The following is a 101,853-nucleotide window of genomic DNA, read 5'->3' on the forward strand; positions in this document are numbered from 1 at the left end:
GGGTCATGTTTGTTTCACTTATTACCAGTAGAAATGTAGCAAGTAGCGGAGAATCAATTGAGCATGGGTAACAAGCGCAAGTGAATTAATAAAAACAAGATATGTATTCTTACATAAACATAGTATTGCTGTGGCTTCAACACAGTTAAATGACTTATTTTATATCATTCAGCACTGATACAGTCTACATACTGAGTTAAGGTCACGTCTTTGACTGTTAAAACGTTCTCTGCAAACAACAAACAGATAACTGAGACCATTAATTTTTTAAATGCAATACGTATGCGAACTCAGCAGCGATTAATTAATTTAATTGCAGTACTAGCAGTATTTTTGTTTTCATCGGTTTGTGTGATTAAAACGTTATTAGGTGAGGTGTTTGCTGGCATACAAATATCCAACAGAGTAGTCAGTTCGGACCCTCTAACTGGAGTTTTCGAAAGATTACGAGTTACTGAATGCGCTTATGCTTCACTAAGAACAGTGACAGAGTTCATCGAGAAGGAAGAATCAAAATATGGGAGGTGTACAATGACAAATTTTTATCACAAACAACCATCAGTTACAATCACAAGATAACAAGGGGAAGTGTCCATGATGGGTGTGTTGACCTGGTTAGAGAACCGAAGAATCCTTTATAAGATTTATCTTACTAGTCTAGTGCGACTCCTCTGTAAGCTACCAAAAAAAAAAGTTAAATTTAAAATAAAAATAATTCAATATTAAAATAAAACAAATGAATGCAAGTAAAACTGAATATAAGCTATAAATCATATAATGCCTTAGCAAAATCTAAGATCTAATATGGCTTTAAATTCAAAACACAATAACATAAATAAAGCCAATATTGTACACGACCGTATCTTGCATTTATTACCTTTGTCCATCATGATTCAAATGCAAAAGCATGGTGGCAGCTCTAGTCTTTACTTAGCTCGCCAACAGAAAATACTTCTATCTATCTAAAACTCCCCAGTGGCACAGCGAAATGTCTGCGGACTCATACCGCTAGAAACCGGATTTCGATACCTATGGTGGGCAGAGCACAGATAGCCCATTGTGTAGCTTTGTGATAAATTCTGAACAAACTGTATATCCTGAAATGCCTTACGTTATCTTTCCTGTAAACAAAACAAAAAAAAAATATGGCTAACCATCATATAATGGATCTACGTCTCGTATGCACCAGTTAAAAGAAATGTAAGTTATTTATTTGAGCAATTTTATACATCCAACTGAACTGGAAAAATGTACACGTTAAATAATGAAAGAGTTAATTCATAATAGTCCTCTACCACACCTGTAACTAACAAATTAAAACATAACTTAGCAAAATGTGTTTTATAAAGCCACTATCAGTAATTACAGAATTAGTTTACAGAATTAGTTCGCGCCCGCGTCGCGCTTAACATGCTCGCCCTACTAGCCGTGGGGTGTATAATGTGACGGTCAATCCCACTATTCGAGGTGTCTTCTGTAATCATTAATGGAACACTTAAAAGCACGTCTATACAAGAACAGTTTCCTAGTGATGTTATGGTAATTAAAGCACACACCTGATCTCTGCAACATCTAGAGAATCGAGAATAGAGGGTGATTTATGATGATGGTGGAAAGAAAGAAACAACACACGGTGATAAATTCTGAAATGTGTCATTATTGGAGGTGGACTGAAGGATGACTGTTCGTCAAATGGAAGAGGCTATTGAATTTCAGAGCAGGTAAGATAACAGACTGTATTTAAAAAATGAAACAAGAACGAAAGATTATTGAAAAAAAAAGATAATTCAAGAAAATATTCATACAATAAAAAACAAAGGTGGTAATAAAATGAAAGTAAACAGGCGGGGGAAGGGGTCGCAAGCTAACCTTGGCTTTTTCATATATACTCCTGCTCAAAAGATTGAAAACACGTGTCCAAAATTCCCTAAACTGCATTCCTAAAGCATATTCTTTATGTAATCAACCAGTTAGAAAACCGCATTACAAGATTCATAAGTATCTCTGTTTCTTGTGACAGTTCCCTATACATAAAATAACGTAGAATAAAATACAATTATCCCATAAAACAAAAACAGTAGATAAATTTTCTGGACAGAAATACTATAGAAAGTAAAACGTCCGACTGAATTTGGCATATTGCATTAACCAGATTTGGCAAGATCCAGACAAGAATAGAGAGAAAAAGAAAACAAATGACAGAGATACGAAATATATACGCAGAAGGTAAGCAAAGTATGTAGTTGTTACAAATTACTCAGAATCTCAGACTGTATCAATTATCCTTCTAATTACATTAAGGGAAGTAAACCTCCCAATTTGTGTTAAGTCTCTGCACCACCTTGTGTAATTAATATGATCAGACTCCAGGAGATATGACACAGAAGTAGGGTCAAACAAATATAAACCTTAATGAACAGTTGTTGTTGTTGTATAAATTTCTTAGTTGAGGATTAACACGAGTTTAGAATTTTTCCAGTTTTGTTTACAATAATACAAAATGCGAACAAAACACACCTTCGAAATAAACTTAGTACTTCAAACATTGTTAAACCTCGAAGTCCAAGTTCTGAAGACATCCAGATAAATATATACTTTGAGCAATATGTGTTATTGGGCTATACAATCAAAGTCTCGATTGAACTGGCCAGCGACACTTTTACTTCACCTATCCAATTTATAGGTTTGACATCCACGAAAGTTTAGAAAATTACCTGAATCAAAATATGTTCTTTACCAATTATAAAATGGTGAAATTAGCTTTAATTTTAAATAAACCCGTAAAAAATTAAGAAAAAAACATTATTTGGAGTTGTAATGTACCAGTTTTTTTAACCAACTACGTTAAAAGCTGGCTTATTTTGGTCTATAAACTAACACTTCACTTCAATGTTGGTAATACATCTCTCTCGTAAGCGTTAATAAACCTAATAAATAATGGGTATGACCGAATACGTATCTTCAAAGTTTATGCTGGGTTACAAATACAGAACGAGTTAAACGACCGAGAGAAATGGGGCTAACGGTTACGGCGGCCGACTCAATCCGAGGTTCGAATCCTTGTCACCCCAAACATGCTTGCCCTGTCGGCCGTTCGCACATCCCGCTTTTCGCTAGTAAAAAGAGAAGTCCAAGAGATGCCAGTGGGTGGTGATGACTAGCTGCCTTCCCTCTTAGTCTCACACTGCTAAATTAGGGGCGGCTAGCGTAGATAGCCCTTTTGTAGCCATGCGCAAAATAAAAAAAACAAGCGAGAAAAACGTTTTGTGTTGTTGTTGTTTTTACCATACGCATTCCAAGTAAAGAAACAAAATGTTTCATTACAGTTAGTACTATCCTGAATGAAGCCCCATAACATATGTAATATGGGAAAAAATGCATTTGTTGTAACTAACTTTTTATCATTTTGATTCTTAAGCTCAATTCTTCGTATGTACTGTACATGTACATTATTTCACAACACCTAATGTAGAAAACAGAAAAGTACCAGAAATGCTGCTATCAACGTGAATTGGGACAACAGTATTTCTGAATGCTAGTAACAACTATTTCTCTTATTTAACGTTTTATCAGTTGTTTTTTTACCGTAATTATTTGTTAATGTTACAATATTAAACACGCACATTAATCTTGATTTCCATAATAACGTTTTAAGATCCATTCCTGCACCATGACATTGTTCAAGTGTCACTGTCACATGAAAGTATATGGATGGCAAATTAAAGTTAACCTGAAGATGACCTACAACGGTCAAAACGTTGTTCTGTAGGTTTATTTAACGACCCAGCATGACAAGGTGGGTTAAGGCGTTCGAGTCGTAATTTGAGAGTCGCGGGTTCGAATCTCGGTCGCACCAAACATGTCTGCCTTTTCAGCCGTGGGGGTGTTATAATGTTACGGTTAATCCCACTATTCGTTGGTAAAAGAGTAGCCCAAGAGTTAGCGGTGGGTGGTGATGACTAGCTGCCTTCCCTCTTGTCTTACACTGCTAAATTAGGGACGGCTAGTGCAGATAGCCCTCAAGTAGCTTTGCGCGAAATTCAAAACAAACTTTGATTTAATTAAAGTTTTAATACCCCTACCAGCCATCTTTATAATACGTTTTGACTTGAAGTGGGTTTCTCGTTATCATGAAAAGTTAATTTAGCTGGGCTGGAAAAAGCTGCTACAGATTTACTTGCATGTAACTAGGTATACGTTAAAATGACATTTTTTTTTATTGGTGAAATCAGTACAGCCTCACTCAAGATACAGTGTGCCTGTTGTGTTTTAATAAACTGTACACTTCTTTACTTTTCAGACTTTGTTAACAAAAACGTATCCTTTCTGAAATACTCAACCATTTGAAAATTCAATTTAAAAAATGTAATTTTTTTAAAAATTCGGTTTTAATACACCAAGGTGATTTAGATCCTAGATCAACTAGAAGGAAACAGCAACTTTTATGAAAGGAATGAAATTGAAACCCCCTCATTATTGAGCGCTTGCAGCTGCTTGTAAGATTGTGGGGTTTTGCACAGCATGGAAATGTTATATATGCATTCCTTTCATAACGTATAAGATGAATACTTAACATTATTCGGATATAATTAGGTGTTGTTTTAAATATTTTAGTATAGTTTACTTGTGATTACCTATGTGATGGGAAAACAGTGACTGAACTATGCTTACTTCCGATATTAAATTGTTTCTCATGGTAAGATTTGCTCATACACGTGTTCAGTAAAGTAGATATATTGGTAGCTGCTTCTTTATAATGTACATTTTGGTGCGCACACACACACACACACACACACAGACAGAATACATTGTCCCCACCCTTTAATAATGAAGCCAGTCTCCCGATACCAGTATTACAGCATTATGGAAAATCCTGGCAGAATTTGAAAAAATGTTATAGCAAAAACTATATCGTTTATTTAATTCTAGTGTCAGCATTTGGAATAATTTCAAAATCGTTTATATTTGGTGGTTCATTGACCTATTTAATACTTAACCACTTTCACTATCTTATAAAAATATATTCTTTAAAATCTTAGTGATGCAAGTTTGTACTCACGTGAATAGTTTACCTTTAATTGCATGGGCATTTATTTGGCTGATAGCTATAGTTAGTGGGACTTCTCAGCCAGAACACGATAATAAAATGCTTTGATTTCCTTTTTCTAAATCACACTAAGCACCAAGTTCTGGTTGTTTATATTTAAATGTTAATGGCTTGGATGTTTCTATATTGCTTCTATAAAGTTCCCTTGTATCCCTTAATTAAAATACATGCATATACAAGAAAAAATAAGACAGATGAACAAAATTCTATTTTTTAATTTGTTTTTTGTGCTTGTACAAGCAATGTTAACAGTGTTGGAACATTGCAGTGGTACAACTGAATTTGAACCTAAAATGTAGCATAACATATTTATTCTTGATAAAGACCAAAATATTAAAAGCACAATTAATCAGATATTCAAATACTTCAATTATAACTATAAAAATACACCATGACTAGAACAAAATAATTACTATAATATCACATAGGTTGATGAAAAAATGCCTTTCCTAAAGTGGTATGTTAACTTTTTATACAATTACTATTATTCTATGGAAACTTTAGTCTTTTTTTTAAATTAATATTCATCAAAAGTTATTTTCTTCAGCTTTCAAAGTTGTTTTTTTTCCCTAGTCCTGCATACTTGTAGTTTGAAAATTAGTAAAAACCAACGTGGGGAGAAACCTTAAAACAAAATTTTTTAGTTGAGTATATTCATCAATTTAACATTTTGCCTTCAAATATGAAGATAACTCAAATACAGTTATAATTATCATCACTTTAGCTCCCCTCATATTTGTTTCACTGGCCATTGCTTAGTGATATGATAAAAATTAATTTTTATTCTTTTTTACAGAGATAATAAAAAGTGCATTTGATATGAAAAATACTAGCAAACTTATACAAAGTATTTTTATAGATTTACCTCTAAGAGTAATGAATATGTTTTTACTTCATTACTTTTTTCAAAACTTCCTTTTTTTGATATTCATCTTTTAATTATAAATAACATGTTAATAATGAAATCAGTGATGAAACACAATATTCACCTACCAGTTATAATTTTCAAAAAGTTAAATTTTAGAAATAAAATCAAAACTTTAAGACTATTTTGCAAGATAATATGCCTTTTTTTTTTAATTTAGTAGAAAAACTGTAGAAACTTGTTAAAATGGATAATCAATCTAATGAAGTGGCTCACTTCTGTATAAAGATGTAGAGAAATGGACACAAAAACCAACAAGACTGCTGAAGATTTAGTTGAAAATTTTGTAAAACGTACATTTATGAATATTTTTTAAATACCTTCTTTAATAATGAAAAAAACAAGTTTTTAAAGAATGGCCAAACTTTAAGAACCTTACTTTAGTTTTTGATTCTGTAAAACAAACTAATCTCTTCTTTTGGAAAGACAAACAAATATATACGTACAAAACCTGAAACTACAAGAATGTATACAGTTTTATACACAAATACCATAAGTTTACGGATTTAAACTCACCAACATTACAAAAGTTTAAACAAAATATATTTTTCATCTTTGGTTCCCAAATTACAGACTATAAATATGATTTATATTTCTGAACTAAGCCATTATGAACTTCCTTCTAACCATTCTCTCTGCATTATTGAAATTAAACTAATCGGCCCAGTAATTTGGAGCATTATTTAAGAAAAATATTTTAATAAATTAGTAACAAAAATATCCGTTTTCTTTTAAAACAATATCAGTACTCAGCACCAATTGAAGGCTACACTGAAAAATCACATTTGTTAATATCAATGACAAACTTGAAAAAACTTTTTTTTAATATGAAAAGATGGCCAAGACAAGAATATCCTCTGCAACAAAATCAAACATTTAAGTAGGCAACTGCAAAATTCTAAGTGAAAGATTTTAATCAATACAAACAACGTATTTCTTACAAATGTTCAAGTGACAGGCTTGTACACCACAATTGTCAACCATAGGAAAATGGAACAATTTTTGTTTTTTAAACAGAATTGCTATATGTGAAAATTGTCTTTTTATAATGTATGTCAACATATGTTCTTTCAAATTCTTAAAATTATATATTCAGTTCTGCAAATCTTAAAATTTTGGTTCACTAAATTTTCATTAAAAATGTTTTGTTCTGAAAACTTGCTCATGTATTTTGGAAGATTTACTCTTTTTCCTCATTCCTTGGCCACATTCATGTTACGACATATTTTGCTACTAGGAATGATTTTCTTGGCATTATGATGCACTACAAAGGACACTTTTTGAGATGTCCCAGAAGTAACTAAAATTATTTTAACTAAAAAGTGTCAACATGACTTAATAGTGTGGCTTTTCTTACGGTTAAGATTTGTAGAAACTTTTTAATCTAAAACAAAAATTCAAACTCCTATAATGCCTCCCCTCCACATTATATGACAAAGTTAAAGTTTATTCATTACTTTCTTCAAACAACTATAAAATCAACATTAGTACTAGCACAGAAACAATGTTGAAATTTTAGCTAAATGACAAACATACCCTCCCTTTATTTATTTTATTAAATCAGGGCTTGTTCAAACTTACAATGCATTGATATTTTACCTTAACACACAAAGTATTACAACTCATGCTTTTTTTTACATGAAAAAACACCTTTAAATACACCATCAAGATTATAATGTATTTAAGTGCAATTAATGCAAAGAATATTACAGCCATTGAACTTGCAGTTCTTAATTATTTTTAATGTATTGAATAATGGAATGTTAAAAACAAAAACCATGTCACTATCAGATCACTGCAACTCCAATAAACAATAACCTGAAACTAGTCAATGCATTTATCATATGGAAGAAATTCAATTTTTTAAAATTTTATTAACCAGTAAGAGTAGAAACTGCAGTTAATATTCAATTGAAAATGAAATGTGCAACATTTCTGCTTTTGTGATTTTATAGTAAATTCTTGTTTAATCATGGATATTAATCTCAACTGAAAATAAATGAAGTTAAAAAGGTATCAGTATTTAAATTTACGTCAGTAGACATTATTTCAAAACATAAATGGTAATTGGCCATTTAAAGTGTATGTATAAAAACAAATGCTTTTTTTTCATTTCATCACATTAGGCACAAAAAGTTCTGTTGATACATAAAATATAAATTTTTTTCTTATTGCATAACAAAATATTAAAGATACATTAATTGTTATAAAACAAACTTTCACAAGAGCAACCACTTCAATGAATGTATATATATATTAAGGAATAAATAAAGGTCTGAATAATCTTAAAACTACAGTTTAAATGTCAACATATTTGAAAGTTAAACACAACCGTTTTTTGTTGTTGTTGTTGTTGTTGTTTTTTATAAGCTCGTGTACTAAAAAGAGCATTAGACGTTGGCCAACATAAACCACACCAAAGAAATTTGTTTATTGAAACAAACCTATCACAAGATACTTCCACCTTTCATAAAACACGTTTGTTTCAGCGTGAAGAAAATTATCTGCGGCTCAGCTCTAGCTTAATCGCTGGAAAGATATTGCATAAAGTAAATTTTCATACAGAAATGATCATTTTATACTTAGAAACAATATCACTTAAAAATTGTAAAAAAAATCTGGTCACTTGTAAATATAAAGAATTACTTGGTAAATCATAATCATTACATCTACTACTTAGACGATTATTAGGATGCTAGAACAAACAAATGAATTTCATAAAAATTACAAAAACACAAATGAATGTTGAAGTCAAAATCAACAATTTTTTTAAAACTGGATAGATATAAAAGATGAGACTTAAATATTTTTATAAATTACAGATACTTCATGTTATTCACTTTTAAATAATCATTTAACAACTTTCCACTGTCTCAGTGGTCTGTATAACCAAAACAAAAAGTTATACATCTGGTCATGTGATCTGTGTACTTTATAACTAATAAAACATGCTCAATTTTACAGCATGTGCACCTAAAGTAGTGTAACTTCAGCAGTTAATCTATTTGTTACATGAAAACTAAAAGATCCTACAATAATTCAAATAAAAAAACTCAAAACTTATCTCTATAATGAGTGTTGATGAACTAATTTGGCTCGTATATGATGAATATTTACTTTAACTACATTTCTTATACACTTCCTCAGAAAATTGTACACAAACGTAAAGTAAACTCACTTTCTATAATGTCCTGTTTGGCTTTGTTTATTTCTTTTTTTATCTCAAACACGATTTCCTGTTTCATTCTTTCCATATCATAGCTTTCCAAACCATTGGTTCTCATTAATTCACCATCATTAGATGACTCTGGTCTTGACCTGTAGATAACACAAAAACTAAGTAGAAAAACAATGACAAATTAACAGGCCTCATAATATTTAATCTGTATACAATACTGAATCAGCAAAGAAAGATAATTACTACTCATAGCAACAAAGAAGCCACATTTACCTAAGTAAATGAAGCTACAATACTTTGAAAAGAAATATGTTTTTCAGATACATCTTAGATGTTTGTTGAACTTTGTGAAAAGCTACTTGAGATAAAGTAGTTAAGTCAACACTATCTACATCAATGCTTGGGCTACTCTTTACCAACAAATAGTGGGATTGACCATCAAATTGTAACCCCTCTCACAGCAAGAAAGGAGAACATGTTCAGTGAAGGGAACTGATCTTCACCATCAGGTTAAGAGTTCGGTACCTTAACCAGAACATTACCCGACATGTTCTGGTGCAGCAAGTGGGATGGAAATGGATCAAAATTTAATCTGCCCATGATACACGCAAATAGGAATATATTAAAAAATATATATATAAAATGCTAAAAGAAAATGGTTAAAACATGAAAAAAGTTTATATATATAAAATAAAAATTCTACTATATTCATTTTCAATTTTCTAATACTGATCTAAAATAATTATCTAATTATAATAGTATTAATTTACAATTGCAAAATTTCAAAGTGGAAAATTGTATTCAAAACAAGATACTTTTATCTTATCATGATTGTTTTCTATGTGAAAACTGTTATTTATTATCAAGCAATAAATTACATATAAAGAAATTCACTTAAAAAGTAGATATACCAAAAGATAAATCAGCAAAATTGAAATTTTTATTTTCCTATAAAAATCCAGATGGAATCATTCTCACTATGTTGAATATGTTGCAAAATAAGTGACACCAAAATATATTAACACAGTTGTATTTATAATACTGAAAATAAACCTCACGTTCATATAATCTTGTATACAAAACTGAAACATAATTTTTGCCTTATGAACATAAAGTAATATTTTCTCATTGTACAAAACCTTTCAGTATAAACTACTGTAGACAAACCTGTATTTCAGTTTGGGTGACACTGACCCTGCTCCTCTACTTGGACTGTTGCCATTTGCTGAACTTAGTTTTTCTTTTGACTTTTTATTATCATTAGTAGATCCAGATGTCTCTCTTTCTTCATTCTGAAAAATAAAACTTGTGTTTTAAAATGAACAAGAATGATACTTATTCCAATACGTTTTAATAAACTGCAGTTACACATTCAACTCTAATTGCAATATTGATGTTAAACTGTTTGAAAGCTTTAAAAGCCAAATAAACAGGAGAAAGTTAATATATCTTTGTCTGTAGTAGAAGTTCAGAATAATTATGCTAGTTTAAAATAATAAGTTGTATCTGAATATATAATTGTCGCTAAGAAGGGAAAAGTCTGGGAAAAGATTTAAGAAGCAGTCAATAAAACGTAGCAGTACACTTAATTCAACTTAGATTGAAATATTATATCCGTGAATGCAAAATCAACGTCTTATCAAAACAGAAGTCTTAGTTTTGGTGTTAGTGCCTAACACTCTTGTAATAAATATCAGTAACACTGACAGTTAATGAGTGAAAAACTATATTTATGAAGAAAACTATGCTCTGTTTACTGCTAACAATTGAGGATACTTGTAATAAATAAAACATGATAAAGCTCAAAAGGTATTATAATAATATACCTACCATCTGCACATGTATTCAGCATGTGGCTAGGTGTTGGATGTGAGAAGTTTTAACTTGTTTCTTTACAATAATACTTATTATTGAAATATTCAAAACTTAGGCAATGCATATAAGAAATATGACATACTCCACATTTTTATCAGTTGGTTTAAATGTATTTCTAAAAATAAAACATCATGACTACACATGATTTAAATTTAAATAAATTTCACACAGATTAAGGCAGGAACAATCAGATCATAAAACTAAAATTATCTACTCCAGCAGATCAGATGTTGAATTCATGATAAAAACTTATTTAATTAACATTAAACAAACACTCAATTTATTTTAAACTACAGCTGTTCTAATAGAAAATAGTTCTATATATTTTTTATGTCTTATGTTATTGCATTATTTACTAAATTTGTTAATATTTTAGTTGTAATTTCATTTTTTAGTACTGCTGAAAATTAATACATGGTTAGTCAGAAATATACAATAGAATGTTGCTTAATATCAGTATCAGCTTATCGTTCTCAAATTATATTTCCCAACAAAGAATTTAATCAAAAAAAGAAGCAAACCAATAAATGTATTGTTTTTATGATAAATACTTTTTTTAGTATTGAAAAGTATTTAGTATTAAAATACCAATTAATTTTAAAACACACACTGAATTATTTTATAATTATGTAAAATATTATTATACAACAACTCAAAATTTATAACAATTCAAATCTCTCAATTTTGTTCAATATTTACCAGTGAAGAACCTGGACCTGCCATTTCATTCAAGTAAAATAACAATAAACAAAGATACTAAGACCTAAATTTTCTTGGATGAAAACTACAGAATTTAAACAAAATCTTTACATTGTACAGGAATGCTTTATATATTAAAGAAGACTTACTTGACTGGTGGGATGATTTTGTACATGGGCTCTCCTGAATGTTATAATAAAATACTTCAGTTTATAGAAGGAAAAACCTGTTATCAAATGTTTTCAGCTTTCAAAACATATTTTTGCATGTGATTTATGGGTTTGCATAATAAATTTTAAACAATTAAATGATCTAACAGCATTAGTATGAAATTTATCATCCATCAGTATTTTAGAAATGTTAATGTAATTATTCAAGTGTGTATACACTTTACATTATTTCTTTTGATAGAAGTCCACTTGGTTTCATTGTATCATAACTAGCTCATAACTTTTGATAAAGATATCAACTTACCAACATTATAATTAGTTTTTTCTCACATATGTAGGCTGTGGAATATTAAAATTTGCTCAATAAAGCAGGCTATTAAACATTGAGGTGTGTTCATGCAAAAAAGATGTGAAACACATTGAGATATGTTTAAGTGAGCAATCAAAACATTTTGATACACAAAAGTGGATACACACAGGAATTTTCAAAAGTTACAAAATTAAGATACGCCCCTTTAAAAACTTTGAACATAAAAATATTCTTATATACAAAAATAAACTGAAATTTTGTTTAATCAGTCTGAGTTTATACCATAAAATAAATAACTTTAATAACAGAATTGCAGTTAGTTTCACGTAATTTGACCTCAATAATACGAGTACATGCTTCAGTGTTTTTCGTATTTACAAAAACAAAATTGTATAAATATTTAACCTAACAAATACATAGAACAAGACATTTCTTTTTAGTCAACTAGAGCCTTACCTTCTGGCTAGAGTCTTTGTAATTTCATCCATTAAGTTAACAGGACCCGAGTGGGTCGGTTCACCAATTCCTCCTCCTTCAGAACCCTTCACAGAAAAATTTCAAATTTAATTTTGAACATCACTTGCATATAAAAACCTAAGCTACATTACTAGATGATAGCAAATTGCTGGCTTAAAATCTTTACTATTCAGAATTATAATTTGAACCAAATTTGTAAGAAGCATTAAAAAGGTCCAAACTTCTGAACTTTTTACAAATTTTAGTTTCAGAGAATATGTTTTTATATATGCATTTCCCAAATTGCTTTCTTGAACACACACACACACACTAAATACATGCAAGAATAAAATAATAATGATATTTTTTACAATCTACATACAGAAACAAACCTTAGTAATAGTTTTATGAAGCCTAGCTCCTTTCAGTGCAGCTGCCAAAGAGGGAGGGGAGCCTCCAATTCCACCACTCAAACTTGAACCTGCACGGGGAAGAGTATGAGCCCCATTCATGGGTGGAGGAGGAGGGGGTGGAGCAGTAAAGGAACCACTCATAGGTGGAGGAGGGGGAACTGGTGGAGCCCTTGATCCAGGTAAGGGTGGTGGAGGTGGAGGTGGAGCAGTAGGTTGTGATGGCATAGAAGTAGGTGGAGGTAAACCAGTAGATTGTAATAGTGTAGCAGAGGCATGAGGTCCACATGCAGTTTTTTGACAGTCATTTTGATTGGATGGACCCAATGGATGATGTCCATCAACATCTATATTAAAGAGAAAGAATCAGTCAATACATAAAACCGTATACAGTACACAAATATATTTGTATAATATTTTCTGCAGAGACCTATGAAACAACAACAACAAAAAAAGACAACTATTAGCTAATCACATATTAATATAATCTTAGTGAAGTTATTTCTAAAACAGGAAGGAAACAAAATTTTAAAAAAAAGATATGAAAGAACAATGAAAACTTGTGGCTCAGAAAATGATGTGTTGACCTTCACTTTCTGCTGTAGACATTGAAATATTTATTACTCAGTGTATTTGCACAATAAAATTTCCAATCACTAAACATATTTTCTGACTGCTGTGTTTGGTTCTTCAGTTACTTTTCTTTTTGAGAAATCAAAAAGGAATTTTTGGTTAAATACATAAATTTGTGACCCTAAAATATTTCATCTATGGATGTTGTATTTAGCCAAATAACTATAATCAGCTTGTAAATAACTATTTTCAAATTGCCTACTAAAATTCAAATTCAATCTAGAAATTGAGAAGTCCAGACCATTTCTAACCATGTAAAATTCTACATAATGTTATAAAGTCCACAAAAATAGTATTCATTACTCTTGAATAATTCACTCATTTACAAAACATGTTCTTTATAGAACATTGAAAAAAAGAAAAAATGCTTTCTTCTGAAAAAAGTATTGAACATCTTAAATATATTTCAAAAGAACTAATAAAATACAATACTGAAACTTTTTCCCCATCAAATAGACCACTTTTCTAAATATTATCAACTGGAAAATAGTGAATACATTATTAGTATTTTGCAAAGTTCTTTATATTGTACTCTTACAGAAATTTTCTACGTAAAGAAAAATTCAGTAACAAACTATAATTCATTTCAGTTTGCATATCTAGTCATTACTTTTCTGTGTACATGATTTCAAAGCCTGATTAAGACCAGGACCAGACTGCTGGTAATGATGTACAGTGTCCCATTCAAGCCATTAACACCACACATGTACCACCAGATACTATAGTGTCTCACCAATGTCACATTAGTACTCATAGTAAGCATGAATAGATGCCAAACAAAAATGGTCTAAATTTAGTTTGATGGTCATGAAATAATCAACAAATAACAAATGCAATGATAATGAGAAATCTGAACAAGTCAGTGGATAATTTTATTAAGGTAACTTGCACAGATGGTTCAGAGAGAAATAAAACAAGTTTGTAAATGTTTAAATTGCATGTTAAGAACCACTGACAAAGAATTACATGCTTTCCCATTTACAATAAATTATTTTTCTCAGCTCTACTGAAGTCTGTAAAACTCCAGTATTTCACCAGTTTATGACTCAATGATTCAAACCAAGAGTACAAAACTCTTGTTACAATCAATTCCTCTAAGTTCTCTGATAAAAAGCTTTTAATAATCATACTGAGAAAGATAAAGTTTAACTGAAATCTAACAAACTAAAGAAGTATTAAATAAATATACACTAATTTACCAATGTTAAAGTGCTGCATAGATAATTCTACTATGAATTAACCAATTAATGTTTCTTTACAGATGTAACACTGAGTGGAATTAAGAAATGTCTTAAAGTTGATGGTTGTTCATTTAAATAAAATTTTTTAAAACATTTTAACAAACTAATATAGCAGAAATTAAGTGAATGAGAAGAAATCACCTAAGTTATTATTACACTGCATCAGGTCTTGATTCTTTTCCAACACCAATTCTTCTTTGATCCTAAAGTAAGCAGTAGAAGCATCAGTGTTAAACAAACACAAAAATAAAATCAGAACCAACTTCAAACGGTTTGTGGTGAATTGTGACGAGTACTCATGGTACAAGTATCATAATAAGAATTTGATAAAGTATGGTAGAAAGTTGAGGCAAAACACATTGAAAAGGCAAGAAACAATACTGTAAGAAATGGTAAGGTAGAAATAACTGCTAACTGCAGCAAAACACACTATTTAAAAGATAGGGCATTATGGAATCAAACAATGAGAAAAGATGTCCAAGATTTTCAGCACATACAGTACTACAGGAACCTCCAAGGTTGAAACAGCATTCTTATAACCTTGGTAATAAATATCAGTATGATGGATATTTCCAACTTTAAATCATGTTGCATGTCCAAGATATTTCAAATACCAGATTATAAACTTTAACACAGTACATGTAACCAGAATTCAAAATATAGCACTTAAGAATGATCTCAAAAAATAATTCTTTCTGGTTACAGCACAATTTGTGCTGAATTACTGTTACAGTATAAAAGTGTTGAAGTTGGCTATGACAACTTTTATAGACAATAGGTTGTTTTGTTTTTTTACACTATTGTTTATGCATGTCTAATCTTTTATAATACATAACTTTAATACATTTGTTGAACTTTAGTTTTGTCATTTAAAAAATATTAGAATGTAATTTGGCTAACCATTCTTAATACACGCACACACTCACATAAATATATTATATTAAAATTACTATTATTTAAACTCTATACAAGAACTTCAATCAGAGATCAATTGGTCTCCCAACAATGGTTAAAAAAAACATTAAAAATTAGCCATTACAATCCTTAATTCTATGAAACACTATGGTGTTAAAATCACAAACGGTCTTTAAGACAACTATATACCTATGGTCATCTGGAACAGACGGTTCAGTCTCATGTTGTGGTTGTTGCTGATGGTATTGGTGCATGGATGTAGGTGGTCTCACTACCAAAATATAGGAACTACTGATTAATCTTCATATATCCAAAGCAGAGTTTTTCTTCACCTCATTAACATATTTTAAAAGTGACACATTCCTAAAACTTTGCTTAGCTCAAACTAAAAGCATAAAAACTAGTAATTAATATTACTTTCTGCAAGTTAAGATTCTAAAACATTTATTCATTGTGATGCAATTCAGATAGAAACAATTCATGTTACGAAATGTAATTTTTCATATGCTCATGTATTTGGCAGTCCTACAAAAAAACAATTTAGAATATGTAAATTACTTTATTGTTCAATTATCTTTATGAAGTAATAACTACAAATGAAAACATACCATATAATGTAATTTGTAATTTTTTTTTTTATAAAATGGTAGGTCTTATGAAAATCTCTCAAGTTATTTAAAAGGAAAAAATTACAACTTTAACTGAGAAATGTTACCATTATCATTATCAGGAAATCACCTCAAAATATCTTGTTAGTGCAGTTAATTTAGTAAAAAAAAAAGTATCATTTATAGATTACATATACAAAAAATGCTTTCTGGATAGATCTGGTGCCCCAAGTCAATCCATATTCCATTTTTTCCCAATAATATTAAGTGAAAAAGATATCCCATTTTGAAAATTCTAAATCCTTGATCTTAACACATTTTAATGAAATTGATATATTACTATTTTGCAATTAAAAGGGATATTACATATTCTAAAAATTATCAATTTTTAGTAGCTGCAAAATTCAAAATAGGTCTGCTACATGCTTTTCTACCATGATTTTGGAATTATTTCTAATCAGTTTGGTCCTTTTAGTGTCTGTGAATCCAGTAATTTGGTAAAATGTTTGTCAGGATAGTGCATGTATGCATACATCAGTGCTTGAAGATTTGTTCTTAGTCATCAATTATTAGATTTATCAAAATAAAATATGAATGTACCTGAAAGAATGATGGAGTGAAATACTGTATTCTTCCGAAGGAAAGATACATTGCTTTTGATGATTTTATTTATGCATTTTACTTTTCTCTAAAGAATTAATGCATTATTTAAGTTAATCAGTTTAGGTTATCCAACATTTACTTTCAATTAACACTATCCAATGACAATGATAAGATCAAAGAAAGAGTTGTATGTCTCTAGTTGGAACTACTTAAGCATACATTTTGTTGGACTAATCACCTAGCACTGAGGGAAGACTTAAAAATGGAGAGAGCTAGGCAACTGTTAATACATTTTTGGGCAGTTGGGTAACCTTTTTCATTTTTTTCTTTGTTGTTTTTTTGCACAGTAAATTTCTACAAGTTGGATTACAACATTCTAAGAGTAGCCTCTTTCAAAAAACACAAATTATAACCAAGAGTTATTGGAAAGTATCAAATCATTGTAGTATGCACAAATTGCACAGCATTTCTTGTATCTTTTAATCTAGTAAGGTAAACATTTCATAATCATGTGGTATTTTCAAAAGCCTTTCATAAATATCTATGACCATGTGCAACTGCAGTTTAACAATAGCATATTGGTAACAGGATGCAAATAAATTCTTTTTGCTGTAGTTACCTATTTTCCACAGTCATTCTCATTTGATGTCACACATTTTCTAGTGGAAGAAACTTCTGTATAGTGTGCTATACAAAGGTGCATAGTAATATTTACCATTGGTGGGTCAGGAGATACCTCAAAAAAAGTGTTACCCTTGATTGTTATTGGAATGATCAAGGGTAAAATGCATACCAAAAGAAATGTCACTATACATTTTTGCATGTAGTATAGTGCTATCTCAGTCTGGAACATGTTTTAGAACCAGAGAGATTAAAGCCAGAACAATTAGTCTCCAATATAAGCCTAGTTTATTGTTTTGATGGATGTTTAAACATAACATATAACTTTTCACTCTACTCGTATTGTTTAACCTCTCTCGCACTTTTTAAAGTGGGAGAAATTCAGTTCAACCCTCAGATACATTTCTTAACATTACTCAAATGGAAAAACCACAATAGCTTATCTCTAAGGTTCAGTATATCTAAGAATACCACATACTTTACCTAACACACTGATACCTCATTTCTTTCAAATTAATATACACCAAGAAAGTAGATATACTTAAATTTTTTTTTAAGCAAAAAAATCAAAATTTAATATATCATGCAGCATAAACAAGAAAACATGCACAAAACTGTTCCAAGCAATAACATTACAGATAACATATTTAGGTTTTCCATAATCTTGTACAGTATGAATTGAAGTTTTTGTACGTGTTATTGGTACTTCACAAGTTAAAAAACAAAACAAAACACATTATTTGTAGTACCATGTAACTTACAATATTGATTACCATATGAACTTGCAATCAAGCATGATAAGATAAACAGAACAAATAATGAATATTATGGGAATTTTCCTCATAACACTGATTAGTTTAATTTCATACAAGATAACAGACATCCTGTTGTGTTTAACTTCTGTTAAATACTAAAGCTATTATTTGCTGTGTAACAGGATGATATGAAAAAGACACCAAACTTCGAGGTACATTAGCAAAATATTTTATTATAAAAGAAAAAAAACATACAAAACAAATTTACCATTATTTTGGTTTAGTTTTTCTAAAGCTCTTTGTAGGGCAACTGAGAAAGTTTCAGCTTCTTCCTTGCTGCTGAAATTAAGACCATACACCTGCCGACTGTCTCTCCATTGAAGGAAGGTAGCAGTGGCTTGATTGTATTTCAACCCTTTCATGATGGAACAGTTGATCACAACCTACAGAATAGCAACAATATAGACATACCCAACCTGTGATGAATGTTTCTAGATGTCACACACAAAAAAGTTATTCAAAACTTTTGCAATTTTAAAAAGAAGCAAAGAATTGAAGTCAGGCTTGATATACTTTGAAACATAACACAAAATGAACGCTATCTTGTGCTGATGTTGACTAAAGAAAGTTAATGCTGCAGTGGTTAAGTGCCAATCTAACTGCACTGCTATCTACAAACATTCATATACACAAAGCATTAGAACCAGCATAACAAACAAACATATTTCAAGAATTATGAAAATAAACTCCAAAGAAAACTCATGACTATTATAATAAATCAATCTTTATTGCAAAAAACCTTCAGTGTATCACAGACAGCCTTTAGTTGAACTTATATTTAAAAGTACTTTAACACTCATTTGTGTCTGGCTAATTGTTAGTGTGGAAATTCAATAGAAGCTGAGATGCTGTCCTCTTTCAGTGTTTCATATAATGTATTCAAAATATGTTTATAACAAGCTGGAGTACCTGTACCCTGGATGGAAGTTATGTAAATTCATGATTAATGAAAGATTATCTTCTTAAAATATGAAAAGTTGCTTCCCTTAAATGCAATTACAAAAATTTCCATAAAAACTACAAAACACAAAATATGAAACCACTATTTACATGTATCTCTTCATGAATCCAACAAACCTTCATGCCAACTGTGAAGATCCATCACAAAAGGACAAAGTGGTGGTAAAAAAAATGAAAAAATGTTCATTAAAACTGGAAACTTGTATGCATCTCCTCATATACTTAATGAACCTCAATACCAAATTTGGTGAAGACCATCTACACCCTGGCAAAGTAGTTATATGGACATAGAGTTAGACAGTACTATTATATTATATAATTGTATACAAGTCTTAGAAAGAAATGATACAATTCCAAAGAGTTTGCAATAGAAATAAACTGAAATATGAGGAATTGTTGATCAATACTACAGTAAAGTATTTTATAACTAATGATTTAGAAAAAATCTTATAATAACTGTTCATAAAATTACCTCATGATCTTGCAGCTTCCGCCCCACTACTCTGAACGTGTTATTAGCAACATGGTGATAAAGATGAACTTTAGAAAGACCACTTGATGAGCCACTTGGAATCCATTTTTTGTTCTGGTCATCATAAATCAAAACAGAAGCTCTCACTGACACAACTGACTGCTCTGAACTATAACAACAACAAGAAGGTTTTAGTACTGATGTGAAGCTTCTAAAAGTCTAAGACATTCAGACAATGTGTTCAGCTGAATTACAGTTATTTTTGTTAAAAAATGTTCAATTACTGAGTTTGTTTTATTTTCAACTTTTCCTGTTACAGAATCAGCATATAGATATATCAAAACATTTTTCACTTAAATTTCACTACTTAGAAATCTTCATTTGCTTTTTTAGTAATTTATATAATCAAACAAATGCAGTTTTTATGCAAGTATATGGAATCAATAAACATTCTGCAACTCATAACACTAAGTTTCATTGCACACTTTTGAATTAAACACAATTCCCAACAAAAATATTTGCCCAAGAAGAAATACCATGCTACTTATTTTATGTCTATATCGATATTCATTTTCCACTTGACATAGAGATAATATGGCCCTAACATTAGTTTTTTGGTTTTTTTTGTTCCTTCACTTAAACATATCTCTCAAATTACAATCTATTTTCTTAGCTAATTTTGTTGGTTTATCTGGTGTAATTTAAAATTAAGCTTACAGTATCAGACACTTTAATGTATTATACAATTTTGAAACATACTTTAAAAAAAATTCTATCTTTAAATTTAGCTTCATTAATATACACAAGTTCATAAAATTAAATGTTAATAATAATGCAAAATTCTATCCTTAGTTCTTATTTTCACAAGTATGTGAAGAAAAAAGTATAAGATTTAAATAAAAATGTGTTACTTTATTAAAGAACTAAAAGAGAATAGATGACGGGAAACTAGCATTTTATTTTGATTATGAATAAACTGGTACATATAATTTTAAAATTGCCAAATATCATCTAAGTTAAAAGTATTACACATTATTAAAATTTAAAGCAATTGCAGCGTATTTTGCTATTTAACAAATATTTTCTTGATCTTAAAAGAAAAAACGAAAAACACTCGGCATTGTTAAAAGAGGAATATCTTATGATGTATATAATCAAAAGGGATTATTTATCAAAGGTCCTATCTTTGCCTAAAAACCTTCAAATGTTATCGTACATACACTAAATAAACACGTCCTGATAATAGAATGACTTTATATCAGTATACATGTACAATACGGTATCAAAAAATAATAAATAAAATAAAACGATAATGGTTATATTGTGATAAATGTTTGAGTATCTACAGTTGCATTTTTATACAAACTCCAAGTTGACCTTTGTATTTCTTACATCTAAACGATACAGTTGAAGAAAAAGTACTCAATATTAACAGCTTATCGCAGCATTAACTTTTTTTGCTTTGCCATTTTATTAATCGTCTTACGTTCTTAGACGCGAGTAAGTGAAAAAATGTATTCTAAGAACATAAAAAAGACTTTTTTTTTTACAGTGTATCATTTTCTAAGCAATGTTTAGTACTAAAAACATATCCTTGAACTGCATATAAAAAATAATTGATAACTATATCGTACGTTCTAACGTAAAACTTACGGAATAATATTTTCGTTAGGCTTAATTGACTAGCAACACAGTGATATGTTTCTAATTGGAATTTATAAATAAGGTCACGTACAATTCTACCTTGGAATAAATGTACTTTAAATTAAAAACTACCCGCTAACCTACTTCCACGCCCATTTAACATTTTATAGTTTACAGCATAAAATACCATCCCATTGATTTATAGAGGCCTGACTTAGTAAACCAATAAAACTGGTCTATTATGTCCAATTACATCCAACGCTAATCCAATGGAAGTACGCATTCGAATGAAAAGCTTTCTAGGATATGGTCCGCGTTACCTAAACACGTATGTCAAAATTAGAGTAAAACATGGAGTCTCCAAAATCAGAAACACAAAATCCGACAAGTGGTTTACAATCTCGAAAACCTATTCCCAAATCTCTACGTGGCTGGATGGCCTTCCGCGAACGTTTGATACTGGATCTACGCAAGGTGAATTAGAACCTTCCCCTTCCGACCCACCTCAAGTTCACCAACAAGTTTGGTCCTCTTAGATTCAGAACTGTGGGAGAAATTAGCTGGACATGCATACAAAGTTACAAGTTGAATTAATATAAGATTAAGCAACATCGTAAAAGTTCACTATGTGAGCATCATATGAAAACTTGGCGGGTTCATCATATTAATAAATTCAAAACTTCATACAAAAACAAATACGATGTGTTAATATCTTTGTCTAAGAATCAAGTTAAATATTAAAAAAAAGGAACACTACAAGAGCGCAAATTCCCGATTTCAAATGTAAACCTATTACACTATGTAACACACATTTTGTTCCTGGATAGTATGTTATTTCTTAATTGCTTATGTTATAATAGTACAGACAATGACCATTATTCCCTCCAAACTTTGCTTTTGTGACCTGGACAATGAAATTTAGAAATTAACCACCTACTTTCTATGTAAAAATGGACAAATTTGCACATTTTCATTTACATAGGGTCTGAATAAAACAACATATGAATCAAGATTTACATGGATCTATACTAAAGTTTACAAAAATGTTTAGAAGTGAGTAGTTTTAGAGATTTGCGACTGTAAATCACTTTCACGTACCAGCCTCCAAATAGTCTCCCATCATGCTTTCGTTATACGCTCAAGTCACAAAAACAAAGTTTGAAGAGAAAATAGGTATTTTCCATTTACTTTAAGCATAAGCAATTGGGAAATAATACTTTCTGCCCAGGAACAAGAAAAAGTAAAAATTTTGTTACATAGGGTTATTTAATATCGAAAGTTGGTTTAAAAATGTGAAATTACACTTTAAACTGAAACAAATTAGTGTAAAAGGTCCAAATCATTTAGTTATATACAGCTTTGTTAAAATTAAGAAACTGAATTGAACAAAACAATACATATATTTTTATAATAATTTCTTTTTCAATTTAACTCTGACAATTCTTAAGTGAATTAAAAGCCAACCTGAGCATATTTTCAGTCTTGTAGAACACGAATAAAATGATACAATGATAAATTCCAAGCTGCTCTATTTGCTGTGTTTAACTATATTAATCTAAAATAGATTTGATTTTTAGCTCAATTATTTTAGAATGATGTCGCATATTTTTTATGCATTACAAACCAATACAGTAACACGTAATCATTATTGGTTAACCAGAGCTTTAAAACAGATACAACTCTTAAAGGAAAGTAGCATGTACATCATTATCTTCCCAATACTAAATACACTTTAATGTATATTGCATGGGATCGAACAGTGTTATTAACCTTAAGCATGAGAATGTACGAGAAAGAATCGTAAATATCAGTAACAATTGATGACTCATTATCAACTGAGCTATGAAAAATGAGCCCTGGAAACGAGAATGACCAGATTAGCGGAAGGAGAGTAACGAGAATGACCAGATTAGCGGAAGGAGAGTAACGAGAATGACCAGATTAGCGGAAGGAGAGTATTGTTTTATACCAATGGAAGTTCTCATCAATAATGCGGCTTGCTTTAAACTTATTATTTAAGTTACTTCGAACTGAAACGATGGAGGTAACTGTCTCAGCTAACTAGAATGAGATTGAATTCATTGCTTCATGCCCCCAGCGTCAGGATTAGTATATACTGTAAAACGTACTCAAAATAACATAAGGATTTGCTAGCCCTGATTGTAAGTGTTTGTAATACAAGCATTTAATCTAGTGCTCGCTCCTACACTTGAGATACTTTACTTTTTGGATCTACTTCCATTAGCAGCTAATAACAGCGAAGATACAGGTTCTTTTGAAAGTCATTTTACATTTTTCTACAATCGAACTTCGAGAGAATAGAATATGCGTACCAAACTTTCCTTTTCATACCACTAAGAAAAAAGAATACTACATCAATTTATTTTTACTGGTGGATGTACACTGTTGGTGCTGAAAATTGAAATTTTCTGCAAAACTTCCTGTTTTTAGAATCATAAATAGGAAGAACTGGTGAATGACATTTTGCAGACCTGTTCTCTAGATGCATCATGTTCAGCATAAAGCAAATCTTTGCAATTTTTAGTTCTGAATAATAATAATAATAAGCACGTATAATTTATGTATAAAAAGCTAAAATTATATATAAAGAGAAAAAATGCAGTAATTTTGTTTGAAGTTAAGCACAATGCTACGCAGTGAGCTACCTGGGCATTTATTTTCTTTTGGTTACAGAAATATATGTTTGGTTGATAATCATTTCCATCATATGAAATCAAATGTCTTAATGAAAAATTACAAAATGAGCTATTTGATTTGTATTCACCCTGGGGATCAAACTCCAAATTTTAAAGAAATAACTACTTAATATCCAAGGGAGAATTTTAAGTCAGTTATATATTTTATCAAACTATACTAAGTTACTTACGTCTCTCTACTTCCCATTGGTTTTTAACTTAACTTTTCTGATATACACAGATGCGTATATCACATTTTTAATTAACAAAATATAGGTGAAGCAGCTACTCAAATTCCTGAGTGAATATTAGATGTAGCCTTTCACACCTGCTCGCTCTTTCCCTACTTATTTAACGTTATTGCTTTGAAAAATATTACTAAACTTCAGATAGCTTCTCTGAAATGACAAGTCAAATATGCATTTAACCTTCCATAAGTAACGACACCATATATTTTTAATAAAAATTCATACTTTTTTGTGAGCTAATTATCCACCTTAAGCACTAGTAAAACTTTATAAGTACACTATACACGATGGTCTTTGGTTTAAAAAAATAATTTGGTGAGTTGAAAACAAGATTCAATTTTCCGGGAAAACGCGACGCACCAAACGAAAAAAAAAAAGAAAGTCCAAATTAAGGGTACAATATCAATTATTTAATATTTATTCTAAGTTGAAAGTGAATTTCGACATTAAATATCTATTCGAACGAAGGAAGAACAAAGAAAAAGATTAACGTTTCAATCTGTTTGTTACACGGGTATACGTGTAATTATTATCACATTACCTCAACCAATAATGTGCAAAAGAGAAAGTCGAACGAAGTGGATGGATCTGAGTAGTTTGAAATGACAAACCTTTAAAATAAAAGGTAAGACAATCATCCACTTGCAGGTTGGACAGGCCGATGGAGTAACGTGATATGCATTGTATCGATGGAAAGAAATGTTAAGTTGCATAAGCACGTGAGCAGTTTTGCCAAATCCGCTTACGACAGGTGAAATCGGGCTTTAGTGTTTTCGTTCAAAAAGTAACAAACAATGTTTTGAGAGTTGTGGATTTGGGGCGTTTTTTTTTTTTTTTCCCAGGATCATTTGTTTGGGTTGTTTCTTTAATAACAACTGACTACAAAACATAATGGCTGTAGTTAGAGTTTCGGCGATTGTCTAGGGCAATGAATAGCGTACATACCATTCCAATTTTAGAATCATTCGATTCCTACTATTAAATTAACAAAACACACTCACAGTCGTGAAGCCATAAAACAGCAGTTTTTAGAGGTCAATGTTGCTTGTTCTTAGCTTATTTTGAAAAATGATGCCACTTACTTTGCTCGCGAGATTTTGCAGTACAGCACGCGAGACAGAATACACGTGGTTAACGCGCTTAATGACTGACACTCGTATTTTTAATATACATTAACCTAAATTTATTAATGAGGTTGTACGGCTATTTAGCTGTAACTATAACAGATGCAAGAAGCTGGTATATTGTTAGTTTGGTTTTGTGAATGCATGACTTACACGTATCATTGACGTGTTTGAATTATTGTCAGAGATAACATTTCAATATAATTAATGACATAGAAACTAATATAAATGTGGAAAAACTAAGTTTTTAACATAACAATGAACGATAAACAGTAGGTCACTTATGATAATCATAGCAAATTCCACTCAAATTGGCACATATAATGTGACAGCTCAAATTCTTTCATTCATACTGGGCCTTCCAGTGACTTGAGCAAGCTTTGGTCAAACGTGTGACTAACTCAGCACCACAAATTAATCCTGCAGCAAATAACGGCTCAGTGTTTTTAATACCTTTAAAGTGTTAATTCTTGTGGTGTTACGTTTTCGGAATACGTGTGCATGACAAGCAACAAACATTTTGACGTTTGCTATGATATACAAAGATTTAAAATCATAAAACTGCTTTTAGATAACATACAAAAAAAAGTTAACGAAATTCAAAGCAGCATAATGCTCAGTTAAAGAAAATGGTATCTAGACTTGAAAACATTTCGCATATTTTGTCCTTACAAGTAAATACCGATTTGGATTTTACACAAAAGAAAAACTTAAACCTGAGATTCGTTGAAGAAATATTTATAAATTTGAAAATTAAAAATAGCGTAAACAGTACTTTCAAAACGTCATTCCTCAGTTTCTTAAAAGAAATACAATTTCAATTTCGTATTTCTTAAAAAGCACCAAACATCAGATTGTTTTCCAGAGAAAAATCTACTAAACATGAACAGACTATTACCGCCCCAGTCACAGTAAGCCTCGTTCCACAAAATATAACAATAAAATGCCAAATTCATCAAGTAAATGTACTTTTGTTTGCATAGGGCCACAGAGCTGTAGTCCTTGGGAATGATTGTCAGGATTCGGGGGATACAATACCAAAACTCCTCAAAATCAAATTTTAATAATTAAACATGTAGTCGACAACTGTTTCTACCAGCTTTGGGGAGATGACACACGTAATGAATTAAACAGCAAAACACCATAGTGTGGTAAGCACTTTCTTACACACTGCACCTTTGTCTTCTGACTGTTGTTGGTAATGACAGCGCATATTTTAATTGCAGGTAACGAATGAGAATCTATATAATATTTTATTTATTACTTAGTTTCTCTATTACCAAATCAATTACACTTTTTAAAAAATCTCTTCTCTATAAAAGGATCGACCAACGGGGATTTTCCCTCTGTACTCCTGCCTTCTCGGCCATCCAGTGTTTGTACAGACAGGTTCAATTTTATTAATCCTAAATAACACTTTTTTTTTTAATCTCGCGCACACACTCAACAGCCAAATTATTAGTTAAAAACATGCGTTTACAATAAACAAAACAAACCAAATTGACACTTAACCATTACCTATCTGATAATTAGGCTTTGTCAGTAACTAACAATCCATAAGTCCTAACACTTAAATTTTCCCTTTTTTAAAAAAAAAAAAAACTAAAACCGCTGAATGCATAATCTTTATAGCTTAGAAAACAAATAAACCATCTGTACTTTTACTAGACTTTCTGTGTAATCTACTAACGTTTTAATATTTAAATTGGAACCTTCATGTATCATCCAAGGAAAACACGTCTTTGTATAACCTAAATCGCAAACTAAGAGAACTTTCATGAGGAATCATTATATTTCATACAAAACCACCAATTTTGCTTCATCTACTACCAAATTTCAAGCCTGGCATAGTCAGTTGGTTGGGGCACTGAACTCGTAATCTGAGGTTCGAATCCCCGTCGCACCAAACATACTCTCCCTTTCAGCCGTGAAAGCGTTATAATGTGACGATCAATCCCACTATTCGTTGGTAAAAGAGTAGCCCAAGAGTTGGCGGTTGGTGGTGATGACTAGCTGCCTTTCCTTTAGTCTTACACTGGTAAATTATGGACGGCTAGCGCAGATAGCCCTTTAGTAGCTTTGCGCGAAATTCAAAACAAACCAAAATTCCTATCTCGAGTCACTTGGAACGCATCATCATACTTAACTCTTTTAACTTCTAAGTCTTGCAGAAGAGCTTTTACAAACTCTTAACACACTACGGGTGAATTTCGTTCAAGAATGCGAATGTACGTCAAGCTGATTCACTTTTGCAAGGTCTCCATCTTTTTGTTATTATTTATGCCATTTTAAAGGGAAACTGTCTACGAAAAGGTAGACATCATCGTGGGTAGACTGAAAAACACTATCTGAAGCGAATAATACTCTACCTACTGCTTTCGTTTCTAATATAGTTGTTAGTAAAATATTTTTAGTTTATTACGCATTGTCTTCTTTACACATAGCCCCCCAGTGGTTCAGCGGTATGTCTGCGGACTTCCAACGCTAAAAACCGGCAGAGCACAGATAGTCCATTGTGTATCTTTGTGCTCATTTCAAAATAACAACTTTATACATTATTGAAATTGTCTCCTATAGGTTCAAATGAGTCGTGTGAAGACATTCTTGAACAAATACTTCACATCATAAGCACTAACAGAATTACCCAGGTAAAATTATGGTTTATTTTTCAAATATGTTTAATTATCGTAGCTGGCAAAATGGTAAATGTTCACTTCCATGGCCTAGTGATACCACATCACACGTAACTTAGATACAGAAGTAATGATGTAGTATTTATGACAGCTAGTAAGACTATCTGCTGCCGTCCCTTCTTTTGAGCTACTTAGTAAAGAGAAAGTAAATAGTCATAAATACCTTACTAGTAGCCCAACCATCTATGCTGAGGGATAAAAACTGTCACTATCTGAAAGTGGGGTGGGGGAGGGTTATTCTATTGGTAACAAAAGGGTTTGAACCCAGCCCCAAAATCTAGAGCACTAACACCTAGCGAAACAGCCAACAGTAAAGGAACCCTCAGTATTCAACAGTCACTATATTTTTCTGGTTGCAAATGCGAAATTTTCAGTACCCGTTTGCGACCGGCACTTCTGGAAAGTTATTTTAACCCGTTAAGGAGGAAATGGTATAACTGCAAATTTAATATTTATACATATGAATGTGCACGTTTAACGTGAGCAAATAACTTTCCAATCAACCTCTAACTGATTATCACATCTTTACATTATACGATTTAAAATAAGTTGTATATCTACGAACTCGTAAACCAAATAAATGGTGGCATTCATAAAATAACAGTAATCTCTACCTAACAGATGACTTAAAAATCTTTGATAATACATAAAATATTTTAGAAACATTCGTTACCTGATTCAGAAACACTAATTACATCATTGTACTTACCCTCAGATTACTCTCAAGAACAAATAAACGGTTATGTCGCCATATTTAAATCACAGATTACCAATCAAAACAGAGTTATATCATATTTAAATCACAGATTACCAATCAAAACAAAGTTATATCATATTTAAATCACAGATTACCAATCAAAACAGAGTTATATCATATTTAAATCACAGATTACCAATCAAAACAAAGTTATATCATATTTAAATCACAGATTACCAATCAAAACAAAGTTATATCACAATATTTGTTCTGAACTAATTCAACGATTACATCTCACCATTTACGCTCATACTACTCAAGCGAATAATATTACACGGTTATATTACAGTACTTACTATCGCATACCCTTTCACTGCTATGACACACAAATAACCTCTGTTCTAACATTTGACAGTGTGGTCTTAACCACACGCGAGTTTAAAATTTTGTACTACATGAAGGAAGGCCGTTAGTTTAAAACTTATCTCTTAGTAGTTGTTGTTTTTTGTATATCGAAAAATAAACCTGACACTGAATTAGTTGTTTATCTATGAATGTGACAGTTAAAGAAAAACGTTAAGAATTCCTAACTCAAACAAAAATTCAGAATAACAGTCCTACACATTTTATGAAACTTTGTGGTCCAATCCGTTGGTGAACGTTCGTTCACAATATCAGATTTGTACATTTGTATTTAAGTCGAGCACAAAAACATTTATGCCAGTTACAAAACAGGAGTGAAAGACAAACGTAAAGCAATCACCAATAACTTGTGATCGGCGAAAAATACATGTCTACGTAGGACTAGAGATAATAATTAACCTAGTACATAATTAGTTACATTTGAGGGAGGAGGGCTGACCATGGTGCACCTTCTGAGTACCGTCAACTGAAAACACTAAGCCATTATATTGCAATATTTACCTTCAGAATATTTTTATATGAGAATTATTTTTATCTCCCCATGTAATAAATGAAATAAATATTCATGAAAGTAAAAACACAATTAATAGTACATATTTATTATTCGAAATTTATGTATATGTCATGATTATATAGATGAAAACCTTTCAAGACCATTTCGCAGCTTAATAAACAAGTTTGAAATACCGTCGAATCTTTGCACCGTATCGAATTGCACAGAAGTATGTTGGAGTGAACAGCCCACTGAAGCATATTCAGTTACACTAACGTATATGAAAATACGATAAATTTATCCTTATCAGAATGCCATCTCATAGTATTGCGTTTGCTTTGTCAGTAATACTGCACAATGGCTTATTCAAATTGTCCTACAAAGTGGTATCACTGGCCGTTTGAATAAATGATGGTTACACGGAGGATACTGGTTTCGCTTCAAGTAGATTTGGAAGCTCGTGAAATTAGTGTTTATTTTTCGTCGTTCTTTCACACTCCAATTTCCCCTTCCTCTGGTGACGCCCCTGGTTATTAGTAATTACAAAATATTCTGTTTCAAAGTGCTACGAACAGGTTGAACGCAAATTAATTGTTTACTGCACCTTAAGAAGGAAGAAAACTAGTAAAACAATTTGTTTAATTTTACTCTTGTTAAGTGCAAATTTAAACAAGAGCTACCTATTTAGTATTCGCCGCAAATATTCAACACTGCATGTTACGAGCAAGTCCTCAAACTTATCGCTGAGCCATCAAGGGATCTTCCTTTCGAAATTCAACCTTCATCAGTTGTCATTTATAGCCATGAGGCCATTTCTACACGAACAATCCAAATTTGTTTCTAGATTGCTTACAACGTTTCGAGTTTAGTACTGTTTCTTCAGTTAGACTAAACGACGTCCAACAGGTTAGGGAAAGAAACAAGTAGCGTTTCTCCCAACACTCAAAAGAAACTAAATATACGTACAAAATTTATCATGAAATTAAAAATATCGACTCAGATCTAAACTTAAATCGTTTCTGAATTAATATATTTTCTTTTGTATCATCAACACTGTTAATAAAAATTATAAAAAAAAAACTTTAATCAACTGAGACTACATTAAGAAGTCAAACATTTTTCAGTTTTGTTGTCTATACATTTCATTTTATGCTTAAATAACAGACCAGACTAGAAAAAATATTAATTTAATAGTTTTGTTGTTGAGCAACATGACATAAAAGCTATCATTGGAACGTAATGTTGCTAAATCGCACTCTTTTCTAATATACAGTAAAACCTGTACAAGCCGGAAATATCAAAAATTTGCAGCATTATCTTAAGATTTCTATTATTTAGAGGCTCTATATGGCGGAACCTGCGTAACGCGGGAAGAAAACTATCTTCCACCTACCTCATCTATCAACAAGTAGGATTAGAACCTGAGTCAGGCGGATAAAATGTTTTACATTAAATATTAATAAATTCTTGTTCAATTAATAATTTGTTTAAATATTAATAAATTCTCGGACATTTTGTTACAGTAAGTTTTGGTTAAATACACTGTGTTTTTTACTTCCGTCATTATTCCGGAGGTCGCTATTCAAAAGAACGATTTGACTGCACTCGTGGTCGCATTTTTGAGAGAAAACTAGAGAAACCATGGGTAATGGGTCAAATGTCAAGATCCTCGCTGTTTCAAAAATGTAAGGAAGAATCAACTTCCTGTGGAATGAAAAGCGAATAATAAAGTGTGGATGACAAGTGCTGCATTCGGGAAATATTCGAAAAAACTAAACAAAAGAATGGAACACGAAAATATTCTATTTTTCCTAGATAATGCAACTTGTCACCCAAAAGTTCAACTTTCAAATGCTCGTTTAGTCTTTCTACGTCCATGTTTGCATCAATTTTCTGTATTTCAATTTTATACGCTGTATAGTTCCATTATCTGGTGGCTGTAGAACTGTATTTCACTAGAATCGTCATAACAAATAATTTCTCCACAATCTCCGATTGAGAACATTGATACAGATGATTCTGTGAACGCGGAAAGTTTTGTGAACGTTGACAAGAATGTTTTAACAGAAACTGATGAAATTGACTTAAAATCTATAATAGAATCGCAAGATTGTAACAGTGTGAGAGATTCAGAAGATGAACAAAATGGAAAAGATAGTGAGGAAATAGAAAATCCTACTTCAACACAAGTATTACGGTATGTTAACGCTGTCAAATTGTATGCAAAAATGAATTTCATGAAAAGGCCGTAGAATTGGTGTTCTCTTTTAACCGCACGAAAAAGTCCATTAAAAAAAAACAGAATAGTTGAAATTGGACACTTTCTTCAAATGCATTTGTATAAGATTTTGTGTACATGTGTAATTTTGAATGTCTATTTTTGTTCTTATTCTAATAAACATAGCAGCATAAACAGTACAATAAACTTTATTCACCAACGTCTTACTTCACTTGAGACAAGCAAGTATAACGTTCCGCTCAAAACATATATAATTAAGGAAATGCATGTTCACTGTTTGAGCTGGAAAACCTGCTCATGGCGGAAATTTTACTTGGTCCCGTGCGATTCCGCCTTAGACAGGTTTTGCTGTATTAGAAGCTATTAATCTAACAGATTTTTACCAATAATTATGCTCAAAATACGCAATGAATTCACCTTAATTTTGATTGAGTCACAAAGGAATTTACCAAAGTCTGATTGGCTCGACTGCACTTTTATTGGTCAAGCTTGATTTCGAAAAAAATATTTCAGTTACTTAAGAAGTGCGAGGTTAAAATACACTATGGGGTAGGTTTGGTTTGGTTTGGTTTGGTTTTTGGAATTTCGCACAAAGCTACTCGAGGGTTATCTGTGCTAGCCGTCCCTAATTTAGCAACGTAAGACTAGAGGGAAGGCAGCTAGTCATCACCACCCACCGCCAACTCTTGGGCTACTCTTTTACCAACGAATAGTGGGATTGACCATCACATTATAACGCCCCCACGGCTGGGAGGGTGAGCATGTTTGGCGCGAACCCGCGACCATCAGATTACGAGTCGCACGCCTTACGCGCTTGGCCATGCCAGGCCACTATGGGGTAGGAGTGGCAGCACTTGCACGTTATTTTTGATGGGCTATACGCTAGTAATAGTGAAATTGACTTTACTGCAATGAAGCATTAAGTGTATGATTAATATGCCACAAAAACATACATTTCCAAATAATTAATATAGTACATCCTTTACTGTAAATATATATACTTCTATAACAGTATAAATTTCAATGAGAAGTATCTTTTATACATGAAATAAAACAATATTTATTTATTAGATATGCAGAATGAGATTCAAACTGAGAAATTTTGAATTGAAACGTAATAATCAGATATGAATATTTTTGGGCCATATAGGCGAGGCATTTTGCATCATTCTATATACAAGTTTCAAGTTAGAATACCCCCAGTGACTCAGCAATAAATCAGCGAGTTCATGACGCTAAAAACAATGTTTTCACACCGGTCATGGATACAGCACAGATAGTCGTTGTGTAGCTTCATGCTTAACCCAAAACTAATAAAAATGTCAGAGTAATGCGTTTGTTTAATATTTTATAACGTTAATAATTAGATCTAATAATGTTTGAAGTTAGAAGAAACTGATATGTTCTTTCTCAAAATACTTTTAGCAAGAAACATGTACCAGAGTTATAGACATTTAGCCCTAGTAACAGCGATAAAAAGCCGCATTCAACTGCAGTATTTTTACTATCCTTTTAATTGGTTAGTTACTGGTTTTAAATTAGTGTCGTATAAAAATTAAATTTTATCTACCCCCCCAACGGCCACGTTTTTCTTGTCTGCTACTCGTTAATTACTGGGTGGCCAGAATACTATTCATTTACATAATACCAGTAGGTTTTTTTTTGTTTTCTTTTAATAGCAAAGCCGCATCGGGCTACCTGCTGTGTGCACCGAAGATATCCAACACCTGATTTTAGCGTTGTAAATCCGTAGACTTGCCGCCGTCCCAGTACTAGAGCTCGTGAGTTCAAAATGCTATCTTACAGACAGTCTGTCCAAAGATAGACAATAATAGTCTTGCGTTACGTATAAAACAATAGCACCGACAGGTTGCAGACAAAAAAAAAAATCATGTCTAATTTTCAAACCGTAATGGTCTACTTACAATGAATGTAGAAATAGTTGTTGCAATTTTGAATTTTATTACTGTAATTAAGCCTATTGATTTCATCGCTCCGTCAGCTTTAGGCATCTGAAATCATAAGCATATTTAAAAATGGGACACAGATGGTCTTACCGAGCAATGTCTCACCAGCTTTTGGAAAGAAAGAACAATGTCTTATCCAAATATATTTTATTTTAACTTTTTATTTACTTTTATTACTTTTTTTGAAGGTATCTCGAAAGTTTGTTTGTTTCAAAGTGAGAAATTAATTAAGTCAGGAAAATTACTTTAAGAGTGTTTATGTCCAAATGAGAACTTAGATAAGTAAGTTGGTAATTATAGCTTGCATTTTTCAAGGCGAGAAATTACATATTGTTACAAATAATTGAGTACTTTGTTGCATGAAACTGACGTCTCATTATAAAGAAATGGTTCTATTTCAATAAAAACAATTATCAATTTCAGTCGAATACAAAAGACAGATTTTTCAAAAAATAACTGAAAATACAAAAGGCATATTTATACGAAAATAAATTTGAACACAAAACAAAAAAATATGACGATTCATGTAAAAGAAAACTTAGAGCAAATACCCACAATTAAAACATCATTCAAAAAACTTTGAATATTTTTAAAAATTAGAGAAATGTTGGTGGTCGACTGCATTTGATTACCGCATTCAAGTCTTATATAACTTTTTCACAAAATATGCATCTTATGCTTTATGAAAGTGACGTCAAATGTTTACAACATAAGTACACATTTTTGCAAAATTCTGTATTCATGAACAGGGACGCAACATCAAAAGTTAGTTTGTTTTAAAACGAGAATCAATGGTCATGGAGGGGAGACATAGTCCTGGATCCAATTTAAATACTTGGAATATACAACCATTCTTATACCATTTAGGTCACGTGCTTTACTCAATCCTTTTCAACTACTACGAAACGTACCTCACGTGCAGCACTTTCCAATTTGTTAGAAAATAGAATTGGCATTTTAAGAACGATGTGAAGCTACGAACTGAATACACTTATTTTTTTGTAGTCAGTACAATGATGACTACTAGTGTATCTGAACAGTTTATTCTAAATATTATTCTTAGCGTGCAGTTTGTAGTCATATCCTTGTTCTCGTATAAAAACATGACCTTGTTTACATGCGATACATCCTTAAGCTCTTTCTAATTAGACTAATTCTAAATAAACTTTCGAATAGAAATTGGGTATATTAAGTGTTTTGTAAAATATTTAGAATGTAAACCAAAGCTAAACGCATCGGCTTATTGTAATCATTAAGAGCTAAAAGAACAATTAGACTTAAACAGAGTGAAATATTACGCGATTTTGCTTCCATTTTCCTGCTTTTTTAATAAAAGTCTACAAAACCTAATTACTACAAAATAGATTACCGTACGCACAGCAAGGTTCTAGCAATACAACTGAACTCAGACGATTATTAATGCATAATTTGCTCTTGTTACTAACACTTCCTTATATAAAACAACCGAGTTATTCCCGCCTTTCAAATAACAAGTGAACTGGAGAAATTACGCAAATCATAATCCAAAAATTTGGTATTTATAAGCCTTCTAGTAGGTTATTGCAAATAAAGGTTTTAAAAGGCCCTTTTTGTATAAATGTACAACAAATTTTGATTTTAGAAACTAAAATACAGAGATAAATATATCCAAGTAACTTATCTGATAAGCAACAAATGTGAATTCCTATCACATCAATAAAATTCCGTTAAAGAAATTCGTTATTTTGTCTGTAATGATAAAATTTTTTACCAAGCAAATCCAGATAAAGTTTGAATTGCAAACTGACATCGAAAATGCTACAAAATATTTTTCTCTGATCTGTATTAGAAAACCATGGCAACATCAGGACTACGTTATTTTTTTAATTTAAAATACAGATTTACCTTGAAATCATAACATTGAAAAACTTCATTAGAACATTTGTATAATTTATTAACGTTGTACGTGTGTAATTTTCAGTAAATTATTTTTCTCTAATTTCAATTAACGTTATAAAATACACAGCTCTTTGTGAATTAATATGATTATCAATCGTAAAAATGTTTTATATAACATGTAGTTTAAAATGTTTTATATAACATGTAGTTTAAAATGTTATAAACCCTCATAATTTCACTACAGCAAACTTTTGTCTTTAAACTCGTATAGCGACATTCTACTTGGAAAATTGCTAACAAGAATAAAACCCTATTGTAGACATGCACTACGCGGCAGCAGGAATATTAAAATAGCGTCAAGCAAAAAATATTACATGTGTACAAGTACTGAATTACAGTTCCTTTTACCTAATGAACATGTCAATTATTGAAAATTTCTATAAATTAAAAAAACAAATTCGTAAAGATTTAATTCACAAAGACCTAAAAACTTTAAGGAATTAGATCGAGATGACCTGATTTATAAGAAATTAAACTACAACCATTTAACCTCTGTACATAAAGTATATATTCAACGTTTTCAGGATTATTATAATAAATTTGCCAAGTGATCCAACATTCAAAACTTTTTTTTTTTTACTTCGTAACGATAACCATTCGACTAGTTATACGAATAGGATACTGTAAAAATCGCGATTGTATATTACAACATAGTTTAATATCAAACAATTTAATTACAAAATAAAAGGGCGTTTCTCAAACTACATCACGGAATAGGTTGTTTTCCCAGCACTACGAGTTTTATACATGAAGCTCCCCGATAGGGTCTATGTGGTCATTTACACAGACCCAAATCTTAATCCCATGTGTATAAAATACACGAACACAAACATTCAGATATGTATGAATAGATTATTTGTAAAACCTCCCGTGGTTGAAGAAAAACGCAACAGAATTACAAAAAAAAAAAAAAAAGTGGACCAAACTGCGTAATAAGTCTCACCTAGTTTGGGCTTTGTAAGAAGACCCGGTTAACATTGGAAGACAACAGTACATAGTGCTACCATTAGAACGATTTGAGAACTCTCCTGGTCGCACCACACCCAACAACAATCTTCTGAAGATACTAACGGGCTCAATGGCCGCAGAGACCGTTCTTACGTCAAGCACAGAAGTGTAATACTCCTGATCAGTGATGTAGGAAGCATCATCTTATCACAAGTAGCTACCGCTAGGCGGGAAACGGAACGCGGAATCGAGAATTAAATATATAATATTAACCTTTCTGTTGGGAAATATCAAGCTAGGTACATTGTCTAAATACCAAACTCACAGTCTACTAAATAAACAGAGTTTAATGAAAGCCCAGTAGTAAACTTCGCTTAGCGACAGGAAATTCCTAGTATCTTGAAGATATATATATATAATTTTTTATAAACTCGAAAATATTACGTTGTGTTTGCTTTTTGTTTTAACGCAATGCTTCACAATGGAGACGATCTGCTCTCTTTCTCTCAAGGTTAAATAAGCTCTGGATTTTAGCGTTGCAAGTTCGTAAACGTACTGTTGATCTATCGAAGAAAACGGCAACAGTTAAAGCTTACATTAAACAGCATATATTTAGACAACATAATTATAAATTCTTAATTTAAAGAGGAATAGGGGTCGTCAAAAAACGTACAGAAACAACTCAAGTTAAAATGTAGATTATATTTTCAAGCATACAACTTGAGACTTCAAAAAAGCAAAGAAACCAGGCTGGAAATAATGTAGACATTATTTTTTATAGCTACAAATCCCTATGTTGACTCTAATAAAATTGGTAAATAATGTAGGTGTGCCTAGTTTACTATTTTTTAGAGCTTTTAGCTGCAGGCTTCAAAATATATATTTTATTTCTGTACTTTTTGACAATCCTTATTCCCATCTTTTAAATTAACAATTTTCAATAATCTTGTTTCTTAGCTTTTTTATGTGCATTTATGGAGAATAAATTTTAAGCTATATAAGTGCACATGCATTCATACCCAACCATTATTTATTGTGCCAGGTAGTTTTGTGTCTGAGGTTTCGCGTAAACACACGTTTAACAGGCGTCGAGTACAAATGCAATTGCTCACAATAACAGCACATATATTATGTATTTATAGCCACGTAAGTCAACTTTCAATGAAATGCAAACTAACAAGCCGTGGAAACTTGCATCATTCCATATAACATATTTGTCCAAGTTTTGGTACAAAATATTCAGCCGATTGTTGGCTTGTGAAACAAAAATATTAACGATAATAATAAAATAATACTAAAATACGAACTCATAGTATCAGTGAAGTAAGAAAATCAGTATGGTAAATCACCACTCATTAGATCAGAGAAATCTACTGTGGTGATCGTCTAATGTTAGAAAACTCACCGAGATAGTAGCAGAAAACCACAGAGACAAAGTGAACTCGAGAAATTATAAATTCTTAATTCGCAGTTTACAATTAATATGCTTTCACTAAAACACTGGTTTTTTTTCAATGACGGAAAGTGAAGAACTCTGAAAATTTATTCAGGGTGACAAAACGAAGGCATGTGAATCAGTTTTAAAAGAAGTTACTTTACGACATACTAAATAAACATTCACTACTATTCTCAATGTTTCAGTAAAATATTCACAGCCTTTTTTATTTAGCGACTTGTGAATCTATATTCAGTAATAATAAAGCTGGAGACTATTATAAATATACAGATTGTTTACTTTAACAAAACAATGCGTTCCTGACTGGTATAAAACAGAATATTTTACTAGTATAATGGTGCTTAAGTGCTGCTACATTTCTGTGATGCTTGAATGGCTTCAGAGGACTTGTGTTGGTAGATAAGAACACGTATATATTTTAGCAGGTGGAAATCTGAACTTTCAAGAGGCAACCTTAAACATAGCTGTACAACCTTCCCAAAAGTTTTGTTTAGTAGCTGTGCATATATTTTGGCACAGTATACCTATCAATTTTTGCTGTGGGCTTAGGTGCTTGAATGGCTTCGAAGAAAACATTGACCAATAGCAAATAAAAAATAATAATAAAATACATTTTTTTTTCATAAGTCAGCACAAAAATTTAATTGTCCTATAACCTGCGGAGGATTTTTTTAAAGTAGCTTTGCTGATGTTTCAATAATATATTCATAGTCTTTTTTTGTAGGCCTGTGAAACAATATGAATACTAATAATATAAAGAACAAATGGATTATTTTTGTCTAATAATGGTAAAATCAACGTTCCTACTAGTATCAATATTTTAGCAGCCTTAGATATTGAGATAAAAGGGTCTTGAGTATTGTTTCAAGAAGACGTTTGCTTTTTTTGATAATTGCCTGTATGTTCCTTTAGAAATTTTTGTGAGATTTCCCTGCGATTTCTATTCCGTACTGTTGTGGCTCACGATAATAAAATAACAAAAAGAAAAAGTACAGTTTTGACCACAGGCAATTTTAATAATAATTTGTAAATAAATAATTAAATCATTTAACTAGTTATTCTGACATAATTCATTGTTGCACATTTCATCACTACCAAACTTATCAACGTTTCTCACTGTAGTCCGAAAACCAAAAGAGTTGTACCTAGACTTTGTGTTTATATAATATTTTTGACAGGTCTAGAATAATTTAAGGGTGCTGATCACGAATCTGATGAATTACTTTTTGTGTCAAAACAAAAACACTGGAATATTAAGATTGCAGCAACTGTAGATGTCAAAAATATCGAAAGTCTTATGTCTTAAAATCTGTGTGACATAGAATCTAACTCCTGGACAGTTATATCTATGTGCTCTGATCCAAAGAATTAGAATACATTCGTTACTTGTAATAAACTTTCTTTCATAACATACAAGTTTTCCTCGCACTCATTTTCCTAGAAGTGGGTTCTTCGCCATCGAATTCCTTTGGAGCAAGTAACACTTTCAGGCACTAGTAGGGGAAGAAAGATTTTTGCATCATCAAGGCACCAGCCATAGCCTTATAGGTTAAAATGTAGTAAATTGGGTTCAACGACACTTTTTCATAGGCGTGTCTGCAGATGGGCTCTCTTTTACAATTCCTGTAAATTTTGTAATTGGTGGAAGTGTGAAAAGCTTGGGGGCTTATAGAAGAAACCTTCCAAACATTTTATGCCAGAGTTTGGCGTATTTTTGACATTTTGTCACATTGTTTTTGTCCGTTGAAAGCTGATATGAAGATAGTAACATGGAAAAGAGCGTATAAAAATGCAATGTTGTACTGGAACCTCCATAAATAGAGTCCAGCTATCAAGATCTTCACAACTGTGCCCTTCTCAGTACCAAAACAGCAGAAAGAACATTGGCTGCTAATAAATCCGATACAAAATTTGCACACTCACTTTCACATATTCCATAAAGTTAAACTATTCTACTGCATTATAACAGAGGTTTCACATCATGAAAGTAGTGCATACATTATAAACATGGTTTCATTTTACGTACTAGCAAAGACATAGCACTTTTCTTCTTTACAGCCAATATGGCTGCCATCTTTATTTTCTTAAAATATTTTCAATGGTTAATCTCTTGGCTTCGTATTTAAATTACTTAACCTAAATAAACCTAGGTGTAAGTACCAACATTTTAGCTCGATGTCGTGTACCAGCTGAAATATAGCCCACGTGACCCTTTTGATTTTGCAGCCATCTTGGATATCTAAAATGTTTTGATCTGATAAAATGTTATTCACCATAATCAGCACCCTTGAAACACCCTGAAAAACAGCAATAAACTTTCAATAAATACAAAACCCAGATTCAGCTAAAAAAGTGATTTTAGCTGCAAGACAACTATACATTAATAATCACATTACCTTCCATTAATTTTCACTACACATTCAGTTCATTTTTACCGTTGTGTAATAAACTTTGAAAGAAATAACAATTCAAAAGACACTTATTAATAAAAAAGTTAAAAAGTGGCAAATTTGTACCTCAGTTATTATTCTATACAAGAAATGTACCGGCATTTCTTAACAAGGTTCCGCAAGTCATGTTCGAAATTTCATCACAATTGTTAAAAACGATTTATAGAATAAAAATATTTTGTAAAATTAAATTCATATGCATTAAAACATTTAATTTGGGAACACAGTTTTTCATGTATATGAGATCGTTTTTTCTTATAAAAAAAAAAAAGATAAATTTTGCATCTGCGAACACTTAAGTGAAGGAGTTCTCGATTTACTAATGTTTGATAGCCTTGCCCTAAATAGTCTATACGATTAAAAGCTACTATTACACGTTGATATTGATTGTTTCGTTATTTTCAATACGTGGATGTTAACTGCATTAACACTCATCCACTCTATAGATTCTGAAAACTACAAAACAGCCGTCTACTAGTGTATAAAAGTTGGATTTATACATCACCATTATCTGTGACAAATAAAACAAATTTACAATACTTGTAACACTTGCTTTCAAATGATACAAATGCTTGTTACAAAACACGCACTCTGTAGAGTTTGTCGCATTTTATAATTAAACACTTGAACTAATAAATCAAATGAATAATGTAGATTTCAGCTTTTATAAATATTAACATTTCACACATACACGAGTATAAATGTAACTGCACTAAGCATACGAGAAAATATCATCTTTGGTAAATAATTCTTCACACACATTCTGCTTCAAAATGAATTGTTTTTAAATATCGCGCAAAGCTACACGAGGGTATCTGCGCTAGCCATCCCTAATTTAGCAGTGTAAGACGAGAAGGAAAGCAGTTAGTCATCACCACCCACCTTCAACTCTTAACAACAAATAGTGGAATTGACTGACCATAATAACGTCCCCACAGTTGAAAGGGTGAGCAAGTTTGTTTTGACAGGGATTCGAACCTGAGATTACGAGTCGACTATCCTAACTGCAGCAGATAATTCTGGAGTGATTAATGTTCGTTATCCACTAGTTGGTTTGTCACCATATAAAAAAGAGCGTTTTATTGAAATGTTCCAATTATTTCTGCATTTATCTTAATTATCGCATCAATTTAATTTCTAACACATGAAAACGGTTTAAAATAAATTATCAAACTATTTTTAAAACTTTTTTCCCAATATAACTAGCTTTATACAAACTGTTGGGCAAATATGTATACAACCTCAACAAGTTTAATTATCCAGAAAACAAGGCCCAAAACAGTAAGTTCTGTACATAAAATAAATATATAACTACGACGCAGATTATATTGTAGAAAAGTTAAAACGAGCCGTAAGTTAATTTCTGGAGGAATGTTGAGTGCCGATTTATGAAAGTAACTTGCTTTGGTCAGAAGTTACCAATAATAAATTACAGCAGTATGTACTAAAGTAGAATGAGTACAACGGTAGGGAGACAATTATCAGACTTATCTGTTATTCGCATGTGAAAAACAAACAAAAAACAACACATGATCAGATATGAGTGCTCAGGCTAACAACGTCCCATATCTAAAACTACCATATTTATGTTAACAGTATAGTAAAACTTGATGTCTAAGCTGAAAAAAAAAAAAAAAAAAAAATCAACAAAAACTAGCATTAAATGTCAAGTGTAATTTTTTTTTACACTTAAAAAAAAAAATGGCGTACCTCAACCAATCAGCCAACCCGTTCTATATTTCGATTCATGAAAAATTCATTCTTAAAAGCAAATGACAAGACTGGCCAAGATATTGTAAATTACAAATTATAAAATAGCTTTCGAAGTTACGTTACTAAACGGCTGTTTCGTAGTTCTAAGAATCTATGGAATGGATAAGTGTTAATGTAGATATAATAGGATGCTCGGATGTAAACCACGCTATGTTAGTTATTTTGTACTATTTCGAGCCATTTATTTTTTAACAAAAAATACAACTATCTGAACGAAATTACAGTTGACATAATACCAAATATTTTTATCCAATAAACTTATTTCCATTCAAGGATTAAACAGCATTTGGAAGAAGTATAAAAGCTTAATAGTAATGAACAGACATAATTAATAAATTAACTTTTTTAAATTTATTTATGTAGATCAAAGACACACGCAAAAATACACACGTAGGTGCAGTCAGCTTGTTTGTTTTTGAATTTCGCGCAAAGCTACACGAGGGCTATATGCGCTAGTCGTCCCTAATTTAGCAGTGTAAGACTAGAAGGAAGGCAGCTAGTCATTACCACCACCTCCAACTCTTGAACTACTCTTTTACCAATGCATAGAAGGATTGACTGTAACTTTATAACGCCCCCTCGGCTGAAAGGGCGAGCATGTTTGGTGTGACGGAAATTCGAGCAAATTCAGCTTCCTAAAAATATAATGCATCACCATTTTTACATTGATAATCATTATTTTAGTCATAATGAATTTTACCGAGTGTGATGCAGTAACGAATATTACAATATTATCAAACGTTTTTTTTTTTAAACTTGGCAAACAAAATGTCTACTGTTAGTTCTGCAAATATTGTACTTAAAAGACTTACTGTTGCAATAAATATACCAATTTGATCAGAAATATTTTGCGATTCTCTGACAGTATACAATAAAAAACAATGTATTCATAAATTCGTGTGAATCATAATCTCTGCTTAAGACTTTTAGATTCCCAATAACAAAATCCTATTGTACTGTACCCTGGCCATTGTTTAAAACCGCCTGGTAACCGAATTGTTTGTATTCGTTTGACATAACTGGAAAGACACTCTAACAGGACCAGCGCTAGGGGAATTCCAGGATGGTCCTTGGACCCTAAATTTTATTGTGAACAGCCCAAGTTCAGCCTCTATAGTGGTTTAATAAGATTAAGCAACGTTTAAAAAAATATTTTTAAATCGCTACAAAGAGTCAACAAAAGTTAAACAATTACTTCTTGTGTGTAGAAAAGGAGAACTTTAGTATAAATTCGATCAAAATGAGATTAAACATTTTTATACATATATTTTATTCATGTAAAGAGAAAGACAGAAAGACACAAGACAGGTGTATTATATTTGCTTTATTGAGGTAGTTAGTAAGATGTGCTGCTCGGGCCAACTAATATCGTGTATCTATGCTTCAGGCCTTCCTTGTCTGTTTACCTACGTTGAACCTATCAATATATTGTCAGAAGTAAGGGGCACTTTCAATTACGAAAATACAAAAGTATCTAAATTTCCGTGAAAAGAACGCAAGCTTTCATAAATAAATCAATTTATGACGAAATCGAACTAAAAATGTTTAGATATGCGACTGAAAAATATGCCAGGTTAAGAAATGAAAACACACGATAACAACCACATCAAATCTAAACCGAATAAATCAAGTGCTTTTTTCCAGAATGACGGAGAACAACGTTCTCATTATTAAAATAAGAATCAATTTTGTCATCCTTGTTTAACAATATAATCGGCACTAGAGGACGTTTCGAGAGCTAGACTTCCCTGACTTAGCCTCAACGGAGGCAATTGCGTACGGCTACAACTCCACTGGATCTCCGTGTGTTAAATGTTATCTCTGAAAACTTTTTTCAAGTTTGCTCTTAATGTTTATTTTATGCAATGTGAATGTTTAAATCTTAAGTCTTATCTAATTAGAGACTGATCAATATGGCAGGTAAAGTCAGGTTGTATGCGTGCGTGTATACATGGGCGTAGGTAGATATTATAACTGAGGGTTCTACTTTTACATAGAAAGGAAATGAGTAACGAAGCCATACTGGGAATCCTGTTAGGTTTTTTTTGTTGTTTGTTTTTGTAAATTACGTTGGAAATGGTGTGTTTGGATGGTATCTGAAGTTGTTTTTCTACCATTTAAAATGTTTTAAACATGTACATGAATTTAATTTCGAGGATGAAAACTCGCATATATTAAGACTACTGGTATGGTGCACTTTCATTATTGTTATAGATTTTCATATGAAGTTCAAGAGCCGAAATATATACATTCACACACACACACACACACACACACACATGTATTATCTGTACGTGTTTCAATAGCCTATACACTACAAAAGATAAAACATGGAATTTTTATCCAAAAGCCATAGGAGAATAAATAATTCATAGTCACAATTCAAGCTACCTGCGAAGCAAGCAGTAGAACATGCCAACAGTACTTTACTCGCCAAATAATCACCTTCATTAGTGCGATATCATATAATACTGTCCTAATATATTAATGAAGGATGTGATGGGCAAAACATTTTTTGTACCTACAAACCCGTACGTTGCAACTTCGTAGTTGAAAAACTATGATGTTAGGCCAACTGCATATCTAATGACACGCCCTTTACAGGTATGACTTTAATAACATGATGAAAAGTTCATGTTTTGGTTGTGATACCTTTAACGTGACTAGTAATGATACAATTTCATAAATGAAGACTCACCGTAATCAAAGTTATAACGTTTTAGCAACAACGGATACAAAGTGTTACTAAAATAATTGAGAAATATAAACATTTGTTATTTATTTCCAAATTGAACATCATAATAATAATGCCGTTATTATTTAGTTTTTACATACAGGAAGTTATTAAACGTTAATATGTGAAAAACATACTTCTAACATAGATATACTATCGTGCTTTTCGTACATCGTTGATATTTTAGGCTAAAGAGAAACATTACAAGGTTTTTGAACTTAAGAATCGGCATTGTTTAACACGGATATTTTCTCGTGTGCCTGACTTGCGAGATTGTATTCATGATGTTAGAAAACAACTCGTTGATTCAAAATGCGTTAATATAAAATAAAAACCCTAAAACCCGAGCGCTTTCAAAATGTGAATATTTTTCTTCAGGGGCAAACAGATTATATGCAAAAGATACATTGCAGCTCACGTATAATTAACAATCCTCTTACCAACAAAACAAATATCTCTCAGGGCTTAAGAGTATAACAATAAACTAATTATAACCTTTATGAAATATGTCGAAACGGTATTGGTAACTTTTTAAAAATTACGTATGAATTTGTAAGCTGCGATATTTATAACATGACTATTTCCTATATGAGAGAGATGAATATATATGAACCAGTGATATCAATAGCTGACGCGCAGTTCACATTTTAACATACACGGAACAAACACAACTATCGTCAATGTTTCAATGCCATCAAATCTGAATTGCCCAAACCACAGACTGCGAGTCAGAAAAACTTGACTGTTCAGACAGGAATTTAGTTAATACTAATAAATAAAATTCGAAATAGAAATTATCCATTAAATAACACCAGTCCACATTTACATGCAAATATAAAATAATCAGGCCATACTGAGAGTTCATCACATTTTATAAGGCCTTTATTTTCTCGATCACAAACTTTGAAGCCACAATTTTCATTGTAACAAACTTTTGAAAAGGAAAAGGCCGTCAGCTTTAAGACATAAATCACAATAAACTTTCTACTATAATGGACGTTAGTTTACAAAGTTACTTTTATACAGATTAAAGGCATAAGGATACTACTGAAGTTGCATCAGAGAATTTCACAGGCATATGGCAAAGTGAAATTGGTACAATTCTATTTTTGTAGTCACGAAATTAGCCACTGATTTTGAAGGATGGTTGAAATGAAACTTCTTAAATTAAAACCCCTGCTTATAATTTTGTTGATGATACTAAGATATATCCAGCTTCACTGCAACAGCATCTTGGTTTGAAGGGTTCTCTTTCATAACCACAGCAGGTGTAAGCGTTGCTTAAGATTGGATGCAAGCCTGCTATTTTCATAAATACTCCAATGTACAAGTTTTTCTGCTTCCCTTATTCAAAATTCTGCATCTTTTGGATCTGTATCAGTTAGTAATTTCATTCTGTGAAATCTTTCTCAAAAATGGATTTAACTGTTAGTAACAAACCAAACACAAAGGTAAACACGGTGTCATGGTTCCACTCTGCAGCAACACAAAACTGCAGTAACATGTGTAGCTGTCCTTTTAAAGAGCAATCAACTCTTTGCACTGATTGGTTGTTCTCCTCTACTCCATAATTAGTGGCATTAAATAAGCAGGAAAAAAAAAGACCCCTTACAGCATATTTGCCACATAATGCTATGAGAATTAAAACTGCATCTAACTTTTGACCATTAAGTATCAAAAGTATTTCTAAAATACCTTTTAATTTCTTATTCAGAAACATAATTCATCTCAAACATTTTAGTAATTAAGAAAACTTCGTACATGAAAGACCTTACTTTTATTAGCTGTACCAATTAATCTGTACTCACACACATGGTGCAAAGAATGCTCAGATCTGGGCAAGTTTTCTCGGTACTAACAGAAAATAAGCAGTTTTAATACCCTTTCCAGAATAAATATTTCTCAAAATCTACTTATTCTAATGGAACTAAATTTCACCACAGGCACATTGAGAATCACAAACTTTATTAAGAAAAGTTTGGGCAAGGTGCAGTGTTTCAAAAACTGTCACAGGTGTTCAATATGGTTTCTGTCACTGTCGGTGAGCATTTAAAGTCTGTCTCTAAAAATAAACTAGTATAATCTGTTCTGGATGGTGTTTATTGGTCCTCACATTCTTAAATGGCCATTTTAAGATCCTACACAATTTGGAGACTATTTTAATTGTCATTATTTTAAAAGACAAATCCACAAGCCAAATACATGCAAGATCGTCATCTGCACACTTCTCTGTCCAGAAAACAAGTGTCCATTTTTTCATTAAAAAGCCTTTTGACTAAAGAAAAAACTATTATTATTTTGATATAATAGTAATACTATCCTACACACTGATATAAGTTACTAATTTAGTGTTATTGAGAGAAATGTCAGTTAACAAGAATGATGATTTAGGTATACAGTATAATGTGGTTTTTATTCCACTTCTCACTCTAGAACAAGTCTTAGACTGCAATGACATTAAGTACGAGATCTTTAAGTTCCTCACTGCACATTAACTAATAAGTTGATTCTTATTAAAATAGAATATTTAAGTTTTAAATTTATAGTTTATTTTATTTTGCATTTGTTTTTTAATTTTACTTAGACAAATGTTGTCCCTTGGCACCAACAATTGGGGTTAAAGTTCTTACATTCAGTTTTTTTCCTATTAACACTTAATATTTTGCTTCACCTGTTTTATTATTAATTCTAAAATGAATTATACAAGTTTCTTTAATATATGTTTTCTGTGTGGATTACAGTTAATAACATACGAAGTTTAGTCTCAACATAGCAAAGTTTTCCTTAAACTTTTGTAAACTTATTAACCTGAGTATCACATGTTACATCCTCGCAGTGAATGTATTTGGTATTATATACAAAGGTCAAAATCTAATAATGAATCATAGAACTTTCAAATTTAATAAAGTTAAAAAACACAAAAGTCCAGAATCCACATAAGAATTTCCAACTCACAGTTTTTACAGATGTAGATATGACTGAATATTGTTTTCCCATCTTAGTAACTTGCACAATGTGTCTCATTTCAGTTTTACTGGTTTCCAGCAACTTTTTCTAAACACTTAAAAGAACATATTTGTGGGATATTTTTCTAATTGTTTGTGGCAAAATCTTACTAGTTTCTAGTCTTTTTCTAGATATTTACCTGGCACAGTATAATTTTTTCTATGCATTTATGTGGTACAGTTTTAAAACTCTTTAATTTTCAAAATATTTTTGTTAATATGTATGAAGTATATTACCCTCCATCTTAGAAATTTCTAGCCATATAAAGCCAAGTACACAGTCTCACATATTTTACTTTTTTTTTCAAGCTGTTTTGTTGATATTTTTCCAGTAATACAGCTACACATATTACTCACTTTTTAAGAAGTTTTCTAGCAATTTACTAGTATTTATCAAAGCTTAAGAAAAGTAAATAGAACGCCATAGAATGGATGGCAACTACCTGTTATGGAGACAAGTGTAGAGGACGACGTTTCGAAGACAAAAGGCAGAAGACTTTTGAAACGTCGTCCTCTACATTTGTGTCTCCACAACAGGTAGTTGCCATCCATTGTACAAAGTTTCATCATGAATACTCAGCCTAAACAATCCACCAAAGAAGAAATAGAACATTTTATTCATTAAACACGTGTAACACTGATATACTGACAAATCTCAAATTTAACTATTATATATATTTAAAAAAGCATTAAAAATTATTTCAGAAGTAAAGTTTAGCAAGAAAAACTAGCATCATAATCAAGTTATAAAAATTAACCAACAACACAAGTGTAATATTTGTGGTGAATCCATTGCTATAGCATAGGTTTGTTTTTTTTCTACAAACTTTACTTCTGAAAGTTCTACATACAAATTAAATATTGATAATAAATGCGTACCTTCTTTACATCAACAGTTTCATCATTTATGGGTTCCAATAACATAACTAGTCTTCATTGCATCACATTGATAACACATCATATAAAGTATATTATTCATATCCCCACATTTAGCCTAAACCATTCAAGTTACATGTTACATTCAAAGAGGTACACACACACACACACACTTGCACCTTCTTCTTAGTGATGCAAGAAGAGATTTTTGTAGTGGAGGTGGTAAAACCAACTGAACAAAATCAAACCTCTGTATGTGGTGGAGACTGATCACACACAGCACTTTAAGTTAAACTGGGGGTGCTACTGCACACTTAGAATCTCTAGTTCTCATGCCCCATGCTTGTTCATACCAGAATGAATGAGTGAGCAGAATGTAATTTAAATATTCAGACTTTGTGTGATTTCTAGTTCTGGAAATAAGGAAGTTAAAAATAATATTAGCTTTGAAAAACTAGATGTCTATGTTTCACTTTATTAATTGCAAACTGGCTTGCTATAGTCAATAGCTCAAAAACTATAAGGCTTTGTTAGACACATGAAAGATAACAAATCTTGAAGGTTTCATTTCAGCTATGTTAATACAGCATATTTCTGGTGGTTCTTTAGTATCCTACTGTTCTAGTTAATAATTTAGTCAACAATATAGAAATGACACATGCATGTCACAAAGTTGTACAAAGTCACATCATATATATAACCACAAAATCCCATTCTGGTGACACAAGGTACTTTATCACTGACACAAACATGAAGTTCACTGCTAACCTTGACAAGTTTTTGTTTTTAATGATTTAAAATAAATGTATACATGAACATGGTTGCTTAATTACACTTTTTCAACTTTTACATTTTACTGTTAAATAGGTGACCATATCTCAACACTCATACACAGCCTTAAGTCACAAGCGAGGAGAACTTACCTCATGATTATTAAATTATACTGAGGCCTATATTACATATCATACAGTCACAAGTCTTCCGATATTCTTGAGAAATTCGCTTTTGGCTTTTCCACCGTACCAATGAATGACTTGTACCTGAAGCTGAATGAAGGTAGAAAGAAACTAATCAGTGAAGTAAAATTTACTGGAAATATTCACAAAAAATTAAAAAGATTGTATTCGTAAACGTTAGTGTACCCCAATGTTACTGATATAAGAAGTTATCATTTTAACAACTCATCTTGATTTTATTCGAAAAGTATAACGACACTTGATACATTTACCCCACGTTCGGCAAGACTAATCTCTTCCGTAGTCTAACAACAATAGTTTGCCTCCCAGAAGGCGGGGTCTGATCGATATTAACGCTATCACCACGTGGAAAGCAAGCATAGATATTTATGTGGTAATAGGCTTCCCTCGTAAATAGGGGTGAAGAAGCAATTTGATCAGAAAAATATAATTTTAGGTTTCACCGTAATTTCTTGAAGCGTCCTTTCTCTCGTTTTTGTCTATCAATATTACTTGCCACTTTTTTTTTCGCATAGTATTTCAAACCTCAATTAAATTTAATATATGTATATTTTGTTTATATTTATTTTTTGTTGAATTTTTGCGTATAGTTACTCCAAGGCTATCAGCACGAGCCATCCCTAATTTTGAAGTGATAGACTGGAAGAAAAACAGCTACTACTGAACAACACCCACTGCCAACTCCTACGCTACTCTTTTTACAAACATAATATGGAGAAAATGTTAACACCAGAACATGCCAGTGTGTATATATATATATATATATATTTAACCATTCAAACAATAATATGAAATTACAAAATATAAGAAAATTATAAATATATAAAATAAAGGATGTATTTTAGGTTCTAAAATCCAATCACATTATTATTTCTATAACAAAATATATTTTTTAGACATTGTTTGAAATTTCATTGATTAATATAAGTTCATGATTTTCCAACATGAATTGAACTCTGACATGTTCAATATACCTATATATAATTATTAATATGTAAATAAATTATTGTAAAATAAGGTAAAATACACACCAGCTAATTATTCTCGTACCCAATTTAAATTTCCTTTCTCGAATATATATTGTGATGTGCTTTTTAAAAGCGTAATTACCTTTAAAGTAACAGTGCTGGCTTATTATGTTTTATTATTTTGTAATATACATAACGAAAGCATTCGCCATTAAATTAAAGGCACAAAGCACAATGGTTATTATTGCATTTGAACATTAGATGGTCACATAGTTAAGGCGCTCGACTCGTACTCTGAGGGTCGCGGGTTCGAATCACCAAACACGCTCCCCCTTTTAAGTCGTGGGGGCGTTATAACGTGACAGTCAATCCCACTATTCGTTGGTAAAAGAGTAGCCCAATAGTTGGTGGTGAGTGGTGATGACTAGCTGCCTTCCTTCTAGTCTTACGTTGCTAAATTATGGACGGTTAACACAGATAACCCTCGTGTACCTTTATGATTTATCAATAAAAAGTTTTGGTACTGGTTTTGAAATACTAAATTTAAAATAAATACCAATGTTTTACCTTTTCAACGAGTTGTAACCATGGAGATGTTACTTTCTCGTGAATTACCTATTATTCTTCCTTCCCGTTTCCATGATAATGGGTCAATAACAAACACCATAAAATGAGGCCTTGCTACAAATCTGCAGGTTAATTTGAGTTTTACCTATTGGCCAAAGCAAGTTACAGAAAAGCCTGTTTCATACATGGTAACATTATTGTAAAGTCTTAATGAAGTGATCATTAAGATATTAGATGATTTGAGTTCTGGAAAATATTCCTTCACCGTTGACTGGGAACTTTGATATCTCCTGTCTTTGACACGCATAGTAAACCCCAAATTAGCATACAGTTTGAAAAACAGAAACAAAGACCTATCGGGAAATTGGACCAACACATATAATACTGGTTTGCAAAAATGTGACAAACTACAGGAAGTTTCTGAAAAGTACTGGAACCAAAGCATCACTTTCATTGTTTATAAAACTTCTGAAAGGCTAGATAATTATACTAGGAGAGGTTGTCCAACTTGTCAAAATGTGTGTGATGTTCTCTATTTATTCATTTATTCGGCTCACAATAGGAGACTGATTCGCACATATTGCTTCATATGATTAATCTACTTGAAACATGTTCATGAATCATCGTTCGATGTGATGCTACAAACGTGTAGGTGGTTCTTTATTATACAATTAAAGGTATACTGAGAGCATACAAAAAATTATTCCCGTTAGCAGTGTCTCATCCAACTTTGTGCAGTTGTATGTAACTGTACACCAACCAGCCATACACTCATAGATTAGAATTCAGCAGGCAGCCTTTTAAAGATGAACTTACATACACAAAACTGGAGAACACCAATAACTTACATGAACTATGGACATTTTATATTTTTAGTAGCGTTTATGAATCTTTTCTGGTATTAGAGAGAAAGAATAGAAATGTATATTAACTCATCCACGTTCGTGCATCTGTAACAGAGAGATCTGCCCTCCACTAAAAATACTTTTCAACAGTATTTGTTGAAAGTAATGAAACAAACCGATATTTGGCGTCACTTTCACTTACATTTTGCCACACCTTTCTTCTGGAAACTAGTCTACCAAGGCTGAAAAATCATTTAAGAAGAATCTCTAAATTAAGTGATGTACTACAAAGAAACAGGACCCCTTATATTGAGAGATCAAACACTTATATTGTAAGAAAGCCAACTGACAGAACGAAAGAAAAGGAAAAGTCTTTCATAATGTTGTCATCGACAAAAATATTTATGTTTTCACTTACACAGACATGAAAACTTTATTCTGTTTGGAATTAATTCTGTAGATCATTACAGTGTAATTGTATAAATATTTCTTTCTCTACTGTAGTTAAAATGTAAATCGAAGTCATGATACAAGAATATTAAAAGACAGATATGCTTATATCATGAATTGTGCCTTAAAGTACATACGTAATATAAAGACCTGGGATATAGTAATATTCGTAGTATTACACCCTTATGCAAATTAATTGAAACAAGACGGAAAATTACGATTTTTTCAATTTTTTGCGTTTTATTTCTGAGAATCCAAAAAATTACTCACAAATTAATACATGATATGACCGCCTTTATTTTTCAGAAGATCATTAATCCGCTTTGGCATCGAGTCCACGAGTTAACTGTAATCTTTACTAATTTTTGGGTCGCGGTACCACACATCGATTATGGTCTCAATTAGCTTATCTTTCGTAGTACAGTCTTTTCCCCGATGTCTTTCTTTACAAATCGCCCAAAGATTTTCAATAGGATTTAAGTCCAGAGAGTTTCCAGGCCAGTACAGCACCTTTATTCGCGTTGTAGTCATAAAATTCTTCACAAGTTTCGATGTGTGGCACAAAGCCAGATCTTGCTGAAAAATGCCAAGATCCATCTGGAAATCTCTTTTTCAATTCTGGAACGACTCTTCTCCGCAAAACTTCGATGTACTGTGGTCCTCGCATCATACCTTCTACGATATCTAAGCCTCTAACGCCATAGTTGCTGAAAAAGCCCGAAAACATCTTCTTCAAGGGATATTTTATAAACTGATTGATGTGCGATTCTCAAAGTTTCTCACCTGGAGATCTGGAAACATGCAGACCTCTTTGACCATGTATGAAAAAATTAGTCTCGTCACTAAATAACACCTTCCTCCATTGCATCCAGTTCTTGTATTTCAAACCCCATTGATACCATTTTTTCTTCATTGAGTTGGTTATAAGTTTTTTGACTGGTCTCCTTGCCCTTCTAATGCAATTTTGAATGATGCAATATTCTTCAATATTTCGTCATATATCCCAAAAATAGATCGACCGTACTGCAAAACATAGCTAATGACGCCGTCTATGTGAAAAAATGACTATTAAAGGAAATCAGCGGGTCCAGTGAGCCTACACCGGTCGCCATGCTGAAAATATTGTAAAATGACCATTTGCTTCAATTAATTTGCACAAGGGTGTATCTGATCAGCCAGTTGTATTTTCATCCCTTTAAGGACATATTAAGTGAAACAGTTGTTCAACATTAAACAATGTTTAAAAAATTAGAAAAGTTATAGGATACACATCCAAACATAGTTTTCACAATAGTATAAGTCAAATACAAAAGTTTAAAATTAAATTTATTTTCTTGTAAGACGTTTTAGCAAATATATAGTTTCAAATATATCTTTAACCAGTGAACGTTTTTACATGGTCAAAATGAGTGTGTGTTTTCTTATAGTAAAGCCACATCGGACCATCTGCTGAGCCCACTGGGTCAACATGAAAGAAATATAATTTAAAACATAAAATATCCTACATAATCAAACACTTCATCAATTGTAAATAATAACAATAGCAATAAGGTGAGCTCTGGTTTGTTCTACTTTCGGAGAGAAATCCTTCACCAGTGCAGGTTATATGCTGCTACACGACTCTTTGAATGAATTGGTAAAGCACACTGAAATACTTTAAAGTGGCATGTAAATAAAAAAAAATACATCTGTATTCAGTAGTAAATCATGATAATTCAAGCTCTGTTTGATAACTGACAGTAACAGTTGTCATCTTGAAATACCAACTGTATAGCTTAATACTGACAGTAACAGTTGTCACCTTAGACTATAAATAGTAGAGTTTGTTAGAGATACAATTGTTATCTTACAGTATCAACAACATAACTTTTAATTTTCAGTACCAAACGAACTTCACTAAACTATCTACAATAGAACACGTTATGGAAAGTACCAACTGTGCCAACTTAAACTATCTTAGTATAAATTGTTAACGGGGGCAACGAATGAGTCGTTTTACATTATGACCTGTAGTGCCTATTAACGCCAATTAAAACCAGTTAAATTAATGCAAGAATCTTTGCGTAACATCTCAATAACTGACTTTATAATTCTCATGAACATTTTATTGTTAACTGAAAAAACACAAAACTGAACACACAAACAGTATTTCTACATTATACGTACAATAGCTTCTTCAGTGAAATTATTTTGAGTATTTGTTTGATATATAAAACTGTTTAGTGCGTTATTACTTAGTTTGTTTTGTGATTTAATATTTAATGATTTAGTTTTTAAGACAGGAATGTTGAAACTAGATTGTCTTAAGAATGTTAGTTGTGACAAATATCGTTACTTAAGTGTTTGAATCGCACGTTGTATTTGCAATTATATTGTCGTCCAGGCTTTATTAATATTGTTGACGTTACTCAAATCTTCGGTGTTTTTCTCGTTATTTTAACTGTATATTGTTATATTATACAGTCATTGCTCCTTATTGAACAAAGTATATATATATATATATATACACTGTTGGCCAAAATCTTAAGGCCAATGAACATAAGAAAAATATATGCATTTTCCGTTGTTAGACTCAACCACTTATTTGAGTGGAGCTTCGAAAGATGAAAATAAGAAAAGGGAAAATAAAAAAAAACCTTTTTCGCTTTTAATACGGAAAATATGAACACTATGAAATTAGCCTAAATACTAGCTGGTAAAAGTTTAAGACCATACTGAAACGAAGCGTTAATCATTAACACGTAACGATATTTAATCATTTGTGTTCAAGCATTAGCGTTGTCAACATCTCCAACTGACATCTCCTGTGTTACATTAAGTAAAAACATAGCAAAGGCTAAAAAGTTGACAGAGTTTGAACGTGGCAGAATTGTCGAGCTGCAAAAGCAAGGTCTCTCTCAATATGCCGTTGCTGGTGAGATTGGGCATTGTAAAACTACTGTTGCAAATTTCTTTAAAGACCCTGAGTAATACAGAACGAGAATTTCAAGTGGTCAGCCCAAGAAAATTTCGCCGGCGTTGAGCAGAAGAATTCGACTGGTTGTCCGGTAAGAAACCACCCAATCGTCGAACCAAATTAAGGCCCTTACGGACGCAGAATGCAGCTCAAGATAAAATAAAACGGCATCTACAAGAAAAAGGCTTGTAGAAACCGTAAACGTCTTCAAAGGCCACGCCTCCTTCTACACCACGAAATAGCTCAGTTAAACTTTGCTGAGAAGCACCAAACATGGGATGTAGAAAAGTGGAAGAAAGTTTTGTTCTCTGATGAGAAAAAATTTAACCTGGATGGTCCAGATGGCTTCCAACGTTACTGGCACGATAAGGATATCCCACCGGAGACATTTTCTACACGACACAGTGGAGGAGGTTCCATCATGATCTGGGATGCTTTCTCCTTTCATGAAACAATGGAGCTTCAGGTTGTACAGGGGTGTCAAACAGCAGCTGGCTACATTGGCATGTTGGAGAGAGCATCCTTATTGATTGAAGTCTCTCGCTTGTGTGGAAATGACTGAATCTTTCAGCAGGACAATGCTGCAATATACAATGCCTGCAGGACAAAAGACTTTTTCATGGCGAATAACGTAATTCTTTGGGATCATCCAGCGTGTTCGCCCGCACTGAGCCCCATTGAAAATATTTCCCTATTAAATGCAAAAAAAGTTTTTATTTTTATTTTCCATTTTCTTATTTTAATCTTTCGAAGCTCTACTCAAATAAGTGGTTGAGTCTATCTACGCAAAATGCACATTTTTTCTTTATGTTCACTGGCCTTAAGATTTTGGCCAGCAGTGTATATAGGTGACTTACGAGGACAAGTTAAGTAGAGAAAAAGTGAAGTTTAAGTTAAGTTCAGGCAGAAATATGTTAGAAAACTTGAAGTTTCCTGGCGTGTTAGTGGTTAGCCATAACAGGCGATGTTTTAAAGTGAGATTCACGGTTTAATAGAGACAATGAGAATATTTTGTCTTGCTAATGGTGTTATAAAATAATTGAACCTACCTGTGTGGACTTTTATGAAAAGGACACAATTATTTAAGGTTCAGGAAATGGCTGTGGTAACCTACGATATAACTCGAAAGAAATATTGACTGATACTATTGTGATAAAAAGTAGAGAAAAATAATTTGGCTTGTCAATTGAATTCTAAAGTAATTGAATCAACCTGTGTGGACTTTTGAGAATAAAACAGAACCATTTACAGTTTTAAATACAACTCTGATATCTTATAGTGTAAATAATTATTGTACACGCGTTTGACGTATTTCGAATATGTTTTATTTTTAAATAGGTGGATTGTGTTATGTCCGTTTATTGTTTGAATTTATCGCCAACACATCAACTATAACAGTATTAAAATATATGTATGGATAAAAAAGGAGATATAATGCTTTTATTTGTTCAATATGGTCATACCAGATAATTTTATAACATTTTAAATGAAAAGTATTTTGACTTCTCGTAACATTTCCGAAAAAGTTATAATTAAATACTAAAATCAATACTTTGTTTTCTCGTATTATTTGATAATAATTATTGTGTTATTTCATTCTTACAATATTAATAATAAATTATTGTGGTTAATATTTTTAAGTTTTTCTTCTCTTTCATTTGGATGAACCATCGCCGACTTAGACCACTTTATGTACACGTCTTCGCTTCTTCTGTGTGGGTAATTGGGTATGTTAATTTTTGAATACCCAGGAGGGTCAGTTGCACGAGACCTCTTCCTCCTAATCGGTAATGTATCGGTGAAAATTCCCATAAGCACCGGACCACCTCTATGACTGGAAGCATGATTCTTTTGAAATACCGCTTTGGCTTGCTGGCCAATAAATTGTACCATGACAATTGAAACGTGTTTATTTAAGATCTCCTGACATCTACGGATATTTGAACACACAATCACTACATACGTTGTAACCTACTCCAGAACTCCTCACAACAAACACATTCCATGGCCACATGCAAGTTATGACAAAAACACTGAAAATTCAGTTTATTTTGTATATTTGTTGTTAAGCGATAAGGTACACATAGTTTACTTTTAACGTTATAAGCCCTTTAGACTTACGGCTGAGACATCGGGGAGAAACACGGTGCAAAACATTGCCTCTACATCATTTACATCTTCATGCAGCTAAATAGTCTATAAAAATATTCAGGTTTGACAAAACCTTTAAATGTTCACATTATTATTTATTTGTCTGTTGAAGTTCGCCCAAAGCTACACGAGAGCAATCTGCACAAGCCGTCCTTAATTAAGCAGTGTAAGACTAGAGGAAAGGCAGCTAGTCATCACCATCTACCATCAATTCTTGGGCTACTCTTTTACCAACGAATAGTGGGATTGACTGTCACATTATAACGCCTCCACGGCTGTAAAGGCGAGCATGTTTGATGTAACTGCTATTCTGAGTATACTAGCTATGTTTTTCTTTTAGATGACAGCATTCAAGTGAAAGTTTTCCAAGTAAATCGCTCACTAAGTCATACATTTCTGAATGATTAACCTTTAAACAAACATAGTATGACCTTGTATACTACAGCTGCAGCTATATAAAGTACAAAAACATTTTTATACATTAAAAATCATCTAATTTTGGATAATACACAAACTGAATGTTGGATGTCATCCACAAAATCAATCAGTTTATTGCTCAGAAAATTTTCTATCACAGACACAATAGTTTAGTATAGTGTCCTCAACTTTAAAAGGCCGATTGTGAAAAACCTGATGATTCAGTTTTCTTCAAGTATTCTACCATCTAGTTAAGTTGTGAGTATTAATATAAAATTCAATGCATTAAATACAAATAAATTGGTTAGAATATTTCTTTAGATAATTATTTCAATTTTTTTTTTCGTAAAACAACACCACATCACTTTTTTCCTAGTTTGTTTGCAAGCACAAAGTTACACAATGAGCTAATTGTACTGTTGTCACCATGGGTATCGAAACCCACTTTTTTCTCATCTAGATCAATCACTTAACCATTTTATATTTTACACGAATTTTCCCAGGAATGCTTATGATGTTGTTGTTGTTTTGAATTAAGCACAAAGCTTCACAAGGTGCTTTGCCCACCACAGGTATCGAAACCCGGATTTTAGCATTGTAAGTCCACAGACATACCGCTGAGCCACTGGCGGCCCGCTTATGATGTTTCCAAACAATTGCTTTCTATTATATCATTTTAGAATTTCGTACAAAGCTGCACAAAGGATATCAGCGCTAGCCGTCCCTAATTTAGCATTGTAAAACTAGAGGGAAGGCAGCTAGTCACCACCACCCACTGCCAACTCTTGGGCTACTATTTTACTAACGAATAGTGGAATTAACTGTCACAATATAACGCCCTCATAGCTAAAAGGGCGAGCATGGTTGGTGTGATGGAGATTCGAATTTTCAAATTACAAATCGTCGAGTGCCTCAACCACCTGGCCCTGCCGGGCTATTATTATATCGTCAAGGAATAAGTGTTATTTGGTATATTATTACATAGCTCAAAGCAAAATTATTCTTTATTCACTTAGATGCTTTTCACAGAACTAACTTTATATTATTTTACGAACTGCATAAACTAAACCTTTGGAATAATTTTATTAAAGCAATTTCACATTATTTCATGATGGTAGAAATATTAACCACGCCTTTCGAATGATTTTACTCCATAATTAATAAAACGTCTTAATGATGCTATTGCTTTTAAAATAACATTCTGAACTACTTTATTTGATAATTCATTGCGGTCTTTCACGGAACTAAAATTTTAACAGAATATCTTAGATAATTATTAATTTATTAAATTTTCCTTAATCATAATACAAGCTTTAAAAGTACTTTGTTTTGAGTGATTTAGCTTGATAATTCTGTTTCATAGGCTGATATTAAAGGTTTGGGTAATAGACTTCCTAGATCATTTTAAAACAGTTTGACTGAATAATTTTTCAAACTTTTGTTGTTACAGAATTACTGGATCATTATGTCGTCAGTTTTATTTGTTTGTTTCAAGTTAAGCACAAAGCTACACAATGGACTATCTGTGTTCTGCTCACTACGGGTACCAAAACCCGGTTTCTAGTGTTGTAAGTCCACTGAGGAGTTACATCGTTAGCAATAAATATACTTAAAATTCATAGTTCAATTTTCCGTACACCTAAAACCTCAATGATTTCTTGAACTGTTTATGCGACTAACACCAGAATTGAACGTTTGTACTCTTTTATTTCAGAAATTACGTGTTCTATTTAATCTATCATACATATATAGTTATAAGCGATCTTGAGCAGTAAGAATATAAGCGAGTTCGGTCACTTACGTGTGTTTCATATATGCATCTAAATAACAAAATGTAGAAACTTTATCAGTTGAATGACCGTAGAGGCTTACCATGATCAACCACAACCTCGTCTTTGTATGAGCTAATAAGTATCAAAGACTGCTAATGAAAGTTAATTCTTAGATCATTTAATTCAAGGCAATACAAAAATAGTCACATCACGTTTCCAATACCTGAGCTGAACATGATAATAATTTGAGCACCTCAAAGGCTATTTCAAGTGAGAATACTCTGAGTTACATAATAGATGTATGACAGTGACTAGACAATAATACAAAGGGTTATAAAAAGATTATGGAAATACATGCGAATTAATCATCATAATTCTACAATTACGGTGATTATCAGATAAGCACCTATTTCACATATAAAAGAGATTTGCGTTGAAAGGAATAGAGGGGTGTATAAATACTACGTTAAAAGAGATATACTCAAAAAACAAGATTTTTTAGTGTTGTACAGCCAAAGCATACAACATTTCGAATATGAATGTTTTCAGTGTTCTCCATACAAGTGGAAACACTAGCACAGCAGAACGTTTTAGGTGGCAATTAGCTCGTAAACTACACACGACATCTACATTCCCAAAGTGAAGGTTATAATTATTAAAAAGAATGAACATTCCCACCAAAAACGATATCTTGAGGAAGCTAGCAACACTGTTAATAACGGTTTGATATTGATAAAAGTCCATTTCAGCCACATCTAAATCAACAACTATTTTCACGAAAAAAAGATGGCTGAAAAACTGAAATTATAGCAATCCCAACTGATTATGCATCTGACAAATTTCCAAATGCAACATCAATAGATATTTATGCCTCTGGTCTACTTAGAAGTTGTACGCCTAAAATATAACCAATTTATGAAAACCTGAACACGAAGAGTGGCAGGGACATTAAAATGGTTGCTTTTCCATAATAAAACTCATAATAAAACAATGTATAGAAAATATGTTCGTTACTGAAAAACAATAAAGAAAATGATTAATAATATTTTTATACTGTCAGACTACTACACTTTTAACACCAGAGATTGCAAATAAATTATACTTATCAGAGATATACTGTAAAGTGGGAATTAGACAGTCAGCTAAATATTAGAAGTTAGAAAACGTGTATAGCCTGAGCAGTGATTGGGGATCTCTGTTTCCACAGTTAATTTTACGTCTTTTTTACAATCCTCACTTCATAAAGTAAAGAAGGGGAAAACGTCGACAAGTGAACGACCCTTATTATTTGAAGTAGATATGATAATTTCATCCTTATAGTAAAATTCTGGTTTCATACATGAAGCTGCATAATTGTGAAGATACGCAAGAATATTTTCATGGAGAGAAACCTCTTTTTAAAATATTTCACTATGGAATCAAAATTTCTAATTCAAAATGATTTTACGAGCAGTTGACATACATAAACAACGTTAGTACTTAAAACTCACTGAAACAAGCTTCATATTATTATCAAACATGTAACACAAGTAAAATTTGTTCATATATCTTTGTTCGTCTTTTATTTCAGTAAAGTCACATTATGCTATCTGATGTGTCCACCGCGGGGAAATCGAATCCTGGATTTTAGTGCTGGAAGTCCGTAACTTACCTCTGTCCCACCGGGGTAACTGAAGATCAACTTTAAAAAACTGTGTATAATATCATAACTTCAAACGCTAACGCGATACTAAATAATAATATGTTTTAAAATAACAATAGTTATTATAAACAGAATCCCGTGGCTCAGCGGTATGGCTGTGGATTTACAGCGCTAGAAACGGGGTTTCAATACCCGTGGTGAGCAGAGCACAGGTCGCAAATTGTGTAGTTTTGTGCTTATTTACAAATAACAACAAAAATCCACATACACTGCCATCCTCACCAAATAAAGTTTTGGCGCTTTATATATATTTTTAATGCAAAGTGCAAAATAACACAAGGAATATAATCAGATTTATCTGTCGGAAAAATCTGATAGCTTTGAAGATACGCATTCCAAAATAACTTTCATTTATTTCACTTCGAAAACAAGAAACATTGTATTAAGACAAACAATAGTTCGTGTGTTACATTACAGAAGTATGGCTTGTCTGTATATTCAGTAGTTGGGGACTAGATAATTTTAGACATCTTCACTCGTTTATCACTAATTTGTTGATGATCTGCCTCAATAGATTTGCTTGGATCTATATTCAAATTCAAGATCCACCAACATTTTATAACATCAGAATCTAGTGTCATAACTCAGAAAAGGACATTTAACTTTATTGCGTCTATATAAACAATGTTCATATCAAAAAAATTCCAACAAAGTAATTGATCACTTATCGAATTTGATGGCTATCACAGAATACACATACTGTCGCCATTATCATATAAAATATAAAATAACGTAATAGTATAGTCAGATCTCTTTTTCAAAACAATTTGGAGGCTTTCGCTTTTAAAATACACGTTCCAAGTATGATTTCTTTGAAATCACTAAGGTCAAAATGCAGTAGTCTACAACTGTAAAAACGTTTCACATGCCGTCATGGTTACTACAGGTGTCTCTGCTTTCTGTGATTACCAGCAGGAGCATGATACATAGGGTTTCTGCTCCGGATATTGTCTAAGGTAAGTATCTTATAGATATACCATTTATCTCGCTTAAGTTTCAAATACAACTTATATATGAATGTATCCGCGTTACCATAATAGAATAATGTTATCCTACGTGGATCATAGCGACAGAAACTATGTTGGTAAGGGCCCTAAGGGAGTGGAGAGGGGACATCAACAAGCCCTATAAAATTAACTGTCCTTCCTATTAACAACAGTACAGTCTTACATGAAATAAAACATAATAATAAAAAAAATTAATTTAATTTTAAAATTTTCTTGGTTAAATCTACAAATAAAATAACTTGTAAAACAATGTGTTTTAATATATTCCTGTTTATATTATCACCCAAACATTTTATATTTGAATTAACTCGTTACAATAGCAAAAAGTTAGTGATTAACTAATACATAATATACATAATTATATATTATATAATTGTAGTTATTTATAAAGGGAAGGCATAAACAAATCAAATACAGGAATAGAAATAATAATTAAGTGTAATCACAAATAAAACTTTTATCACCAGAAAAAAAAAGATTAATTTGCAAACTCAATACCAGGGGAAGTTTGGTACTTATAGTAAAATATCTGGTCAATAGATTATATTTTTTAATTTCAAATATTTAGGTGCAATTTTTCTTACAGGTTGAAATCTTTTTTAGTAGCATTATACAAGGAAGAACACAAAAAATTCATAAAAATACAAACATTTCTATATAAATATTGCACAAAATATTTTTACTTACATTATACTTCAAAAAGTTCAAATCACTTCATAAACATCAACACCATGATTAGTAAATGTTCTGCATTATTTTACTATTTTATTTTTAAAATCAGTTATTTAAATTTTTACAAATTAAACATTGTATATATATCTAATTACATATTTTATTACATCTCATAAAGTATTGCATGGTGCATCACTACAAAATTTATTTTCATATCTAATATTTTATTCTAGCTCCACCAATATAAAACAGGCATTTGTAGTTGTTTCAAATATTACATTTTATGTTCTGTTGTTCCCTTACAATTTTCAAAATCATTTTCTATAATGTTGGCAAATATATTAATTTGTTGACAATGCTTTTTTTTTCCCTTTATAATAATTTAAACTTTAAGGACAAATTACTTTATGTTGTATCAACTAACACTTCATAAAAACTTCCTAAAGTTTTTCTCAAATATTTTTAAACACTAAATATTTGATCTGTAATTTAGGGTTTGTTACCCTCTGTAGCTTTCATGCATGTGGAAGTCTTGCTTCTTGATTTAAAAATGTATGAGTGTTGTTTGTAACTCAACTATTTATTGTAAGCACCAAAGGAAATTTATTTATATACCCATTTTAGTACCATTTCATTTAATATAAAGATGCAAACTCAAGAAAACAGTTTAATTGAAGCACTAAAGGAAATATCTTTAACTGGTCTCTTTTTTATCATAATTTCATTTACTCTCTACATTTAAAAGTTAAAAAAAGTTTATACGAGGCATTAAAGGAAGTATCTTCAGACACACTTTTTCATCATCATTTCATTCAATGTTTACATTTAAAAGAAAGATTTAAAGCTGGAAAAAGTTGTTCATGTGAGACACCAAAAGAAATATTTCTAGATGCACCTTTTTTTCATAATTAATTCAATGTCTACATTTAAAAAATCAATGTAAAGTTTAGAAAAGTAGTTTATGTGAGACACCAAAGGAAACATCTTTAGATCCAGATTCAAAAAAAGTCATTCAAATATTTTATTTATGTTTTGTCTTTTTTACCTTAACAACATACATTGCATTTTACTTAGTTTCAATTTAATGCATATACTGGCTTGTCACCACTGCACAAACATACAAACTTCGGTTTTGTGTAACAATAACTTTATAAACATAATTAGTTGTACAAATGAGCTATTGTAAAAATAAACTAAGATCTCAAATTACTTTAAAGCTTTAGATAGGAGTTAATATGTGCTTTAATAACTTTAACTGAAATTAAATAGACTAGAATGTAAGGTTGTAGGGTTTAGTTTTGATACAAATATAGAAAAGTCAAATTGAAATAAAGATATAAAATACATAAAAAAGCATAAAAAATCTTAAAATCAGCTTCTATTTTAAATTTTAGAAACACTGACATGGTTCGTGAAAAGGTTTTAAATGTTTAATTACTTCAGTGTATTCATGGCTAAAGTTTTAAGCTTTATGAAATTTATAATTTCAGTAGGCAGGTACAAAACTGAGTTGGCTTTACATTGTCTTACAGATGCTGGACAATCAATTAATGTAAAGTTTATGTTCATACACATTCGAACTGAGTGCAGGAGAGGATATTTAAAGAGCTGCAGAAAAAAACAATCATTCATAATTATTACGAGTTTTTTTTAGTTTGCTTCATGTAATTCAGATAGTGCATAGATATGAGATTAAACAATCAATACAGACTAGTAATTAATAAGGCATACATCGTAAACCAACCAAAATTACATTTTTAGATTTGAACAAAAAACATAGTTTTTCACATATTTTAAACTTTGTTCAGTAAATTATGTGACATTATAAAAATTTTTAAAGAAATCTCACCAATTTCCAAGCATTCACTTTTTGGTAAACCTTATCATACTTAAACTGTATGAAGAATCACAATGGGTGAGACCACATATTGCACTACATTGAGTAACTATATGTTTTGGCCTCTAACAACATTACGTGTATAGGAGTCACCAAAAACATTGGATAAAACCACTCACTTTTTATGTAAAACATACAGGTACCCCCCTCAGAATTAATTAGTGGGATTAATAGCAATATTAATTTAAATTACTTGCTTACATCTATGTGACTCATATGTTACAAGAGATCCTATAAGTAGCACTGTTTGTGCATAAATATGTTTAAAAACTGCTTAGGTCTAGATGGACTCTGTAGATACCTTTTGGGTTATTTACCATGTTTAAGATTTTAGTTTCAGTTAAAATTACACATTTATGATATAACAATCTAAGTAGGTTTTTGTATTATTACCAGTCAACTTACCTTTGTAGTCTGACATTTAACATCAACCTTCACTTTCAACCAAGTCTTCAATATGTTTGTTATATTGCCCAACTAATATACAGAGACAAGTAATAATACTTTTATACAAACTTACTGATTCTACAAGAAAAACAACAATATCTGTTGCCTCAGAGACTTATAAAACTGTGAGTACATATTCATAATATTTTTCTTCTATTTGCATATTAATTTTCAAATAGTCACCAACAGACTGAGTGTTAAAATTACATGTAACAGTAATCCTACTATAGCAATTGATTATCCATAAACAGCATTATTTTGAAGTAAAAGACTACAATAAAAAAAAGTGTAGTATATAGTGATACTGACATTTAAGTAACTTCATTGCCTTACTCTCTGTTGGGTTGAATAATATCTCTAGGCTTATTTTTTCCTTACAACATATTATGATATATAATTGTGTGAACTTACAATATTTAAGTTTTATGTTTTCAAATACTCACAAATAATATTTTGTTGAATGTATAGATATTTATCTTCAAAGAGTAAGATATAATATGTTTAAACACTTAAATAATTATTAGTTACAAATAATAGGTAACTTCAATAACTGAAAGATTAAAAAATCTCATAAACCTGGATAGTTGAAACCAAGAATGAGGAAATTTAAATTTGTTAGGATTTGTTTATTTTTTTTATGATAAAATATTAACTACTTACCATGTATGGTTGTTCTCTACTTGGAGTAATTCCACCTTTTATAAATGCTCTGGTTCAAACAATTTACATTTTTATTTCTATATATCAGATATTACTTACTAAACTTTTTCTTTTAAACACTAAACTTTTTGTTCAAGAAATTGCATCATGTTTATAATCAACAAGTTCCACATAGTACTATAAAATGTAAAATGTACAGAATGACACAATATATTCAAATCTAATAAAGTATTACATAACTTAATAAACAAATAACCCTATATTGTCAGTGGTAAAACACATATAGTAAGATTAAATAAAACAAAAACATGCTTTTATTAAATTCTAATGACTCTCAGTCTTCAATAATAAACAGGAATTGTACGGCAGTTCCAACTGATTTATGATTTAAACAAATGTGTGTGTGCATGTATTGCAAAACTCCAAAAATAATTATATCTATAAAGCCTGAGTAAAGCTGAATGGGAAGTTAAAGGAAGTTTTAGGAAGAATAGACTATAAAATATTTTTTGCACCATATATCATGTAAAAATAAATAAAATTTGATGAGTGAAATTACTATTATTCTTTTAAAATTACACTCCACATTTGACAATAATTTTATCTCAAAATGTATCACTTCCAAATTACATTATTACTTCCATACATTTTGCACTAATGATTCCATAATATTTCTTGTACTTTCTTCCTTCAAATGTCCTGCTTTGAAAGTTGAATTTGTTTTTTTTACTGACTATAGTGTGTGTGAATGATTTAAATGTTAAGTATCTCTGTTACTAAAATAAATGGTATATTTCAGCATAACATTTTTTTGGTACCAATATCTTTAGGTTAAGTTATATATATAATGTACAGCTCAATTATACAACATGCAAATGTTCATTTAGACCAGGAGTCAGCATTGTGAAGCTCTTTGAGGATATCTCTGCAGGCCTTGGACTTTACTCTTACTGTGTAGGAAAGTTGAGAACCTTTCAGGTCCAATGATTGTTAAACATTTAATCTCAACATTTGCCGAGAGGAATCAAACCCTTTATTTTAGAGTTGAAAGTGTGAAGACTTATATGTTAGAATGTTAGGGGGTATTGCAACTCTCAAAATGTTTTGGTCCTAGACAAAAACAAAAGAGCCACTTCTTCTTTGAAGGGTTGCTGACACCTAATTTTTATCCACTATCATCTATACTTAATCATTAAGAGTATTTCCCGAGTATCAAACACTGTTGTTATTTCAAAAACTGATTTAATAAATTAAGGATTAACATATAAATAAAAGGTAAATAATCACATTAATTTGAGACACATGGTAAAAAATCTAAAATGTTATTGATGAATGCTATTAAAATAGTTCTTGAAAGCTCATGTTGGAAGCTGAGATTATCGATGGGCAGATTGATTCTAGAATTATCTAGATTTATGGTTATGTGGAAAAACTTAAGACTTAAAGTCAAAACTGTTGTGAATAATGACACTATAAGTGTCTAAAATTGAGCAATTAGTGGTATTTACTAATCAAATTCTTGAATTCCAACTTATTACATTGTGTCTCATATCATAGTATATACAAACAAAAACAAAGTTGGCATCAGATGTTATCAACTATTAGCATTCCATCTACTCAGTAGTTCAAAGAGCGAACAAATAAAATAAGGACTGACAGCCCATTGGCAAATTTGTGCTTAAGAAAAAACAACATAACAACAATATCTCTATCTTTTGATAGTTGTAATAATTGAAAATCCTAATAAAATAAAATAATAATTTTCATAACAATCATATAATAATACTTGTGATTATCAGTTGTTAGAATAACTGGATACACAAATTTTGAGTAATTGCTTGTTAGAATAACTGAAAACAGTAATAAACAATAACTTCACTTAATCATATAATATCATGACATTAATTGACATGATAACTACTAATAGTTAATTGATTAAATTGCCCAACTTCATGTTTGACCTTAAAATAACACCCAAACTATCCTACAATACTTTGATAGTCATCTTACTTAGGAGAATTGGTTAATTCCTGTGGACAAAATAAATGTTTGTGAATATGTTATTAGACACAAGACTCTCACATCTTACAACCCAAATCTTGTTCTTCTAAAACCTTTTCAAAATTAAAAAAGGAAATAGTTGTTTTAACTTTCAATACAGAGACTGCCCTTGCAGAATTACTGGGCTTACAATGCTTTTTCATTTGAAATTACAAATAATCAGATGGTAAAATAAGTAAAAAACAAACAAACAAACTGAAAAGGCATCCAACACCAAACTGTGAAAAAGTTTCCCAACCTCATTAAGGCCTTCCTAGGATTCAAAATGATACAGAACATTGGAGATGCTATTTAGTTTTTGTAAAGAACTTCAAGTAAAGTGTTATTCTAATTTATGTACTCTGTTAGTGATAATATTTGTTTGTTTTAGGCATGAAGCTGTACAGATAAGTTTGAGTCCAGTTGAAACTGAAGTTCTTACAAAAGCTGTTGGCTATACCATTTATACATCAAAATATTTTAGTGTTCTCATGAATTACTGTGAGTGTGAAACTGATTACAACAGTTAAAAATAATGCAACTTGTAACATACTTAAAATTGTCATATTTTCATTTGACAAGCCACAGAAATGCTTAATATTGCTGAAATAATTAAAACATATTAGATGTTCTATGTATAAGTAACAGGTTGTCAAATAGTTAGGTGCCTCATATTAGAGAGTTTGGTTATATGTCAAAACTCTTGATTTTGGTGGGACAGTCCTGTTTTCGAAATGTCTGTCCTCCTGTCTTTTAGAAACTTTAGGGTGGGCAAAAATGTCTCACTTTGGAAGATAATGAATTTAAATGTCCCACATTATCAAAATTAATACTCGAAGTTGCACTGTAATATGACAGCACATAAGATTTATCCAGTTTTTTTATGATATACTTCATTTGTAATATATTAATGTTCAAATTGAGTTAAGTGCCCTGCATTGGACACCAGAAAATCTGGTCTCTTTAAGTTTGGTAGAATTTAAAATACAACAGAACTCACTACTGGTTTCAGTAAATATTTCATTGTTATGATTTTTAATTGCTTTACACTTAATAATTAATGAAAAGCAATTAAAAATCATAACAGTGAAATATTTATTGGTTATACATTTTGAGCAAAGCTACAGAAAAGCTATCTGTGTAAGTCATGCCTAATTTTGCAGTAAAAGTCTAAAGGGAAGGCAGCTAGTTAACACCACTCACCACCAACTTTTGGGCTACTCTTTTACAAAGGAATAGTGGGATTAACCATTGCATTATAACATTTAAATGGCTGAAAGGATGGGCATGTTTGGTGGGACGGGAATTTGATCTCACGATCAACACATTGGGAGTTGAGCGTCCTAACTACTTGTCCATACCAGGCCAACAGAGAAATAACCTCTCAAGCTATGATCATATCTGCCTTTCACAATATAAAAAAAACAAAACCTGAAACATCATATGACCATGCAAGAAGATAGCTATAACAAAGACATGAAACTTGTAATAAGTCCTAGACAGCTATATTGTAAGGTGCACTGTTGCCACAATGACATAACAGTATAGCTGTAGCTCCAATACATCTTGTTCATTGTGCTTTATAGTGAGAAAGTAAAGATATACATATATATAAACTTAAAAATTAATAAATATAGATCACAAAGTTTAAAAATAAGGCTTGGTTGATTTAAATAAGTTTGGTTAATAAAAGTAAGAAGTGGTTTTAAAGTTTGTTTTATATTTTGAAATATATGTTATAGTATCAAAATAAACTAATCAGAATGAGTGAGCTGAGATGTTGTTTGATACATAACTGAATATGATGAATCATTTACTTTCTATTCAACACTGAGTTTAAGAACTCGACAACCTCCCATTATTTCATTGTGTTGGAGTCAGCATACATCTGGTAAACACAACTATAAAACCTGGATTCAGCCAATGACCTGTCTCTCCTATAACTCTAACACAACCAGTTGCAGGAGAAAAGGATCATACTTCGAAATTGTATCAGGTAAAACTGGATTAATCATCCATAAAGGCTAAACAAAGGCTCTAGAAATGAACACCAGGTAATAATCCAACACCACTTGAAGTTGAACCTGTTGAAGGATTAGACTTCTCCTCCTACCTGAATAGGGCAATCAACAAGCATGGCAGCACTGAAGAACACATAACAACAAAAATTAGTAAAGTTAGAGCAGCTTTCCTCACTTTGAGCAATGTCTTGAATTCAAGAAATTACAACATGTACCAAGATCTACATATTAAATTCAAATGTTAATCTAGTGCCTTTGTTTGAATGAGAAATGTGTTGAATGATAAGGAAAATAATGAAGGCCCCGACATACACTAACTCATGTATGTTGCAAGACATTTACTGGTCAGAAAGATCAATAACATAGACTTATAGGAAAGGTCAAAGCAAGACACTTTAGAGAAAGAAATCCTGAGGACAAAATGTGGCTGGATTGGTCACACCTTCTGGAAGTTCAGCTCCACATCTAGGTATGACACTAAAGCTAACATAAAATAGACACATTACATCTAGAGAATATATATATAATATAAAGTCCAGTATTATACATGTTGGTGAGGTGTTATCAATGACCTCAAATCAAAAGTAAATGTTTGAAGGTGCTTAAACCTTTTGCATTTGGTGTGTAACATAAGGCAATTTGATATTTTGATAATGCTGGATTAAAATTTTGAAACTGCAGATTTGTTTATGAGATTACTGATATATATTTCATAGCTGATGGCATGTGTGTTCTACACAATCCCCAACCATACTAGCCTTTGTATTGAACAGAGTTATATAAGAGCAGTTTTGCCAACTGACATCATATCTAAATATGTTGCTGTAACTTTTATAGGCAATAGCTACACTAACACTAACAGGGTTGATTGAATGAATTTATTAACGTACAATTTTTGGAACTTTAGAGCAAATAGTGAAATTTGAGAATTGATCGTCAGGTTCATTGAGCAATTACATGCACCATTAGATTATTTTCAAATATTACTTCTATAGTTATAATAACTGAAAACAGTGATAATTGTAAATGTAATAATTTCAGTTAGTTGATATTTTCATGGAATGGATTTTATTGTAGTTTTAGGGTTTTGTTGGAAGTCTCCAAGCCCGTTCCCTTGGCTGTGGTTTCGCTAGATAGTAGATAGGGACAGTGGGAATCTCATTAATCCATTCATGCGCGTCACTAATTAGATGACGAGGCATTTGGCTACCTTAAGAGAGTCATAGTTACTCCCGCCGTTTACCCGAGCTTGGTTGAATTTCTTCACTTTGACATTCAGAGCACTGGGCAGAAATCAGTCCCTAATTTAGCAATGCAAGACTAGAGGGAAGATAGCTACTCATCACCATCCACTGCCAACTCTTGGACTTCTCTTTTACCATGGAGTAGTGAGATTGACCATCACATTATAATGCCACTAAGGCTGAAAGGGCAAGTATGATTGGTGTGATGGGTATTAGAACCCACAACCCTTGGAGTACGAGTTGAGCGCCCTAACCACCCAGCCATGCTGGGCCTCTATGTGCAGTGATTAGGCTTATTTCATATAAACTATTTAATTAAACAAATTACGATTAATTCAATAAATCAAAGTTAGAGTTTTGATTATCACTGTTTTTGATAATTCAAACTATCCAAGTAATCAAAATATTGTTGCCAAATCTTCTTGTCCTGTTTTTGTTATGACAAAGTTATCTGTCATTGTTACTGTTCACTCTTTTCTTTCTTTCTTTTTGAACTACTGAAAGAGGGAAAACAACTGGCTGACTGCACCTATCACCAACTTTTTTTCCACTTGAAGTACTATGTTTTGAGAAGTATTGTATTAATCTATTAATGGGTCCATCAGTTAATCGATTAGCAAACTAATATAACCCTCCAATCATTAGAAAGATAACCAATTTATATCATGCCAATTTCATTAGGGGAGAACAGGGCCAGTTAAAAAAATTTGATAACAACCATGAAAAACACATTCATTTTCATTAATGAATTTAATTCAGAGAAAAATACGAAGGATGTATATTTCTTATGCTATAGTAACAATGTGACATTTTGTGGGATTTATAAAGTACTGCTGAAATGATATGTCTTCTGTGTCACTCATAGCTAAAAACAATATACAAATCAAATTTATAAATTTTAAATTAGAATTATAAAGTTATCAGGAAATCTGAGTATGTGCAATTTCACATTATACATGGTGAAGAAAGTGAAGAATTAATTTCTTCATAGCTGACTTTCTCCCTTGTCATTCTATTGAGAACACACCTGTTCTGTCCATGGGTGCAATCACTATAACATTGCAAGTTGTGCAAAAATGTGAAAAGCAGTGTCTTTCAACAGTAGGTCTGGTTGTGTCTTAAATTACAGCTTCACCTGTACTTGAATGAGAATGACAAGTCAGGTAGATTAAACCAGTTATCTTGAGTAAATCTCACATTACCTTTAGAACAAGGAATGTTGAACTTAAACAATCTGGTAGATTGGGTTAGCCTGAGAGAATATTTCCAATCCAACAGAAGTGGACCTGGCAGGTCCAAGTGGTTAGGACGGTCGACTGAGGGTCATCGCTTTGAATTCTCATCACACCAAACATGCTTGCACTTTCAGCCATGAGGGCATTGTAATGTGATGGTCAATCCAATTATTCATTGGTAAAAGACAAAGAGTTGGTGGTGGATAGAGATGATGAGTTGCCTTCCCTCTAGTGCTAAATTAGAGACGGGTATCATAGATATCCCTTGTGTAGCTTTGCACGAAACTCAGAACAAACAAACAAACCAATAGAAGTGACAATTCATCTTCTAAGTACGTGAATATACATTGTGTTTGTTCTGTTATAATGTAGATTATGCTTTTTGTATTTTGCATTGTGTCCAGTCTCTTCAGTTCATTCTTACAAGCTCAGGTATTCAGAGAAACACAGCATTAAACTATAACATTTGTGATTCAATAGACATATCCCATTACTTTAGGAATAGTCACTTTTACTTTGAGATATCAAAGTTTTATACACAAAAAAGAAAAAAAAGTGAATTTATTACAGGAACCTTAAGTTTTACATTTTATAACCATTACTAATAGAAAAGATGAATATGTTTGAAAGTATAGCATTTAAACATAGGCAAACGTTTCTTAAGAAGTTAAATGAGTACAATACTTACTTAGACAAGTCATAATGAAACTTTAGTTTTAGTGCCATACTAAAGTAATCTTTCTGAGAGTTGAAATCAGGCACAACAGCTGCACAAGTCCCATGTTTCTCCCATTCATATTTCCTAAGGAAAACACATTTTGAAATAATAATTCAATTCTATATGATTACATGAAATCATCAGGTAACATATAGAAATACCTAAATATACAATATGAATTAGTCGTCATTAATTATTAATATAATTATTCAAATACTACTGTACATTAACTTATATAATCATCCTACCATAGCAGAATGACTAAACTTGTGACTGTATAGTACTGAATTATTAGTTACTTTATGAAAATTTAGGGGTAGATATAATAACAACGTGGAAGAACTACTGATTATCCACATCATACAAGCAGCAATATACTCTACAGAAGTAGGTTAGACCAGCTTGGTTAACTGACCATTAGGCTTGTCAAACAATACGACTGCACATATTTGTCATACACTTTTGTATTGATAATTTACTCCCACTGAGATCTTCTTTACAAGTAAAATTCCTATCTTTACCTATCTCATATGTTTTCATGTTCCTGAGACAGATATGACAGGTAAATTGAGAATGTGTAATCCAGAAAGGTGTAGGATGATACTTTGAAGCAAAGAATCTGGTGTATAAAGGTCATACTATTGTGTTGTCCATGTACCTACCCACCCTCATTTGACAAAAAAACTTTCCAAAATTTTCTTACATGAAGGAGTATGTGATTGCAACTCATATTATCTGTCATAATAAGTTCTTTTTTTGCCCTAGCTATCTATCATTCTGCATCATTTACTTTTAATATTGCATGAATTTTTTGCAAACTTGAACTTCCTATCTGAAAATGGACAGTTATCTTTTAAAGTGGGAAGTTAGGTGATACTCCTAAAATGTAACCTCAATTATTTTACAATAGAATGACCAACAGTTATGTGATTAGTGCACACTTCATGAGAAAAATAGCAGTGTACATAATGCTATGTTTTTCTTAGACTAGAACAGTTCTTATAATTTTTAAAAGATTTCAAACTCTGTACTTCCAGCAAAGGTGACATCATCTCGTCTTTAATTGTTTTTTATGCATTAAATAAAGATTGTTTCACTTTGTTATACACTACGTCCAGTCTTTTTCATTCTTCAGATTAAATTAATGACGTATAATTCAGATTTGATACACACATTTTCTATGAAACCTCTTGTTATTTGGATAAATCTACACTTACTCTTACACCTAAGCATTCAATCAAATATGGTCTTCCTTCTTCTTTAAAGAACTGCTAAAGGTAATGTGGTTTTTCAAACCAAGTTTAACTTTTATAACATTATCATTACATTCTAAAATTGGAGTTCTTGTTTACAGTTATTTATTATTTGTTTAAATCAATTTTAAATTGTTATTTCAATTTTAGAAGGTCAACAGTTATGTAAGATTTCAACTAGTTGGAAATTTGAATTTAAAAGTTAATTAAACATCAATATGCATTAAATTTATGTTATCTGCCAACAAGATTGATACACACAGTTTTTTTGTAACACCAATATATTTTAATATACAAACAACAATACAATTTATAATAATGGTTATTATAAATAATTACTTATATTCAAAAATTATACTAACACGCGAGGCCTGGCATGGCCTAGTGGTTAAGGCACTCAACTCATAATCTAAGGGTCACAGGTTTGAATTCCTGTCACATCAAACATGCTTGCCCTTTCAGCTGTGGGGGCATTATAATGTTATGGTCAATCCTATTATTCATTGGTAAAAGAGTAGCCCAAGAGTTGGCAGTGGGTGGTGATAACTAGCTGCCTTTCCTCTGGTCTTCCACTGCTAAATTAGGGATGGCTAGTGCAGATAGCTCTCATGTAGCTTTGCATGAAATTCAAAACAAACCAAACTCTAAGTGTCCAGTTATACTTACCAGAAACTTGATGGTTTTCTTTTCACAAACAAATCTGGCCACTCCTTTTCAAGCTCAGGGACAATACCCTAAATTTTGATGGTAAAATACCTATACATATTTAATCATATCAGTAAAACATATTCAACAAAAACAAGTGCTGCTTGCTAGAGATATAATGATCGTAGAAAAGTAGTTGTATCATGCCTGTAAGTCACAAAAATGTTAATTTTTAAAGAATTGTAGAATCCAACATGTGCATTATGGCTCTTTTATTGTGGAATACGGGAACACATAACAAATTATCATTACTCAAACAATCAGATATTACCTTGGTGGTTCTTTAAATTAATTTACAACAGTTAGCTGGATTTAAAACAAATGACAAGACAGTCAGCTATCTGCCATAATTAAACTTAGCATTGGTAAGCTTACCCATATGCAAAGCTTTACATGATATTTAACTATGTAATGGTCAATTATATAATAAAAGAATGTGAACCAGTAAGGTACATTATTATTCCTTTTGTGTTGTAATGTTAAGGTATTTATTCTGAATTTACTCTGTATATATGCAAGTTTCATGTAGCACATGGTCAAGTAAACCATTAAGTTAATTTCATTCTGAACTTCTTTTGTCCCATTGTTGTTCTTGAAGTTAATAATATCTGTTACTGCCTGGGAAGGATGTTGCTCATTACTAAATTGTTTATAAAGATTTCAACAGCAGTGTCCATCAGTGGTTGTTAAGGTGATATTTAAAGGTTATGACCTCACGTATTTTGTAATGAGAATCGCCAGTTCCATGTGTAAATATAGAGTAGCCTCGAATACATACAATATTTCTTGCCCAATAAGGAATTTTATATTTAATAGTCTATTTGGGGCATAATTATAGTCTGAACAGGATCCTAAAAGATTAACAACTAAAAGTATCCTGAAATAGTGAAAGTCTATTGTGTTCAAGCAAGTACATAAATAATATTTGTATTTAGTTCACAATAAAAATTATGCACTTTGTTTTATACTTCATGTTGTGTCTCGTTTTTCAGTATTACTTCATAATCAATATCTTGAACAAATCTTCCATTATTTAGTGAATTAATCTGATATACTCCTAACAATAATTCAATTTTATCTGGATATTGCAGATAGTTAAATCAGCAAAGAAAAAAATGGTATCACAACCAGGATGTTGTTATTGCATAGTTTGCTATATCTACTTAATTGTTTACTACATTTCAATTGAATTTTTCTACAGTACTTTTAAGAGGTTTATTATATTTTTGAAAACTAGAAGAACACATGAACAAGAAGAAAAGTTTACTGATGAAGGAGATAGTTGTCAGGACTAGTAGATGTCCTTCTCTTGGATATAAGACTTTCACTGATGCTGCAAACATTTGTGATTTCTATTACACTATATCCAACAGCTTAAGAAATAAGACCTAATAATTTATGATATACCCAAAGTGACTAGTTATGCTTTTCCTTTGAGGACCACTCACAGAAGAAAACTTAAACTAAGGATTGTTGCAGTGATGTAGCATCTGGTGAATTTGAGATGCTATAGCGCAGTCTATGTAGACTTGTTTCAGCTAGAGAAATTTATACCTAGATCTGGTCAAAACCACTTGGGAATTGGAGGTGCTATTAGTGGATGAAGTTTGATAACCAGAGAAATTTCAATGGCAGGAAAGATGGTAGGTACTGAGAGGATTGTGGCATAGTGGTGAGCCTCCTTGAAATGTAAAGTAAACTGTTGGTATGGATATGACCCAGAGAAAAGTTTGGGATTGAGAACAGCTGACAGAGGAGCTTGCCTATAATACAATTTCATTCAACCACTCTGAATCAGAAGCCTATTGCTTGTTAGAGTATTGAACTCCTGACAACCTCTACCAACCAATATTGAGAACATCTTGTTCAAATGAAGGCCTGGAAATTTGAAAGAAGAGCATCTAGCCATGATCAAAGTTTCCCATGAATGTATAAGACACAGCAAAGGAAAATTAGGACAGTTTTTATAAGCAAGTAACTGTCTTGAATAATTAAGAAAACTGTATCATAGTGTTATGTGTGGTGGTTGTTTGGCCACTGGCTGGGTTTAAACCTGTCACAACCTATTATAATTGGTCTATGAAACACGTTGAACAATGCCTGTCTCTGAGTCTTGAAAGTATGATTTTTGACTCCATAGAGCACTTGTATGAGGTGCAATCTTGAGAGTATGAGGCAGTCATTATTAATTTGTGCTAAAGATTCAACCCAGTGGAAATCAGAGCAATCCACTGGATTGAATTCAAGGCTTCGATGAGTAGATCCACAGAAAGCTTGACTAATCATGCAAATGGTCTGCACTAATTACATGATAAAGCTTACTTAGCAATGGCCTCAAACAATCATGAGCATATCCTTGCAGATAAGTTTGTGGAAGGAATACCCAATGACATGTGCACCATTACCTAGATGTGAGTGATTTTATCATTCTTAGGAAGATAGTTTTTTATAATGATTCATTATGAAGTGGTAACTTTAAGCCAGTCACAAAAGATAAAAATCCTGTAGAAGCAGCTGTACTGACTTTGCCTTGGGCAAACTATTTAACTCAGGTACATAAGTTGTGACAGGTTCAACCTCAGCCAATGGCCAATCAACCACCACACATTATGACATCATGATACAAACTTTTGAGTGAACTGCTTTTACATTGCTGAGTATCAAGGTAGCCAAGATTATAGGTTTCTTCCAATGGTGCAACAGGTTCAGGAGCAGACAGTGAATACTGTAGCTATGGCTTTGAGAAGCTGAAGAAGTTCAAATGGACCTTGTAGAGAGACTCAAAATACTGGTAGATATCGTAGTATATTAGTAATCACCAGTTGTGCTTTTCAACCTGATCTTTCTTTGAGCAATTGTAAATAAGCTAGTTGTAAATGGAGAGATCTTGCTCCAACTATGTCTAGGGTTTTTTACAAAATGGAAGTATTTTTTTGCTAACTATAGTTCTGACATTATTATTCTTCGAATGGATTTACTACAGAGCATATAAATCACATTTGGCCGTGCAATGGGTGAACTGATGTTACACAGTAGAGTCATTCAATGTTGGAAAGACTGAGCCCAGAAAAAGTAGGTACAAATGAATGTGGGAGAGAAAGTCACAGCACATCTGTATACATGAGAAAGTTTCATGGTTTACTGTTGAGAATGTTCAATGAGTTAATACCATGCAATTTGATTATAAAGTACTACTGAATTGAATTAGGATAGTTTCTAGACAGAAAACAAACATTGGCTTAGCATTTTTCTATCAGGGGTGACATTCTGGTGTTATTTTATAATTATGTATGATCGGTTATATCCAGCTGTATGTAAGAATGCTCATTGGCATGGAATGGGATTTGAAATAACTAATGGTTATCTTTTCCATATTGCACATTAAAGTAAATACAGTGATTACAGCATATCTAATATTTTGAACTGAGTATTGTGGAAGCATTCTAGGCTAAATGTAAAAGCAGCAACTCAGTGACTTGTTAGGGGAATACAGGTGATTCAGGATTTCCTGTAACACTAAGGATAGCAGGTGTTGAAAGAGAGAATTACACAGCCTTAAGAATGTAATTGGTCATCTCCAGTAATGACTCCAAGGAAAAAGAGCCTGTCCAGATCCTGCATTGATTTAGATGAGTGAATGTGATAACTTATGTGACACCTTCCCATTACCGTGAAATGGTAACTGTCTGGATGCAATAGAAGTGGCCCTTTGACTTTATACACTGGACCAGGCATCCACACTGGCAAACTGAAATAAACATAACAGACTTAAGGCTGCTTTTTGAAAGAAAAGTGTTTGTATGAGTTTCATGAAATGCTGTTCAGTCTTTGTAATGCCACAATTACTTTAAAAAGCAATGGAAGTGAGAGAAGTGCCTGATCTATGTAGATGACATCTTGGTGTTTAGTCACCTATTCAAATCTGTGATGCAAAACCTGAAAATGGTATTCCAGCAAATAAAAAAAGGCAGGCTGGAAATTGAAACTCGCAAATGTTCTTTCATGTGTATGGAAATGTAATTCTTGGTCATATTGTGACATGGTAGAAAAAAACCTTCACACATCCTGTTAAACTAGCAGTGGTATGAGGTTTGTCTCAACTTATGACCAAATGAGAATCTTCAGTTTTCTTGGATTTTGTGGTATGAACAAAAGTTTCTGACTAGCTTCTCTGAAACTGTCTCATCATTATTGGTTCTTAATGCACTTAGGGTAGAGTAAGTAATGGGAACAAACACTCCAATCCCTGAAAAAGTGAAATAACCATGTATAGACCATGGTCCTTCCACTCAATCAAATTCTGCTTAATGATTTCCACATCAAAATACATTATATGTAGTACTTTCTTTAGCTGTTTATAACTCGCCTCCAAGAGTTTATATGCTTGCCTATCATCCATCTTAACATCAAGTCCATTCAGCATTTTACAACTGGTTATGCCATTGCTCTGAAATACACTTTAGAAGAAGACCTGGTATATTAGACCACTTTTAGAATATTACATTAGAACATTTAAAATAACACATTTTTAACTAAAGAAAATTAAATACCATGTTGTTAAGCTATGATCTTAATTATAAGAAATTTTCTGTGTTAATGTAATCAGAATGCAAGCTGTATAAAATTGGACAGACCTAATTCATTCCAAGTTTATGTAATAGGTCATCTGTGATGCTGTAAATAACCAAGTTCTGTAATAATTGTTGGCCATGTGTCAAGTCTAGATTACACTTTCTTTAAACTTGTTTTGCAAAGGTGTAGTAACTACAGTGGCATATTTAGGTAGGGGCTCAGCCCCAGGGCCCATTGATAATTTTATTCTATGTAAAATTACATGGATATAGGGACCACAAAAATTATAACCTCTTGGGCCCACACAACTTTAAATCTACTACTGAATAACTACCTATATCACTTTTGGAATTAAATACAGTCAAGTAATGTTGCAAAAACAAATTTCAACAGCAACCAGAACAAAGTTGCTGTTACATATACTTCATTCCATAGCCAGTGTATTAATATATGCAAAGGAATTTTCCATAAGTTCTTCACTTCTTTAAGACAGATGTTTACCAGCAATTTAAATCTACTAATAGGAATTAAACAGTACTGTGACAGTTTTGCTATACATTTTTATTGTGAAGCAGTGCTTTATTCAAGTTGACACACATTTCATTCCTTTGCTGTGGGGCCCGGCTTGGCCAAGCGTGTTAAGGCGTGCGACTCATAATCTGAGGGTCGCGGGTTCGCATCCCCGTCGTGCCAAACATGCTCGCCCTTTCAGCCTAGGGGTATTATAATGTGACGGTCAATCCCACTATTCGTTGGTAAAAGAGTAGCCCAAGAGTTGACGGTGGGTGGTGGTGACTAGCTGCCTACCCTCTAGTCTTACGCTGCTAAATTATGGACGGCTAGCAGGGATAGCCCTCGAGTAGCTTTGTGCGAATTTCAAAAACAAACAAAACCTTTGCTGTGTTTTACTATAATAAGTTTTCTTTCATAATACAGTAAACAAAATCAACACTTTTCTATATTTGCTTCATGTTAAACTTCTTCAATTGATATGTTTTTCTTTTATTCATTTGTGTGATTGTTTTGTTGTTAAGCAAATAGCTATATAAAGAGCCATCACAGGTATCGAAACCTAATGGTATAAATCCGCAGACTTACTGCTGATGTCACTGGAGGGCTTAAAATAAAAGAAATTGTTTTTTATCATTAAGTACAATAAAATGTAATCTTCCTTAAATATTTTACCCTAAAGTTTAAAACATGTAAAATAATAAAACTTATAAAGTTTAAAAACAAAACACAAACTAATATTCTTAAGATAAACTGTGGCACTTCATTCACACTGGCGTTGTGATGTTGTGCAATTAAAAGTAGTGAAAAATAAAGTTTCTTGTGCTGTGGTTTGGAAAGAATTTGAAAACAATAAATTACTTTCTTGCGGGAGGGGGGCGGATAAACCTAGTGAGAAACAACACACACTTGTTTCATACTAGTTTATAGGCATATATACTCCTTAATACAAAAATTTTTCAGATACAGTATTCTATTATTTATTGGCAGTAGTATTTTTATAAACACCTGTATGAAATAATTATGTGCAGAGCAAATTTAAACATTAATCTCTACAAAATCTTGTTAAAAGCAAGTAGATCGTAAAATACTTTGAAACTTACATTATGTACACAAACAGTGGTGCACACCACAAATTATAAATACCTGAATCTCTGTTAGATTGAAGTGTTTTCTGCTGTTACAAAACCTTGGAATTCGTAAATTAAATGACGATGGCCTGCAAAAAATATAACAAGGAACAAAGTATTGTCAATTGGAAAGGAAAGAATAATTAGAAATGTGATTTTATTAGGATACATAGTGTTCCTTTATATATATATATATATATATATATATATTTTTTTTTTACTAGTTTTACGTCTACTATATGTCGTCCCCAATTTAGCAGTGTAAGAATAGAGGGAAGGCAGCTAGTATTCACCACCCACTGCCAATTTTTGGGCTACTCTTTAACCAACGAATAGTGGGATTGACCATCACTTTATAACACCCCCCACAGCTAAAGGGGCGAACATGTTTGGTGTGACTGAAATTCAAAGCCGTGATCCTCGAATTACGAGTCGAGTGTCTTAACCACATGGCCATGTCAGGCCCGTATAGTTTAAACAATATAAAATTAGTTCCAAAACCAGGTTAATCTGATTTGCTTTAGTTACCTTTTTGTTATGGAACTGAATACATTTTGTTGGTTTAGACAGCAGGCTTTACCATTGGCAAGGCAGTGACGCCTGTAGAATATAACCTCATTTTACCTGTGTAAAGAGGAGTAGTCATGTAGATAACATAAGTACTCTAACAGCACCTACTCATGTTTAAGTCTTTTAGTTTCGACAAAGATCTTAAAGAGGCTTTTTCAGATTTTCGATTAATAAAGATTCTATCAATAACAAGACAGAAGCGCAGCGTGTCGTCCTGTGATCACATCTAACTGTTTTGAACTTGTTTATCTATGTATAAATACAGTTATTTGTTTTTAAACTCGGCATGGCCAGGTGGGTTAAGAAGGTTTGACTCGTAATCTGAGGATCACGGGTTCGAATTCCCGTTACACCAAACATGTTCGCCCTTTCAGCCGTGGGAGCGTTATAATGTGACGGTCAATCCCACTATTCATTGGTAAAAGAGTAGCCCAAGAGTTGGCGGTGGGTGTGATGACTAGCTGTCTTCCCTCTAGTATTACACTGCTAAATTAAGGACGGCTAGCGTAGATAGCCCTCCTGTAGCTTTGCGCGAAATTAAAAAAAAAACATTTATTTTTAATGCCAAACTATATTCAGCTTTCTATTTCAATGTAATCAAGTATTCCACCAAACCTCTTACATTACAACTGTTATACTTACCTGCAAGATTATCAGTGCATCTGAGAATGCCACAGTATCGATGAAGTTATTTAAATGTGGAAAATAATAGTCTAATAATTTGGAATAATCTTTTAAATATTATTTTATCATTAAGGACAGTAGTACTTAATAGTAGGGATCGTTATAAAACAAAATGACGGCCATGATAATCGCCACCATTAAAATGTTTGAACATCAACAATGTCTATTTCAAAGTGTTGGTTGTACAAAACTAAAACTTATTACACTTATATACCCGCCTAAATAACTGTACATATGTTTATGCATCTTCAAGGCCAAGGTCCTGACAGAACCATAGTCCAATTTGAAGCAGATAAGGGTATGATAGATCCTAGGCATAGAACATCAATCCACTCCATGAGAGGTGGAAGAGAGGAAACGGAGAATGTTCAGTGATCTCGTACACTTGACACATAGCTGCTTGATGTGTGGAATGAAAGTCAACTTACAGTCAAATATAACCCCCAAAAACTTTGCCTCAGGGATAATAGGATGAACAACATAACCAAGAAGAAGCTAACGATCGGGTGTATACCTCTTTGGCAGCAAAAGTGCATACAAACAATTTTGGACAAAGAAAAGGTAAAAACTGTTTGCTGTGGACCACTTTAACAAATAGTCAAGGGCAGTCTGAAGCTGCTGCTCAGAAATCTCATGTTCGATGGCCGACACAAGATGTGAAAGTCGTCATAGAGATTATTTGCAATAGTAGGAGGAAGTCGTGTACAAAAAACGTCACTACTATTAACACAGTGAGGATCCAGTTCGCAGTCGTAGGCATCATGGCATTTGCCACTGCAAAGAGCATACGTGAAAGAACCATGACACGATGCTCAGACCCAGCATGACCAGATGGTTAGGATGCTCGACTCGTAAGCTAAGGTTCGAATCCCCGTCACACCAAACATGTTTGCCCTTTCAGTCGTGAAGGCTTTATAACGTTACAGTCAATCCCACTACTAGTTGGTTAAAGATAACCCCAAGAATTGATGGTGGTTGATGATAACTAGCTGCCTTCCCTCTAGTCTTACATTGCTAAATTAGGGACAACTAGCTTAGATAGCTCTCGTGTAGCTTTGCGCGAAATTAAAAAAATAACAAAAACAATACCAACAAAAAATTTGGCGCGTTTCACACAGTCACTCCTATAAATAACTTTTTATTTTTCTTCGCAAACAATTTTAATGAGTGCAGCCAATGAAATAAAACTCCTTAATTCCCTCACATATTATACCATCAATTCTAAACACCTGATTAATGAAGAAACTCACTAAAATTGTCTGAATCACACATTCAAAGATATAATACCTCACTCGAGTTTGAATTTCCTGTTTTTCACAAAACTAAGTAATTAACATAAGTTTAGCCTTTATTAAATTTTTGGTGCTTTCAATAAAAACAACTAAACATTTTCTTAAAGACTTATTGAACACAAGTTAATTACTCACCATAATCCATGAATCACCCAACTATTTTTCTTAGGAGGCTCTTCACACTGTGAAAAAAAAATGTCCATGTTCTTATAAGTTAAAAAAAAATGTAATATGATAAGTTTAAAAAAAAACCTATTTTAGTTATCTGCAAAGAAAGCATAAAATATTATTAATTCTAAGCAAGGTGGTTAGCGAACATGACTCGAAATTTGCGGGACATGGGTTAGAATCTCCGTCGCACTAAACATGCTCGCCCTTTCAGTCATGGGGCGTTATAATGTACGGTCAATCTCACTATTCATTGGTAAAAGAGTAGCCAAAGAAATGGTGATGGGTGGTGATGACTAGCTGCCTTACCTCTAGTCTTACGCTACTAAATTAGGGACGGTTAGCGCAGATAGTCCTCATGTAACATTGCGTGAAATTCAAAACAAGCAAGCATTCCCTTAAGATAACACATGGGAATTAATGGCTGTATATTTGCGATTAGTGTGTGGAACTAGACAGCAGCTATTTTCAATGTAGAGCAGGTGATATCCCTGGGTTACGAACTCCTTATTTTGAATTAGGAATAATCAGTCACACGAACAGTTATAGTCACTCTAGGTAAGTATGACTTTAGCGATTTATCTACGTAACATTAGGCTTAGGATCTCAACTAAGACAGTGAGAGAGAGAGTAGTCCAGATTCATTTAGTTTTTGTGTTCAAAAGAAGATCATTTTTGTTGTTATTGTTTTGTGCTCAGTTTCTTAATTTTCTTTTCACAAATCAGTATTACTTCGTGATAAATATTTTTTTCGAATTTCTTGTTATTTTGTAGACCTCTTTATCTTGTATATCTAAAGAAAATTAATTCCTAATAAATATATCCCAGCGCCAAGCGATGAAGAGTCATTGTGAACCCAGATAGCGTCTTCAAAAAACACTGTTTATTTGTACTTTTTTCCCATTGGTCTTCTCGTCACATAAACAGGTCGTATAAATTTAGCAAGATTCAATTTTATACTGAGATCCAACTAATTTGTAATAACAGAAATTAAGTCTTGCAGTTGAGATTTATATACATACACACACACACATATATATATTTGTCTGTGAGAAGTACTTGTGTTTTGAAACTGCGCAACTACCAATATTTGCGTCGAAATATTTATGATGCTTTTCCCCCGATTTAATCTGCATTATTTGTTAGCTATGTTACTATTTTAATAGCAGCCATTTCTTTTCTTTGTGAAACAATATGACCTAATACAGGTATGTTTTGAATTTCGCGCTGAGTTACACGAGAGCTATCTGCGCTAGCCGTCCCTAATTTAGCAGTGTAAGACTAGATAGAAAGCAGCTAATTTCTGGGCAACTCTTTTACCAACGAATAGTGGGATTGACCGTAACATTATAACGCCACCAACACTGAAATGGCAAGCATGTTTGGTGTGACAGGGATTCGAACCCGCGATCCTCAGAGTACGAGTCGAGTGCCTTAACCACCTGGCCATGCTGAGCCTATGTTTTCGAGTATCCTATCTCACATTACAAATATTAGATCTTTAATATTTATCGACCCATACGTTATAAACTAATCACATTAATACTTACTAACTAGCCTACGTTCAAGATCTTTAAATTATAAAAACGTAGTGATATCTGCGGAGATATACCAACGCATTTGTAAGAAAATCTTGTTATATACTTTCAGCGTCCAGATATTTTCTCCTTAGACACCTTAACTAATTAATATGTAGTCCCTTCCCAGTGGCACAGCAGTATGTATGCGAACTCGCATCGCTAGAAACCGAGTTTCAATAGGGGTGGTGGGCAGAGCACACAGAGCCCATTGTGTCGCTTTGCGCTTAATTACAAACAAACTAAATCCCGGCATGACCAGGTGGGTTGACTCGTAATCTGAGGGTCGCGGATCGACTCCCCGTCGCACCAAAGATGCTCGCCCTTTCAGCCTGGGGTGCGTTGTAATATGACGGTCAATCCCACTTTTCGTTGGTAAAAAAGTAGCCCAAGAGTTGACGGTGGATGGTGATGACTAGCTGCCTTCCCTCTAGTCTTACACTGCTAAATTAGGGACGGCTAGCGCAGATAGCCCTCGTGTAGCTTTGCGCAAAATTCAAAAAACAAACACACTATTATGAAATATTTTTATTTTCACATTAGTGCATAGTAAATGTATGAACAAGAATATTTTACGAACGAAAGTATATTCAATAATGGGCCCGGCATGGCCAAGCGTGTTAAGGCGTGCGACTCGTAATCTGAGGGTCACGAGTTCGCATCCCGGTCACACCAAACATGCTCGCCATTTCAGCTGTGGGAGCGTTATAATGTTACGGTCAATCCCACTATTCGTTGGTAAAAGAATAGCCCAAGAGTTGGAGGTGGGTGGTGATGACTAGCTGCCTTCCCTCTAGTCTTACACTACTAAATTAGGGACGGCTAGCACAGATATCCCTCGAGTAGCTTTGTGCGAAATTCAAAAACAAACAAATATTCAATAACGTAAAAGATTTCTTTTCCAATGCATATTCAGTAAACCCAATTATACATACTTATAGTACTGGGCTCATCACTATTGGTGCACGAATAAGGCGAAATATTTCCGTACGTATTACGAAACTAAAACCACTAATGTTAGGTCCCAGAAAGTTAAAAAAAGTTTATATGATTTTAAATTACACATTTATGTTTTAGATATAAGAAATAACTATTATCAGCGTCATGGTTGGACAGTTGGACAGAATTTGATCACGAATTCCAAAACGGAAAATTACTGTTGGTTTTGGTTACGAGTCATGTCGTCATGTGATTAGGTAGTACAAACGAAAACAGTCAGGGAACTTGAGTCATATGAGCTTAGCTTGTGAACATAAAAAAATACAAGTGTAACATAATTCGTTACACTTCCGTAGTTCGTCAATACAGTAGTATAAATGTTTACATCACAAATATAATTAACAACTTTTGATGACTAATCAATCGCATTAAATCTATTTTTCCAGTCTGTTCTCATGTAGGGATTTTATTTCGATTAAGTTGAACTCAACACCATGATTAAGGGTTAACAGAGCAAAATGTTTCATATATTATCAGATATTAAAGTAGTTCCAAAGACATTTCTTAAAAATTATCAATGTACTCTGCGTTGCACGGAATTAGAAAGTACATTTTGAAATAGATCGCACAAATATTCACTGATTTTAAAAGCCTTTGTAAAGCTGACCATTCGCAATATTAATATATAATTGACAGTGAGGCTTAGCTTAATTTGTTGCTTGGTTAACGTGTTTCCGTTCTTTTCGTTGCCGACGCTAGTATTTATCTTTATTATTGAATTAAGAACTTTCTTTATATAGTATTCGTTTGCAAAAGCTTAACTATGGTGTGTTGTTTACATTTTCTCAGTTTTTGTGATGTTTTTTCTTTGTCTGCTAGCTTTATTGTATTGAATAATTTGATTGTTGTTTGAATATGGTAATTAATTTATTTCCGTGTTTGGTTCGTTATCATGTTTTGTATTCGTTCTCAATGAGCACATTAATTGTGTTATACATAATTCATTGTTTGCTGCTTGTATACCACTCCTTTTAAGAAATTTCTAATAATGATAAAAATTGTTTTCGTTAATGATTTTATTTTTTAACGATATTTCAATTTATATTATTACTATACACTTACTGCGATGGTTTTTGATGAATGAAGACAAACTGTGGGCGGCCAGTCTTGAACAAACATTAAATAGTCAACACCACCAAGTACACTGAAAAAAACATATTTCGTTTCAAGATGATCTTTGAACTACAACAAAATAAGTTGTTCTGATCACCTTTTCGTTCTTCTCATGTAACCAGATAACTTTTGGAAATAAGATCAAATCTTAGTTCTGAACAATCTCAGTAAGCAGGTGTTTTAATGTTTCTAATTTTTTTACTACTTAAAACTGAATCCTTACGTTACACAATGTCAAAATGAAAATAAATGGGATGCTGAACAAACTGTTATACGTACCATATGTAATGCTATAAGTAACATTAATAACAAACTTTCTAAATTTAATTATGGAAAATAATTAAGTAAAATTCACCTTTGGTCTGTTTAATCTTATTTGAGTATTCATAACAAAACATCCCAAAAAACAAAATAAAATTGGTATTTCTTGCATACTTAAAAATCACATTCTGTTGCATAACATTATTAAACTTAGACATATCATTACAATCAATTTTATATACAAAGAAACATATTTTAACACGAACAGCCTGGTAATATCTAGAGAAAAGACCAAATTTAGCAGAAACGCGTAGCCTAATGTCAGGAATTTCTATAAGCTATAAAGCCTGGGGCCAATAAAACCCTTAATCCACACTTCATTACTTGACTTACATTGTTCAGAACTGAGATTATTGAGTGACTAGGATGAAATAAAGATAACAGAAGTAGCAAGTACACAAAATTTCTGTGTTAACATCAACCACGAAAAATCTCTCGGTAACCATAAGCTAAATCTAACTTGAACAACATGCAAATAAAGAAATACAATGCCTTCCTTCTCAGTCATTGCACTGAATTTTTCATTCTTTTCTCTTCCAACTATTACAAAATAATCTACCCAAGAAAAGAAACATTTATAAATGTCCACAGTAAGATTTTTGTAAAAAAAAAAATCTTGAATCTACTTTCAGATGACAACGACAACAGCAATGTTCTCATATTTGGTACAAGTGGAGAAACAGTGAAAAGAAAGATTGTTTATTTGTTTTTTGGAATTTCGCCCAAAGCTACACGAGGGCTATCTGCTCTAACCGTCCCTAATTTAGCAGTGTAAGACTAAATGGAAGGCAGCTAATCATCACCATCCAGCGCCAACTCTTGGGCTACTCTTTTACCAACGAATAGTGGGGTTGATCGTAACATTATAACGCCCCAACGGCTGAAAGGGTAGGCATGTTTAGTGCGACGGGGATTCGAACCTGCGACCCGAAGATTACGATCCGAACGCCTAAAACCACCTGGCCATGCTGGGCCTGGAAAGAAAGATAGTCAAGGAGAAAAGGAAAATAAATTAAAGAAGAAAAAGACAGAAAATTAAAAGATAGAATAGGAAGAGAGGGACAGTTAGGAGAGGAATTACAAGAGACAAACTTCAGTTTTATCAAAGGCTACATCGAGGAAATCAAAGAATTTCTACAATGGAATAGGGCTACTCCAGTCACTTCATCTAAATTATGGAATATAGCAGGCCAACTTGAGAACACTGTTAAATTGAGAAACCAACAGATTATAACAGAGACGTATTATGGGAGGCGTATTAAGATTAGAATGAAATACTTTCCAAGGTGAGTGGATGGAGCAATGAACAACAAGAACCAGTTTTAACAAGAATAAGTAACCTTCCAAGTAAGAAAAGAGTCATAACTGTTAGGCATTATGGACTGCTTTATCAAACATATTTGGAATGTAACGTCAGAAGAAATAATTTTTCTAAAATAAACTTTTAAGTGATATATTTGTTTGTATTTAAGCACAAACCTACACAATGGCTATCTGTGCTCTACCCACCAATGGTATCGAAACCCGATTTCTAGCATTGTAAGTCCACAAACATATTGCTGTGCCACTGGGAGGCTTAAGAGAAATATAAAACCTTAGCCAAACTTTATGGAGACATGGAATAGTTTGCTCATTTATCTTTTTCGGTGCGCTGCATGAAAGAATATATGTTTTGTACAGTGCGAATTCACAGATGTCATTAGTGGGTGAAGATATGCGAGTGAAGCTAAAACAAAGTAAGTGAAAAGGGAACAGTTCGGTTGGCAGTAAAAGTGGATTAATTAAAATTAAAGATAAACAATTGAAAGCAAGTTCCAGAAATTATGAGATTACCAGAATAAATAGAGCAGAAAGTTCAATTATTTCTGATAACGGTTTAGAAAAACTAAAACTTGATTAAAGAACTGCTTATTCAAAATAGAAGTAAACGACAGAACAAAAGGAGTTTCAATTGCAACTTAAAATTATATATTACCAAGAAATACACATACAAAAGCCTTTATGAAGTTCAAACTGTTCCCAAAGGATGGCAAGAAAAGAAAACTAGTAGAATTGCAGAAAACATGCATATTACTCTCGAGACTGTAATGAATCAACCAAAGAAAATAATATTCTGATAATAGAAATATTTCATCTGTTCTAACTGAAGCAAAGAGTGAATTTTTTTTTAAGCTAGTATATAAGTAAATGTGTTCACAGATAGGAACCTAGCAACATGTTGATTTACACTAGTTCTACAGCCACCGTTTTTTGATCGGATTCGGTAAAGTAAACTGGGAAATTATTTTCAAGGGTGAAGACTGCAAATGTTTATAAAGGTCTAAGCCGAAGAATTGGGTTGAAAGTTACCTTAAATGTGGAAGGCCTCTCTACACAACGTTATGTATAGGTAATCGGCATTAAAAAAGACTGCATATTCAAAATATACTTTATTTCTAAACATATATGTGGCCTGAGACTAACTTCAAAGAACTTCATAATCTATGGCCATGAAATTCATATTCACTGTATAAAAAATTACACCAAACCTTGACTTCTAATGACAACAAGGAAATAAGCATAAGATAATAAGAGTAAAATCCATAAAGACAGGTACTCCAAGTCAACTACCATTGAGTATTATTGTCTTTTGGAAACATATTGGCACATTGCAGCGAAAATTAGCTTCAGACAATACTTTACCAGAATTAATTCAACCTGCTGAAGAGCCGTGGGTTCTACTCTTGATTACTTTCACAGTATCAAGAGGGATGAAACCACTAGTGGATTCTTTTGACCACATCCCTGAAGAGACTCCCCCTACACACACAAACACTGACAAGAGAGCAGCTGTTGATAAAGAACTAGAGATCATCCCTTCTTTGCCATGGAAAAGCATAAAAAATTGTGTGACTGGTCAATTCAGGAAAAGTAATTAAGATATATTTTGTTTTATTGTATTTTATGTTTTAACTTCTTAGCAGTATCCCTGACACAATTAATTTGTGGCCTTTATCCTTGTACTTAATTAGCTCCTCTGACATCTTCCCCACATCATTAGAGTTTACATACACAACAAAAACTACATCCTTGATAGTTATGTCTTCCAACCGTGTCCCAGGGTAGCATAATCTAACTTTTCTCCTTATTTATCTTACAGACTATTCTATCCACAAGCCATGCAAAGGAATCAGCTATAATTATAACTTCTTTAAGTTCGTAATCCTTCTATATTCTTTTTGCTTTCCTTCCCTCCAATAGTCCTTCGTCTTCATAAGCCAAGGGCTGAAATCTGTTGCTCAGTAGAATAGTCTTTACAATTAAGTTAATTACTTTTAACCCTAATGCTACCCTTTCTAACTTCCTGAATGTCACTGTTAATTTTAGCTGATGCCTTCGCCCCCTCCCCAGTGGCACAGCAATATGTCTGCAGACTAACACCAGTAGAAACTGGATTTTGATACCCATTCTAGACAGACCATTGTGTAGCTTTGTGCTTAATTCCAAACAAATAAAACCAAACTGATGTCTTCCTTGCATGTAAAAGTTTTAGCTTCTCTTGAAATCCTGCTGTCATTTCCCATAATTTATACTTCTCTTTAGCTATTTCCTCAACTTTAATTAGGATAGTCTCCAACCTGCAAACTCTACATATAAATTGAACATTCTCACTACTAGCCTCCTTAAAAGTGCATACTAGTCCAGGTTCCAAAATAAAGACTATTCATTTCACTTATTGCATCTAACAAACTGGGAACGCTTAACCCCTGAACTAAGTTTAAACACTGTATTATTTGTAGAATTAAAATAAACGCTTGATACTATGGTTAAATACCAGTATCTTGTTAAGCCAAAGTTTGACAATTAATTTGTTTTTAGACTTATTTATTAAATTAAAAAATGTATTTAATTCGTCTTAGAATCTCACTGCAAGTTGAATTATACACTTGCTAAGCCTAATATAACGTCGTATTATACGTTACACTAATAAAACGTAAATTAAAAGCTTACACCTTGTATTTTAGTCATCAATCTTAATAAATCCAGTTATTTTTTGTTATTCAACTCTAATTTCTAAAGATAAACATGATAAAACCAAATACCATTAAAACATACACAATATTATCACAACCTCGCTTTCTAACGTCTTCTCTTTTCAAACAGCTCCCCTTATATTAAAAATAATTAATCTGCCATTTTATGAATTTTTATTGACTATAATTTTCCTTTATCTGCTGCAATGATATTGAATTTTGTTTGGGATGGCTTTGCGGTAAATCTGAAGGTTTACAACATTAAAAACCCAGTTTTCGATACCCTTATTTGACACAGTGCGGATAACTAAATTTGCATCTTTGAGCTTAAGAAAAGAAAAAACCTTTTGTGGGAAATTCAAATTTATAAATGTGATTTAAAGTTATATACTTATTTGACAAACCTGTGCAGTTTACACCTAAAGCACATATTATAACCTTACAATGTTACATCATAACAATAAGTATCAAGTTTCGCCAGCATAATTATTAGCATGATTAAATACTGCTACTGTTACAGTTGAAATTATCCAGCGATCTCGACACTCACATCAACAATTCTTTCTGGTTTTCCTTCATCTTAATTTAGTAATGATGTTCACTACAAGTTTAGCTACCTTTAGAGTAAAGCTTTAGTTCACGTACTCTTTTACTCCTTTATAAGCTATGTTGCCCCTATGTTATTCAAAATAATTTTAACATAATTATTAAAAGTGGTAACATATTTGATTAAGTGCTACATCACCTTGTTATAAAAACAAACCAACAAGCAGTTAGTCTCAGAGCTTCTGCTGTGTTAAAGTTGTTCGGACTCATTTGAAAAGCTTGATTCGTCGACGCTTTTAAAGTAAGCAAGTGTTGGGAAAATGTCGTAGTTACTTAGTGATGTGCGGTAAGACGTCTGTACGTCTGCTTTCTTCTTATTATCAACTTGAACGGAAACTTATTGGACGTTTGCCAAAATATGTTTTATCGTATCACTGTTATACTAAGTCATATATTGAATAACTACTATTATATACCATTACTTGTAGCGAGTTATTATCTTAACAAATGGCAGTTCTTTTCAAAAGACACGACAGAATAATATGGTATACAATATTCTCAAAAAAGTTAACATCGTGTTGGTTTCACTAAAAACAGAGGTTAATTTAAGGAAGAGCTTCTGAAATTCTTTTGCTCCAGTTGATCACAGTTTAGTGTGTCGCTAAAAACGTGACGTTTGACGTTTTTCTTGTTTATTTCTGAGTGAAACCACACAGAACTATTTGTTGTGTCCACCGAGAAGAATCGAACTTCGTATTTTAGTGTTGCAAGTGCTTAAACTTGCTGCTGTTTTTATGTTTGCTTATAGAGCAGTGGAGGTAATATCGTCACGTAAATGTATGTGACGTAAATAATTTTTTAACCAATGCGAATTCAATATGTGGGTTGAATAACGCAGGAAATTGTTCAGCGCGAAAGTTTTGCTCACCAACGACTGTGTTTGACTTTGGTGAGAGTGAGACACGAAACAGGCATGTTTTTCGTGGTTCCTGAAACAAAAGACTGAAAGTAGGCTCCCTCGACTATAATCTTATTTACCCAAGCCTCTATTGTGCTTAGAGCAAACATCTGTGGGAAGATGACGTGGAAAAAGTAGGAAATAATAGGTACATTTTAGATAGGGTTACGTAAGCGTGTTGCCCACAGAAACATCGACTATAATCGAATAAAAGCTTATCATTTCTGCTTAGGGGAAAGACAAAACCTACTAAGAACAGCAGGAGAGTCAAAAACAGCCGGGCAAAATACTCGATGCCAGGCGAGGAAAACCTCGAAGTTGTTCAAGCCACCGGAACAACACGAAAAACAAGTAAGTCTAGTTTTGTTAGTGGCCGATTAATTAACAAAGATACAAACTCCCCCCTGCTACTTTATGTACTGTAGCAAAGAAAGAACTAAATACAGTAGATAAAACCAAAGAAAATAATGTTAGAAAACGAGGAAAAGTCCGAAGAAAAATAAGAAAACTCACTAATTCGTCGGAAAATTCAGAAAACGAGGAACATTGCGGTGGAGGAAGCTTCTCCCACAACTAACAAAATAAATGTAATAGCAAAAAAACAAACACCTTGGATGTTTATACTATAACTGTAAACATTCAGGAAAATTCTACTATAAACCCCACAGACAATAAGCCAGACACAGATGAACAAGAAGACTTTACAATAGCTACATCTAAAAGGAAAAAAAAATTCACCACAAAAAGAAAAACCACTAAGTAGTAATATAACGCAGAAAACTAAGCATCCACAGTACTCATTAATAACATGAAGGTATACCAGGTAAGTACAATCAACCCCTACTTGCGACAGAGGTCAAACGCTGCAAACCACAAGCCTCTATTTAAGTCTATTAGTATCAAGCGTCTGCCCAGACGCGGTGTCCTTGTTCGAGGACAAGAGGCCGCTGACTTAAATAGGCTATTGAAAGAATAGCCGGAAGACGCTTTTAAACTTGGTAAAATCAACATTCACCTGTCAGGTAGTAAGCCGCAGCCAAAATCCATAGTCGTAAGAGGGGTGGATCAATCTATAAACTCTGTCACCATTACACAATCATTGGATGAACAAAATATAACCCACACAAATATACAACGAATAATTTCCAAAAAAAAAAAACACAACACAATCACCAACAAATTTAATACAAATTGACATAGATGACAGCTACAATACATAAAACCTCATGAATAATGCTTTGGTATCAAAGATGCCAAGTTAAACAATTAAAAACTGGCAATTGTGGTATAACTCAATGTTACATTTACCACAGATATGGTCACGTTTCTGCGCCATGTCTAGCAACACGAGGTGCTGTGGCAGGGAACACCGTATTTCTCAATGTAAAAAGGAACAAGAAACACTTAAATGCTGTAATTGTGGACAAACCCACACAGCCAATTACAAAGGATGTGACAAATAAAAACAACGACAAAACAGGAACAGCCTAACTTAAATACGCAACAGACACGACAGAAATTAGCAAAACATCTAAAACAATGTATGCACAAATGCTAAAAGGAATCAAAACAAAAAATATTACACAAGAAAATAACACCTCAATACATACACAAAATTCACAAGAAGACTACACTCCCAGAAACAAACGCTAACACCTGACAAAATAACCCTATCGACTATCATAATAAAAAAATTCATCACAGAATTTATAATAGAATACTCAAAACAAAATCAAACAACCAACTGTATTGATATCATAATCGACGAAATACAATCGTTCTATAGTTGTGTTGAGGCTGTACAAATATAATATTATATTCATTTACTTTTATAACGAGGGGGGAAAGGAGGGCTGCATAAATAGTCATAAACAAAATAGTTCATGACAGGTCACAAAAAACGATTATAAAATTCTATCCCTGTATTATTTTTTAGCTTAACATGCATCACGACTGTGTATTGTATAAAATTTACTTTTCATTTAAAAGATCGATATGTAAACAACTTGGTTACTCTTGTCTCTTGGACTACAGTCTTCTTGTTTCATCAAAAACAGTTAATGATTCACTTCTATTTAAATAAAAATAAATCAGACTGCAAGTTATTTACATATATTATTATATACTGATACTTGTGTATTTGTCAACTTATATATATGAAAACAGCTAATTGTCACAAAATTATGTAATATGTTTATTTTTGTATTACAGGTAAGAGTGATGACCCCCTTTCCCCAGACTACGTTCTTTCACAGTTCCAATATGTGTCTTCTCCACAGAAGAAAAAGTCAAAAGTCACTCTGGAAACATTCAACAGAAGATGTGGTGGGTTTTTAATTGTTAAACTTCTGTTAAAACCATAAAAAAATGTTTATTTCAGTAACCTATGATGTGTTTGATTTTTGAGTATTTTTTCATATAAGTATGTCTTTTGTAACTTTATGTTTAGGTTTCTGATAATCTTTTAATAAACATATATATATATATATATAAATCAATCACATGTAGTTTTCATTTTGTTTCAGTGGTGTCCCAGAGTGAAACTTACCAGTCTCTGATGTCCATGTCTGCTTCTGCTCATGCTGAGTACTGTGTGGAAGTTGCTGATGAACAGGAAGATGGACCTCAAATTCCAGACACAGCCAGAGAGATGTCCATACAGACTGATCTTAGTATGACTGTTATTGAAGCTTTACAGAAGAGTTTCAGCAATTGAGAACTGAAAATATTGCTCTTCGTGAATCAATAAATTTATTAAATAATAAAAGTTATTGTGTATGAGTAGTAGTAGGGATATTTGTGAGGAGGCATTACATTGTATTTAAACTGAATATATAAATATTTAATACACGTTAACTCTGTTTTTGACAGTTATCTCATGAAAAAAGCTCCAACAAACTCTTGTGGGTAACTAAGTTGGTGCTCAGGTAAGTAAAAAAACATTTAACTTGGCTTTGATAACAAAGAGAGGTTGAGCATCTGTGACTATCCGTGCTTGCAACACTTCATGCACCCACCCAGCTGTAAAAAACTTGTAGACTTCCAGGCTTTTGTAGGGCTTCAGTCTCTCTACAGTGTATGATGATGTGGTGTTAATGAGGTAATGATAAATGTTATTGTACTGAATGTCAGATTTTGGATGGGCATCAATGAAACTGGTGAAATTTTCAGGCGATATCAGATATGGGTCGACTTTGATGGCACTGATTTTATCAATATAATGATCCCGATGATTATGTCTCAAGCCTTTTGCATAATCAGATAAACATATAGGTCCATTCATATTGAAGATCGATCTGATATGATTAATGACAACGTTTACACCACGCGGTCACAGTTCACAATGTATACAATATGCATTTTGCGTTGTTAGTCTCAACCACTTATTTGAGTAGAGCTTCGAAAGATGAAAATAAGAAAAGGGAAAATAAAAATAAAAACTTTTTTTGCATTTAATAGGGAAAATGTGAACACTATGAAATTAGCCTAAATAGTAGCTGGTCAAAAGTTTAAGACCATACTGAAACGAAGCGTTAATCATTAACACGTAACGATATTTAATCATTTGTGTTCAAGCATTAGCGTTGTCAATATCTCCAACTGACATCTCCTGTGTTACATTAAGTAAAAACATAGCAAAGGCTAAAAAGTTGACAGAGTTTGAACGTGGCAGAATTGTCGAGCTGCAAAAGCAAGGTCTCTCTCAATATGCCGTTGCTGGTGAGATTGGGCATTGTAAAACTACTGTTGCAAATTTCTTTAAAGACCCTGAGTAATACAGAACGAGAATTTCAAGTGGTCAGCCCAAGAAAATTTCGCCGGCGTTGAGCAGAAGAATTCGACTGGTTGTCCGGTAAGAAACCACCCAATCGTCGAACCAAATTAAGGCCCTTACGGACGCAGAATGCAGCTCAAGATAAAATAAAACGGTATCTACAAGAAAAAGGTTTTAAAAACCGTAAACGTCTTCAAAGGCCACGCCTCTTTCTACACCACGAAATAGCTCAGTTAAACTTTGCTGAGAAGCACCAAACATGGGATGTAGAAAAGTGGAAGAAAGTTTTGTTCTCTGATGAGAAAAAATTTAACCTGGATGGTCCAGATGGCTTCCAACGTTACTGGCACGATAAGGATATCCCACCGGAGACATTTTCTACACGACACAGTGGAGGAGGTTCCATCATGATCTGGGATGCTTTCTCCTTTCATGAAACAATGAAGCTTCAGGTTGTACAGGGGTGTCAAAAAGCAGCTGGCTACATTGGCATGTTGGAGAGAGCATCCTTATTGACTGAAGTCTCTCGCTTGTGTGGAAATGACTGAATCTTTCAGCAGGACAATGCTGCAATATACAATGCCTGCAGGACAAAAGACTTTTTCATGGCGAATAACGTAATTCTTTGGGATCATCCAGCGTGTTCGCCCGCACTGAGCCCCATTGAAAATATTTGAGGGTAGATGGCAAGGGAAGTCTATATAATTTGTTTGTTTTGAATTTCGCACAAAGCTACTCGAGGGCTATCTGCGCTAGCCGTCCCTAATTTAGCAGTTTAAGACTAGAGGGAAGGCAGGTAGTCATCACCACCCACCGCCAACTCTTGGGCTACTCTTTTACCAATGAATAGTTGGATTGACCGTACATTATAACGCCCCCACGGCTGAAAGAGCGAGCATTTTTGGCGCGACTGGGATGCGAACCCACGACCCTCAGATTACGAGTCGCACGCCTTAACACGCTTGGCCATGCCGGGCCAAGTCTAAAGAAACGGACTTCAATTCCAAACAGTGCATGATCTTCGTGAAGCCATCTTCACCACTTGGAATAACATTCCAGCCAGCCTTCTGCAAACGCTTATATCGATTATGCCAAAGTGAATGTTTGAAGTTATTCGCAATGAAGGCCGTGCAACTCATTACTGAGACCTCTTGTTGGGCATTAACTACCCTGTTTAGGACTTTGTTTTTTGATATGGTCGTAAACTTTTGACCAGCTAGTATTTATGCTAATTTTATAGTGTTCATATTTTCCCTATTAAATGCTAAAAAAGTTTTTTTTTCCTTATTTTCATCTTTCGAAGCTGTTCTCAAATAAGTGGTTGAGTTTAACAATGCAAAATGCAATTTTTTCTTTATGTTCATTGGCCTTAAGATTTTGTCCAGCAGTGTATATGATTCATATTCTTTTGTGGTTTTTATTTTTGTCTCTGTATTTTAGACTGCAAGATGAAAAGTGTTCAATTAAGTGGTACACAAAAGAGAAAACTGGTAAAAAAGAACCAATAAAAGGCTTTGGATTTAGTGGCCAAGAGTGGAAAGTTGCCTAATTTTTTCACTTACTTACATAACATGATCTTCCAAATCAAAACCCATCTCTGTCATCAGAAGTCACTTGTACTAAATCTGACTGTGACAAGATTGAAGTTGAATCAAATTTCACACCTACAGGTACCACTTTGTCCACTTCAAGGTCAGAACATCATGATGACGTTGAGGTGTCATAGGCTGGCTTCACTGGCACAAGTTTCATAACTGATCTCACTTTGCCTGTAAATTCTCCTGATACCTCTAGTGTTAATGTTGATGCAAGTTGCTCTACAAGACAGTCTGAAGTTGAAATAATTGCTGAAAATTAAAAGCTACTTGACTATGGTAAAAATGCTTTAGTCTTCGAAAGATGAAGAAACTAAAGCAAAAGATCCCAGGGTTGTGGCTCGATTTCTCTGCTGATGATGTGGCTTATTGGATTGCTTGTGGACCCACTGACTGTCAACACCACAATAGAATTTGGAAAATCTTGCCGGACTTTCAGTGATGGCAAACGAACGAGATACTGTTCACAAAACTTTTATTTGGGGTAAAAGCTAATAGTGAGCAATACAAGAGTGAGTGGTTATTGTATTCATCATCAACAGGGGCAGTTTACTGTTTTGTTTGTAAACTTTTTGCCCCTAAAATTTTCTTGCGTTTTGTTGAAAGAGAAGGGTTCCGTAACTGGCAAAATACTATTGTAACTGATCATCATGAAAGAAGCACTACTCACCAAGATTCTATGCTAACATACTTAACTCGCAGACAAGGTTTAGGCTTGTAACAAAAGTTGGAAAAACAAATTTAAGAATAGTGCAATTACTAGGAACATGTATTGGTGCATGTAGTAGCTGTTATTCATACGTTAACTGAACGTGGCCTGGCTTTTCAAGGAACAGATGAAAAATTTGGTTCACTACAGAATGGGAATTTTTTAGGTCTGCTTGAGCTCATAAGTCAGTTTTATCCATTTTTAGCAGGGCACATTTCAAAATATGGAAATTTTGGAAAAGGAAATCCTTTATACTTGCCCCAAACCATCCGTAAGCGGCTCAGAAGGTCCATGCGTTCATTGTTGATGAAGTAAATTATTCTAGTTATTTTAGCTTGTCAGTTGACTCGACATCAGGTCTATCACACATAGATCAGTTAAATGTTGTACTTTGATGCGTAAAAGATAGACAGCCTATTTAATGGTTTTTAACCTTCCGAAACTGGAAGGCCATACTGGTGAGCAAAAGGCAAACCAAGTATTGCATTACTTACATGAAGTTTGCAAACTTAATTTTTCAAAATGTAGGGGTCAGTTTTACCACAATGCTGCTAACATGTTTAAGCGTTATAAGGGGATCCAGCAAAAGATTTAAAAAAAAAAATTAGTTTGTCATATATGTACCCTGTGCAGCCCATTTACTAATTCTGGTAGACTGAAGTCCTGTTGACTGCTCTCAAGTGACAGTTTATTATTTCTTTACAATGCATTTGCTCTATACATTTGTTTTCAATCTCAACCAGCCGGTGGAAAATTCTTAAAGCTTGTCTTGGAAATGATAGAGTGTTAAAATCCCTCTCTGATACCAGATGGGAGGCACATGCTATGGCAACAACAGCAATTTTGAAATCTTTAAGATTTTGGAAGCTTTAGAATGTCTAGTTGAAGACCAGTCACAAAAGAGAGACACTAGAAGAGAAGCAGATAATATTTCAAATAAGATGCATGAGCTAGAAGTTGATTTCATGTTGATCATGTCGGATGAGATTTTGCAAGTCTCATAAAGCAAGTCAAGTTCTGCAAACTGAGAATGTGAACTTAAAAATGTGCAGATCTGTACGGGTCATTAGCTGACCAACTACACACTTTAAGGGATGACTTTGAAAGATTTGAAGCAGTTGCAAAGGTAATACTACAAGATGTTGGTTACAATGCAGCTCAAACTCGCAAACGTGTCAGAAAGAAGGTATTTAATGACGGAGATGGACAAGAAGT

At 32.5% G+C, this 101,853-nt stretch overlaps 3 protein-coding genes across 9 annotated transcripts; 1 reads left to right on the forward strand and 2 right to left on the reverse strand.

Annotated features, from left to right (window-relative positions):
* Window positions 1–5,403: 5,403 nt before the first annotated feature.
* On the reverse strand, window positions 5,404–51,042 carry LOC143249439 (uncharacterized). 3 transcript variants are annotated; one of them, XM_076499282.1, is made up of 12 exons: window positions 50,625–51,042; window positions 50,326–50,448; window positions 19,999–20,167; window positions 18,775–18,949; window positions 16,109–16,190; window positions 15,146–15,207; window positions 13,113–13,477; window positions 12,721–12,806; window positions 11,934–11,967; window positions 10,378–10,502; window positions 9,211–9,350; window positions 5,404–8,561 (listed from the first exon to the last, which is right to left on the reverse strand). In XM_076499282.1, the coding sequence occupies exons 2-12, from the start codon at window positions 50,328–50,330 to the stop codon at window positions 8,533–8,535; spliced, it is 1,272 nt and encodes a 423-aa protein (XP_076355397.1). In that variant the 5' UTR covers window positions 50,331–50,448; window positions 50,625–51,042; the 3' UTR covers window positions 5,404–8,532. The 3 variants fall into 3 exon arrangements, with proteins under 3 accessions (XP_076355397.1, XP_076355396.1, XP_076355398.1); XM_076499281.1 differs by having other exon boundaries at window positions 50,631–51,041; XM_076499283.1 differs by lacking the exons at window positions 50,326–50,448; window positions 50,625–51,042 and adding an exon at window positions 21,652–22,038.
* An 11,498-nt stretch (window positions 51,043–62,540) lies between these two features.
* Window positions 62,541–94,287, reverse strand: LOC143249440 (ribonuclease Oy-like). 2 transcript variants are annotated; one of them, XM_076499285.1, is made up of 9 exons: window positions 93,801–94,287; window positions 88,671–88,752; window positions 85,000–85,046; window positions 82,335–82,407; window positions 76,068–76,135; window positions 74,119–74,232; window positions 66,891–66,939; window positions 66,189–66,260; window positions 62,541–65,494 (listed from the first exon to the last, which is right to left on the reverse strand). In XM_076499285.1, exons 1-9 carry the CDS (start codon window positions 93,869–93,871, stop codon window positions 65,321–65,323), a joined length of 750 nt encoding a protein of 249 aa, XP_076355400.1. In that variant the 5' UTR covers window positions 93,872–94,287; the 3' UTR covers window positions 62,541–65,320. The 2 variants fall into 2 exon arrangements, with proteins under 2 accessions (XP_076355400.1, XP_076355401.1); XM_076499286.1 differs by lacking the exon at window positions 93,801–94,287 and adding an exon at window positions 93,606–93,753.
* LOC143249441 (uncharacterized) lies at window positions 62,547–97,326 on the forward strand. 4 transcript variants are annotated; one of them, XM_076499290.1, is made up of 4 exons: window positions 62,547–63,163; window positions 94,792–94,910; window positions 96,771–96,884; window positions 97,085–97,326. In XM_076499290.1, the coding sequence occupies exons 2-4, from the start codon at window positions 94,853–94,855 to the stop codon at window positions 97,273–97,275; spliced, it is 363 nt and encodes a 120-aa protein (XP_076355405.1). In that variant the 5' UTR covers window positions 62,547–63,163; window positions 94,792–94,852; the 3' UTR covers window positions 97,276–97,326. The 4 variants fall into 4 exon arrangements, with proteins under 4 accessions (XP_076355405.1, XP_076355402.1, XP_076355404.1 ...); XM_076499287.1 differs by lacking the exon at window positions 62,547–63,163 and adding an exon at window positions 91,894–91,952; XM_076499289.1 differs by lacking the exon at window positions 62,547–63,163 and adding an exon at window positions 94,497–94,693.
* Window positions 97,327–101,853: the final 4,527 nt, after the last annotated feature.

The sequence above is a fragment of the Tachypleus tridentatus genome, chromosome 4 (genome assembly GCF_004210375.1).
Source record: "Tachypleus tridentatus isolate NWPU-2018 chromosome 4, ASM421037v1, whole genome shotgun sequence".
In the NCBI taxonomy this organism is placed as follows: domain Eukaryota; kingdom Metazoa; phylum Arthropoda; class Merostomata; order Xiphosura; family Limulidae; genus Tachypleus; species Tachypleus tridentatus.

Excerpts from the sequence above, each read along its gene's own strand:
- LOC143249440 (XM_076499285.1), bottom strand. The coding sequence starts at position 93,871 with ATGAGTCCGAACAACTTTAACACAGCAGAAGCTCTGAGACTAACTGCT. Across the intron at positions 88,753-93,800 it reads TGGTTTGTTTTTATAACAAG|TGTACTTGGTGGTGTTGACT; the intron begins GTGATGTAGCAC and ends TGTTTTTTTCAG. Across the intron at positions 76,136-82,334 it reads TCAATCTAACAGAGATTCAG|GGTATTGTCCCTGAGCTTGA; the intron begins GTATTTATAATT and ends ATCAAAATTTAG.
- LOC143249441 (XM_076499287.1), top strand. The coding sequence starts at position 91,909 with ATGGAAAAGCATAAAAAATTGTGTGACTGGTCAATTCAGGAAAA. Across the intron at positions 91,953-94,791 it reads GACTGGTCAATTCAGGAAAA|GGGAAAGACAAAACCTACTA; the intron begins GTAATTAAGATA and ends ATTTCTGCTTAG. Across the intron at positions 96,885-97,084 it reads AACATTCAACAGAAGATGTG|TGGTGTCCCAGAGTGAAACT; the intron begins GTGGGTTTTTAA and ends ATTTTGTTTCAG.
- LOC143249439 (XM_076499282.1), bottom strand. Across the intron at positions 18,950-19,998 it reads GGAAGCTGCAAGATCATGAG|GTTGTGATCAACTGTTCCAT; the intron begins GTAATTTTATGA and ends GCTATTCTGTAG. Across the intron at positions 12,807-13,112 it reads TTCATAAAACTATTACTAAG|GGTTCTGAAGGAGGAGGAAT; the intron begins GTTTGTTTCTGT and ends TTTTCTGTGAAG.